At 36.9% G+C, this 121,896-nt stretch overlaps 1 protein-coding gene across 1 annotated transcript; it reads left to right on the forward strand.

The window, feature by feature from the left end:
- Positions 1-46,610: 46,610 nt before the first annotated feature.
- On the forward strand, positions 46,611-112,174 carry ENPP1 (ectonucleotide pyrophosphatase/phosphodiesterase 1). The gene is made up of 25 exons (XM_063096368.1): positions 46,611-46,850; positions 73,680-73,752; positions 76,040-76,156; positions 76,987-77,112; positions 80,790-80,850; positions 83,327-83,424; positions 85,255-85,334; positions 86,267-86,386; positions 87,444-87,553; positions 89,065-89,130; positions 89,421-89,493; positions 92,662-92,770; positions 93,955-94,086; positions 96,064-96,095; positions 96,841-96,968; positions 98,161-98,230; positions 99,095-99,182; positions 100,311-100,480; positions 101,325-101,376; positions 102,870-103,024; positions 104,780-104,909; positions 106,008-106,088; positions 106,935-107,067; positions 107,782-107,944; positions 110,768-112,174. The coding sequence occupies exons 1-25, from the start codon at positions 46,611-46,613 to the stop codon at positions 110,936-110,938; spliced, it is 2,778 nt and encodes a 925-aa protein (XP_062952438.1). The 3' UTR covers positions 110,939-112,174.
- Positions 112,175-121,896: the final 9,722 nt, after the last annotated feature.

Below are 121,896 nucleotides of genomic sequence, written 5' to 3' on the forward strand. Positions count from 1 at the left end.
TGCTAATATCGGGATGCATATCCTTCTAATGCTGCTTGTATAGGATCATATTCTTTGTATTGATTAACATCTGTCCCTACATCCAAGCACTGTGCTAAGAGCTCCACATAAATTTTTCATTTGATTCTCTTTTTATACTATGAGGTAAACGCTGTTTTATAGATGTGTAAACACTTGACTGTTCAGAGGGGTAGTAGTGAACCCTTGAGGAGTTCCCCAAAGACAAGTCTTACTTAATGTCTATGGCACATTAAGTAGGTCAGCTCTATGGTACTTACATTGCAGTGCTGACTCTAACTCTAGCTCTCTGGACTTTGGCCTAAGTTGAATAATCCCATGAGTGAGTTCATATCCCCATACAGGCAAGCTGCAAAAAGCCCACAAGGTTATGGGAATATCAAGAAATCTGGACCCAAGTCAAACCTCCTAATGTACTGAGGAAAGAATTCAGGAGTATCTGATGTAAAAAGAGTTCTCTGAATATAATAGAATGTATCCTCATACTGGCCCATTTTCAAATATGGAAGTATTAGGATGGGCAAGGGAAGAGTGAAGCAGTCCCAATAAAATACTCAAAGTGGCTGTGTTTGAACTTTATATATTTTCGGTACGTTAGTTAATGCAGTTAGCATTATCCTAATTAATATAATTACTAAGGATAGTTATGGTTAAAAACAATGAAGGTGGAAGACAACAATGATGAAGTGAAAATATCTTTTGCTACAAAAAGTGCACAATATAACACTTTCCAGCACTAACAAGCTATGTAATATTGCATCATGTTTAAACTTCTTAATTTACATCTTCTTAACAGACACACTGTATATTTGGGAAATGTGAAAACATTTTTCCAAATGAAAATTGTTAAAGGCAAAATCTATGAAAGATGAGTCACCTGCAAGACTTCCAAGAAACCAGTACTCTTGGGTTTCTTTACACATGGTGATTCACTTTTCCAGGATGTTTAAGCAGATGTCCTAGAAGGTGGGTGGCAAAGAAGAGAAACTAAGAGCAAGAATAAAAATTAAAGAATAGAATGTGTCTTGTTTTACACATAGGTGTTTCTCATCTAAATTCATATCCCTGCTATTTTCACTTTTTTTTTACTACCTGATAACTACTATATATATATATGTATATATTTTTAATTTTAATTTTTTTTCATTTTCTACTCTATGATTTGTGGTAATTCACTTTGAGATGTAAGTTATCAGGAATCACTGGACCCATGGGAGGTGAGGTGTTTTTTAGTAGCTAAATTTTTCATGTGCTCGAGGCTGATATTTTAAGAAGCAATATTTAAAACCATATTACTGGACATGAAGGACTGCTTTATAAAATGTGCTACAGCCTTTCCTGCTGCCATAGGTAGGTGGTTCTAAACATACCAAATATTTTCCTAAAGACCCTGTTTATTGTAATGAACATCAGTGAATTTCTGCCCTTTGTTTAGTCTCCTCTTTTTTTGATATTTGTTCTTGTTCTTTATTATGTTCTTGCTTCCCTCCCCCACCATCCACCAACATGTTCTCTCCCTTGGTTTCAGGTTGTTAGATGTCGCTTCTCTCTCTGCTGTTGTGTGACTGCTTATACTAGCCCCACCTGTCACTTTTCTCATTTGCATAACAGATTGTGTTATGGGCTGAATTGTGTTCCCCCAAAATTCATATGTTGGAATCCTAATCCATAGTACCTCAGAATGTGAATGTTTTTGGAGATAGGGTCTTGACAGAGGAAATTATATTAACATGAGGTCACCAGGGTGGGCCCTACTCGAAAATGACCGGTGTTTTTAAAAGACAAGGTTATTTGGACACAGACAATTGTAGAGGGAAGACAATTCAAAGACACAAGGAGAAGGCAGCCATCTACAAGCCGAAGAGAGAGGCCCAGAATAGATCCTTCCCTCACAGCCCTCAGAAGAAACCAACCCAGTCAACATCTTATCTCTGGACTTCCAGCCTCCAGAGTGTGAGAAAATAAAATTCTGTCATTTAAGCCACTCAGTCTGTGATACCTTGTTATAATAGCCCTAGGAAACCAATACAGGTTGACTTGGAAATCATTTAACAAAAGAATTAATGCCATGAAAACTAACTATAAATAGACTTTGTGGGAGAGTCCAGAAAATGAATCTCCTATGAATAGCTCCTATGAGCTTCCTGGTATGAATACTGGCTACTCCATATCATTTGATGCTGCTGTATTAGATGCTAGCATTTATTCATCCAATTATTTATTCAGTCAATGAGTATTTACTGAATCCTTTCTACATACCAGACATTGTACCAGAAATGGCACAATGAGGTGCTGGAGCAGCCCTCAGGAAGTTTACAGTCTCAGAGAGGGAGACAGTCATGTAAGAGACTAGTTAACTATGAAGTACAACAGGTGTTAGGATGTTAGGAAGGTTCAAAGGAAAAAGTGATTTACTTTCCTGGAAGCTATTTATGGAGATGGGATTTTTGAGCACACAGAAAGGAAGAGAGGGCATTACACTTGGGACATGCTATGGATTGAATTGTATGCTCTTCCCAAATTCATATACTGAAGCCCTAACTCTCAATGTGATGGTATTTAGAGATGAGGCCTTTGGGAGATCAGTAGGTTTAGATGAGGGCATGAAAGTGGGGTTCTTGTGAGGGGATTAGTGTCCTTATAAGAACAGACACTCTCTCTCCCTGCCATGTGAGAACACAGCAAGAAGGTGGCTATGTGCAAGCCAGGAAGAGAGTCCTCACCTGAAACTAACCATGCTGGCACCTAGAAATTGGGCTTCTAGCCTCTAGAATTATGAGATAATAAATTTATGTTGTTTAAGCCATCCAGCCTGTGGTATATTGTTATGGCTGCCAGAGCTGACACAGGGAATGAAACACAGGGCGTACACAAAGACTGAAAAGGAACTCGTGGCTAGAGGGCTTAACTATTTATTCATGCACGTGTTTGTTCGTTCATTCATTCATTTACTTATTCACTTCTTCATTTGTTTGTTCTATAATTATTCAACACCAATTATGTGTCAGGAACTGTATTAAACATTGGGAGTACAGCAGTAAGTGAGCAAAGTCCTTGCTGTCACAGAACTTAGAGTCTAATGAAAAGATAGATAATAAGCTAACAAGCAAATAAACAAGACTTGTGCAGACTGTGAAAGTGCTATGAAGAGAAGAAACAAGAATGACGTGAAGAGTAACCAGGGGATTTTGTAGGTAGAATGCCCAGAGCAGGTTTCTCTGAAGAAGTCACATTTAGCTAAGTCCTTAAAAATGAAAGTCAGGCAGCTATCCACAGATTTGGGAGAGTGATCTAGACAAACGAACTTGCAAGTCCCAAGGCAGAAAAGAGCTCCATGCATTCCAGGAACAAGAAGATCTGTGTGGCTGGAACACAGTGAATAAGGGGAGAGATGTGTGAGAAAAGTTGGAGAGGTAAAGAATGGCCAGGCCATAGAGGGTGTGGGATGCCATGCCAAAGAGCTTGAACTTTGTCTTGTGGACAATGGAGAACCTTTGAGGATACTAAGCAGGAAGTACTGTGATAAGTTTTTCTTTGTTTTGTTTTGTTTCATTTTGCTCACTTTGATGGCAAATGGAAGATGCATTTGTAGGGTTGCCAGATAAATTACAGGTTGCCCATGCAATATTTGGGAAAAATTCACACTAGAAAATTATTGGTTGTTTATCTGAAATGCAAACTTAACTGGGCATCCTGTATTTTTATATGCTAAAGTTAAGTTGGCAACCCTATTTGGAAGGTATAAGAACAAAGGAGGTGATTGGGATTGCTCAGGTGAGAAATGACAATGGCCTAAAAAGGTAGGAAAGTAGAAGACTGAGTAGAAAGAAAGGAGGTAGACCTGATCGGATGTGATAGTTGATTACTTTGGCCAGATAGATGGAGTGAAGATTGAAGGCATGGGGGAGTCAAGAGCATTTCAAGCTTTCTGACTCAGGTGGACAGCATTGCCTCTCACTGAGGGATAAAAAAGAAAGAGCATATTTGGGGGAAGGAATGAGTTTGGTTTTGAAAATCCTAAATTTAGAGGGTCAGTGGCCCATTCAGGTGAAATTCTGTAAGAGGCAGTTGGATATACAAACCTGGAAATCCAGAAAATTCTGGTTAGAAAATTCTGGTTTTGTCTTAATCTATTTTCTGTTGCTATAACAGAAGACCACGGACTGGGTAACTTATAAAGAAGAGAGATTTATTTGGCTAATGGTTCTGGAGGCTGGGAAGTCTGATATGGAGGTGCCACATCTCGTGAGGGCCTTCTTACTATGTCTTAAAATGGCACAAGAGCATCACACGGCAAGAGAGCACAGGAGAGAGAAAGAAAAAGGGAGCCACATTTCCTCGATAACTAACCCACTTCATGATCTGTTCAAAAAGATGAAGCCCTCATGACCTAATCATGTCTTAGAGATCCCAACTCTTAATACCATCACAATGACAATTAAATTTGAACAAAAGTTTTAGAGGAGACATTCAAATCATAGCAGGCTTCTTGATTTGTGAGCCATCAGCACATTCGTGTCACTTATACCTATGAATATGATAACATAGCAGGTGCACATTAGAGTGAATAAGGGGCCTGGACAGACTCGATGTTAATGCTGGTATTTAAAGGGCAAGAAAAGAGAAAAGAGGCAAGGAGGAGAAAAGGGGCAAGAGAAGAAATAGAATGTGGTGACACAGAAGCAAAAGAAAGTTTAGAAAGAAAAGTAGTGGCTTCCCATTTCAGGCAGTAAGAAGGAGAGGATAACCCGAAAACATCCTTGCTGAGGAACACTTAGATACATTGGATACAATATGATAAACATGTATTAAATGTGTAATTAAATTTGCAGAACATAAGATATCCCCAGAGCCCATATGCAAGGAGAGAGCTCAGCACCTGGGTGGTGAGTGTGTGAGCTGATGCTGTAGCAGCCCTGGGGGAGTTTATCAGTCTTGGGCAAGGGGCTTAGTTTCCATGAAGGAAAAGGAGATGAGATTTTGTAATTTAAAAATAGTAGAAATAACCTACATATCCGTAAAGAGGCAACTGTATAAACAAACTGTAGCACATTTGTGCAATAACATGCTACTAAAATGTGCTTACAATCTGCTGTGACTATATGTCAGTTTACTAAGACCATATGAATAAATCTCAAAAGCAATGTTGAAAGAACAAAGTTTTCAAATGTTACTGCAGTATTCCATTTGAAGAAAAGTTTAGGAGTACAAAAGTTTAAATAGTGTTAATTAATACATGCATAAATAAAAAGATGTAAACTGTATATGATGATATGGTAATGCTAGTGGTTACTTCTGATGGGGGAGAGAGAGAAAATGGGGTAAACAGAGATATATAAGAGCTTCTGTGGTATTTACAATATTTTATTCCTTTAATAAAAGGGAGAAAAAAGAGAAATGTTAAGATTTGTCAAAGCTGAATGGTTAGTACATGGGGCATTGGGGTATGAAATACCAGTCTTAGTCCATTTGGGCTGCTGTAACAAAATAGTATAGACTAGGTGGCTCTTAACAAAAATTTATTCCTCACTGTTCTGGAGGCTGGGAAGTCCAAGATCAAGGTGCTGGCATTTGGTGTCTGGTGAGGGCCCACTTCCTCAAACATGCTCTTCTCACTGTAACATCCCATGGTGGAAGAGGTGAGGGTCTCTCTCAGGCCTCTTTTATAAGGGCACTAATCCCATTTATGAGGTCTCTGCCTCATGACCTCATCATCTCCTAAAGCCTCCACCTCCTAATATCATCACCTTGGGAGTTAACATTTCAACATATGAATTTGGAGGAGACACAAACATACAGACCATAGCAATACATTAACATAATGTTTTTAACAAATAAGAGACAAAATGGAGATATCCTCTCTAAGCTATAGAAGCCAGAGGGGTGTTGCCTTGCCCCCCACGGATTTGTCACCCCACTTCCCCTGGGTGATGGAGACGCAAAGGATTACTCAAAGCCCATCTCTTCTGAGCAGTGAGAAGCCTCGAAGTGGTTAACTTCCCTGGAACCCTCAAGTGAGAGGCATCCTTTCCTTGGGAAATTAGCCCCGAATCAGGGTTCTCTTCCTGTGTTTATTTTCCAGACCAGGAAGTTACAGGAAGAGAACATAGGTGGGGTTATAGTTTAACAATATAGGCTGGTAACTTTCAGTGAAACAAGTCAGATGACATTCCATTAGACAATTAAGTGATCCATCAACAAAAGCTTAATCTAGCAAACATTCCCTTCTTACAGCAATTTCTCAGTATCTTTACATAATAATCAGTAGCTAATCTGTCCTTGAGCCAGCAACCTTGTTGTGTTAGAATTCTTTATCTTATACCAGAGACTTTATAGCCTAAGGAAAATTCCAGTCTGCAAGGTCAATATTTGAAACTTCAAGGCTTTGGAAAACCAGTCCTGTGAAGTACATTTATTTTATAGTATATTCCACAGAGGGGAATGCAAGATTACAGAGTATAGGTAGGTGTGTGCATGGGTGCACAGGTGTGCACGTGTGTGCATGCATATGTGTGTGTTTATGCTGAGACCAAGGGTGTTTTGATAAGTTGTACAGAAGGAGCCAGTACAGGTTCACTCATATAGGTGAACATATGAATAAATAAGTAAAAGATACCCTTACCTTTCTCTGTCAACTGCAGAGAAAAGAAGCCAGAGGGCTGGAGATGTGGTGAAATTTAAGAAGTTCTGTGGGGCATGGAAGAAGCAGCCAACAAAGGTGAGTGAAAAGAAAAAAAGAAAAGAAAAAAAAAAAGACCAGGTGGTCTTGGGTTCTGGAAGGTAAGCTCACCAGATGGTTGAATTCCAAATTCATGCAATATTATGACGTGTATGTGTGTCTATCTATCTATCAATTTACCTACCTACCTACCTCTGTCTTTTAACATATCAGCACACTCCCTCACATCTCTCCTTATTTCAGTTCCTCTTGCAAGCTTGCAAAGGCAAGTAGATAGGATGGAGTGGGAAGTAGTTAGAAGACACGTGTTCACGTGCTGCCTCTGTTATTTATCTAGCTGAGTCACCACAAACAAGTCAGTTAGCCTTTCTCAGCCTCGGTACCTTCCAAACTGGCTATTTTGGGAATTAAATGAGATATGTCAAAAGGGCTTTGGAAAATATAAGATCTTAAATAGCCCAATTATAATTTATTGAAGGAAAAAATTGGATCTAACCAGGAAATGAAAGAGTTAAAATTAATAAATGGCAAGTTAAACCATTGCTAAATTAGGTACAGGAAACATGTTGTCTAAAATTATTTTAGTTATTTTAGGAATTAAGTGGGTTTTTGTGAGCAAAGTTTGGTCTTCTTTGTGTTTACTGTGGCAATACCAGTTAGATAGTGCTTCCTGCTTGATTGAAAAATTGACTATTTACTACACCATATATGTAGGAGTAGGTGAGGCCGCTCTTAGTTGGATCAGGAACATTCTCTGATGGGCAATGTTGTTTTGTGGTTAGACACATGAACTCTAGAACTAACTCTAACATGTTACTTAACCTTTTCTGGTAAAAATGAGGATAAAAATGGTATCTGCCTTATTATAGGGCTGTGATGAGATCCAAATAATTTGAGGTTCATAAAGCACTTAGGAGAGTGGCTGACATATAAGTGCTATATAAGTATTAGATTATATAGCACTTAATAAATAATTAAGCACTTAATTAATAAATAAGTTCTGTATTTATGAAGCATCAGCTTTTAACAGCTACTACCAATGAGCTTTTGCACCAGATGCTGGCTTTTGCTCTGATTTCTTAACTACACTGCACGTGGTAGTGATGCCGTCTCAGAAGGTCCCTGGAGATTTTCCATTGCTCTGGGATAATAATCTAACTCTGCTACTATCTCATTTTACAAGTTTAGGATGGGGCAACAGAATAATAGTTGTTTATATCGTCTTGTGTGAATTTTAACAGTCCCTGTGGAGGAGCCTGCTGGGAAAGCAGTAAAACTGCCTCCTGCTTCTTGCCTCCCTGGGTTCATTTTTGGGCTCATTGATTTGCTATGCTCCTTTAGAAGGACTTTCTGGCAGTTTTAACAATGCTAGTGAAACTGTTATTGGATACCATCTTTCTCGAGAACGGTGTTTTAGTAGCCTTAATATATGTGCTGGTTTGAGCTTTGCCAATTTATTTGAGGTAATAATTGGCAAGTGCTCAAAAATACATAATAATGCTTGCTGAGATGTTGCTTAAAGTAATAATGAAAAGTGAAGAACTACCTAAGTGGTCAACAATATTGACCTGATTAATAATACATGATGGTGTGCTCATATACTGCAATTTACAGAGCAGTAAAACGAGAGAAATTTTTGTCTTCATGATACATTGTTAAGTAAAAAGCAAGTTACAAAGCCATGTGTAGAATTTAATCCAATTGTTTTAAAGTTGCTTTTATATGTTTACATTTGAATGGAAAAAGTTTAGAAGACTGCACAAAATTTTGATTGTAATTATCTCTGAGAAGTGGTATATAGAGTGGCTTTAATTTACCTATATCATTTTGTTAATTTGTGTTTCTCAAATTTTCTGCAATGATCATGAATGGAATGCATAAGGGTGAGAAAGGAGAAAAATATTTTTAAAACGAATTTCATCAGTTTGTCTAGTTTTTGTCATCAAATTATTTGGGGGGAAAGTTTCCATGCACTCCAAGAAGTCCGTCACTCGCATTAGGAACGTCATGTTTTTCTCTTGACTCTACAATGAGGGACAGATGACTGTGGCTTACATGAAGGCTAAATGTGTAAACCACAAGTGCTGAAAAGTGGTACAACGGACATTTACTTCTTCCCGCCTTCCTCCCCTTCGTTTCTGCCTTATTCTCAATGGGAAAGAGGATATCTATTGCACAAGGTCAAAAGTACTCTACAATCTAAGGTCTCAAGAGGGGAAAAAAAAGGAGAGAACAATTCTTATCTCGACCTAGTAATCAATAGTGAGCTCTCCAAACCACAATGGCTCCCTTTTTCTACACTAATTATCTCAGTTGAAAGAATATCTTTGAGCTCCTCCCAAAAGACAAGTTTCAGTAATCAGGATAGGCGTTTGGAGCTTTTGGCTAACAACTCCTAGGGGTGCTGCCAAAAGGTCTCCTAAGGCTGTTCTCAGGCTTTCTGGCAGATTTCCAAAGTCCAGAAATCTAAAAGACATAAAAATGAAAAAGAATAGAAAAAGATGAGATTCTTCTTATAGTGCTTACACGGCTAGGCTTGAGCTCTTCTCACAGGCTGAGGCCATGGCTGTGGGAGAATCAGCTAGAAGACCTGATCTCACACCTGTGGCTTATTTTTATTCCTAGTAGGGGTTGCCCTTGGTTTCTAATGGTCTGACATCCTAGGTGCCACTAACTCATTTTTTACCTAGGATTTCCCTTTTCATTATAATACCATGATTGAGTTCAGGCACCCATGGACCCAGCCTCAGTGGAGGGACCTCAGCTGGTAGGAGCATTTTAGTGTCAAAGTAAAGATCTAGGTCTCTGGACTTGAGTCCCCAGCCCATTGTTTAAGCAGAATTTCTAAGCCTCAGTCTCTGCCTTCGTAAAATGGGAATAAAAATAGTACCCACTTGAAGAGGTTGCTGGAAGGATTAAATTCAATCATCAACTTAAGGTGCTTAGTACAATGCCGAGCACATAGTAAGTATTTAATTAAAATCAACATTAGCAAAGAGCAGCTCTGGGGGAATTAAGGCTTGACCTGATGCTGGTTTGAGAACTTGCAGAAGGACTGGAAGGACTGTTTGGATGGAGTTGATGACTAGAAGCTATCGCATTGGGGATTGGATTCCCCACCCCCACTCCCCACCCAAATGGGGTCACCTAGGCAGTTACTTCTTCACTAGACACAAAGCCTTTCTATTCTATAACCCAAAACATACTTTAAAACAGCACTACTTTAATGAAAGTAATATTTTAGATGTCTGTTTTCTTGAGTAGTTCTTAAATTTATGCCTATGTCTCTCATTAATCACAGAACTAGAGGTGTACAGAATCTGCCAGGAGAGATACCAGAGAAAAAGAATGCTGCTTCTTATGCTGTCAATTTCCTTGCAAAGAGAACACCAGAAAGCTCAGAATATTTAGCTTATTTGAGAATAGTAGGAAAAAGTGAACTAATAAATAACTAAAAATAAAGTCATTGAATCTACTTAAACTGATCACTGCAACTGGCAGCAGCTCATTGAAAGTCAGTTTCAAAATGTGATAGCTTTCAAAGAACCTTTTCATATATTTTCCAAGTTCTCTCTGAAAGGAGTCCTTTCTTCATGAACATTGCTACTAAGGAGGGCTTCTATAAACCAAAACTAATTATGAAGGTAAGCATGGTTTTTAAAGGAATAGAAACCTAATTCAGAAAAGTTTATCAAACTGGAATAATTGAACTGATTTCCCATGCAGATATATTATTTTTCTCATTGCCAAAGTAAACCAAACAGTTTAAAGTCCTAAGGTCTCATTTATGAAATCAGCTAACAGCTCCTGTATCGTTTGCTGAGGTTTGTGTAATGGGGTCAGTATACGTTTTGTGAGATTGGGCCAATATGAGTGACATTTTAGGCTGCACTCCCTGCATCCTTTCAGATGACAAAGTCACCTGTGATGTGTGGGAACAGTTTTTCAGCCACCACCCCTTAGTTAAACTTTTGCCCCTTCTGCATCGTCACTGACCTTAACTGCTGGGAACTCTCACAAACAAGGAGAATCAATTAATACAAGCATGGTAATTCAGCGCCCTGAGAAGATGAGACTGGCCACAGAGGAAAGATGTCTGTCAGAGTTCCTGGCATGCTTTGGGGAGAAATGCTATGTGTTTGCATGCATCAGAGACCACACAGTTAAAAGCTAAATGTGAGGATTAAATGAGATAATGCACTTGAGGAGTTCCTGACTCAGAGATGATCAATAAACATTCAGGGCTGCCAGTTAGCTCAGAGGGTTAGGGTGCAGCCTTATAACACCAAAGTCACGCATCGCGTTTGGATTCCTGAGCCAGCCAGCTGCCCAAACAAATAAGTAAGTGTTTAGTCTCTTCCTCCCATTTCACTCCACCCTGCAGTAACCCTTCTGTAATGCAGGCAGCTATTCTGTATTCCCTCAATCATTTTTTCTCTCGGGGCAAACACCTGGGATTTTCTTTTCAGTTGCTCTTCATAGGACAGAGTCTCTGTACCCTGTCAGCATGTTTATTATTGTCTTCAGTTTAACAATACTTCTTTTCATTTCAATTGTGGTATGTGGAACTGAACTCAATACTCCAGGTGAGGAGACCTCCACAGAATGAGGTGGCCTTTATATCCTCAGAATACGGTTTCTCTTACATATCAGATTAAAGTCACCTGCTTGGCTCACTTGATGTCCTAGTGATCTGGATTAAAACAAAAGGGTCTCCTACATGTTTCACCATGCATTGATCAGGGATCTACCATTCTGCCAATTGTAATGACACCTTCTTTATAAAATGCCTTCATGAAAGCATTTGTCAAATGCTTTTGGAGACCCAGTTATGCTCTGGCTATGGCATTGCATTTATTTACTGGCTACCAAAAAAAGAACACAGTTATTTTTCGTAAGGATGGGGATTTTTGTTTTTCAATTAAAATACACATACTGAGTGCCTAGCACATGATAGACAGTAAGTGACTTTTGAATGAATGAATGAATTTGTACTTGCTGAATTACATGGGTTTCTGTTACTCCCTCTGAATGGTTTTAACATGTATGGTTTAAAGCCAAGCTGTGGCTTGCGCAATTTATTTTAGGAAATTGTACCAACAGCAGCTGGACTATCATCTTCTGTTCCTCAGCAAATATATCTTGGTTCACTTCTCTAAAGTAATTGGAGGTGGCTCAGAAGTCTCAAGAACAGTGTCCATGGATGCCCAACACATTAATCTGTGGGGTGAACCAGTTCAAAGTGGCTTCTCTTTCTCTCTATGATCTCACGTATCTTATGCTGCTATATCCTCTCACTGATGTCTGTTCTACCACTCTTGGTCTACAGTTCATTAGTCTTTAAGGAAAACTGAAATGCAAAATTGAACAAATTTTTATTACTGCTTTCTGTCATCTGTCAATATGACACTATTTGCCCCCCCCCCCCCGCAAAATAGGCCCATCTTTTCTATTCTTGTAACTTTGAATACTATTAATGAGACTTTTTTGTTTTCCTTAGGTGTTTATGGCTTTAAAAACCCTGGTATTAGAGAACTGTGTTTTTTAGCTGCTGACACCTTCTAGTAACTAACTGAACTGCTGAAGCTCTCACAGAAGAATCTAGAAGAATTTATACTGTTGATAAGATTTAACATTTTGGGTAGTGCCTAGGTGCCAAAGTGAGCAATAATTTTTAAGTATTGAAACTATATTTATGATTTATAGAAGATTGTTTGAAAAAATATAGCATTATTTTTAACTATTTCATATAAAATTTTGGGATATCAATAATGACTACACCTATAGAACCTGTGCCACAGTGAATGCTTCATGTGTGATTCTTGCAATCACACTACTGTTTACATTTTTACAGTTGGGGAAACTAAGGCTTCAGACTATGTAGTAACTCACCCAATGTCATCCAACTAGAAGGTGCAGAACATGTATTTGAACTCAGGCTTGCCTGCTCAAAGCCTGCATTCTTTCACTCCATTACTCTGCCTACAGATTTTCATTTATCTCTTTGAAAAATGTTTGTTGACTGCATAATATATGCCAGGCACTGTTCTAAGTATACACCAGTGAATAAACATAAAGTTTCCTGCCCTTATTAAACAACATAATTTTCATATTTTAAACATGCCAAGTGCCAGGAGGAAAAAAAAAAAAAAAGGAGAGCAGAGTAAGGAATCAGGCTACTGAGCAGTGAGGGTGGGAGCAGCTCACCCTATCAAATGGAGGGAAAGCCTCATTGGAAATGTGTCATTTGTGCAAAGAGTTGAAGAGGTGGAGAACAGAGGGACACAAGCAGATGTCTGGCTATTCCAGGCAGGCAGAATAGTGGAGCAAAGACTCTGAAGCCGGGGTGTGCCTGGCAAGTTGGAGGACCAGCAAGGAGGCCAAGATGGTGGTGCAGAGGGAGTGGGGAGCAGAGGAACAGGAGGTAGAGTGAGAGGGGAGACAGGGCCCCGCATAGGGCTGAGCTGTGAAGGCCACTGTGCTCTAAATTTAATGGAAGGAGGGGGGCCTGGAATATTTTGAGCAGAAGAGTGATGCACTCTGACTTAACTTGTAGCAGGCTCACTCCATCATCCACATGGAGAATAGACTTAACAGGGAAAATGTAGAAAGCATACCATTTGGAAGCTTATCATAAAAATCCAGGCAAGATTTAATACCATTTAGATGTCAGTGGCATCAGTGCAAGGAGCAAGAAGTGGTCAGATTCTGCATGTGTTTTGAAGGGACAGCTACAGATTCTCTGAAGGATTGGATATAGGGATTGAAGGAGAAAGAGAAGTCAAGATGATGCCAAGATTTTGTCCTAAGCAACTGAAAGGATAAAGCTGACATCAACTAAAACAGAAAATGATAGTTTGGGGGTTGGGGAGAGGAGCTTAGTTTTGACCTATTGAGGTTTAGATGTTGATTAGATGTCTAAATGGAGTTGTTGAGTAACAAATTGGATACTCCTCAAGCAATTTATATGCATCCTGATATAGTTCATTGATACAAATTATTTACATTATAAGTAGTTTGAATTATTGGGGTGCCTCATGTATCTTTCCTTCATAGTCTTTATTAGCTTATGTATGTATATAAACTATTAAATTATAAGCATCACTAGCCTATAATTTATATTTATTGGTGAGGTTATTTGATTAGTATCTGCCACCTGACAGCTTTAAAGTTTAAAGTTAGACTTTAAACCCCATGAGGGCGGAGGTCACCTTCGTTGTCCTTCATTTGTCATTGTATTTCTATCGCCTAGCAGTGTGCCTGGCAGGTGGTAGGTGCTCAAGGTACATATCAACAAATATTTGATATTTGTTGATCAACAAGGTACCCAACAAATATTTGTTAAATTAACAGGTATTTGTTTAAAAAAAAATGATTTTTTTTTAAATTAGAAGAGGAATGCTGATCTGAAAATATTTAGAAATGAGAAATTTGTTTCTTAGGTTTTCAAATCTCATTTCCATATTGTTTTCCCAGAAGTATCCACCAACTTTTAATTTGGGATTAGAAAATGATTTTATCCGAAATTATATTCTTCTTATATACAAGATTTCAAAAAGATTAAGGCATCAGTACGTGTGACTTTCAATATATCTTATAAAAATAATATATGTATATCATATATACACATATATAACTATGTAAATTATATATTAAAATTGTCCTCTTTATGTATAAGGCATTTCTGAAACAACAATGTACATCAATGGGAAGCATTTCTCCAATTTATAAACATCCCAAGTAAGTATACAGGACTTTTCTAGAATGCCACAAACTTGTAAAGAGAGAGAACCACTTTTTAATGCTGTGGATTTATGTAAATAGCAATGAAATAAGAGAGCAAGGAAATGGTGGGGAGAAAGTTGGTAGAGCATCTGTGGCAAACACCATGGGGAGTTTGGATTTTGAGGTGCTTGGCACCTCTGTATGCGCCTGAGTGATGAGACTGCAAGGAAAGTAAATGATATATCTTTGGACTGATCAGTATCCCTCATGGGGAGCTTTTCTGGAGTCTCGGGACCACCTTTTCTTCTGTCTGCTGTGGTTGAAGAAAGGAATGTCCAAGATCTGCAGTGTACGTCCTACTTATTTCCTTACTGTGGATATCTTTCTGCATTTCTCATCCTGAGATGAGGAAGAGACAACTAAATCTCACAGGAGCAGTGCTGCATGGATTCCAGTAGGATCTGCGGTGTAACCTGGGAGTATATCAGTTGATTTAGCTTATTTCCATGAATTTTTCCTAAGCACATAATTCTGAACTCCTTGGTTGAAAATGGACTCAGATATGGAAAAAGTGAAGTAATGTGTTTATCTATTTTTACAAGGTTTTCAGGCCAATTGGCAGGCCCTTAAAATCTGAACAAGCCAAGACTTCCTACAGCTTTCCTGACCTACACCCAGCTCTCTGAAGACAGCATATCCCTCATCCATCAGAGAAATCCATTAGGGAATAAGCCAGATTAAAAAGCACAAGACAGATCAATGATGTCCATCTGCTTAGTGCTTCTTATGATTTGAAATATTTTCCAGTATCCTCCATGGTTCCCTTTGCAAACCAGGTGGAAATATGAGCCTTTGGCAGTTGCAGTGTGCAAAACAGCACAGTGCTTAGGAGTCCTGGGCAAATTTCCTAAACTCTCTAAGCATCAGTTTTTTCACCTATAAAATGGTTTAATAGTTGAATGTATCAGTTTTTTTTAATGGGTTAATATTTGTAAAGAGTTAATACCTGCTTACCATAGTATCTGGTATATGTTCTAAATAGATTTTAATATGGGGAAATTGTATGAAACACCATTGTGGTTATAAAAAGAGTAGGGTGGGGTTAGAATCCAGTGCCCATTAATCTCTTGTTTCTGCTGAATGCTTCCTATCCTTGCATTCAGTCTGTGTGGCCTTGAACTATTCTTAGAAGTCTTCTCCTCATTAAAATATTATAATGACATGTGGATACTATGAAGTATAAAATAGGTTAAAATAGTTCAAAAGGCAGCAAGTCCTAACTATCAAAGATTACTATGGCATAGAAAAGTACGCATTTATTCAGTGTGGGGACAAATATGAGGGTGCTTCAAAATGTTCGTGGAAAATAAGAATTAAAAGATAATGGGAATCTTTCCACAAACTTTTTGAAATACCCTTGTATAGCTGATTTTGTCACTGGGGACACGCTGTTACAGATGCAGGTAAATTGTATTCCCTTTGAATTTATAACCACATTTCCCATCTTCCGTAGGTCATTATCTTATCTCGATATTCTTAATGACCTGGTAGAAAAATGCCTATATCTTGATTGTAAATTCTCCTGTATACTTCCTCTGCCCTTGAATTAATTGGCTAAAAAGTCAAGAGCAAGCAAATCCCTACAACTGAGAGCAAACACAATTCCTGATAAAACCCTATTAGTGTAACTACTATTGAGGGATATGTGAGGATCTTGCCTTAAATTGGCAGAGGCTCCAAACACAGCAGAACATCTAGCTGTGTAGAGTAAACCCTCTGAGTGCTCTCAGCAGTAAAGGCTACGAAGTCCTAGCGGCTTCCTCATGGAGCATCCCACAGTGGTGCTCAGTGCTTGTGGGGTTCGGGATGGTGGGGTGAGGTGGTTGAGATGTTGCTCATTTCGCTCACAGTGACCTCCGAGGCCCAGCCTCTTGAACTTTCTCCTCACCTGCCCTCATCTCCGCTCACTAACTGTGCTCCAGCCATGCTGGCCTTCTGGGCATCCTTCAGACAGACCCGGCAGGTTTGACCTCACAGCTGTGCACATGCTGGGTGCCTTTTTCTGGAACACTTTCCCCCAGATATCTATCTTCCCTCACCTCCTTCAGGTCTTTACTGAAATGCCACCTTCTCAGTGAGGCCCCCCTGACCAACTGCCCTGGTTAAAAGTGCAGTTACCTTCACCTGACATACCTTTACCCCTCCTGCTTTATATTTCTCCATAGAGCTTACTACTTGCTAATATACTATATGTTTTGTTTATTTATTTTCCTTCTTATCTGTATCACTGATAATGCATGGGTAACCATGTCACTGATACTAAATAAGAACGCAATTTTCTGAATACAGTGCCTGAGGAAGACAGCCCAGGAATGCAAGGTCACTGGGGTGGAGGACACTATAGGCTGCGAGAGTGTGGATGGGACAGCCTTGGGATGGTGGGGGTGCAGAGAGAACACTGGGATGCAGCAGAAACCAGGGCAACCTGAATCCTTTGGGAACATGGAACATCATTTCATAGCAAGGCTGTGTGTGTTCTTAGAGCTGCTCCATATGTGCTTTCTGTATCACCTTTCTCCAGGTGTGCCTCGCCACTCATTGTGGGATCTCCTCACCCCTGAATGACTGAGGGACGTTCCATCTTCCTCCACTTGCTTCATTGGATGGGGAATCTGGGTTTCTCTGGTTTACTAGTTTCTGCTTTTTTCTTTTATCCAGATAACCTGTGCTGTCATGAAGGGGGAATGCTATCAGGGGTAATGTTCAATAAAACAAGGCTGGGAAATAAATACGCAAGCTGATTTCAGAGTCCACAGTGCCCTCTGTGTGAGTGCTCATTTGTCACAGCCATTTCCGATATTCAGTGTCCTCTTCCCCTCTCCTTCCCTTACCAGAACGAGTGTCTAGTTATCATAAATCTTTCTCCATTAAGATACAGACACTGGATAAAATATATTCTGTTATCCCTCTTAAGAATATTTGCATTTTATAGGTAAATGAAGTGTTAAGCCAATCAAAGGCATTTCTAATACAGTGATTATGTAATTGCAGCATCTCCTGGTTAAGGTGGATATTAGAACCTGGAAGTTTTGTTTCTGAAGTCAGTCTACGCGAGTGTGTGCACAGATGAGATGAGGCTGGTCTTGTCTAGGGAGCATGAAATCTTCAGATCTATACTTTCTGAGGCTGGGAAGCCTCAGTGTCTTTGGATGACTAATCTATGTATAGTAAGTGCTCCATTAAAAAAAATTATTGAAACATATTGACTGTACATATTTATGGGGTCTGGAGTTGTATTTCAATACATGTATACAATGTGTGTTAATCTATTCAAGGTAATTAGTCTATTCATCATTGCAAAACTTAATCATTTCTTTGTGATATGCACATTTGAGCTCCTCTCTTCCAGTCATTTGGTTACATGCAGTAAAACGTTATTGATTATAAAATTCTGGGTCTACTGTAAACCAATAGGCTTATTTTTCCTATTTTGCTCTACTTTTGTGTTCACTAATCTGCCTTTCACTATTCCTCCTCCTCTCTCCCCTTTCCTGCCTCTAAAACCATTGTTCTCCTCTCTTCTTTTAATAGTTCATCTTATTATTATTATTTACTTGTTTTTGTTTGTTTGCTTACTTGTTTTTTTTTTTTTTTTCAGCTCCCACATATGACTGAGAACATGTGATATTTCTCTTGCTGTGCTTGGATTGTTTTGCTTAACATAATTTTGTCTAATCTAATCCATGTTGCTACAAATGGCAGAATTTCAGTCTTTTTTTATGGCTGAGTAAGTATTTCATTGTGTATATATACCACATTTTCTTTATCCAATCATCTGTTGATGGACATTTAGGTTGGTTCCATATCTTGGCTTTTGTGAACAGAGTTGTGATATGCATGGGAGTGCAGGTATCCCTTCAGCATGATGCTTTCCATTCCTTTGTATAGGGATGGAAATAAACCAGTATGATAGGAATATACCCAGAAGTGGGATTGCTGGATCATCTGGTAGTTCTACCTGTAGTTGTTTGAGAAAACTCCATACTGTTTTCCATAATGGCTGCACTAATTTACAATCCCACCAACAATACATGTGTTCCCCTTTCTCTGCATCTTTGTCAGCATTTGTTATTTTCTGTCTTTCTGATAATAGCCAGTCTAACTGTGGTGAGATGGTATCTCAGTGTTGTTTTGATTTGCATTTCCCTGATGATTAGTGATATGGAACATTTTTTCATTTACCTGTTGGCCATTTGTATGTCTTCTTTTGAGAAATGTCTATTGAGCTCCCTTGCCCATTTTCTAATTGAATTATTTGTTATTTAAGTATTGAGTTGTTTGAGTTTCTTGTATATTCTGAAAATTAGCCCCGTCACATACATAGTTTGTAAACATTTTCTTCCATCCTGTAGGTTTTCTTTTTGCTCTGTTGATTGTTTCCTTTGCTGTGCAGAAGCTTTTTAGTTTGATGTAATCCCATTTGTTTATTTTTACTTTTGTTGCTGGTGCTTTTGAGGTCTTATTCATAAAATCTTTGCCTAGTCTTATGTCCTGGAGCATTTCCCCTATGTTTTCTTCTAGCAATTTTATAGTTTCAGACCTTACATTTAAGTCTTTAAATGATTTTGAGTAGATTTTTGTATGCGGTATGGGATAGGGGTCTAGTTTCATTCTTCTGCACATGTATATCCAGTTTTCCCAGCACCATTTATTGAAGAGTATGTCCTTTCCACAATGTATGTTCTTAGAGCCTGTATTAGTTCATTTTTGTTGCTTGTAACAAAATACCTGCAACTGGTTGATTTATAAAGAAAATAAAAGTTATTGCTTACAGTTTCTGAGGCTGTGAAGTTCAAAGTCCATCTGTGGTGACAACAGTGACCCAGTAGTCTCACATTGCAAGACAGTGGAAGCAGAGAGAGCAGAGAGAGAGAAAGACAGACTCACCTCTTATTTTAAAACCCTCAGAACGACACCCCTGACCACCATTTTGAATCCATTTACTACTGCAAGGTCCTGCAATCCAATCACCTCTTCAAAGCTCCATCCTTCAATTATCATAATAGGAGTTCCCACACTCTTAACAGTCACAGTGAGGGCTAAGTTTGTAATACATAAAACTTGGGGGACACAATTCAAGCTTCAGGGAGTTTTGGGGGAACATAATTTAATCCTCTATAGAGCCTTTATCAAAGATCAATTGGCTGTAAGTATGTGAATTTACTTCTGGGTTCTCTATTCTGTTCTCTTGGTGCAAGTGTCTGTTTTTATGCCAATACCATGCTGTTTGGTTACTATGTAGCTTTGCGGTATAATTTGAAGTCAGATAGTGTAATGCCTCCCACCTTACTCTTTTTGCTCAGGATTGCTTTGGATATTGGAGGTCTTTTGTTGTTTCACATGAATGTTGGGATTGCTTTTTCTATTTCTGTAAAGAATGTCATTGGTATTTTGATAGGCATTTTGTTAAAAGATTGCTTTGGGTAGTACGGACAATTTAGCATTAGTTCTACCAATCCATGAGCATAGAATGTCTTCCCATTTTTTTGCATTTTCTTTATTTTCTTTCATCAGTGTTTTGTAGTTTTCATTGTAGAGGTCTTTCACCTCCTTGGATAGATTCATTCCTAGGTATTTTATTTATTTATTTTGGTAACTATTGTAAATGAGATTGGTTTCTGGATTTCTTTTTCTGCTAGTTCATGGCTGGTGCTGTGGGAGGAATGCAACCCCTTGCCCCCAACTCATTGAAGATCAAATTGTGTCCCTCAAAGTTCCAGTTATTGGAAACTTGGCTCCCACTGTGACAGTGCTGAGAGAGTGGGAAATCCTATTGTGATGATTGAAAGGTAGGGCTTTGAAGAGGTGATTAGATTGTAGGACCATGCTATAATGAATGTATTAATAATGGTGGTCAGGGGTGTGGTTCTGAGGGCTTTAAAAGGAGAGCATGTAAGAATATCTTTCTCTCTGCTCTGCCATTTCTGCCATGTGAGACTCCTGTGTTACTGTCACCACCACCAAGACCCTCACCAGATGTCTTCCCCGGACTTTGGACTTCCAGCCTTTGAAACTGTAAGCAATAAATTTCATTTTCTTATAGGTCACCCAGTTCCAGGTATTTTCATATAAGCAACAGAAACAGACCAACACAGTTGGTGTACAGAGATGCTAATGACTTTTGTATACCTGTTTTTAATTAGAGAGTGTAGAGACCATATTATCTTTAGACTTCACTCCTCAATCAAGAAGAAATTTAAATAGTCATTAAATCTTAGGTGTAGAAAGCTAGCCAATTCATCATCCTTTTTGTTAATTCCAACCAGTTACTTTGTTTGATAAAGATGGTAAAGACTTCCTTCTTTATTTTTTCTGTAAGGAATGATCAACATTATAACAATCTATGCATTAATGTTTCCTGCTACTACCATTAGTTTCCTAATACTACATGATTTTAACTTTCCTGTGGGTTTTCTGAGAACTGTTAGTACATTCTCATTAGCAGAGCTGTCTTCTAGGATTTGGAGACTAAAAAGCAGTTAATCATGCAAAATTACTGTCTGGGTGTAGAAATGAATTCTGCTTTCAATGTATTTTTCTATGTTTATTTAGCCAAAGGCTCAAGTAAGCCCATACTGATAAATGTGGGCCAAGTTTCCCTTCTGCCTCTTCCTTTTCTTTCCTTTTTCTCTCTCTGGAGATCGGGGTGGAAGAAAATCATTCCGTTCCGGGATGGCAACCTTTCCGTATCCAGACTCTTATGCAGAACACCCTTGGCTCACTCTCCAGGCACATAATTCGAGCTTCATGTGCCAACCATGGGCACTGGGTTTACAGTTTCCATAAAAAAGGCCTACTGAGGAAGAGAAGGGTAGAGGAAAACACCTCCAGGCTTCTGTGCCTTGGGCCATGGAGGCTGGATTTCTCTCTTGCACCCTGGGAAACTGGTAGTTTCCTTTCTCTTAGTACAGACCTTGGCCCAGTGTGAAAGTTGGACAAATTCTTACAAGGAGGAGAAAGGAGGAGAAAATTTGGACAGCGTCTCTTAATATTTCAAAGTCTATGCCCCCTCAGAAGAACAAAGCAACAATAAATAATTTGAATTTGAAAATAAGCATTTTTACTTGGTTTTTCAGCTGTAAAACTGTATCATAAGGTTGCCTATGTTTTATTTTCAAAACTCGTATGCTTCCGTGAAAGTCTAACAGACCACACAGAAGATCATTGGTGAACTACAGGTGATCTCAGTAGGAGCCTTGTCACCGTGGGCTTGGGGGTAGGGAGTGAGACATTGCCTAGTTCTGTGCTCTGCCTTGGGTTCAGCTTTATCAACACTCTTGGCATTTGGCTTCTATTAGGAGCATATGGCATGCCAACCAAGGGAATGGATTTGGCAGTTATACCAGTGATTTGGTTAAGGGGAACAACCAACTGGAATTATATGGATTAGCATATTTCTCTCTTCCCTTCTAGTTTACCTGCTGTTTATTAAAAAAGAAAAGCAAATGATTCCCAAATCTAAAACTCATGCATAGATTGATTCTATAATGGTAGAAAATTTAGAAAAAGAGGATATTATGCAAGCCAAAATATTTTTCTTATAAGTTTAATCATTTCTATTTTAAGGTTGATATGTATACTCAGGAGAGTCATTTCAAAGTGTTGTTCCTTTAGCAGGGTGATATCTTTCAAGAACTTCTACTATTAGCCAAAGAGTAAAAAAATCAACACAATCTGTAGTTACTCATAGTAATAGTAATAAATCTTTGTCTAATTATGTTTATGTATATTATATAATAATAATACATCTTTGGAAAGAAAGAAACAGGAGATATTGAGGGTAGAAAAAGAGAATCAAGGAATATGCAGAATTTTTCTTAGGAAAGGATGTTTGAATATTGTTTGTTAACTGAAAGCTCTATATGTCACCTTGGAATAACAAACCCAAAGGAAGTGAGAATAGGTCAGGATTGTGGGGGGCAAAAGGAGTAATGTTTATCAGCAAACAAACTTTTTTGTGATTTCTTTAGGAATGAAGATAATTATAGTGGGGTCAGGGGGAAGGAAGGGCAGGTCTGTTTATCTCAGCATAGATCTTCTAAAAAAGCACACTGAGTTTTATTTTTAAACTCAAATTTTACTTTCCAATAAAGGATCATTGCCTTGGATAGAGTTCTGTATATTTAGAAATTTACATGAGCTCCTCAGACATGTCTATAAATTTACACAACTGTTACCTCAGGGTAGAATATGCTTTGGAGCAGTTAAGAAAAACCGGTTTGCATTCTCTGTGGTTCTAACCTGAAGATTTCTTCTGAGGGTAAAAAAATTGTTTTCAATATTCATGGAATGAAATTAGAAATGAGTATTAATTTAAAACATCTAATGCTTACAAGTTATATTAGCTAATATTTATTTAGTTTGAAACATTAAAAAATAAAATCCTAGGAAATTTAGAGAAAACAAACCACTACCCCAAAGTGGCAACTTCACCCTTTAGAAATTGCAACTATTTAATTCTAATTACAACACGAACATCATCATCAACAAAACGGTCTCTTAAAATTAGCAAACTTCTTTCATGTCCTGAATCTTAATTAATATTTCAAACAGCTCTTTTTGAGATTGGCAGGGTAGGTAGTATTATTACCATTATTTTTAAATGTGGAAACCAAAGCAGAAGGCAGTAAAATAACCTGGCTAGCGTCATTCAGCTATTAAGTGGAGTAACTAGGACTTTGCCAAAGACATTCTGATACTAAAGGCTTTTCTCACTACATCATGATATGTCTCTAACTACCTTTATTTACAAACAGCTTCAGAAGTCCCCCAAATAATTCTGTTTCAGAGCAGTCCAGTTTGGATTCACAGATTTGGGGCACAACTTAACCACGTACTTCCTTCCATCCTGCCACTCTCCTCTTCACCCACTCCTCAAACAAAATCTCCTAATAAAATATCTGTAACCAAAGGAGGAAGTTGTGTGAGTTGTGTGAGTATATTTATTTAGGAAGCAGATTTTCCAAACATGTTGGGGTCTGAAAAACAACTATTTTTAAATGCATCTTGTGACTACTGTGGGATTCCACATAAACAGATGGACATATAAGTATATAATATATCTTTGGCATATCACAGAAATGATATAATGAGAGTGATGAGAAAGGACGTGAAATACTAAAGCAGTAATACAAGTAGTAACTTATCCTGCTGTTGCCTCAATAGGCTAGAAATGCAGCTTCACACTCTTCCAAGAGATGACCAGTAAGAATGAAGCAACAACTTTTTCTTTTAATTCAAAATATTTTAACATTTACTTCTACCTATTTGTAGGGTGCAGTGTGTTGTTTCAATACATGCCTATACTGCACAATAATTCACTTAGGGTAGGGAGCGTAGTTTTGTACCCATTAGTCCACCATTTTTACTCCTCAATCCCCCTCACCCCCTGCCTCTGGTAACTATTATTCTACTCTCTACTTCTATGAAAACCACTTTTTTGGGGGGGGGGAATTCCACCTATGAGTGAGATCATGCAGATTTGTTTTTTTATGCTTAACTTACTTCGTTTAACATGATGGGTTCCGGTACCATCCATGTTGTTGCAAACGATACAATACCATTTTTTAAAATAGCTGAGTAGTATTCCATCATGTATATATGCCACAGTTTTTTTTATCCATTCATCTGTTAATGGACATTTAGGTTGATTCCATCTCTTGGCTGTTGTGAACAGTGCTGCAATGAACATGGAAGTACAGCTGTCTTTTTGATATATTGATTTTATTTCCTTTGGGTATGTACCCAGTAGAGAGATAGCTGGGTCATAGGGCAGATCTACTGTTAATTCTCTGAGGAACCTCCATACCGTCTTCCACAGTGGCTGTACTAATTTACACTCCTACCAGTAAGGTCGGAGAGTTCCTTTTTCTCTGCATCCTCGCCAGCATTTGTTATTTTCTGTCTTGTTGATAATAGTCATTCTAACTGGAATGAGATGATATCTCATTTTGGTTTTAATTTGCATTTCCCTGATAATTTGTGATGTTGAGCATTTTTTCATGTGCCTGTTGGCCATTTGTATGTCTTCTTTTTAGAGATGTATGTTCAGGTCCTTTGCCCATTTTTTCATTAGGTTATTTGTTTTTTTGCTGTTCGGTTGTTTAATTTCCTTATGCATTCTGGATATCAGCCTCTTGTCTGATGTGTAATGTGCAAACACTTTCTCTCATTCTGTAGGTTGTCTCTTCACTTTGTTGACAGTGTCCCTTGCTGTGCAGAAGCTTTTTAGTTTGATGGAATCCATTTGTGTATTTTTGCTTTAGTTGCCTTTGCCTTTGTGGTCTCTACTCAAAAAAGCATTGTCTGCTCCAACAATTTTGAATATGATGTGTTACATAATGTCTGTGCTTTGTCTTGGGTTCATGCTTCCTATCTCAGAAGAACTTATCTCACTACCCTTTAAGAGCCACCTGTTCTCTGCTGGAAAACCTGCAGAACTTGCCACTCTTGCTTTTATCAAGGCTAGTATTCCCACCTTGAAGATGAGTGGAGGCCTTGTGGGAAAACACATGTCTACCTCAGAATGTAGCCAGTAGCGAGGGTCACGTCACAACATAGTCCAGCTGAGGAAGTACTGGGCCTGTTAGGGGAGAAAAAGACTTTACACCAAATGAGATGGAGGATTTAGCTCACATATGCTGGCCATCTCTAGGGAAGAAGCTATGGGAATATGAGCATGCCAAATCAAGGGGGGTGGTCAATATAATGAAGTAAAGGTTTATCGATGTGAGAGCCCTCTCCTTGACACAGGATCTAACATTGGCAGGACCCACTGAAGATGTTTATGCATTGCTAGGCTGGCTTTGCCAACTTTGGGAAAATGATGGCTCACACTCACTGAAGTAGAAATTCCAGAACTCCATGGTAATTAGTTGAGCAAGGGACCAAGAGGTTCATAAAAGTGGGCACACTAGTGCAAATATACCAAGTGTTAGAAAAAACAAAACACAAACTGTTTTTTCTGTTCTCTCAAACCACAACAATCAACACAGAAAACAGACTTCTGTGATCAAATATATGGGGATTTCTCCCCACTAGCAAGTAAGCCACCTGTTCTGTAGTGGACACCAGCTGGGTGTCTTTTAATTCAATTCCATCACTATCTACCTGGAGATAGTGTCAGATCCCACAGCATGGCTCAGTCCCACACAACTGCTCCCTGATTTCAGATGCCAGACACAAGCACCAGGTTGTTTTACCCGTGCTTCTGACCAATTTGCTACAGATCAGCGTTCCTATGACCCCCTCCTTGGGTTTGATTGACTTGCTGAATGGCTCAAAGAACTCAAGGAAACACATTTACCTGTTTATTATAAAGGATATTACAAAGGAAACAGACGAAGACATGCACTGGGTGAGGTAGGCGGGAAGGGGCGTGGAACTTCCATGCCCTCCCCAGGTTTGCCACTCTCCAGGAACCTCCACGTGTTCAGTGTGTTCTTAGGTTTTTATGGACACCTCATTATATAGGCATGATAGAAGCATGGACAACCCTGTAGAAATATGGTTGGACACAACACTAGCAGACTGGGTGGGGAAACCCAGCAAGACCTGTCTGTTCAGATTCTTCTTGGCCTCTCTGTGTAGCGTTCTTTCCTCCCAGGCATGGGCGGGACCCCTTCTGGAATGAGGGTCTTATGATCTACATTCAGATAAGATAGGTCAGAGAATTTTATCATGGCCAGCTCCAAGACAGAAAGGTGGGGGAAGGTTAGAACAAGCCAGAAACTGTAGAAGAAAAACAAAATATGTATATCATAATATCACACTATGTAAGGCCAGAAAGCTCACCAACATGCTATATTCTGTGGGAGAGCCCAGAAAGCAGTTTACCAAACCCATAAGGAGTGTACTGGTGAGGGAACACCAGTGTTGTTGCAGAGCTCAGTGATTTTCTCTTCTGGAGGCCAAGGCTGAGGATAGGAGAAGCTTTACAGAACTGGGTTCCCAGAAAGCCATGGTGATAATGGAAGCCAGGTCTTAGCATTTAACCTTCAGAAGCAAGGAGGATGTGATTTTTATAATGAACAGCATTATAGGAGTGGCAGCCAGAACAGCCTGCACCACCAAGAGCTATGGTGATGGTAACGGACATGGTGTTCCTGGGACAAGATAGCCGGGCAGACACAAGGGCATTGCTCAGTCTAAACTACAAAAGAAATCAAGGATGGCTAATCAGGAATGTGAATGCAGATATTCTCCCAAATGTCAGTCCGTAGTGTAGTTTCCAGTCTGAAGCCAGTTTCAGACCCATAATCCATTGACTCATGGAGTGGCTGGGTCCCCATGAGGATGAACCACTACAACAGCACAGCAAGTGAACATTAATGATTCTTTCTGGTTCTTTCCCAAAGGGAACTACAGTCATTTACTCAGGTAAGTCTACTCTGGGAAAAGCGATATACCCAGACATTTGATAATGGTTGAGCATAAGGAATGACTTGATATTGATAGCCAGAGACATGAATGAAGCCTCATCACGTCCTCTCTAGCAGAGTAGGGGCATATATGGGCCAAGTAATAAATGGAGTCCTGGCTCATGTCCAGCTCACATGGGGCCCATGGATTAACAGAGTGTTCAGTTCCCCAGTCCCTGAATGTATAATTAGAGTGGACATAGTTGGTAATTGTCAGAACACTCATTTAAGTTTGTTGGCTTGTGCTGTAAAAACTACCACATAGCGGGAAGGCCAGTGGAAGCCTCTTAAAGTGCCCCCCCCCAGCAATGCAGTCACCTAAAACAATTCCATATCCCAAGGGGAAGTGCAGAAATCAGTGCCACCCTTAAAGACCCAAAGGATGCCTGGGTGGTGGTCCCTTTCATGTCCTTGTGGTAGTGTTGGAAAAATTCAAAAATTAAAATTCTGTCTAGCTTATGAAATGCCTCTGTAACTAAATGTGCTTATCCACTAGGGCCCCTGGAATTCAGCCCAGTTAATCATCCACTGCCTGCATTCCTGCTTCTGTAATCTTGCCTGCCTGCTTGCCCAAGTCACGTGAGTGTGAAGAAGCTGAAACCAGCAGCTGCTTGCCTAAGATATATGCTTAAACCTAAAACTTATAGAGCCTGCCTAACTTTCCTATAAAAAGCCCTGCTAAACTTGTGTTCAGGGTCCCAGGATTTCAGAATGCAAGTTCACCTGGGTCCCACTAGCATAATAAACTTTCTGACTCTCCAACTCCACTGAGAGTCTGGAGTTTTCTTGCCGAGTTTGTTCCACAACAGAAGATGGTATGATTTTATTATTTATCATCATTATTTTCTCAATACAGTAGAGTCACATCACAACAAGGCTCTAAGAGGCACCTGTGGTTGTTTCTATCAGTGCTTATTAGAGTCATCATTGGCTTAAAGACTTTGTCCCAAAAAAGCAATTCCCTTTCTCACAGCTGCTCACCAGAATGATCTGTCACCAGCAGCTGTTTCCCAGCTAGCCCCAGTCATGGCTTACTGCTGAAGAGCATGCTTGAATGAATACTTAAATTCCTTTTTGTCTCTGCTTAGGATTACTTCACTGTATTTACAATAGAGCAAATGCTAGAGAGCTGCGCTGTCCATTCATCTCATGTGGCAGCCTTGGCTCTGAGCAGGGGAGCCAACTGTCTCCTGTGAACAGACTGATAATGTCCCACACTGTGACTACGCAGTCCACATCCCCTGGTTTTGAAAGACACATAATCATTTAATAAAATAAAATTTTGCTGTATTTTACAATTTGTGATCTACAATGTTCAAATGTCTCCATTCTGAAGAAAGTGTAAGAATGACCGAATGAATATGTTTCATTTTTTCAGTTCACCAAGCACTTATTCCTATGAAATGTCTTTACAAGTTCAACTTTATATAACTGAGGAGGAAAAGCACAAGATGTTCAGTTTCCCATTACGACTATGATAGGGCACTTGCTACTTACAGTATCTCAGAACCCAAGTTAAATCAAAACAAAAATATCTTTACTGATTTCCTTTCTAAAACATGATTCTGTGACTTGCTTTCTTTTCCAGCTCCTTTCAAATGTATAACTTTTCTTATTTACTGTGACTCCCATTGTTTTCAAAATATACATTTTAACCTATATATACATTTGAACCAAAGAGTAAATTACATTTACAAAGAGTAAATTATATTTTACATAATTTACTCTTCGTTTCTTTCCCTAGCTACCAAATGCACATACCTGAATCATGTTTCAAATGTATATTATCATTATCAGCACTTTGAAGTTTGTTTACTTATGAACTCAAACGTTTCTCCCTGCTCTGGTTTCCAAAACTGTATCTGGTAATGTTGGAGCGTCTTGAATTGTTCTCATGTATAAAAAGGAACACATAAACTTGGTGGCTTAAGAACTGATGTGTGAATAGTCTCCACTTAGTGACTCATGTGCATTCTGTTTCAAGTCTTCCTATATACAACCAACAAAAGGCGTGTTTCAAAAATCACCAGGGTCTGATTTCCACTTCCTCTAGTTAAGCCCCACTTCTCACTCAAATCTTGCTTCAAGCCTCACTTCCTCAGGGAATCCTTCTCAGACCACATCCTGCCCCTGCCACAGATTGGTTCAGATATTCCACAGTTATATGTTCTCCTAGCCCGTTGCACTTTTTCACCATAGTGCATATTACAATTTTTAAAACCGTATTTCTCTGCACTTAATTTGATTAACATCTGTCTCTTTTCTCTAGACTCTAAAGTTTTTGAGGAAGCTGGTGTTCTTTTACTCTCATATCCCAAGCCTAAAATAGTTCTTGGCTCATAGTAAGGACTCAATAAGCATGTGGTGAATAAATGAATAGGAAAATGAATGAACAGAAGTGAAAAATGAATGAATGACTAAAGTCCCTAGCACTGTGACCAGCACATGGTGGCACTAGATAAAATGATAACTAACATTATTGTTAGTGCCCTTTCTAGATAAGACTAATAAGCTGAGTATTTAAGTTTGTTGAGCATCTGATTATGGTTTCAGAAACTGAATGTTATGTATTCCTGCAAGCGTGCTTCCTATAGTTGAATTGTTTCCAACAGCTGTGCAATAAATAAAGATCGACATATGTTTTTGTGTTTGTGTGTATGTGTCAATGTGTATTAAAAAAGAATGTCAGTGAAGATTTAGATGGTAAAAATATGTGAAATAATTTTCATATATTTTCTCTGGTAATCATGTGTATTAAAAATATATTTGCCTTGATTTTCTTTAATTTTATTAAAACAATTACATTTTTGGTATAAGCTTTATCAGTCCTTATCAGGATTTTCTCAGTCAATAAATATTTTATCTGGAGTAAGCATAGTTAGTTATTCATACAATTTTCAATCTTTAATTTTATTTTAATTTTATATTTCAATAAATTTTTTATAGTTTTTAAGATTTGTTTTTCTTTAGAAAAAGTATGATAATCTAATATGAGAGATTTATGGATACATATAATGCTTTTCTATTATAATAAAATCAATTTTAATTTTGATGTTCAATTTGTTTATAGCAAGGACTTGGACTTACTTGATTTTAGGTCCACATGAAAAGTTTGTGACTTGTGAATAATTACCATTCCAGTCATCATAAGTTTAATTTCTTAAACTGAATTTACTTATAGCTCATGGACAATAAAGATATTTTGAAAGCTTTTTTTCCCCATTGAAATAATTTTCTGAATAGAATACTTACATATAGCAACACTCTGTAAATCTATCTCTTGGAACCAGAATATCACAACTCATCCTGTCTTTTAATTGGCTTGTCAGACTTTCCAGTAATCTTATCTATCTTTTTCTGAGTTGTAGAAAGGAATTTTTTACAATACAAATGGGCCAGTAGTTTATTCATCATTTTATTCATTCAGTTCTTAGCTGCCAGCTGCACATTCCTGGTCTCTCCCTGTCCCACTGTGATGTGCTTCAGTTGCCCCCAACTGCTTGCACTGAGGTTCCTAGAAGGAGCCACACTCTCACTCTGTGAGTCTTTGTGTATGTGGTTTCTTCATCCTGGAATATCATCTTCCCTCTTAATCATTCTTTGCCTAAATCTTGCTGGTCCTTCAAGATTTGCTCACACGTCATATTCTTCAGGAAGTTTTCCATGACCCCTATTTTGTGACTTTTTGTAGGTAAGGAAAGAAGCCAACTAATTTGACCATGGCAAAAAAAGAGGGACATTGTTTTAAGAATAAAGAAACAGGTAAAATCCAAAGACAGAAAGGGAGGTAGAGCTGAGCCACACAAGTCCTGGGCTAAGGCTCTGAAAATCAGGTTACTTCATGTGCTCTCCTATCTCTGCTTCTTTTCATGTGCCTGCTCCAGGCTTCCCTTTCTGTGTACACCATATTCTTCTGTGACTCGCCTTGCACACAGCCTAACATGGTCTCCCTCAATCCCTTTTTCTACATCATGACCATCCAGATGTCTGGTGTAAAATTCTCAAGTGATAGAAAACCTCACGGCTCAAGCCACAGAAAACCTCAGTCACAGCTGAGTCATTGGGTTGACCGGATTTCTGTGAAGCATCCATCTCTGTTGGAATCAGTCATGACTATACAGACAGGACCATGTCCAAGGATATGTGCGGCTGCCCCTTCTAGTGGCTGCCAGGGGAATAGGTTTTCTAAAGTGGACTACATGAGGTGTAAGCAATGATGGTCATAAGGGCTATGGCCCTCAGTCAGGATTGGTACCTTTCCTATGGGCTCCCGACATACTTGCTTCCCTTTCATAGATAGCTCTTAACACACTATATTGCAACGAACTCTTTATATATGTATGTGTGTGTGTGTACATATATGTATGTATCTGTATATATCTGTCTTCCCCACTCGGCTAGAAGCTTCTTGGGAGGATGGGCCATTCTTGTTTTTCTTTTTTATCCCTAGTGTTTCTAATACAGTTCTTGGCATACAGTAGGTAATCAGCACATGTGTGTTCAAAGGGCTTGTGTATTAGCATTCAGCAGGAACATTTGCAATATATCTTCCATATTATATGGTAATCAGTTAAATATATTAACAAAGTAATTTCTTGCCTCTCTATTTTGGAGTCCTAGAGTCCAAAGGCTGTGTTTTATTTTCTCCACTTTTCTGCTGACAAAGAGGAAAAGACAGTTACGAGCTTTGTGGAGTCAGGGAGAGGATCTGACCTTCTAAATCCTTCTTAAACAGACTTGTGGTCAATTCTCCTGTTAGTCCTGCCTTCACCTCCATGAACAGAAGTACCGGGTGCAGTCCATTCTGCATATACATCTGGCTGCATCTTGACTTTCTTCACTTCCGGCTTGGGGTTGAGATTTCTTGGGTCTGCTAAAGCAATTAGCAAGTGTCTGTCTGGTGTTCTGCCTAATATTGTGTTATTCTGATCATCTCTTCAACTCTCTTTGTCCTCATGAATTTATGCCTTTTTAAAAATCATTTGGTTGTTTTAGTGTGATTTTGCAAGGAAGTGAAAGTATATGATGGATTCATCATCTTTTCCCAGAAGTCCCAATTAGCATGGTTTCATTTTTTAATTTTAAAAATCAGCTTTTGTAAGGCATATTTTAGGTACAATAAAATTTTTTTTGATTTGAGATATGCTCTTCAATGAGTGTTGATATATAAATTCAGTCAATATTCCAATTTCTGACCAGAGCCACTTATTCTTTCAATCCATGCTCATTTCCACTGCTCCTGTTCTTTGGCATTATCATGACCCTGTTTCTTTTCTCCCAGTCTATCACATCCATCATGTCTTAACTTCATGACCTATGCAGTATTGTGGTTTGAATTGTGTCCCCCCAAAAGTATGTTGAAACCTCAACCTCGGGTACATTTGAATATAATCTTATTTGGAAATTGGGTCTTTGTAGATGGGAGTAGTTAAATTAATAAAGTCATGCTGCATTAGGGTGGGCTCTAATCCAATGACTGGTATCCTTATAAAAGGAGGGAAATTTGTACAAAGACACAGAGACACAGAGAAGACACACACAAAGGGAGGGAGATTTGAAGACACAGAGAGATGTCATGTGAAGATGGAGGTTGGGATTATGCAACTGCAGACTAAGAAACACCAAAGATTGCCAGGAGCCAACAGATACAGAGCATTTTTATCACCCCCGAAAGTCCCCTTGTACCCATTTATAGTCAATCCCCTTCTCCCACCATGACATGGCAAACTTCGACCTACTTTCTGTCGCTAGTTTCACTTTTCTAGAATTTTACATCATGTTGTTGGTAATATTCCCTTATCCTTTCAATGTTTGTAGGATCTGCAGTGTTTGTCACCTGTTTCATTCACAATATTGGGAATTTGTGACTTCCTTCTTTTTCCCAATGAGTCTGACTAGAAGTTTATCAATTTTATTCAACTTTTCAAAGAAATATCTTTTGATATTGATTTTCTCCACTTTTTTCTGTTTTCAATTTCATTAATTTCTGCTTGTTTTCTGTTATTATTTTATTCCCTCTGCTTATCTGAATTTAATTTGTTTATCTCTTTCCAGATGATTCATTTGAGACTTCTTTTGTTTCTAACATATGTGTGAATGTTATAAATGTTTCTGTAAGTATTGGTTTAGCTGCATATTACAAATTTTGATACATTGCATTTTTTACATTCAGTAAGTTAAAAATATTTTTTTGTTTTCTCTTGTGATGTCTTCTTTGGCCCAAGGGTGATTTAGGAGTATGCTACTTAATTTCCAAATATCTGGGATTTTTTTTTTTTCACTTTTAGCTTAAACGTGTGGTACTCAGGGAACGTACTTCATATGATTTTAAAGTTCTTAAATTTATTGAGTCCTATCAGTATCTATATTTGTTTATGGGCCATGTACACTTGAAAAGAATGTATATTTGGTTGTTGTTGGGTGAAGTTTTTGATACATGCAAACTGTGTCAATTTGGTTGATATTGCTTTCTAATTCTTTTATATCCTTACTGATTTTCTATTTTTTTATCAATTACTCAGAGAAATATTAAAATTTTTGAATATTATTGTAAATTTGTCTGTTTCTCCATTCAATTCTATGTTCTGCTTCATGTACTCTGTTATCAGATGCATTTATATTTAGTATTATATTTTCTTGATGAACCAGCCCCTTTGTTATAAGAAAATGTCCTTTTTTTGGTAAATAGTTTTTGTTCTAAAAACTACTTTGTCTTATATTCTTATAGACACATTAGCTTTCTTTTGATTAGTGTTTGTACGGTATAACTTTTTCTGTCTTTTTCTTTTATCCTTCCTGTCTTTACATTTAAAGTGGTGTCTTGTTCACAGCATATAGTTGGGTCTTGCATTTTTCCTTTTTGTTTTTGGTTTTTTGGCAGCTAGCTGGTACAGGGATTCAAACCCTTGAAGGTCTTGCATTTTTATTGAATCGGAAAATCACTCCTTTTAATTGGGGTGGTTCTAATCCATTTGTTTTTAAGAGGATTATCACTATAACTGGACTTAAATCTACCATGTTGTTATTTTTTTCTATTTGCCCCATCTGGGGTTTTTTGTTTGTTTTTCTCTTTTCCTCTTCATTTGGATTAATTTGGGTAATTAATTATGATCTCATTTTAGCTCTTTATTAGTGGTTGAGCTAAGGTTTATACTATACATATTTTAACATGTCATTGCCTATCATTCAACAATTTTATACCACTTCATGTATAAGGTAAGAACTTTAAACAGCATTTTCTATTTAACCCTCCCATCCCTCATGCTATTGTCATGTCTTTTACTTCTACATATGCTATAAATCTCATGATAAATTTTTATTTGGTTTGCTCCATTGAATTATATTTTAAAGAGATTAAAAGTGAGAAAAAGGTCTTTATATTTATCCAAACATTTACAATTTCCTTACACTTTATTCCTTTGTGTAGCTCTAAATTTCAATTAGATATCATTTTCCTTCTGCCTGAAGAACCTTTTAAAATATCTTTTGTAGTGCAATTCTTCTGGGGATATATTCTCTCCATTTTGTTTGTCTAAATGTCTTTATTTTGCCTTTATTTTTCAAAAACATTTTCCCTGGGTAAAGAATTCTACTTTGACTAATGGTTTCTCTCTATATATACTTTAAAGATACCTCTCCATTATCTTTTGGTTTGCATACTTTCTGCTAAGAATTCTGCAATAATTCTTATCTTTTTTTCCCACTCCACATCCTTTTGCTTTGGTTGCTTTTAAGATTTCTTTTTTAACACCATGTTTCAGCAATTTGATTATAATGTTCCTTGACATGATTTGTTGGTGTTTATTCTGCTTGGCTTTTGTTAACATTCTGGAATCTGTGAGTTTATAGTTATTTTTCAAAAATTGAAAATTTTGTTCCATTATTTTTAAAATATTTTTTCTATCCTCCCTTTTTCTGGAATTCTAGTACATGCATGCTAATTACATTCCCCTCAGGTACCTGATGCTTTGCTAAATATTTTTTAGTTATTGGTTTTTCCTTGTGCTTATTTTGGGTAGTGTCTACTGCTACGTCTTCAGTTTTACTGCTCTTTTCATTGGCTGTTTGCAATATAGTCTTTAACCTATCCAACGATTTTCTCTTTTCAGATATTGTGTTTTTTACCTCTGGAAATTACATTTGGTCTTTTTTGCATCTTCTTTTCTTTTTTTTTTTTTTTCTTCATTATGCTGATGTTTTCTTTTAACTTTTTTAATACATGGAGAATATTTATAGTAGCTGTCTTAAACCCTTATCTGCAGTTTCATTATCACTGTCATTTCTGGGTCTGTTCTTTTGACTGTTAATTCTCTTATTTTTAGTGAGGGCATTGCTTTGAATATTTTCTTGACCATGTGATTTTCTATTTTCACTTAGAGGTGATTTAAAAAATTTGATTTCTTTTTTGTCATTTAAAAAAATTAAAAAATTTAAAAATGTCATCAACTTTAAATGTTTATAAAGTACTTTACCTATTAAGAAAGACTATTTTATCTCTCATATTTATACATTCTGTCAACAAATATTTGTTTGAATGGGCCAAGAGCTGTGAGTTAATTTTTGATGATCACTCATATTTTTTTAATATGCATTTATGGCTATTTTTGTGTCTGTGTTTACATTTTCATCTTTTAGAAGTTTATTTTAGAATAAACAGGGTTAAAATAAATGATAATGTTTTGGTTTCTGGTGGCTTAAGGAATAGAGATATACAAAGCTTTTTTCCCTATTCTCCATATTATGAGAAGTAACAGATCTGTCTTATACTGGGCCAGATCTCAGCATTTGATGCCTTGGTGATGTCACCAGCACAGTGAGAAAGAATACATTCTTATTATTTTGGGGCCCATAGCTACAGTGTTTATCTCTATCTTTCAAGGTTTCAGACCATACTGCAACTGTGGCATATTTGTAGCAAATATTCTCTCAGATGCATGAGAAGGAAGGCCAGGTACCTGCCTAAGGCTTGGCTGTTTCCCATGATTATACCTAACCAAGTTTAATAACTACATCAGTAGAAAAAAATAGATGTCCCATATTGGTGAATTTTAAAGTGTTGGGATCTTATATTTTATATATATTTGTATATATTATATGTGGTTATATGCTTGCAGGGGCATAAATGGTTAATAATTCTTGAAAAGAATGATGAGTTTTCTTTTTTGTTTTCCTGTGTGAGTGATCTGATCCCTGATCAACCAGAATTATCCATCTTCCTAAAAGCAGAGAGAGGGAGATAAGGTAGGAAGGCTTGGCTTTGTTACACCAAAGATAAAAAGATAAAGAAATTGTTATTGTTAGCTTTCATCTACAAAAATAGAATTTTTATTACCTAGCAAAGTGATAGTCTTAAAGTCAGATGTTGTTAAGACATAAAATGATTTCTAAACTTCTTAAGCTCCTATAAACATATTAAGAGTAAGGCCTGAAAAACTCAAATATTAAATTTACTATAAACCATGGGAATACAGAAGTCAAGAAATGATGCAACAGGAAGTCCCTGCTATTCTAGAATGAGAGGAAGTTGACTGTTTTGATTCTGGGGAGCATGGAAAGAAAAGTGCGAAGAGTTAAGGGAAGCCCTCAATTACACATATTTGTGATGGCTTTACCTTTTATGAGCTGAAATCATGGGTTTGGGTGTGTTAGGTAAATTGAATATACAGGCTGAAGCAGAGATACTTCTAACCTGCTTCCTTATTGGGCCTCGTGGGGGAGACTATTGGCTGAGTGTTCCCTCAATATGGAGGGAATATTTCCAAGTAAAAAACAACTGCATACTGTAGGTAGGCAGAATCTAAGGTAGTAATCTGAAGCTTCCATTAACTCTCCTGTAGGAAGAGAGCAATCCAGAAGTTTCCACACACCTTTTGGGGCTATGGAAGGTACCTGAGTTGAGAGCCAGTGGAGTAATACTGTGGACCTCATAGTTAAAGATAAGGTGACCCTAACTCAGAGAGCCAAATATAAAGAGATTAGACTATGGTTGAATGGAGGATGTGGTTGTACTCAGAAGTGTCTGCAGCTGTACCATGAACTAAGGTAGAGTTTAATTAGCGATAGTGGATTTCCAAGCCTTGATAGAACTAAGAAAACAAGTCAGAAATTTACCAGCAGCACCTCAGAAGACACAAATGCCTAGGACTATGTTAGACCAGACACTGAGCAAATAAAAGAAGAACTCAAAGAGAAGCAAGCTTTCATACTGTCACAGGAAACCCTGTCCAAGTTCTGCCAACAAACAAGTAGACACCATCTTGGGGAGGCTTAGAGGTAGAGGAGCAAACAGGAACAATGAGTACATCTATCTCCAAAGATACTGAAGGGATTGAGATAATATTATTTATCTCCCCCACCCCCCCAACCTCAACCCCTTGTTACCCAGTAGGCTTAGAGGAAGGCTGGACCATAATATACAGAATATACAATAAATAATATATATTATTTATATATATCTCATGTCTGAATAGCAATGTGCAGATTTGTGTCTTTTCTACACATATTTCCTAAAATTCCAAGGGACTTCCAAAGAACAGGCACAATGCTCACAATAAGTAGAAAGAATGGCCCTTTAGTGGTAATTTGTTGTCTCAGATAAAACTGCCCATAGAGACTTCATAATGCTTAGAGAATTCCAATGGTGAATAAGAAGCCAGAGAAATTATAGTGAACATTTGTTATATTTGCTATCCAGCAGAAAACTCCTTTTCTTCTGGAACAAAACTCTAATTATACACCTGGGAACCAGTCCCTTCCTAACCATATCAAACCTTAACTCAGCTCTATACACATTTGGCTCTTTTTATAGCACCCGAAACACTGAGTCACCCAAAGAGATAGAAAGGGATTAAGATAATGTGATTTGGCCTTTATAGAGTAAACATTAGCATAGACAGGGAATTCCTAGCCTAGAGTTAAAATGAAGACATTTTAATACTTTCCATGCACACCTGGTATACCCCTAGGACACAGTTTGCAAATTGGGAGCCTAAAGACCAATCAGTTCCACATATACATTTTGTTGGCCTCCATGGTGTTTTTAACAAATATTGGCTCAGTTACCAATATTTAAAAATCAAAAGAAATATCCAGATTTCCAGCACTTATTTTAAAATTTAGGATGGATTTCCAGCTATGGAAGTGTGAAGAGAGTGGCAAAACTCAATTCTCTCTGCAAAATGCGATTATTAAAATGGACGACAACTTTAATAACAAGTCTTTTAGGATTCTGCAAATTGACAAAAGACAGTCACATTGAGAAGCATTTATTCTTGAAAAACTGCTAGAACTTTTGATAAGAACTGTGGGAGTTTGTAGGCTTTAGCCACTGGAGAGGTAAACTTGATTTGGTGGGGTCATAGTGGGGTCTGAAAACTCACTGCTTTATAAAAGTGGCAACATTGTTAGAAATAAAACAAGAAAAATCTGTGGATTTATGTCCAGGCAGGTACTAAAAAAATACCCAGAAAGATAATCAGAATTCAGAGTTGCTATAATATATTATCTAAAAGTCCACTTTTCAAAAAAAATTTATAAAACATGCAAAAAGAGAAGAAAGTATGACTCATATTCAGGGGGAAAATCAGTATATTCTGTTCTCTTAATTTCTTTAACAAACATAAGATTATTTAAACCTATGATTGTACCACTGCATCATTGTCTTTATAACACATATAGGTTACTATATGACAATAATAGCAGAAAAGAAGGATAAGGATATGTATGTGTATTACAGAAAAATTGTTGTATTTTAGCATGATTAAGTCAATATTAATCTGAAGTAAATGATAATAAATTAAGGATGTGCATTGTAATCCCTAGAACAACAACTAAGAAGGTAACTTTTAAAAAAGTTAAAATTCAACAGAAGAATAAATATGGTGTAATAAAAAGTATTTTTAACACAAATTTAAAGAAGGAAAGGAGGAACAGAGGGATAAAAAAGACATGAGTCATATAAAGCAAGTAGCAAAGTGGCAGGCCTAAATTCAAACATTAATATCTACATTAAACATAAATGATTAAATACTTAATGTAAAAGGCAGAGATTGTCAGACAAGCCAAAAGTAAGATGTAATTACAGAGTTCAAGTAAAAAGATGAGAGAAGATATACCATGCAAACAGTAACAATAAAAGTCCTGATTGGCTATATCAATATCACAGAAAAAAAAAAAAAAAAAAAAAAAAGACCTTAAGAAAAGAGATAGAAGAATAGAAAATTTAAGACTAGAAAATTATAATCATAGAGATGAAGAGTGACATTTTGTATTTTGTAAATGATTACATGGTTAATACACCAGGAAGATATAACAATTATAGATCTATACTCACCCAACAACAAAATACATGAAGTAAAAATGAACAGAATGAAAGGAGAAATAGATAAGTCAACAATTAGAGATTTTAATACTCCTTTCTTAGTGATTCTTAAAAAAAAATAAATAAAACTAGACAGAAAATCATTAAGGATATATAAGACCTACACAAAACTATCAACCAACTTGACCTAATTAACACACATAGAACATTTCACTCAACAATAGCAGAATGCACATTCCTTTCCAGTGTACCTGGAATATTGTCTGGGAATATGTTAGCTATAAATTTCCCTTTAACACATATTTTATTTAAATGCTTATATTAGAAAAGAATAAGGATCTGAAATCAATAATCTAAAGTCTCACCTTAAGAAGCTAGAGAATTATTAGCATCTGAAACAAAAAGTATGTAGAAGAGAGAGAAAAAGTGATCAGAACAGAAATCAGTGAAATGGAAAAAAAAAAAAAATTTAAAAAATCTACTAAACTGAAAGTTGGTTCTTTGAAAAGTGCAACGAAATTGATAAACCTTTAGTTAGACTAGCGAAGATAAAATGAAAAAAGATATAAATTAGCAAAATCAGGAAGAATGGAGGGGGCATCAGCATATATTTTATAGAAATTAAAAATATTATAAGGGAATATTATGAAAAACTTTATGGACAAAATGATAAAATGAACAAATTAATAGAAAGACACAAATTATAAAAAACTGACTCATGAAAAAACACTATATGAAATAAAGTAATTGAATTTATAATTAAAAGTCTTCCTGCAAGCAAAGCCCAGGCCTAGATGGCTTCACCTAGAGAATTCTATCAAACATATAAGAAATACCTAATACTAATCCTACACAAACTCTTTCAGAAAGTAGAGGATAAAAACAGAACAAAACAAAACACTTTCCCAACTAATTTTATCTGGTCAGTATTACAACTGATATCAAGACAAAGAAACATTATAATAAAAGAAAATGAGAGACCAAAGAAATACGAAGTAGAAAGGAAAAAGTAAATATGTCATTATTTGCAAGTGACATGATCATATGTTTTGAAAATTCGAAGGAATCTACCAAACAAAAGAAAACTATGAGAATTCATAAGCAAGGTCACAGGATACAAGATAAATGTATGAAAACTAATTGTATTACTGTACATTGGCAACGAACAAACTGTTTATGTATTAAGAAAATAATTCCATTCACATTATCATTAAAAATATAAAATACTTAGGAATAAATTGATGAAAGAAACCAAGACCTATAAAGTGAGAACTATAATGTACTGCTAAGAAAAATTAAAGGCAATAAAATAGATATAATGATATGCTAGGTTCATAGATTAGAAGACTAAATATTGTTAAGATGGCAATTCTCCTCAATTTGATTTATAGATTAAACACATTTTATCAAAATATGCAGACTTTTTAATTTTAATTTTAATTTAATTTAATTTTATCAATATACAATGCAGTTGATTTTCATGTCCCTTTACTGATTCCTCCCTCCCCTCTCACTCTCCCCCGTGCAGACTTTTTAAAAATAGAAATTGACAAGGTAATCCTAACTGTAATGGTGAATTTTAGATGTTAACTTGAGTAGATCAAGTAGGGTGTGTTTGTGAGTGTGTTTCCAGAGGAGATGAGCATGTGAGCCTGAGTGGACTAGGTGGTAAAGATCCGCCCTCAATATGGGTGGGCAATCTGCTGGGGGCCTGGACAGGACAAAAACAGAGGAAAAGGCAGATTTCTCTCTCCATCTGCTGGGGCTGGGATACATTCTTCTCTCCTGTATATGAACATCACTTCAGCCTTTGAGTTCCAGGACTTGTACCAGCAGCAGCCCTGGGCTCTGAGGCCTTTGGCCTCAGACTGAGAATTATACCATTTGCTTCCCGGTTCTGAGACCTTTGGAGTTGGACTGGGCCATGCTACCCACATCCAGTTTGCAGATGGCCTATCTTGGGACTCTTCAGTTTTCACAATCATGAGAGCCAAACCCCCTAATAAACCCTCTCATATATCTATATACATATCCTATTGATTCTGTCTCTCTGGAGAACCCTAACACACTACCCTTTCATGGAAATGCAAAGGGCATATAATAGCTAAAACAATTTGGAAAAGGAATAAAGTTGGAAGACTTATGCTACTTGATTTCAAAAATTATTATAAAGCTATAGTAATCAAGGAAATGTGATATTTGCATAAGTATAGATATATAAATTAATGAAACCCCAGAAATAATGTTAAGTGAAATAAGCCAGGCACAGAAAGACAAATACCACATGATCTTGCATTTATGTGGAATCTAAAAAAGTCGAACTCATAGAAGTAGAGAGTGGAATGGTAGTTACCAGTGGCTGGTAGGGGGTGGCAAGGGGGGAAAGTGGAGAGATATTTGCCAAAGGATCAACCCCAATAGAAATAAACCCCAACATTTATGGCCAATTGATTTTTGACATAGTTGCCAAGGTAATTCAATGGAGAAAAGATAGTCTCCTTTAGCTGGTGCTGGAACATTGAATACATATGTAGCAGAATGAATTTAGACCCTTCTCTCATACAAAATAAACTGAAAATGGATCCTAGACCCAAATATAAAAGCTAAAAGTATAAACTTCTAGAAGAAAACATAGGAGAAAATCTTTTGGCTTTGGGCAAGTCAGAAATTTCCTCGTTATAATAGTGAAATCATAGTCTATAAGAAAAATATGGATAAATTGAATTTTATCAAAATAAAAAATTTAGCTCTTTAAAAATCACCATTAAGAAAAGGAAAAGCCACATACTTAAATAAAATATTTGCAAAACATATATATGATAAAAAACTTGTGTAGAATACTTAAAGGACTCTTAAAACTTATTAGATGAGAAACAAATCCAATGAAAATGGGCAAGAAATTTGAGTAGACATTTCACCAAAGAAGGCGTGAATGGCAAATAAGCTCATGAAAAATGCTCAAATAATTAGTCTTTAGGGAAATGAAAATAAAATCACCTTAAGATAACACCAAACCACCCACTGAAAAGGCTATATAATAAAAAGACTGAGAACAGTAAGTGTTGGAAATGGGTATGGACTCCTCATACATTGCTGGTGGCGATGTAGAATGGTACAGCCATTTTGGTAAACAGTTCTCCAGTTTCTCAAAAGTTAAATATATACTTTCCATGTGACCTAGCAATTTCATTCCCAGTTATTCACTCAAGAGAAATGAAAATATGAATGATCTTCAAAAAGTTCATGGAAAGATTCATATTATCTTTTAATTCTATTTTTCCATGAACTTTCTGATGTACCCTCTTGTAAGTACACTCACGTGCATGCAAAGACATGCACATGAATGTTCATAGCAGCATTAATCATAATAGCTCACACTGGAAACAATCCAAGTGTCCAGAAGCTAGTGAAAAGATAAACAAAATGTGATATATCCACACAGTGGATTACTTACTCAGTATAAAAAGGAACTACTGATAAATGCATCAGCATGGATGAACTTTAAAAACATTATGCTGAGTGAAAGAAGCCAGACACAAAAGACAGTTTATTGTACCATACCATTTACATGAATTTCCTAGAAAAGGCAAAGTATTAGACAGAAAGCAGAGCAGTCTTTGCTTGGGGCTGGAGAGGGAGCAATTTCTGACTGCAAATATGTAGAAGGAAACTTTTTCAGATGGGGAAATTATTCCAGAACTGGATGGTGTTAATTGTTGCAGAACTGTATAAATTACTAAAAATCATTGAACTGTATGCTTCTAATGGGTAAATCTTATAAAATGTAAATTATACTTTAATAAAGCTGTTAAAATTCAGATTATCTGGCAACCATACATTTTGTTTGAAGTAAAGGTGGAAGTGATAATGGGGAGTGGCAGAGACTGTGGGCAACCAAGTGAAAACTGCAGCTCCCTTCAGATGGGGTATCATTTCCCATTCTCTCAGTTTCTATTACTCTCCATTGCATCTTATGCTTCTGGATTCACTTTATTCATTTTGTTACCTGACTGATCCCTGTAGGTGTCTCTTCTCCATCCCAGAGCAGCAAGTGTCCCTTCCTGACCCCCTTTGTAGAAGTATATCCAATGGCAGCTCTAGTTTTATTTTCTCTCTTAGGGGTCATGTTTGTGTAATTCAAAAATGGAAAGGACAGACTTGAATTTTTATGTAAAGTTGGGGAAATGTAAAATGTTTTATTAGCATCTATAGATAACAGTGTAATTTTATGATATTATTTGTAAGACCTTTCTATAAATGGAAAACACTAAGGCCCAGAGACTTCTTGTAATCTGTTTAAGGTCACATAATTATTTAAGCTTCTTGCTCCAGAAGGTATTTTTGTGCTTACAAAAAAAGAAAGAAAAATCAGGATGTCAAACAAAATCTTAAAAATAAATTAATGCCATGGAAAAATGTTTTCTTCTAGGCCTCATAAAGATTAAAGAGGACTTGTGGTTTTTTTCCCTTTTAGACTTGGCTAGATGTCTTTTGTGTTTTACTGGCGAATCAGAGAAAGCTGGAGAAGCTCTGGAGCAGCTGCTAAAATAATTACCCTGCAGCATATTTCATTTTTTAAGAGCTAAGAAGAGTTGTTTCTCAACTTTGAGAAGTCATAGTTCAAACATACATAAATTGGTTTTGTTTGGTGTTTTGGTTTGATCTACATCTAATGCTTCAGGCACCACGGAAGAAATGTTGAAATATTTGGGTGTTAAAATAAAACTTAAGAAATCTTGTAAAGTCTTAAACTATCATCTTTAGTTCTGTACTAGATTAGAGTCCTTGAACACTAAAGCAGAATGTTTTAGGATGAAACAATCATTGTTCGCCTTTGCACTAACCAGAGAAGAAGGATTGTGGTTTTATGTCTCAAGACCTTATTGTACTTTGGAGTGTGAAGCTGTCCCTCAGGCCACTTTATTTATTTATTTATTTTAATTTTTAATTTTTTTTTTTTTTTTGTCTTTTTCGTGACCGGCACTCAGCCAGTGAGTGCACCGGCCATTCCTACATAGGATCCGAACCCGCGCTAGGAACGTCGCCGTGCTCACGCCGCACTCTCCCGAGTGCGCCATGGGCTCGACCCCCTCAGGCCACTTAGAATAAACAAGACCTACCAAGGCAAGACTTCATTACAGGCATTGCAATGTCTATAGCTAAACAATATGAGTGCATACTTGACCCAGCTTTACTCCTCTGATTTTAGACTTTCAATTGGGTTTTTATAATTATCCATGAAAGTCCCAACTGGCGCAAGGGAGGCATGAGCATAGGCAGAGACCACATCCTGGTGGCCTGTGTGCCAGGTCCACCCTGCAGATGTATTACATTTTTTTTGGCTTTTGAAATGTCAAAATAAATTGTTTTTCTGAATTTTGTAGACAACATTTTGCGATCTGGAGAATTCACACAATCATCTAAATTTCCTGCTTCTCTTGAAAAACCTGTCCACACTGGGCATACAATCCTGCTGAGTAAATGCTGCATCCTATAACTGGGCACATGCTTCACCTTTTGCCATGTCTACAGGGGGCTGCCTCACTCATTTATGGTTCCTGCTGTCCCTACATGTTTGAAGATGTTTGTGACCTTGCAGACTGTACACTGACTTTTCCAAATGGTGAAGTCTTTAAAGGGGTCTGTTGCCTTGGGGTGCAGAGGATACACTCCCATTTGTGTTTTCAGGTTCAAAGCCACTTTGGAAAGACTCTGCTGAGTTTTTTTTAGAAGATATGACACTCATTTGGCCAGTTTCAGTGGAGCAAATCTTTGTCCTTAAATCTGATTTTTGGAAACAGCCAAAGGAAAATTTGGAGCCCACTTTGAGGTAAAAAAAAAAAAAAAAAAAATGTGTGACTATGAAATACTGAAAACCTGTTTCTCTTGGGTGGTTTGTAAGCTGACTCAAAGGGAACTTAAAAACAAAGTTCAATAATGCTATGAGAGATGGACTTTTACTTCTTCCAGATGTCAACTGCACTTTCTACTAAGCTCTCATAATAGCCTATGTGTGACTCTATTATGCAAATGTGACTTATGTTTTAATTTTTTCCTGTTGGTCCTACCCCTCCCCACCTATCACCAGACGGAGTGCCACTCGAGAGAAAGATATATTTATTTATTTTTTATGTGGCATGCATAGTTGGAGGCCAAGAGATTGAATTGAAGGATTCATTACTGAATGAATGAATGGATTGGTGAGTCAGTGTAAATGGAGAGCATCCCAAGTTGACTTTAGTATTTGAAAGAGGATAACATACGTTTTATATCTGTTAAACATCCGTTCTCATTTTTAAAACATTAGCATATATTCCTGTAATCAAAATGAATAAAAAATTACTTGTTTTTAGATTACATAACTTTCCTTAGTCCCTGAAGTCAGTCCCAGGTATTGCAAAGCAATTGAAAGTCACTGGTTTGCCCCTGATAGGCAAGCCTCATTTCACTACACACTTGTGGTTTTGCTAACTGATCAGCAAGCAAACGTAAAAGTTCTAGAATCAAACGTGAAATAAAACCCACCAGCTTACTGTTCGTTTCTTAGTTTAAAAATGTGGCTTATCAAAGTATTCAGATTGCATTAAAAATTCTGATATTGCTAATTCAGTATCGGAGTCAACCTCAGGAGATTGCAACACCTTCAATACAGAAAGTCTAAGAGAACTAGAAAGTAAATATATTAAAACAATAGCAGCGATAAAACGCCAGAAACCACATAAAACTAAAAGTAAATATCCCCTATACGTGTGAGTGTGTGTGTACAGTATGTGTAAACCCATGTATTTTAAGGTTGAATATTCTTTTTAGAGCAGCCTAGGTAGTGGTGCATAGCTTTGAGGGAATTCTTGTTTGTTTCTATGTGGGACAAAAGTAGGGTCTCCTTCCCCCACAGTTCACTTGCGTTTCCATCCAGAAGCACGCGTCTGCCCCAACACTCCATTCTCCCGCCTTCGAGAAGCTGGCACAGCATGGGCGGCTGATCCTTCTCCTCCCGCCCTGCCCTCTCTATTTCGGGGCCCCATGATCTCATGCCCTCTGCAGACCACACTCTGCAGTTCCAGCGGAGCCCGCGCCTCCAGGCCACGCAGGGCGATTCCTGCAAGTGTCGGAGGTGCCCGGGGCGCGGGGAGGGGAGGCTCTCGGGGGGAAGTGAAAGACACGCCCACGTGAACGACCCAAAATAACCTACACGCAGAGTGCCCGAAATCAGACAGGAAGCCAAATAATCCGGGGCGTTGAGTCCTTTCCCCTCACCTCGAGCGCTGGGCGGAGGGACGCGAGCCAAGGGTCTGACCGCGAGGGGCGGCGGCGCGGCGCGGCGGGGCGGGGCCGGCCGGAGCTATTAAAGGCGCCGCGGGGCGGCAGGGCCGGAGCGCCCGGGGCCGCGATGGAGGGCGACGGCTGCGTGGGGGACGGGAGCCGCGGCTGCGAGGGCGGGCGTGGCGCCCGGGAGGGCCCGGCCGGGAACGGCCGCGACCGGAGCCGCCGCCACGCCGCCGAGGCGCCCGGGGACCCGCAGGCGGCCGCGTCCTTGCTGGCCCCCATGGACCTGGGGGAGGAGCCGCTGGAGAAGGCGGCGAGCGGCCGCACGGCCAAGGACCCCAACACCTACAAAGTGCTGTCGCTGGTAGGTCGGCGGCCCAGCCCAGCGCCCGGGAGGGCGGGGAGGGCGGCGCGGGGCTCCTGCGCTCGGAGCGCGGTCAGCACCCGGAGCCCGGAGAGAGGCAGCGGCTGGGACGCTTCGCTCCGCCTGCACGCTCCCCGCTGCGGGCTTCTGCAAGCGCTCGGCACCGCTCTGCCTTCCCTTTACCCAGCGGAGGTTTCCCTCCCCTGTGGAGGGATGCTCATGAAAGCAGGCTGTTGTCAGTGGTCATCTTTAGAAATACCACTCCCCCCACAGAGAACAGACGGGAAAAATGACCAACCCGAAAGTTGGTGGTCTTAGGAAAGTGCAGCAATATTTTACCTCCTTGAGGTGGCTCTGGGTGCAGTACTGATGACTTTACTGAAACTGAGTCCAGTTAAAAAGATTTCACACAACTCTTTAAGTTTTATCAGGAGCATTAGAAAACCCTTTTTCATTTGTCTCTGATGTGGAGTTTTCTTTCAGCTGATTAGAAATTCCATCGGTATTCACATATGTGACTGTGAAGAAACGTTTATGATTCTTTGCCCACTCTTTTAGCCATAGGCGACACGGTTTGTGATGCTAACAAAAGTACCTATTGTTCTGTGCTGTTTTGTTAGGACAATCGCAGGATCCACAGTCTATGAAATGTGAGGGGTTGTTTTTCATTCTCAGTCTATGGTGGGCAGTGCTCATTGAGAGTCAGAAGGCCTGGTTTCATGGCTGCTATTAGTTGCTGAGGCCTTTTTCAACTCTCCCCCAACCTCGATTTCTTCTGTGTTGGAATGTGGACAGCATCAACTCCCTTGTGCATTGCACAGGATTATTATGAAGATGAATGAAACAATGTGTGTGGAAAAGTAAATTAAAACCACAAGGAGGCATAATCATTTTTATTGTATTATACAGAAATCACAGATTTCTATGTATAGTATACCCTAAAATATATTATCACATCTATTATGATTGAACAATGCTTTGTAGAAAAATTTCTGATTTTTGAAATCTCTTTTGTAATGATTTCCATTTTCACTATATTTTGGGTATCGTGGAGATGTTAAAGTAATTTGAGGAACCAACATTCCTAGACTAAAGAGATGATGTCATGTATTTAGTACTTAAAAATAAGCCTAGGGTTCAAACAACAGGTGTCCCAAACCACATAATGTTTGTATCTCAAGGTGTATTTTTGCATCATATAATCATTGTTTGCGTCTAGAACACACAATATTGATGAGAACTTAGTTTTAGTCTATTGAAAAATCTTTTTTGTTTTTGTTAATAGAAAATCTAAGTTTATAGAACACGATCTCTTAAATTATTTAGTATCACTACCTTCAGGTGTTTTGCACACTGTGAAATATTCAATAATTGTACATTGAGTCTGTATGTAACTCCATCGTAAAACCATTTTTACGTGCCTATAGTCTTGAAAGGTTTTCCAGTTGCCAAAATTCAAGTTTTAAATCTTTCTGATTCATTTATTTATAGATCCATAACAGGTACCAGCAAAGGTCTACCTTTGCAACAAGCTTTTCAGTCTTTGACACCTGCAATCAGCTGGTCAAACAGCATTCATTATGCTTTGATGAGGCAACTCTGGGCATTTGACATGGAAGTGCCCTAGGACTGACTTCCACAAGCAGGACTGTCATGAATATTATTTATCCCATTAGGTGGGGTCTTTTGCTTTAACGCATATTGAATTGGAAAGAATTCTTACCTCGTATCTTTTGATGGAATATGGTTGAACACTGACATAGAAGTAATCACCAAACTCATTGCTTTATTGCTGAAACTCTTAAGTAATGACTGAATGGGAAGTAGAACCTCTTACCTGTTCTTTTTTCCCTTCCCTATTTCAATACCTTTCTTTCCCCAGACCTTCCCAAAGTAATGGGCTTCCAAAGGGAAGAGTCCCCAAAAGGAACTTGACAATTTTCATCAAAGAGCTCTGGGACATGTCTTCAAGAGAGAAGCGACAATTATAGGATTCTTTTTTTCAGCTTAAACATCACACTTTTCATAAGGCTGAAGAAACGGATTAGACTAATTGCATCCCAGGGTTGGGATTAAGAGAGGCCAACCACTGCAGTGGTCCTCAGCCACTCAGTTTTAATCTAGCATGATAAACACAAGAATTGCCTTGCAGAGAGATGACTAATCAGTGGCAACCTGAGTGTTAGGTTTTTCTGCAATTTTCTCAGGTAAACTAAAATGAGGTAGGTGTGTGAGTATGGTTGAGGAAGGGAAGATCCTGTCCAACCCTTGCTTCTCTTTGATGTGGTATTCGATTCTAGGGGAAGACTGGCAAGCTGTGCTGGAGAGGCTTTGGCCCTGGGCTCTGGAAATGCTTGTGCCTAGGCATTGAACCAGACTGGGGAAAACAGTAAGAGGGAAAAATAAGGATTATTCTCCATATGCTTCAGTAGAAATGTGAAACACTAGAGGCCTTCCTTCGTTCCAAATGAAGTTTTGAACTGAAGTGTAGACTTCACTGATGTTGGATGTGTAGATTTATTTGAAATATCCTTCTTGTTTCCTGGCATAGTTTTGAAAGGGCAGGTAATTTTCAACCACATTCTGATACATTTCTCCACTTAGCTCTTTGGATGCATTACTTTTTGTGTTTGTGACCTTTTGCTGTGCTTATGAATACATGTATCTGTGTATGTGTAAGGAGCTTTGCGTGTGGGTGGTGGTCACTGAAGACTACTTTCATCTTTTGATGAAAGAGTTCTTTATAAGAGGCAGAAGTTGGCCTTGCTTATGGGAGATGTGGCTCTGAGTTATTAATTCTGTTAGCTTCCTCCCCTTTCTCTTGCAACCCATTATCTTATCTCTAAAATACAGCATGAAGAATATTCAAGATAACTCTCTGTCCTTAATCTAACTGGAAATTGATATTGCTCTTCTGTTTATAAAACTTAAAATTTTATAAATTCGTCCAGCCATAGTTTAGCATTTTATTTCAAAATGAACAGAGCATCCTCGAGACCAGAGAAGTCTCCTTTTTGTCCCCTATGGTATTTGTTTCGCGTGTTCTAATAAAATGCACCAAGAATGTCTAGGAACCCAATGAGACTGTTGTGTTTACAACTAGGTCTAAGATAGTACCTAACATTGTCAGCTTTTGGTTGGTTGAATGAATGGACTGAGTTACACTTTGAGTTGGAAGAAGGCCAGATGGGAAGACTGAATACACAACCACAGACCCACATGGCCTGTGAAGGTCAAGAATCCAAACAGAGATGACACTGGGGTATAAATTCAGGGGTCAGATCAAAACTGGGATATTATTTTATTTGGGCATAGGGAGATGGAAGAGGTAGTGAATGTACAAAGGTTCCCAACAAAGGCCATTTCAGAGGCTTATTCCAGAATAAGAAATCTAGCCACTGGACAGTCCCTCGGGTACAAACAACCCAAGTGTGGCCATCTGGTGTGTGCAAGTAAGGCCATCCTGCGGGTGCGAGTGAGAGTCTCCTTCGCTTATACCAAGGCCTCTTTTGTTTTGGTGACTGCTGTCACACCACGAATTCAGCCTTTATGACTGTCATAGGCATCTGTTTTTTCCAACACTGCTTTCTATTACTTTTCTTCTGCCTTGAGTCATGTTCTGGTATTTCTCTTTCACCATTTAGAGCTCAGTTGTTTCCACTCCATGTAGTCTCTTTCTCAGGGATACACAGCTACCCTTTCAACCTCTTTTCTTATTTTTCTTCATTTCACTTGTTCAGTTAACTTTGGACACTCTGTTTTGCCATCTCCTGCCCCGTCATGTCCTAATCATGACCCTGAAGAGAATCCCTAGGGGCTGTGTTGAGAGACCTTATGTGTTCTGACTAATAAAGAAGTGAGGATCGTTAACCTTTCTGGATATTTACAGAAATTTTTGTCTATTAGTTTTTCGTCTTCCTCCAGCTAACTCTTCTCAGGTATCATTATAAAAGGAAATGAAAATAGTTTCATATTCAATTTTGTTTTGAAGTTTGATGAATACCATTGCAAAATATTTGTGTAATCTTCAATTTTGTTTTTTAGTTTGATGAATACCATTGCAAAATATTTGTGTAATTGTTAAGATAAAGCAATAGTATTTCATCTATGTTATGGGCTTTTTGGACAAACCAGTGAAACTTAATTATGAATCATAACTTTTTTTTCACTAGGGGGAGAGGTATTTTACGTCCAGACAACTTAGGAACAAACAAGTTTTTGGAATACAACTTGTAATGAGATAAATGCCTTTCGTTAAAATAAGTGTGCCTCCATCAACTAGGAAATATCCCCAAATGAGAATTTATCCCCCAAATAAATAAGAATCTTTTCAGTAAATGAACACAACACAGAACATAGACTACTCTTTTAAGCATTAAGTCTTACGCAACAAAAACTGATATTCAGAATCCTAACCCAACATGAAAATCCTTTGTCATCAAATAAAATCTAAGTTGTACATGTACCAAGGAAAGAAAGTGTCATTATACACTTAAGAAGGTTTTTCAAAGGAATGATCAGAATATTCAGCTAAATATTAACTAGAACACTCTATTTCCTGAGTATTTTAGTTATCTGAGGTTAAATACCACAATTAAGATAACATTTATAGTATTTTTCATTATTTTCTCCTCTTTTAGTTTTTAGAAGAGTTGCTGGAAATGTAGGTGGTAAAAGTTTAGATGATTATAATCATTCATATAGCTCTTTGCAGTTTTAGAAAGTAGTTTCCTATATACTTTTTACTGATCCCTCATACATCAACAACTCTGAAATAGGAAAGTATGGTGACAGTTAATTCTACTTTATACATAAGGAAACTGAGGCTCAGAGGTGTTCAGTCAGCTTTCCCAAACATTACTGTGCTTAGTAGAAACCATCTAGAGAATGTTAAGGACATAGATTCCTGGGCTCGCATCCCAAGGATTATGATTTAGATTTGGAATGAACCCAAGGAATCTGCATTTTTTTAAACAGACGCCTCTAGTTATCCAGGTGTACGTGGTTTATTTATTCTGTTTCTAGAAACAATGGATTAAGGTTATAGGCAAAAGCCACACCATCAGTAAGTTATAGACCATGATAACTGGAGGGATTTATAACTACAGATTTTTATTGTGGACTAATGGTTAATGCTTTCCCATTCATTTGACTTCTCCACGATGACTAAATATTACATCCTGATCCATCAAGCTTGGTGTGCCATTGGATTTACATCTCTCCTTTGCCCACTTCCATATAAAGAATATGTACTTAGAACCCCAGATATTTCTAGTGTGGTGACTCCAAAGATTGCTCATATAGTGAGATGTAATAGGTGTCTTTTGGTAGTTTCGTGAATAAATTTCCCCAGGTGGAAACCAAAATTAATGTACTTTGTATTAGTGTGAAATCAATAATCAAGGGTTTTTGTGAGCTTCCACTGTATGCAAACTTTTGGGAAATGGCTTTCTTCTTAATTTGAGCTTCCTTCTTGACACATTTTTAAGAGTCATGACATTTTGCAAAGTCATTTTGAAAGGAGTGAATGTTCACAAGCATATCTCATTTATAGATGTATCATTTTCTCACACTGTATCTTAGGACTTTACACAGATTTAGTGGCAAACATCTACCAAAGTTGTGATTTGGGAACCTTAAAGATAGTTCTGTCTTGGTTTTCAGGAGAATATTCTTGAGAAAGTATTGTATTAGGAACCAGCTTGTTCCTAAGTTGGTTTTCTTCACTTGGATAGCTTTTTGGCCTTAGCAAGCGTCTGGGGTCTTAAAGAGCCTTCTGGGGCCTGTGGTCTCTTATGGGGAGAGAGAACTGAAAAGAAACTCAAGTAGCTTTTTAATGATTTTATGTTGCAGCAAAATAAATACAGCTGTCATTATGACATTTCCCCCCCGCCCAAATAGAGTCTCATATTGCTCCAGAGTATCTTTTATGTGATTTTGGATAAAATGTTTATAAGCAAAAGACAACACAGGTAGAACAGTTACAGCCAAAATATTTAAGGCAGCAGTTCTCAAAGTGTAGTCTGTGGATCCCTGGAGTTCCCTAAGAGCCTTTCAGAGGGGACTGAGAAATTAAAATAATTTTAACAGTTATAGTAAGTTATTTGCCCTTTCACTGTGTTGATGTTTACACTGATAGTATTAAAGCAGTGATGAGTAAAACTGCTGGTGCCTTAGCAGAAATCAAGGCAGTGGCACCAATTGTATAACTGTCTCTCTCTCTCTCTCTCTTTCTCTCTCTCTCTCTCTCTCTCTCTCTCTCTCACACACACACACACACACACACACACACACACGACAGTTTCACTTAGAATGTCCTATATGAAGCATTAAAAAATTCCCTTGATGAAACAGATTTTTTAAAATTTCAAACCTAGATTACTAGTTTTCTTAATATTCTGTATGACAAAATCGGAAGTACACATATAGGGTATCTGCTGCATTCTGAAGTGCTGTTTTCTGGAGGAAAAGCAATTGTGAATTAAGTTGCAAGCTGAACTAGCTGCTTTTTTTTTTTTTTTTTCATGGAACACTATTTTTATTGAAAGAACTACTGACAAACTGTTGTTATTCAGACTTGGATATTTGGCACACATTTTCTTAAAAATGAATGTTAGTTGTCACTTCAAGGAAAACAAATGAAGGGATCTGTTGCCTATGATAAAATCGGAGCTTTCAAGCAAAAATAATGATTTTGAAAAACTTGTGTGTGCCATTATGAGCTTTACAGCTTCCCAATCTTTAAAGACTTTTCTGATGAAATCCACGGAGACAGGAATGATTTTTTTTTTCATATTGTTTAATGACATATGTCAACATTTGGAAGACTGACATAACTTGGTGAACAAATAATTTTCAAAGGACCAATGGATTATGTTACAAAATTGTGCATTCTTATAAGTTCCATTCAAAATGCAACATAGACTAATGTATTTTAATGTAATAGTTTGAAAAGTTCATTAATATTGTTTCGAGTTTCATGCTGCAATTTGCTTATAAGAAATGACCGCTTGTAGAATTTGGTGTAATTTTAAAGAAGAATGTCCACAGTCATTTAAAAAGGCTTCTTAGGGTTGTCTGTAATTTTTAGGAGTATTATGAGATCCTGAGACCAAAAGTTTTCGGAATATCTGCTTTAAGGAAAGGCATACATTTGATAATATTTAAGAACTAGGGAGAGAGAAAGAAAGGAGATTAAGACATAAAAAGAATTAGCTAGTGGTGACAATTTTATCTTTATGTAAATTCCTTTATAGATTTCAAAATACTTCATCTAGTACCTGCTTTAACCACAGCTCTGTTATTCTTCTCATGTTAAAGATGAAAAAATCATGGCTCAGAGAAATTTGCAGGACTTTCAAAGATCACAAAATTAATAATTCTGTTAATCTTATCTCTGTAGCTTATTGGTGAATTGATCTGGAGTCAGACAGAATTAGGTTTAAATACTGCTACTGTTAATTATCTATTTGAATGTAGACAAATAAGCTTACTAAATATAAGCTTCCACAACTATAAAATAGAGATAAAACTGTATGCAGGTTGTTAGGAGAATTAAATTAGATAATATATGAGGTGTCACGTAGCATGGAATAAATGGTTTTTCTTGTTATTATTGATAAGCTTCAGTGCACCTGTGAAGTTTTTATTTTTCCTTACTCAGAAGGCATTTTACATCCTTGCTACCCAAAGTGTGTTCTGCAGAATCAGCATCATCCTCTTGGAAGAAATGCAGAATCTTGGGCCCCTCCCCAGACCTACTGAATCAGAGTCTGCATTTTCACAGTTCCCCAGAGGTTTGTCTGCCCATTAAAGTTTGAGGAACAGCACTCCATAGGGCTGGGAAGTGGAACAGAGGGCGCAGCAACCAGAATTCCTGTAGCTGGGAATTCTAATCAACCCTGCTCTTCCATTGACTTCACATGTGATGCTGTGATTAAAAACACAAAGCAAAAAGTAGGTGTTCCTCTATGACTGCCACTTTGGTAGCACTAGGCTGAATTGGTGCTCCTGCTGGTTGCATTTGGCCCCTTCGTTGGACCTCAGCAGGACATTGATATAAGTGTTCCCATTGCTTGTTTTGTGTGTACAGAATGCTGCATACATAGTCTCTTACTTCCCTTCATGGGTGCAGTTTCTCTTTCAGGAACCTATTTGTGCTCTCATTTGTTGCTTGTACTGTAATTGCTTTTTCCTTACTCTGCACTGGCTTGTCCTTTGATTGCTCTTTATTGTTCTCAGCTGTGCCAATCTTCTGACTTTGCTGTTACCTGATAATATTCAGATGTTTTTCCAATTCAGCCATCGATCTATCAGAATATCATGTAGCATTCTGTTTACTTTGCACTATCAGTAGAACTTTTCCATTCAAAGTTTCCACAGCAGAACCTTCTTGACAATTGACAATGTACTTGACATAAAACTAGAACAAAGGAATCTTATACCAGGGCATTTTCAGGTGGTGTTGAATCAGGTTAAATGTTCTTGGCACAGAGATTATTTCATAATACTTCATTATCCAAACACGCTAGCTTCCTATAAAGTGCCACCCAGCATCATTTAGATTAGACTCTCCAGGAGACTAGGGAATAGTAAAATATTCACGTGGGAAGGGTGTGGATTAGGAGAATTATGAATAGTCTGTGTTGGTCTTATCTACTTTTCGATTAACCAGAGAAGTAAGCACAAAACAACCCTTTCTGATCAACTCAAAGGAAGTAAATGTGAAGAATTTTGAGCATCCCAGATCTGAAAATGTAAAATTCAAAATGCTCCAAAATCCAAAACTTTTTGAGCACTGACATGATGCTCAAAGAAAATGCTGATTGGAGCATTTTGGATTTTGGATCTTCAAATTATGAATGCTTAGCTGGTATGTGTTCTGCATATATTCCAAAATCTGAAAAGAAATCCAAAACACTTCTGGTCCCAAGTATTTTGGATAAGGGATACTTAGCCTGTACAAATATTTATACATTTGTTATTTCTTGGGAACTTTCAAAGAAGAAGAGAACATTGATTTTTCTGGAAAGATTCAAGCAAAGGTCTTGAGAGACAGGGATCATGTACGATTCTAAACCTGAGTCACAAGAATTATTTGCTTTATGACTTTTGAACATTTTATTTTGCTTCTCTGACTTTCACTTTCCTGCTTTTGTAATACAAGGGGTTTGGATTAGGTGGGTTTCATCTAGGTCTAAAATCTTTGAATAAAGAGCTCACAATATTTTCTCTCTTGTTATTAAAAATAATAAATATTGGGCCGAGCCCGTGGCGCACTCGGGAGAGTGTGGCGCTGGGAGCGCAGCGACACTCCTGCCGCGGGTTCGGATCCTATATAGGAATGGCCGGTGCACTCACTGGCTGAATGCTGGTCACGAAAAAGACAAAAAGACAAAAATAAATAAATAAATAAATAAATAAATAAATATTGCAGAAAATTCAGAAAATGCAAAAAAAAATTTATAAAAGTTGGTTTTATCTTATTTTCTGCCATTTAATATTTTGTTTTTCCCCCCCTAGGACTTTTCTATGTGTATGTATCACTTCCTTTTTCAACAAAAATGGGAATATACTGTTTTGTTTCTTTTTTTCATTTATATTCCACTATGAAGTTTTACCATTGCCAGACAGCTTTTTAATGTGCCTTTCATCAATAGGATTTCGAGATTTATTTTACTAACCTTAGTTCAATAAGTAATTTTTGAAACTCTCTCTACTCATACTTTGTACATGATCAGTCCCCAAGAATTTTAATTTTTTTTGTATGTTTTCTGTTATTCATTCCTCAGCTTCATCTGCATTGCCCATGTCTCCCTCCTGTAATTAGATTATTAGTTTTCCTAAAATAATGACTTCCTTGCATTGTGGTCCCACTCATAATTTTCCAGAGACTGTCACAACATGTGGGAAAATGTGTACTTCTAAGCCCAGCCTGTTTTTTAGCGTTGTGTGACAGCAGACCTTAATCACTTGAGGGCTTATCCTGAGCAGTTTCATCCTTTCCTAGCAGTCCTGAAGGTCTGTGACATACATGTGTAGCCATTCATGAGTTAATAATTGTCAGCCGCTTGGAGTAGACCCTCGTACACTCTAAGTGCAGTGTAAGTGTTTGTTAAATAAATGCATGCCCTTTGTTGAGTTTACTATTTGTCAGACCCAGTGCTGATAAGTATCTACTTTAATCGGCACAATTTTGTGAGGTCAGAGGGAGGAAACCTGTTGGCTGGGGAGTGAGTCTGATCTGGCACCTGCACCTCAGTGGGACTGACTCAGTGTCCCATATGGTGTATGGGACATGCATGTGTTATGTGTATAACTTGGATTTAGGAATTCAAAGGGCTCAGGTATTTTTCAGTCAACTTCTTCTCTTATGGTACATTGCCAATTTAGAGAGTCAGAAAGGGGCCTAAGATGTTTATCTCTCTCAAATGTTCTAGCTCTGCTGAAACATACCTTTCATGACAGCTCAGACTTGTACTATTCTCCGAACACACGTCGCACAGATTATATCTCTCTACCCCAGGAGTGATCTTTTCACCTCCCTTTTACTCACCCAGCACCAGGCACGCCCGGGGATCTAACACAATGTGTCCTCTTTCACGAAATATTCCTTAGCTATTCTTTGGCTTCATCTCCCCTGTCTCTGAACCACTCAATTGCCGCTTAATCATATAGACGCCATGGAGCTTAGTGGTGAAGGGCCAGGTTCTGGAGCCAGACTGCTGGGATGTAAATCCTATCTCTACCAGTAGCTGCTGAATGTCCTTGGGCAGTCCTTTATCTTCTCTGTGTCTTCATTTTCTTGCCTGTAAAATGAGGATAATAATAGTAGCTACCTCATAGGTTTGTTTTGAGGGCGAAATGAATTAGTACATATAAACTATTTAGAAGAGTGCCTGATAGATAGTAGATACTACATTAGGGCTTATTATTGTTACGGTTTCTAACTTATTCAACAAATACTTGGGTTCCTGCTGTGTGAACAGTCTATGCTAGAGGCTAGGGGTTAAATGGTCGGAAGGGAAGACTTACTTTCTGTTCTCATGTTCATCCCAAGGAGACCAGATATTTGTCAAAGAGTCACACAAGAATATCTCAAGTTGCAGCTGTTGTGAGTGCCACCTGGAAGCTGTACACGGGGCTGTGAGAGAGAATAGTGAGGGGAAGTGGCCTAATCCTGAAGGTCTGAGAAGGCGAGTAGAAGAGGATCTGGAGGGGAGGCGGAAGCACAGGGGAAGCCTCTGGGGAAGCCTCTGGGGTAGGAGGGAACCCGGCCCATCTCAGAACTGGCATGTGGAGCTGAGCTGTGTGTAATGAGGACAAGACTGAAAACATCCTCAGGGGCCAGCTCCAGGCAGGGCCTTGCAAACCATCTTAGGGCTTTTGTTTTTTATTTTAAGAGCATTCGGAAATGACTGAAGTCTTTTTCTGTTTGTTTTGTTTTTATTTTTGTTTTTAGCCACAAGATGTGATCTGATTTATATTTTGGAAAGGTTGTTTTAGCTTTAGTGGCAGGAACAAATTACCCATCCTTTGTGCCTCTGTTATAGAAAGAGCACACTCTTATTTTTTTCTCTCACTCATTTTTTACCTATTTTCTCTTTTCTACTAGATTTTAAGTTCTTAGACCTGTTCAGTCAATATGTGGCTATTTAAATTAAAATTTAAATTATTTAACGTTAAATAAAATTAAAATGTCAGTTTCTCAATCAAGTGCTTCCTAGTGGCATGTGGCTACTCACTGCTGTGTTGCGCAGCATAGATACATGGAACATTTTTATAATCTTAAAAACTACTGGATACCATGTGGAGATTGATATATCATAATTTTTTTTTTTTAACTTTTATATTTCTCAGCTTGTAATAATGAAAATGTACATAGCACTCATTCAAGAAACTTTTACTAAAAGGACAAAATAAATTAAAAGGGTAAGTTGTGAATGTTCTTATAATTTTAATATTCCTTATCCAAATGAATGAGTATAATTAAGTCGACTTAACCCTAAATATGCACATTATAAGGTAATACACTTCTAAAATTATGTTCTCTCCCAAATTATCAACCCAGGTATCCATTACTCATTTTTAAATTCTGTCTTTAAGTTGCCACTGAAATTGTGATTGAGTAAACACTGGGTCTTTACAAAATGTAAACAGTTGTTTGTGTCTCTCGGTTATTCCATTTCCTGTCCTCAGGAAGATTTACTAGAAATCCTCAGTGCAGTTGTCCTTTCGTTTCCATTGAGCCCATTTCTTCAAGAACAAACACAAGGTACTCTAGTTACTGTCTTCCAAAAATTATTTCAGGAAAACAGAAATAATTCACACAAACTTAACTGCACTGATGTTCTTTCCACCTTTTGTTTTTCATCTCTGATCTACTGCCTGCTGTGCTAATCCATTTCTGTTGCTTATAACAAAATATCTGGAACTGGGTGATTTATAAGAAAATGAAATGTATTGCTTACAGTTTGAGAGGCTGGGAAGTCCAAAGTCCAGGGAACACATCTGGTGAGGTGACTCAGCAGCAGTGCAGGGTGAGAGCCTTGTCCTGGGTGGTGACTACAGCAACTTGGGGTATCATATGCAAACATGGTGGAGCAGAGATAGAGAGATAACTCCTTGTGAGTTCTCCTTTAAAGCCCTCAGCACCATGCCCATGACCACCATTGATCTACAACTTATTACTCAGGGAATGGATCAATCCATTCGCTAGGCATAGTCCTCACAATCTAATCACTTCTTCAAGGCCTCACCTTTCAATTACCATAATAGGATTTCCCAACCTCTTTACACTATCACAGGGGGGACTAAGTTTTGGGGGGACATGAGTCCACAGCACCTGCCTAAGCAAGAAAACTGGTGTCTCTTGGATAAGATCCATAAGGCTTTACCTTTTAGTTAATCTGTTTTGTCCTCCCCTGAGGGTAGGAAGGGCTGTCCTGGACCATAGATAAACTTCTTTCGCTCCCTTTTTCTATTTTATGATCTTAACTAAACTTAAAAAATTATTTACTAAAATTTTTGAATACTACTTTCATTTAATGAGTCATATCTTTCTTGCTAGTAACTTCAAAGAACCGAACTATCTCCAGGATTTTAAGGGCAATGTTTTTGTTTTTATTTTGAAATCCAACTGAAGTAAGATCTAATTAAAATAATTTTTGCATCTAGGAGATTTGAGAAGTATAAAATAGGTGATCTCTCAAAATGGGGAGTTCTTTGCCCCTGTTAAATTAAGCTTAAACTGTACCTTAGGTTGTGTATCTATCTATCTTTCTATCTATCATCTGTCTGTCTATCTATCTATCTATCTATCTATCTATCTATCTATCTATCTATCTATCTATCTATCTATCTTGGTCTGGTTATTTACTGTGTTGGTCAGAGTCCAGTTAAAAAAACAAAGGTCATATTTGGTAATTTAATCACGATAATTTAATATAGGAAACAAATTACAAAGGTATTGGAAAAGCTGAAAACCCAATGGGATGGTGGGGCGCTGAGGCAACCCAGAGAAGAGTAACAGAAGGAAGCTGCTACCACCTGGAAGGCAAGAAGGGCAAAGGGAAAAGGTGCTGAAACCAGAGCTTGGGAGCTGGGCCCTGGAGAGAGGCAGCCACTACAGGCGTCACACCTGAAGCAGGGAGAGCAGGGGAGATAGAGTTTAATTTTTCATTTCTTCCCACCCTCCAGTCTGCTGTCATTATTTTCCATTGGCTGTGTCTGGCCTGGCGCCTGGAGTCAGGGAGCCTGGTGAATATAATTAGGCAAAGTCATTCCTCTGAGCCAGCAGGTCAGGAGAAAGGCAGTGTCACAGTTTGTGTTTCTTGAGCAACAGCCTTGGAGATGGATACTGACATCCACGGTATTTTATTAGAGTACGCCCTTGAGATCAGCACCTGTGGAAGGGAAGGGAAAGAAACAGGACTTTGCAGAGGGGAAGGTGAGCTTTGGTGCTCAGTGGAGGCTTTGCCCACGCTCTAGGTCTTTCTTAAACTAGTTTGATCCTATAGAGTTGTCCAAGAGGGGAAGCTGCCCCAGGAAGGTGGCGTGACCTGGGCAAGGCATCCATCTTCAGTCTTCCCCTGTGGGGAACCACTTCCTGCGACTGGCGGAGCAATTCCTTCATCCCTGATGGGAAGTCCAGGCAGCTGACCACAGTGTCCATCACAGGCAGGGAACGGATGTGAATGCAATGTCCACACATTGTTGATGTCAAAAAATCATACTTTTCAGCAACTCGCCTTTTTCATTTAACAGTACCTAGCGTATATTGTTTGTAATCTCCGTGTTTCAACCTATAGATCTACCCAGATTACAAAAATATATATTTTAAAATACTTATTGATAAAAAAGTTTTAAAAATATTATTACATGCAAAAACATGAAACAAAATTATATACAGAATCTTCTCTCAATTATATACATATATGGGTTTGAGTATGTAGAGGCATTTAAAAATTAAAAGAAAATAGAGCAAAATTTTTAAACAATGGAAATTTTGTGGGGGAATAATATGGATTCATGCATATTTCTTTTTTTTGATTTTTAAAAAATAAATATATTTTAGAATAATTTTAGATTTACAGAAAAATTGTGAAGCTATTACAGAGAGTTCACATGTACCCCACACCAGTTTTCCTATCATTAACATCTTACATGAGTATGGTACATTTGTTACAACTAATAAACCAGTATTGATACATTCTTATTAACTAAAGTTAATACTTCATTCAAATTTCCTTAGTTTTTACTTAATTTCCTTTTTTGTTTGATTGTTGTTCCAGTGTCCCATCCAAGAATACCACATTACATTCAGTTGTCATGTCTTCTTAGGCTCCTCTTGGCTAAGTTTCTCAGACTTTCCTTGTTTTTGATGACACTGACAGTTTTGAGGAGTATGAGTCATGTATTTTGTGTAATGTTCCTCAATTGGGATTTGTCTGATGTTTTTCTCATGATTAGACTTGGATGATGTATTTTGGGGAGGCAAACCACAGAGGTCAAGAGGTCGCAACACGTCATATCAAGAGTATATGCTGTTATTATGATGTATTATGGATGATGTTAACAACTTTGCTTATCTGGCTGAGCTAGACTTTTTCAGGTTTCTCCACTGTAATGAAACTCTTTTTTGTCCTTTTCCATATTGTGCCTTTGGAAGGAAGTCACAATGCCCAGCCCACTCTTAAGGGGTAGCGAGTTATGTTCCACCTCCTTGACAGTGAAGTATCTACATAAATTATTTGGAATTCTTCTGTGTTGGAGATTTGTCTGTTCTCCTCATGTATTCATTTATTTAATCAGTTTTTTATATCAGCATGAACTCATTGACATTTATTTTATACTTCGGATAATAAGGCAAAACTATGTTATTTAAATTTTTGCTCAAATTCTTCCAGCTTTGGCCATCAGAGTTGGCATCTGTATCCCTTTGACATACCCCATCATTGCATGCACATGAGTGTTTCTGTGTGTTTAGCATTTCCTTACTTTCTGGCACAAGATGTTTCAGCTTTCAGGCTCATCTTGGCCTGTTTTTTTTCCTCTACAGGTTTACTAATATTCTTGATACCATAGTATTAGTGTGTATAATCAAAAGTCCATTTCTCCACCTGCAATTAGGAGTGGACTTACATAAACCTTTGTGCCTGAACTCTGTGCATTTACCAAAGGAAGAAAAGTATGCATCACACCACCTACGTTCCCATAGCACTATGTGTGTGGAGTAGTTTCCATGCATCTCCCTTCTTCCAACGAAGTGATGAAGAACCAGGTTATTGCCTCTGAATGAAGCTGGCCAGTTGTGCACTTCCAGCAGAGCCAACTCTTAGATTCCTTCATTGATCATTTTACCCTGGGAATGATTTAGGCATAAAATCTGAGAGAAGGAGAAAGGTAAGTATGCTTTGTCATGTGGTCAGGGAGCCAACTTGATAAATTTGTCTTTGTTTAAAATCTGGTCATCAGCTCTGTAGACTCAAAAATCTCTCATGGTTTTTGTTGGGTCAGGAATTTGGGAAGGGCTTGGCTGGGGAGATGTGGTTCAGGGTCTGTCATGCAGCTGCAGTCAGATGGTGAGTGGAGTTGGAACAGTAGGAGATGGAGCATGCAGGCGGGCAGGCCAAGCATCTTGCTCTCCCTTCATGTGACTGTTGGGGCTCCCCATGTGGTCTCCATGCATGGAGGTGGTTTGGGCTTCCTCACAGCATGGTGGCCTTCTGAGTAAGAGTAACCACTTACATGAGTTCTGAAGGCTTGAAGAGCAAGTATTCCAGTGTTGAGTCTACATAATTTAAAGTAATTGGATAGTATTTTATGTTGTTTGGATTTACTATTAATGTATTATGTTTACTTCATTCCTTATCAACAGAAATTTAGGTTATTTGCAAGTTGTTGCTATTACAAACAATGCTACAATAAATAAATATCACTGTGTGCATATCTTTATGTACTTATGTGAATATTTCTACCAGGTAAATTAATGGAATTGGAATCCCAGGAGTGGAAGATATGTACATTTTGAATTTAGGTAGATTCATCTAAATGACCTTTTAGAAAGGAACTTATACTTCTTTGAAGACAGTATGAAAGTTCCTATTTCTCCTCAACTCTTGTCAACACTCAATCTTTTTAACATTTGTCAATTTCATTCACTAGAAAAGGAACACGTTAATTTGTAGTTTACACGTTGATTTGTAGTTCTTTGATTTTTAATAAAGGTGAATGTTTTATATTTTTATTAGCTATCTTTATTTTCTTAAATAGCTGGTTTATTATTTTGATATTTTAAAAAAGTGGGTGTTTGTCTTCTTCTGTTTGCTTTTTATGCCCTCATTATCTATCATGGAAATTAACCTTTGTCATATATTGAAAACGTTTCATCCTACTTCCCCTTGCCTTAATTTTGCTTGTGGTGGATGTTCTTTTTGGGTTATATAGAGATTCCTAATTTTTATGGACTCAAATGTATCAATTTTTTCATTATAATTTCTGGATTTTGTGCCATGCTTATAAAGGTGTCCATTGTCCCCAAATTATAAAAATATTTTCCCATCTTTTCTTCTAATGATTTCATTTTATACCTTTAAATATTCACTGTCTGTCATTTTATTTTATTATAGAGGCAAGAGATAGAAATTCTGTTTACTCGACACTTTCCTCAAGTTATCTTTTCTCAATAGATTGCTTTCCTTAAGAAACTGGAGTAAATCAGAAGAATATATAGAGAAAGGCGAAAAAAACCCATTTTTCTATACCAGCAGTCCTGTTGAAGACAGAAGACAGTTAAATAGGCGGAGACTTCAAAAAGTTTTCGGAAAGAGTTGTGTATCTTTTAGTTCTATTTTTCCACGAACTTTTTGACATACCCTTGTAAACCTTCAGACCGGAGGGTGTACATGTCATAGAGGGAGGGTTGACATCAAAGCTGAGTGAAACCATTGCTTTATACTATCAAATGGATGTTTTATTCTTTGACCTTTCACTTCAGAGAGAAATGGTCTGTGAAAAGCACTTGGTGAGCCCTTAGAGAAGTGATTTGCTCACTGAGGCAGAAATTACAAGTACTGGTTATTCTTTTCTTTGGTGCTTTTTGAAACAAAAATAAATGAGCATGATAGGAGAGAAGAATAGCTGCCCTGCATAAGTCAGTTCTCTGAAGGGCTTGCAGGGACCAAGGAAAGATTTCACATATGAAGGGTTGGTGCAGGTGAGTTCCCAAGCCCTTTTCTATTTGGCCTGAGGAAGTAAGGCTCCAGGGCTGGTGATTCAGTGTTTCAGTTCTCATGACAGGCCTCATAGTTTATTCCAATGGCCTATGTTCAGTCAAGATCTTATTTATGTACATATTGGGAGTAATAGTCTTTATGAGAGGCAGGTATAGATTGTAGGGTTGAGGGTGATCGAAATGTAGGATCAGTTGTCAGGGAGAAGTAGATTCATAGATATTTTAGATTTATTAGGGACCATAGAAAATATCTGTCCAACTCTTTATTTTACCAATGAAAGGACAATAGATGATGTGACTTTCTCAAGAACACAGTGCTCCAAACGCGATACTTATATTAATTCAGATATAGAGGCATGAGAGTTATTGGTCCCTTCATGATTATGGCTACAGTTTTGCCATATTTATATTTTTAATTGAAAGTAGCTGGAATTTGAAATTTTTGTTAAAGTTTATTTGGTAAAGTACTAACATTGTTTGTGCTTTCTTAAGCTAGTGTTTAAATTTGATATTTCATTTTAACCTGTCCTCCTAAAAAATTTATTTTTTAGTTATTATGACCAGCTCCCATGGATTACCGATATGAGTTTTTGTTGAGTTTTTTCTTCAAATTCTTATGTACCAGGATAATTTGTTGAAAAGAAGGGAAACGATGAAATGACTATTTGCTTAAATATTAAAGGTGCCAAAAAATCCTTTTCTTTTAAGAGAAGAAAGTCTAAAAAGCTATAACCTGAGTAATACATATCAACAGCTTAGTAAAAATATCCCCAGAAAACTAAACCTAGATATGGAAAGAAAGAAAAAATAAGGGTATAACCAGAAATTAATAAAATAAAAAATAAGGACATAAAAGAGAAGATTGATAAAGCAGAAAGTAGATTTCTTTAAAAGCTAAGTTTACCCCAGTCAGCCTGAGAAAGAAAAAAAGAAAAAAAAAAAAAAGAAAAAGGCACAAACAATATGGGAAATGAAAAAAGAACACAGAGATGCTACAGACATTGAAAATATAACAAGGAGTTATTCTAAACAACTTTATACCAATATATTTGGAAATGTAGATGAAATGAAAAATTCCAAGAAAAAATACAACTTATCAAAACCAACTCTAAGAATCTCTGATCTGTAGTCACATGCATTATCTGTCACACCACGGGTAATGGGTACAAAACTAAACTATTTACCCTAAGTGAATCCTTGTGCAGTATGTGCATGTATTGAAACAATGCAGTGTACAAGTAAATGTTAAAATAAAAAAAATTAAAGTCCTTCCAAAAAAAAACTGACTCAAGAAAAATTAGAAAATCTAAGTAATTCTATGACCCATGAAGAGAATGAACCAGAAAGTCAATAAACTTCTTACGCAGATCTTTCTAGGCCCAGATAGCTTCACCATTCACTTCTACTAAACCTCCAAGGAAAAACTAACTCTAACCTTATATTTCCTTAAAGCTTATTTTATGAAGTTAGCATAGCCTTTCACTTGAAGATCTTTTTATTGTTGGTGTTCTGGAATTTTTCAGTGACGTGAATTGTATGAGTCATCTTTGACTTATTATTCTGGGTATTTGATTTTAGAACCTTTTGATTTGAAGACTTGTATATATCTTCTTGAATCCCATCGAGGATGCTTAATTAGATGTTTGTTTCTCATATCCCCTCTTTTTTTCCCCCTCTGTATTGATTTTAGATTTTTTTTGCTGCTCTCTGTTGTAGGCTTATCTCAAATGACTGTTGAATTGTGGTTGTTCATTTATATTTAAAAATGAGGAATTAGGTAGATTGAATGGAGCTTTGAGTATTCAGGCAGAATTTGTTGATCGAAGTTTGCTTAGAGAAAGTGGGCAGAGAGGGAGCTTACTGTTATTCTGAGAACCCCTAAAAAGCTAGAATGAGGAAAATTTTACTCTGGGTCACTAATATGCATATTAGCTCCTGTAGTTGTCCTATATACCGATTCCAATAGCATATAATATGGGTCTGTTGTGGAAACTTCAGAAAATAAAGATAAGTACTAAGAACATAACAAAAATCACTTGAAAGCCTATCAAGTGGGCTTTTACCATAGATAAAAGTCTGTTTGTCAAATATGTATTATATATAACATAAAATTGAGACCATATTGCCTGTTCTGTTTTATAATTTGCTATTCATACTCAACAATGTGTCATTTTCCCTTGTAATTAAACATTCTTCTAGATTGCCACTGTTAATGGCTGTCAATAGTCACCTATATAAATGGTCCATATTTTCTTTAGTAATTTTCCTGGGTTGAATGTTATGTGTATGTCTGTTTTTTCTTATTATGAAATGTATATATTTGTATTTAAATATTTGTACATAATTTTTAACCTCAGGATAAACTCCTGCAAGTATAATTTTTGAGCCAAATAATATGGCTATTTTAAGGTGTTTTGCTTTAGGATTTTCCTACAGCTTTTTGTACCCAAAGTGCTTGGATCAGTTGAAGGCTCCATTTTACCAATTGTGCAGACATGAATGTGTAGAAATCTCTAATGTACAAATTGGTTTTTACGTGGATCCCTTTTTCAGTAGTGTGGGTTGGAGAGCCACTGTATAGATATAACTGAAATGTCCAGTACCATCGTTCCCTGTGAAATAATATTTTGCTTTTCTTTTCACTCTATTACATGTTTTGGTAAGATTTTCTTTACCACTGCATGGTCTTCAACTACTGTTGAAAACAGATCACTGAAGAATTAAGACAAAAAAAAATGTTAATGTGCTGGTTTATGGCATTTTTTAAAAAACAGGGAATAGAAGGGATGTTCTGTAGTTTGATAAACATTGGTGAGATTATATTGTCTTCTGGGAAAACTCTATAGTGGGCCTAGTCCTCTTAGTGAGTGAGATGTTCCTAGTAGGAACTGTCATTTATCGAGCACGTCTGTGCCCCAGTCACCCATCTAGGCATTTTCTGTACCTTTTGCCCAGGGCTCCCGCCAACTTTGTGAGGTGGGTGTCTTCACCACTTTACACAAAAAACAGGGCTTAGTGAGGATATGAAACAATCCCAGGCCTCATAGCTGGTGGTTGTCTGGAAGTCACAAGAATGTAAGCCTCAGGAGAGCACTGAAATTGTTTTGTTATGTGTATCTCCAGCACTAGATCAGTGCTTGACATATTGTAGGGTTTCAAGAAACATTGGTTAAGTACTGAATAAATGAATCAGCAGGGGTGGGATTTGAACCCTAATCATTTTGAACCTGAAGTCCTCTACCAGGCAGATGTCACTGTCCTTATAGTTTTAGTGGTTCCTTGAGAGACTGAGTGTGAGGTTTGCCCCTAAGTGATGTGCTTGTTCAGTGCTGATGTCTCTTTTCCCCATTCTCATGTGATCAGTTATAAAAATCACTTCACGTAAAACTAAACTGCAGTTTGGGAGAATCTTCTTCAGATGTCACATGGAACTGAAATGATGCTGAATGTAGAAAAGGCCAAGCACACATGAACAGTGGCTTACGCGACTTAGGAACTTTTTTTTTAGAAAAGATTCTAACTTCTGCTTTGAACTTTGTAATGTTTACCAGTTCTTCAAGAATGTGTTATCTTTGAGTCTCCCTTTGAATCTCTTGTGGGAGTTTCTCAGCACTCGATTTACTCATTAGGATCTTATCCCCATCCTCCAGGAAAGGGAATCCCCTGAAGACTCGGCACTGCACTGGTCTTCACAGAAAACTCACAGAGTTTTTTTCAGAAAGCATGAAGCTTTGGTCAGAGGTCAGAGGATGGATGGGCAGTGAGGGCAGCTAATTCACTTTCACATTGGATGAGCATTTTTGTTCCATCTGTCACATTTGAATACCAAATCCAGCAATATACCATTTCCTAAAAAAAAATTTATTGTATTTATATTGTGTGTATTTATTTCTTGGTTTCTATGAAGAAGACACAAAAGCACTTAACAAACTGACTTTGTCAACTCAGATGAGGCAAACGGGGGGATTTATGAGTTCCCCCCAAATTATGTTTAATTAAATCACAGCTTGCTGATTTTCAGCTCAATGATTATTTGTTGAATGTGTACTATGTGCAAGGCACCGTGTGAGACGTGGAAAATACAGAAATGAGTAAATAAATCCATGCCTCTTTAGAACTCAGTGTCATTAGAGACAGAAGTAAACAAATCTCATGGAGCTTGGTCAGGCAGCCGTAATGAGGGGTGAGGAAAGACCTGAAGCATCACAGAAAACCTCCTGGGAAGAGAGAGGCAGGTAAGTCCAAGCCCTCATTTCCCATTTGGACTTGGACTCATACTATAGCCTTCCACAGTGTTGTCAAAGTATCTTTCTAGAATTTTTAAATCCAGTCATGTCACTTCCATATTTAAGTGCCTCAGCAGCTCCCCGCTGACTGCCCCAAAGCCTCAGCCCCTTTCTTCCTGTCCCTGCCTACTACCACTGCACTCCCTTTGCACCCCAGCTGCCCAAGTTCAACTCTTACCACTGCTGCTCATCAGCTCCATGGTCCTTGGCAAGTTACTAACCTCTCTGTAGCTCAGTTTCCTTCAAGTGTGTTCATCATAATTTAGCTCATAACATTATTGTGAGGATTGAATGATTTAATATAAAACTCTTAGAAAAGTGCCTGACACATGGGAAGTGCTTTTGAAATGACAGCTATTACTGCTGTTGCTATTATCTCTTCCCTGAACTGGTGTTTTCCATACTTCCATGGCTTTGCATGAACCTGTCACTACTATGGAGTTTAATTCTTGGGTTGCTTGTTACTATTTTGCATATTTATCATCCACATATGGCATCATTCTAGAGTTATTGTTGCCTATAAACTCTGAAATTAGGATTTTTCCCACAAGTTATTTTTTTGTCTTGTTTTTGTACTTCCCTGCAGACTCTAAATGCAGGGCATATTGCTGACACTCAAACATTTGTTTATTGGTTGAGGGGGAATCCCTTTTTCTCCAAGTCTTTCTTAGTGAAGCCTTTGGTTTCATTTTTTTGCTCTCCACTGTGCTGTTAGCGTGTTAACATTTTTTACATATTTCTGCTGTAGCTCTTGTCCAATTCCATTGCAATCATTCATTTTAATGACCCTCTCCCCTCCCCCCCAGCACTTTGTTTCTTTGTAAGGGTAGGGGTTCATTTCATTTTATCTGTGAATTTTATCACAGGTAAAATGGGGATTGTGCACAGTAGACACTCATATTAGAATGAATGCTTGATAAAGAAAGAGTAATACACATTATACTAATGCCATCATATTTGAGAAAATCAGTGAGAAAAAAAATCGTTTTTTTTAAGTATCTATTTCCTTTCGCTCACTGAAGGTCTAAGAAGACCTAATGATTTAGGGTCTTCTAACTAAACAGGCAGGAAGCTACAAATAAATATTTTTTTAACATAGAGGCAAACATTCCAACAAGTTTGCTTTACTTTATGCCTCTCAGCTTCATGTTTTTATGGTAAGATGTTTTTTCTATATTTTTAAAGAAAATATCAAAATATGAAAAATACCAAAATTGTTATAGAGAAAAAAATGGATGGTGAATTTTGACATTGCTGAATTGAACTACTTTGGGAAGAAAATTCAAATTGAATTAGATTTCACAGCTCTGAAAATTGTTGAGGAAAAATTTCCTACTAAAAACTATTTTGATTGAGTGTTTCATAACAGAGTAGTGGCTGCTTTAAATTTCATCTTTTATGGATATGACTGTAAATGAGAAATGATTGTTTCTGTTGTCATACTTGTGTTTCAATTCCATGCTCTGCATTATCTTATAAAAGGTAAATCCAAGTAACTTTTTTTCAACAGTGAAGAAGTGATTTTAAAAAATCAACATGTGTCTTCTGCTACTTAACAAGAGGGTAAAAAGTATATTTAAACCAATGGTTGCAATTTAAATGCTCGCATACTACCAGATCTTTCCATAGTTTTCCTTTTCTTCCAGTTGTCCCATTCAAATACCCATGTCCACTTGGTCCTACCCCTGTTCAGCCATTCCACTCATACCTTGACTCTCTTGTCCCCTTTTATGTTTTCCCTGCCTTCCCATCTCCTGGGCCTGGTCATCTTTTATCCCACATCCTGACTCCTACTGCTAGAATTTCAGGCCATTTAGGTCTATTGCATCTATGACAGTCCATGTATGATTGAAGCTGGGTTCCCAGAGCTTGAGGGTCACTTCTTTCAAAATATGTCAGTGTTGACCACTGTGCTGCTTTTATTCAGTCTGAACAGACAGCAAAGCGTGTAGTTGTGTGGCTGCTCTGGCTCCCAGTGGTAAATCTACGTGACATTTTATAATAATGGATAATTGAAAAAGGGAATCAACTGATGGAATGAAAGTGCAGTAAAGAAAAGTGATAATGCTGGAAGTGAAAATCAAACCTAAAGTAAATGGAATTAGGGAAGAAGTAGGTAACCATGGAAATGTGACCACTGCCACGGATCAGTGGACTCTAGATATGAAGCCAGAGGAACTTAGTGAAGGAGGATTTATTGATGTAAATAAGAGCAGTTGTGACAAAAAAGGATGAAGATGTCCCAGAGAAAGTGACACTGTTACAGAACTTCATATTAAAGGAAATCTTGGAGACATTTGATGATATTGGAAGTGCAAAGGTTAAAACATATTTCTAAACTTAGAAAGGAACATGACAATTCCCCAAGGCACAGAAAAGATTCTCACACTGTTTATAAGTTATATGATGGATGAGAAGAAGGTAAGTACTATTTGAAGTATCCTAGACAAGTTTTACAAAAAAATAAAATTTTAGTTTTGTTTTTAATGTTTTAAATTACAGTATATTAAATATAAATTAGTTTTACTATTTTTTCATTTCCCTATATATTTGTAATTGACAGTAAAAGAGTTTTTAATGTTTTCGATAGATATTTAAAAATCACCCTTCTATAAGGTTGTGTTGGTTTACACCACCATTAGAGATTTAGGAGGGTCCATTAGTGCTTGTTTGTGATACCTTGTTCTGTCCATTTGTCCTTGTTAATGTATTTGTTCCAGCTCTTCCTCTGAAAGCTCCCTATTTTAATGGAAATATGCTTAGGTGTTTTAATCCCAGAAAAAAGCCTGACCTAGACCCTGCTGCATTTTAGACTCACTACACTCCTCTTTCCTTTCCTTTATCTCCACTTTCTTTTGGAGTAAGTCAGACTTGCGGCTTCATTTCACTTGCCATTCCCTTCCTCTTTAGTTCTTGCAGTCAGTTGACAGCAGGCATTTTGACAGTAGAGGTCACGTCTGCTTTATTAATGAGTATTTGTACCTAGCCTAGAGACTGGGATATGGTCAGTATTTGACCTGCCTTATTTAAAGGAATGAGTCCGTAAAAGCCTCTCCCATCACCCGCCCTGCCCCGTTCACCCACGCCTCCTGTGTCTGTTGTCTCTTCACCTTGGCTCTCTGGAGCAGCACACCATCTTTTCATACCTCCACCAGCATTCATTCCGTTTTGCGTTTTGTTATTGTTGTTGTTTTTATTGTTGTTTCAGCTAAAACAGGCTGCTCATTATTCGTCTGCCACTTTCCATGTGCCTTACTTCGTTGGAGACTTTCCTCATGCTGGTCTTCCTTCTAGAAGTTTGCTCTGCTCTGTCCTCTCTTCCCTTCCCCCAGCTCTGCCTGGCAATATCATCCCGTCATTTCCTCCGTCCACAGCCATGCCAAAGCCTTTCTCCGTGAAGCTCTTTCTGATCTCCCTCTTCCCAACCACCTCACGGTTTCTCCTTCTCTAAACACCGTAGAACTTTGCAGCTGGTTCATAGAGCTACCAAATATGGGCCTTTTAGGCTAATGTTTTTACCTTCTCCCACACAAATAGAAGCTTCCTGAGATACCTCTTTTGTGCATTGTTCTGCTGCTTTGTCTTCTGATTTACAAAAGTTCTGTCGTTTTTGTTAGGAGTTGTGTGGTATATCCATTTATTTTAAAATGTCAAAGGTCAGAAGGATACGAATAGGAAGAATGAAAAAGTAACAAAATGTTAGGGCTGAAAAGATTTTTAGAGATCCATGTAGTCCAGTCCCTTAATTTTATAGATGAATAAACTGATGTCTAGAAAGCTTAAGTGACTGGCCCCTGCGGCGAATGTTGAAGCGGAGATGGTAATGAACTACTCAGAGACAATAACAGTTGCAGCCGAGGGACTAGGAGTGACTGTTCACTAAGCTAGTGAAGGCCTAAAGTCAAGGTCCAATGGATATTTATTATAAAAGCTGTGAGAAAAGTATGTGAACAGGGATAAAGGAGGGGGAGTCCTTGGGGCAGAAACTCCCTGCAATTTTATTTGAGTAGACTATACCGCAAACTCCCTTGAGTTCAAGGACCCTATGCATGCCGCAGTTTCTAACAGCTGGTGTTATTGTTATCATCTTGAAAAACACTGTGTGCAGCATGTCCCGCATGGGTACTGGTGCCATGTGTCTCTTCTGGCTGTGGCCACAGGTCATGGCCGTCCTCTTAGCAGAACATATCACAAGATGTTAACCTTCTACAGGACCCAAGTCATAGAAGCAGGTTGTGGTAACATTTGGGCCTGGGATGCAATCAACAAACCCTATTCATGCTTGTTCCCACAGCTGCCAACGTGCCCAGGAGGATGTTATATTATTTAGGTTTGTGTAGTTAAACTGTTACAAGAGGCATGTGATATTCTCATATTGCCTTTAATGGATTAACAAATAGGAAATTGAGTCTTTAGATAGTTTTTCCTCTCTCCCTTAATTATTACTATTTTTCTGACTAATTCATTTATATTGGAGAGTTTCTGATTGCATTAACTTTGGGTAGTATAGAATTGTTTGCTGACATTTAAGTGAACATTTTATTGAAGTATAACATACTTATAGAAAAGTATGTAAATCACAAGTGTACAGTTTGAATTTTCAAAAAGTGACACATCCATGTGATTAGCATCTAGATCAGGAAAAATAGAACAAGTTTAGAAACATTTAAGAAAATTGGTAAAGGGCCACAAAACATGATTACATTGTAAAAAAAAAAAAAGAAAGAAAGAAAAAGAAAAAAAATTTTTTTTAAATTTGGAAAACTAAAAGAATTTTGAAACTATGTGATTTTCTTTTTCTCCCCACAGGTATTGTCAGTATGTGTGTTAACAACAATCCTTGGTTGTATATTTGGGTTGAAACCAAGCTGTGCCAAAGAAGGTAATTAGTACTCTGTGTGTATATGTGTGTGTGTGTATGTATTCAGCCTTATTTAAAATGTCATTGAGATAAGCATTATTTCCTAATCCTGTGTGTGTGTCTGTGTGTGTGTATGTATTCAGCCTTATTTAAAATGTCATTGAGATAAGCATTATTTCCTAATCCTATGAGTACTCCATAGATATTGCAAAATTGATGCTGATTTGAGCCTTTTTCTTAAAGCTCTTGTATTACTTTAGCTATATAAAATTTTATTTACTTTCAAAACTTTATCCAAAAACAAGGAAGAGGGACTATGACTAAAAAACAACAAAAACCTCCCAAATAATTATAAGTCAATTAAGAACAAAGAAACAGCAGACATGGCCAGCAGGTTCTGGTGCTGTGTGCCTGGAGAGTCCCTACCTTCCTTCAGGGACTTGAGGACACCCTTTCTCCCTGAGGAGTTAGTTGCTAAAGTAGCCCTGGAGGTTACTAGGTGACCAGTTAGCATCCCTGGGCAACCAGAAACTAATTAGTATGTGCTCTTAAGGTTTTTAAAATTGTAGTTATTGGTGGTTTCAAAACAGTAGTGATATTTTAAGCTTCTAGGTATATATTTTTTCTTTATATTGATTGCAGAAATCTATCTAGCATTGACAAAATTGCTATAAATAATCAAACTAAATCACAGTAAATTGTAGTCATTATTTTGGCTCTGAGGTAGGATTTTTTTTTTTTTCCCCTTATAAAATCATTGATGGTCTTCCTAGGGAATTTAATTTTAAAAATTGAACAAATTCTTCTGTTCAATTATTCTGTAATTGTAATATTAGTCATTTAAAAATTTTAGTAATTGTTAAACTATCATGTATTGTTGAAATAAATGAAATGTTGTAATTTTGTATGTTTAGTCAACAAACTATTCAGAGCAAATGTATCTGAGTTTAACAGAAGTAAGAGATTACAGACTTTAGTGTTCACCTATGTAGTCTTTTGCCATGAAGTAATTCACCCTGATCAGTTTGACCCACAAAAATAAAAATGAAGGATTGAAAATAGCAATTTTAATCTTAGCCCAACATAGTATGCATCATATTTGAAAAAGTTACTAGGTACATGTTAATGAACTCCAAGGATTATCTATTATTTTAATAGTTTTCCCCCTGCTTGGGCAAGGAAAGTTAGTATTTCTGACCCTAGAAATACCCCTTCATGTTCTTAAAATTATCTAATTTCCCAGGGTCAAATGAGAGTTAAATTCAATGGCAGTGTCTTGTGTCAGTAGACTGTTAACATCAAGAACTAAGGTTATTTTTTATTGTTGTTGGACGTCCATTATTATCCTTGTATTTTTTTTTCTTTTTCTTACCATCCTCATTTTCTAGTAATCCATTAAAAACCTAGCTTATTCAAGGTATCTAGCAAAGAGTTATAACCATAAAACTGTTTTTAATAAAAAGTATTTTTCTTCCATATCCACCATTTTTCTGTTTAGCAAAAACTTATTAGTACTGTCTATGTGTCAGGCACCTTGCTGGGTACTAGGGATATGGTGTGCTGGGCAAAATCCAGGTGTGGGATTTGTTCTTAAGAAGTGTGTTTTCTAGTGTGAGACTGGGATATTAACCAAATAATGTAGTTACAAATGGAATTAGGTGACAGAGGGGAAGGACATGATTTTTATAAGAGCTTAAAAAATGGAAATTGGACCTAGGCGGGGGAGTTTGGAAAGCTTCTCAAGAGAGCAGTGCTGGAGCTGAATGTCATGGTGGGAGAGGACAGCTGGGAAACATATTCTGCACGAACACACTCTTCTTTACTAACATCAAAAGTGAGGTGAGTTAGGTATTCTTACCCTTTCGCAGATATTCCTAATCACTTTTTTCCCACATCTTCTAATATTAGGCAACCCTATGGCTGTTTAAGCCAACATTTTCATATCATAAAATATTAAGAACAAGCCCTTATTCTGACTTTTGTTTTCTTTATCATATATACCATATTTAAGTCTTTACCATATTTAAGTCTTATCAGACCTAGTAAAGTTTGTAATAAATAAAAGAAGAAAGTTCTCTTTTTCTATGGCAAGAGATAAAACCACAAACTCTGCATAAGGTTTCCTTCTGTTTGTGTCATTTTCTGTGTGTACTTATGAAAAGATCCTTGGGTTGCTTTATTTCCCTTTCTGTGTTTCCTAAAGTTGTATTTAAACCTATTCTATATCTAACTTAGGTGTATTAGTTGATGTTTGCTTTGTAATTATATAATGATTAGAAACATCCAACTCCTTGTTTAATATTTTCAGTTAAAAGTTGCAAAGGTCGCTGTTTTGAGAGAACATTTGGGAACTGTCGCTGTGATGTTGCCTGCGTTGATTTTGGAAACTGCTGTCTGGATTACCAGGAGACATGCATAGAACCAGGTAAAAATGTGCATGAAAAAGGATGGAGTCATGGGCATTAGAAAAAGATCAAGGAAATTTCTGCAGCTTTTAGGTGTGTGATTTACCTAACTCATTTGAATTTTCTTTTTAATTTAACATGCACACATGTTTTGACATTAGCCTTTATATTTCAACAGTTCCTTGGAGAAAAAATTTCACATAATTTACCTTTGTTAAATGTTTTATGGATAGTAAAACTGTACCTGTTTTTATTGTATGCTGAAAGCCTTTGTAGTCTAATTTTCATTTAAACTAAGTTCTAAAAGGCTGCTTGAAATGTATGAATATTTTCATTCTGGGCCTCTTAAAGAAAGAGTTCTTAGTTGTCCATCTACACTGTAAAGTGAAACCATTGGAATATAAATATTCTCTCAGTTTGATTTGGACTTCTCTGCATATGACATGGAATGATATTTAAATGGGAGTGAGTCAGATTTAGATTAAATTTTGAGAACCCAGAAAATGATTGGTGGAAGAAGCCAAGGTTTACATATGAATTGTGTAATAATAATTGTCTATGGATAAATTTGAAAATAACAAAATTCTGGGGTTTTTAGTGAAATAACGATGCCTGTGTGCTTTATATCTGTTAGTTCAGAGTGACTGTGGTAGTGGAAGTTTCTGTGAGTGACTGAGAATTATGAAATAGTTTATCAGCACCACACTCTCCCGAGTGAGCCACAGGCCAGCCCCAATGAAATAGTTTAGTGCCTCTCAAGAGTCAGGCTCCAGAAGGCAACAGTTATGTGTTCACTTTGGACATGTTGAATTTGAACCATAAAACACATTTTGTTGATGTTTGTTTCTAGCACGTATATGGACTTGCAACAAATTCAGGTGTGGTGAGAAAAGGTTGCTGAACAGCCTCTGTGCCTGCTCTGATGACTGCAAGGCTGCTGGTGACTGTTGCGTCAACTACACCTCTGTGTGTGAAGGTCAGGCGTCCATGTGCTCATTGGGTCCTACAGCAGCCTGGCATCTTCCAGCATCCCAGCTGGGTTTTGCATAGGTCTTCTCTTTTGTATTAGGAGGAGTTATGTTTATTGGCCAGCTATATTAGCTGAAAAAATACTTTAAAAACTTTTTATTAAAGAAAATTTCAAACATATGCACGAGTAGAGAGAATACAATGAATTTCGTACCCAGCTTAATGATAAACTTTTTATGAAAGAAAAACTTTTTATTAAAATCAGCTTAATGATAATTCTTACCTACACATGGCCAATCTTGTTTTATCTGTAGCCACTCGCTCTTCCGCCAGCACCCCCTTGTGTTGTTTAGATAATAGCTGAATACTTAATGCCATATTTGTGTAAAATAAAGATCACTTTTCCAGTCCTGGCTGACTTTTATGTCCCAGGTTTTTCTAGTAGTAAATGAGGACAACGTCTGCCAGGCTCTGAGAAAATCAATGTGAAATTACTTCAAAAGATTATTTGTCTTGTCCAAGTATTACAGGGTTCCTTGAAATTTCTTGACAGAACCTGGCTGTATATGAGAAAAAACTAAGATATCAAAATACCAAAGATTTTGTTGGGTGGATAGAAGAAAGTTTGTAAATTTTGGCTAAAAGTATTAAGAATTTGAAAATGGACAAGAGAGGCCTAGAAGCAGGCAAGCTGCAGAGCATGCTTGGGGGTCCTAGGCAGGAGCCGAGGGTAGCAGCCCCCTCTGCCGGGAAGCAGGCAAGCAGCAGAGCATGCTCGGGGAGCCTAGGCAGGAGCTGAAGGGAGCAGCCCCCTCTGCCTGGAAGCAGACAAGCAGCAGAGCATGCCTAAGGGTCTAGACAGAAGCTGAGGACAACATCTTCCACCTGGAAGCAGGCAAGGAGCATGATGAAAACACCACTTCCATGTGCATGGCCCACCACAGTTACCACCACTGCCACGGCTGCCACAAAAGTAGCTTGATGCCACAACAGTAGCTGCAGCCACCATGTAGGCAGCCTGCCAGACACTACACTGTGTTGACATAGGAATGTCACCAATGGAGACCAGAAAAAAAAAGAGGACATCTCTCTCCTCAGTGTCCTCTCCAGAGTAGTAGAAGAAACAATTGCTCTACTAGATGACCAGACATTGACAGAGAGATACTAGAAATATGAGAATTCACGAAAATATAACACCACCAAAAGAATACAGTAATTCTCAAATACCAGACCCTATAGAGCAGGAAACTCTTGAAATGACTGAAAAGGATTCCCAAGCAACGATCTTAAGGAAACTCACTGAGATATGAGAAGACTCAGTTAGACAAGATAATGAAATGAGAAAAAAAAAAAAAAAAATCCAGGATATGAAGGAGGAAATTTGCAAAGAGATTAATACCTTAAAAAAGAATGTAGCAGAACATGTGGAACTGAAAGATTCACTCAACAAAATAAAAAACACAACAGAGAGCTTAAGCAGTAGGCTAGGACAAGCAGAAGAAAGAATTTCTGATCTTGAAGATGGTCTTCTTGAAACAACCCAGGCAGACAAAGAAAGGAAAAAAGAATTTTAGAAAGTGAAAAAAATCTAAGAGAGCTAGCAGACAACCTTAAGTGCATAAACATTCGAATCATGGGTGTTCCAGCAGGGAAGGAGAAAGGAAAAGGCATGGAAAACCTATTCAATGAAATAATAACTGAAAACTTCCCAGGTATAGGGAGAGACAGACATTCAGATCTAGGAGGCTCAAAGATCCCCAAACAGATTCAACCCAAAAAGATCCTCTCCAAGAAATATTATAGTTAAACTGGCAAAGCTCAAAGACAAAGAGAAAATCTTAAAAGAAACAGGAGAAAATTATCAAGTCACCTATAAGGGAGCCCCTGTTAGATTAATAGCAGATTTCTCAGCAGAAACTCTACAGGCCAGAAAAAAATGGGATGATGTATTCAAAATACTAAAAGAAAAAAGCTGCCTGCAATAATATTGTCCCCAGCAAAACTGTCCTTTAGAAATGAGGGAAAAATAGTGTATTTTCCAGACAAACAAAAACTCTAGGAGTTTACCACCACATGACTAGCCCTGCAAGAAATCCTCAAGGGAGTCCTGCGTCAGGAAACCGATAAATGATAATCACTCATCTTACCAGCTATAGTTCAGTTCAAACTTTGTTTTTTTCATAATTCAGCTTTAATAGGTGGTGTGTTTGTAGGAATTTATTCATTTCATCTAGATGATTTAATTTGTTGATCAACAATTATTCGTAGTATCCTCTTAAAACTCTTTTGATTTCTGTAAATTTGGTTGTAATAACCCTTCTTTCATTTCTGATTTTAGTTATTTGCTTTTTCTTAGTCCGTCTAGGTAAAGGTTTGTCAATTTTGTGGATCTTGTCAAAGTACCAACTTTTGGTTTCATTGACTGTCTCTATTTTTTTTTTCCTATTGTCTGTTTCTTTTATCTATATCCTGATTTTTATTATTTACTCCCTTTGCTAGGTCTGGGTTTAATTTGCTCTTCATTTTCTAGTTTTCTAAGATGCAAAGGCGGTTGTTGATCTGAGATTTTTCCTTTTTATTAATGTATGCATTAACATTAAATAAATTTTCCTTTTAGCAAAAAAAAAACTATAAAAAATATTTTTTCAGTCACTTTTGTAGAGGTATGTCTAGAGTTTAAACAAACCTAGTTATTTTTAGTGCATTTTTTCATTCTTGCTTTTCTACTTAACATTACATCTTGAAAATTTGGCTTAAATACTCTTCAAAATTATGATGTTAATAACTGCATTATATTATATTTTATGGAGGTCAATAATTTATTTAGCCATTCTCATATTGTTGGACATTCGGTCTGTTTCCAATTTTTTATCTTTATATAACTGCCTTCCACATTTAAAAAAAATGTATTTTCTTTGATTATTTGCTTACAGTTTCAAGAAGTAGGATAATTGATTGGAAGCGTATGAACATTTTAAAGACTTCTATTTATGAATCCTATCTGTTCTTCAAAAAAATTTTACCAATTTATACTTATACTAGAAGATTTTGACATTGTTTTTCTCATAGCACCAGTATTGTACAGTATCATATTTTTTCATTTTGAGAAATGAAAAATGTGATTTTTCTGTTTTAATTTCCATTTCTATGAACATCTTAGAATGTATTTATTAGCCACTTGTGTTTCTATTGGGTGTGTGACTTGTCTGCTCATGTCCTTCAAATTTCTGTTAAGGTTTTTCTAATTCATTTTTAAGAGTTTTTTTATGCATTAAGGATGTTAAACTTTGTGTGATAAATTTGTTCCTTAGCCATTGACTTTAAACTCAATTTGTGATGTTTTCCTTCATCTGTATGTTGAGAAAATAATTTTATATCTAAACATTAAATAAATTTAAAAAATAATTAAAAAAAAGAAAATGGACGAGACCTTCAAGTTCTCACAAATACTGTGGTATGTTTTAGTCTTGCAATTATATATTCATTTTTTTCTTCCTGATATCAACTAACTATTATCTTGAAACAAAATAACTTGTTATTCATTATACTTTCTTAGTGTCATTCCACAATTCATCTGTTTACATATTTTGTTCTCAGAATCTGTCTTAATGTATCTCACAAGCATCACAATTATTGTTACAGTTAAATGTGTTCAATTCATTTTATTTCTTGAAAATGTTTTAGGGAAGAAAAGTTGGATAGAAGAATCATGTGAGAACATTACCAAACCACAGTGTCCAGAAGGGTAAGATTATGTTGTGAGATATAAAATCTTCATTTCTACGAGTACCATTTTTTTCTCTTTCCAAATTAAGAAGATTGTTTTTATCTTCTTAATGATCAGTTATCGGTTCATTAAGTATTATTTTTAGCCAGAACTTGTGTTTGGCACTGGTTATATGGAGATGATTATGATATAACTACTATTCTGGAAGGGAGTAGGAAAAAAAGAGGCCATGAGTATTTAGTCTTTAATATTTATGAGTGCTAGATGGAAGTATTTGTGTCTTTCTTTTTAGGAAGAAAGCATCTTTATTCTCATTTATATTTTGAGAGTTGAACTTGTAGCAAATTACTTTGTATCTTATTTTGATTTTTTGTGTTTTAGTCCATTTATAAATTTTAAATATGTCTGTGAGAGGATGTTACATAGTTTTATAATTCATGTTTGTTCTCTTTGTCCTGAAAATATTTTGTGCAATACCTTACATATGAGGGTACCTCAAAAACTTCATGGAAAAATGGACTTGAAAGAAAATAAAAATTCTTCCATGAACTTTTTGAAGACCCTTGGTATGTTAGGCTATGAAAAAGAGTTTGTATAAAATTTAAAGGGTAGAAATTTTATGAAGGTGTTAGATATATTTATCTTTGTTCTACTTGAGATCTGCTATCTCATATAGTTTGAATTATTCATTCAGAAATATATATTTATCTCTTTAAAATAATGTTTTTTCTAAATGATTAACATTGCCAATGGGAATGTTAAATGGTACAACCAGTTAGAAAAACCTTTGACAGTTTCTAATAAAGGGAAACATACACCAACCCTATACTCAAAAAATGAATAAATAAATAAATAAATAAAAATAAAACTTCTAAGCCCGTATTTTAGCTCATTTTGTGCATGTATACAATTTATTTTTGTTATGTAAGATGTCTGGTTTTTGTTTGGATGGGAGAGTACTTTATTGATTTAAAAACAGTTGTAACAACAGCAGCAAAATCTAAACCTAAACCAAATAATTTCAACAGAAGAGCCTTTTTTTTTTTCCATGGAGACTTCTCACATATGCTAAGCTGTCTTTTAAGGCCAAGATATACGGAAAGTTTAGACTTAATGAATTTTTAATCTTTTTCTTCTAAACATTGATCATTATTTTTCAATGTAATGTTAAGTCTTTTCATAGAAAATATAACTCCATTCGTTACAAGATCATAATTTAGAACACATTTTATTATACTGGAAATTATTATACCAATATATTTACCTGGTGGCCCACTCAACTGCTTTTATGTTTTCTGTTGATTGAATAGAAATAGTTTTATATAGATATGGGCCATGGAGACTATAGGCAGCTGAGCCTCCAGAGTCTCCCAATGGAGCTATGTTACAGATACTACTTATTGGTTAGAGTAACAGATTTTGTACAATCTGAAAATTGTATAAAATTTTTCTCCTTTTTATGAGGTTGCTTTTGTGTTGTGTGTGAAGGTAAGATGGAAGGAGGTGGGGTTGAAAAAGGCAAGGCAATGTAAATATTTGCTCTCAAATTTGAAATTACTGAGTAAACTCTCAGTGGAAATTCTTTTCACGGTTATCCAGTAATAGACAACTCCCCTACAGTCTCCCAGGTATCACTAGATGCTGCACAATTTCTGAACCATAGCTGTTTTGGTGTAGCCGTGTAGCACCTGTCCATAGCTAATCTCTTTTGCCGAATACATCGTTGTATGTGGGTTTTTTTTGCCTCTCTCTCTAGATTTCCACACCATACACATTAATTTTGTTAAACCTCATTGTTGGATCATTCCTAGTTTTGAATTATTTATTTGTTTGTATGTTTAAATGTAGTGAGTATCTCTCAAACACCTGTATTATTTATATCTTTTAAATACATTAAGCTTAAGAGCCAAATATAGTATATAATTTATGCTAAATCTAATAGATACCATCTATTAGACTAACGTAGAGATAACGTAGAGACAATGTCAGAAAGTGGTTGTTCAGGAAAAACATTGATGAAGACAACAACATAATTTAGACAGTGCGGTTTATCCACATTTGTTTTCCTGAAAATTTGATTACCTTTTAGTAGCATTTGGTCTAGCTTTCGGAATGGCAGGAATTATGAATGATGTTCTCTGTTTGGTGGCTCAAAATGGCATGAATGCTTATAAGTACTATTTAAAGGATAGATATATGTGTATTAAGATATGATAAAGCATGTATGTGAATATATAAGGGTACTTCAAAAATTTCATGGAAAATGGAATTAAAAGGTAGTACAGATTTTTCCATGAGCTTTTTAAATAGCTCATAAATGCATGTAAAATATCCTTAATGATGTGCTTGCTGAGCTTGTTAGGTTACTTGAGATTACATACCAACCTCAGTGGAAAATCTTCACTGGACCTCTGCCAAGGAAAGAGAACATCTTCACTGGATGTGTCTTCTTTTTGCTTCTTTAAACATTTTTCTTTTCTTTCTCATTACCCAGGTTTGAAATGCCTCCTACCCTCTTAATTTCTTTGGATGGATTCAGGGCAGAATATTTACACACTTGGGGTGGACTTCTTCCTGTTATTAGCAAACTAAGTGAGTAACTTCAGGGTTTACTAGTGGAGTGTCATGATTTCAGTGAGCTAGTCTAGGGAGACAGCCTTTTTTGGAAAAGTACTGGCAGAACCTAACTGTTTTACCAAACTTCCCTATTGCAAAGTGTTGAACCTGGTAATAAGGCACTAGTCTTTAATTTTGTGATTACTCTGAAGCTGCCTTATAAACACTTCTAAGATAATATAGTTACATTAGGATTGTAACCCTTGGACATTTTAATACATATTTATTCTTTCCTAGAAGTTTGGATTTTTTCATTTGGAAAAATTCCTTATTTATTTATTTTATAAATATTCCATTTTAAGAATAGAATTTCAAAAATGGAAGGTATTTCTGATGTGATACTAGTAGTACAGACATAGAATATTTGCCTGCTAGTTATCCTGTATTATCCTTTGGGTTGAATTGGATCCTTCCAGTTTCTTTATCTCAATCAAGGCCTTAATTGAATGATTATTATATAAGTTCTTGGTGAAATAGTAGAATGGCCTTTTCTTAATATGATGCCTAAGTTTTAAATCACATTAACTACCAGCAATATGGGTGTTAGTGGTATCATCATTGTTATTGAAAGAGGAAAACATCCTATATGAATATAAAAACTGTAGTCCTTTGCTAGTTGTCAGTGCTCACTATTTAAGTAGCTACAGTATAATACTGGACTGAAATAGAAGTGAGTAAATTAGATTATTGTAGTGTTCTTCTAGAATTCTAAAATATTATTTCCCAGAATTGAGTATGTGAGGTTGCTTTAAACATTAAAATCACTCTCAGTAAATGCATATGTGTGTCATTCTTATCTTATGAAGTACCAAAATAATTTTTGGAGAGCTTTTTAAAATTTCAGTTTTTATTTTCTACCTGGAAGAAAAAAATTTTTAAGTAAATAATTATTTGGCTTAAAAAGTGTTCAGCTTTGCATGGACAAAGCTCATGGGCTTTGAAGTTTGAACCCAGGCCTTTGTTAACATTATGGGGAGAGTTTTTCTCTGTGGCGCCAAACGTGGCATCCTGAGTTCAGAATAAAGGAGCTGTAGGTACCTATGACAGTATATGAAGTGGAAAAGACGTCAGTACATAGTTAGTCTAAACCCTAGCTTTGAATTATTGGGGAATGTACCCTGTAATTCTGCACTGATAGGAAGGCAGTGAGAGATTTAGACACGTGCCAGTCCGAGGAACTTTTTCAGGCAACGGAGTATTGCTGGAATCCTTAGTTACGTGTTTCTTCCTCAATAGCAGAGGCAGGAGAAGAGGAGCGAGATGCTGGGGCTGAATCAGCAGGGCATCAAGGACAGTTCGCCTCAGTGTTTTCTCTGACTTGAAGCCAAAAGATGCCTTTAGTCTTTAAGCAGTGAAGTTCATCCAGGGTCAGCTGGTCTGGATCTATGGCCTGGGACACTCTCACCCCAGTGACTGCTTCACCTTGTTTACATTTGCAGAGTGAGCTACTGGTGCAGTTTTTGTTGTTATTTTTTTTAAAACTACCTCTTGTAATTCAGGTATTTGACCACCAAGTAGTATCAGGGATCTAGCAAGCATCATACTACTACAAGTTGTCCATCTTGAACCTATTGTTATTGATATGTATGGGAATTATTTAATTGGCTTAATTATTTTGTTTAATGTTTTTCTAAGAGAAAAATTAACACTCATCTTTAACATTGAATTTGTAGCCATAACCTCCTGGGCAAAATTTTTTTTTTTTTTTTTTTTAACATAATTTAGACTTCTGTGGTACCAAAGCTAAAGGAGGTAAGCAGGTTGTCAGATATGTTTATTAATGATGCGTATTTTTTTCCCTTCTAGAAAACTGTGGGACATATACCAAAAACATGAGACCCGTATATCCAACAAAAACTTTTCCTAATCACTACAGCATTGTCACAGTAAGCTCTGCATTTCAACTTTTATATGTTCACAGAAGCGAGATGTAATTGTGTCATTTTTTGAGGGAATAATTAGATTTCAGATGAAAGAAAAATAATTTTTTCCCCCCAATGTGTAGTTAAACAAGGAAACCCAGGTTCTGGGCTTTGCTCTTGCTCTGCTGCTTACTAGCTGTGGCCTTTGGAAAGTCACTTTTACCTGCTGGGTCTCCATTTTCTCAAATGTAAAAAGAGGTGATTGAAGACCCTGAGAAGTGATTTCTTGGTTTCCTTTCAGTTTTAAGATTCTCTCATCCTTGTTTTTTTTTTTTTTCTCTCCTCACTAGTTTGGTAGCTTATTTTATTTGAGCCAAAAATCCATCCTACACTTATGTGGTCTCAACTTGTCTTTCCAGTCAGCTGGATGATGAGTTAGAGCCTGCCTCCGGATAGGATTACAGTCCTGTTTTTGTTTCAAAGTTTCCAGATTTCATTCGAATCCAGGAAAAAAGCAGAATTCATTAAGCTTTAGGGTTGAAGCCAGAAAATGAGTATATTAGCTTTATTGATACAAGCTATTCTTGGACCTGACGGAAAAGGAGTTTGTTCTGCAGAAAAGCTTCACTCATTGATGCAAAAAGACAAATAGACTGTTTTTTAAAAAATTGGGGAGGCTGCCTAGTTACATATAGTTATATTATATATGCCTTCATCCATGGCATTCCTGACTTATTTTCTCCTGTTATATAATTTAAAACAAAAACGCTACATAAGTATTGAGTGGTTGGTTGTGTTCCAACAGTAGCTGTTTTTGTATTCTTCCCTCCTTAAACTTTATTGTAATTCCTGGTAGCTTCAGTTATCAGTTTCTCTTTGATGATTTTTTTCTGTGACTTTATTTAACCTTAAATAAATTGGTAATTGGCAGAAAATCTGTATTTTATGTTTTTCAGGGGCTTTATCCAGAATCCCATGGCATAATTGACAATAACATGTATGATCCCCAAATGAATGCTTATTTTTCATTTAAAAGCAAAGAGAAATTTAATCCTGAGTGGTACAAAGGAGAACCAGTAAGTTTTTTATTTGTTTTAGCTACTGAAATAATTTATTATTATTATCTATTTCAGTCAGAGTAAAATACCAGATTTCCTGGAGGTCTTAATAACCTACTTTATTTAATATGTCTGTAGCCATCCTTTCATAAATGGAGATGAATGCTGGTAATCTGAAATACAACTTGTATGATTGCATAAAATGAGAGTAATTTATTTCCTAGATGGGTTTGGGTTTTGCTGAGCCATTTTTCTTTTCGGCTTGATTCTTCCTCCTTATAGTAATAGCAAGTAGTAGTAGTTTGAGGGGAATAATTTTGATCTACACAAAGCTATGTCATTTCTGAAAGAAATAAACTTTGGCTTTTAATTCATGTGTGCTAACTTAGAAGGTTCTCTCTGATTGTGATTTAGATGTGTTGTTCTTTTTATTTTTTTAAATTGCCACAATAATTTCACAGTGTCTACTTGGATAATCTCGGTATTCCTCTTAGAAGGAAAAAGCATAATGTTTAATTGGCAAGTTATGAATTCAAATTTTAGCTCTGACATTTAAAACTGTGTGACTTTGGGTAAATCATTCCTTTTGTGCCTCAGTTTTCTCATATCTACAGTGCAGGTAATACTATTAACTACTTCAAAGGGTTATTTTGAGTATTATGTAAGTTAATAATGTAGGATGCTTGTAGTGATGCTATTTAGAACTGTGATTGGAAGTAATAAGTGCTTAATAAATGTTAATTACATAAGCAAAGGTGTCAAGTTATCAGACATGTATATCTGTGAATTTTTCTTCTTTCAAGAGAAATATAGCTCTAAAAGTTGCAGGAATTGCCAACTGATTTACGTTCATCTATTTAGGTGAATTTAATCTCTGATTATTTAATATCTTTTTGTTTCTGTTTAAGGGCCATATTACAGGATTGTTGTAGTCTAACTGTTGGAGCTCATTAACATTAAAGACATTCTAGCACATTCCTCTACAGAGGAATGCATTGGTCTTGGATAAACACATACTTTCCTAAGAGATGAATGTTTGTATGATGTCCTAACTTTCCTTCATTGTCTTCCGCAGATTTGGCTCACAGCTAGATATCAAGGCCTCAAGTCTGGCACATTTTTTTGGCCAGGATCAGATGTGGAAATTAAGGGGATTTTCCCAGACATCTATAAAATATATAATGGGTATGTGTAGATGAACTTTTTCTAGGACCTATAATGTAGAACAACTCACTTTTATCTCATTCTCTCCTTTTTATCAAGTCCTAAGCTCCAGAATTTGAGTGATATGTTGGCTGAAAAATGAGAACTGTCAGAATAAGAACTCTATCATAAAGAGTTTTAGATGGATGGTAAATAGACAGTAAAGCTAGAAAAGTGTTTTCTAGAGCTTTTCTAGAATCATTTATAACATGTGTTCAGATCTTTGGGCAGGAGTAAAAGATGGGGTCCTGGTGAAAAGAGAGATCTGAGGGTGGGGGCACTGCCCATGTTAACTCTGGGAAGAAGAGAACTAGGAGAGGAGAAAGATGAACATGTTGAAGAGGACATGGGTAGGAATGCCTCTCTGGTCTCTGGAAATGTTGTTTAAAAGAAGATATTAATGGCACCTCTGTATTTCCATTTCCAAATTACTTTAATAGAATGCTTTCTAATGTAAGAAACTTATCAGAATAACCTCCTCATGATATTAAAAATACATGACATATTTAGGGAAAACAGTTTTGTTTTTTTTTTTTTTTGCAGCTGGCCGGTATGGGGATCCAAACTCATGACTTTGGGGTTATAAGGCTGCAGTCTAGCCAACTGAGCTGACCGGCCAGGCTGCAAAAATTTTTTTATGGAAGAATCCCTTTGGCTGATTTTAGTGAGGCTACCAAAATAATTTATGCTTATGAAATTTCTATTGTAAAATCAATACAACATTGTATGTGGTGGTGGTGAATAGAACAGATCATAAATCCCAGACAAGAAATGCTTAACAATTTTCTCTGGTAATCTTACGTTGTTTTGTATTCTTTGTGGTTCCATGTGTACAGTGCAGTGCCTCTTTCCCCTATTATTTACCATTGATTTCATTCCATGGATGGTAATTGAGATTTTATGTGCCATGCATTCTACTAGGTGTGGGTGATTTAAAGAGTGGTAATATATGGTCTGGCTTTTCAAGGTCTAGTAGAGAACACAACTAACTGTACTTGGGGTTGGGTAAGCACTCTGATGAAGGTGTGTAAACAAGAGCTTGTGCCCAGAGGAAGCATAAGTAATTCTGAGAAAATGTTGCCTGGAGAACTGTTACCTCTCACAAGGTGCCTACTTCCCAATTGTATGGAGATCCTCAACCAGTGAATTCTTCAGGAGGCACCCTTTGTAGAATGTATTAACTCATGAATTATTCATGTGGTATGCAATGGCTGTTCTTGGGAACCTGATCAATACCCTCAAGAATAGGGTACGAAGCATATTTTCAAAACCAATTACAACCAAATAAAACTTAAGTGTAAAACTTAACTTTTGTTCCTTCATTGGGAAAACAAATTTAGATTTGAAGTAAAACTCTTATGTGACTTAAACACAGTAGATGCGTTGGATTGTTTTAGAATACCTCAACGCTATTTTCAATAAGAAAAATATTTATATTTTATATCCAAACAGTTGTCACCAATTTGTTTCATATTGTTTATCCTTAATTTTAGTTCGGTACCATTTGAAGAAAGAATTTTAGCTGTTCTTCAGTGGCTACAGCTTCCTAAAGAAGAAAGGTATGTAGGTGATTAATTTCTATTGCAAATAATCCTTTGTTTTATAGAAAATAGACTACTACAGAACCTTGCTTTTGGCTATGGATGTTTTATATCCAAAAAAACTCTTCAGTGAACTTTTATGGCCACATTTTGAACAATTCCAAACCTGTAAATTATTTTTCAGCAAGTTTAGAAATGGTATCCCAGCGTTGTAGAATTTTTAATCACTATCAATTGTTGAATTATTCTTTCTATTCTGTTTTTCAATGTGTTCATAAAATATTACATTTTGATACTGTTTGATTTAGACCACACTTTTACACTCTGTATTTAGAAGAACCAGATTCTTCAGGTCATTCATATGGACCAGTCAGCAGTGAAGTAAGTACATTTTTATCAGTGATTACTTCATTTAACCTAGTATCGTATAACTGAAGCTCGCTTTGAAGAAGGTTTCTAGACTATTCCGTAAGAGTCTGTTGTGGGGTGAACGCACAGAGACCAGAGTCAGTGTTGTAGTTTTATAGCTCTTTATTTTAGTGTTGCAGCTCTTTGTTCAGTGTTACAGTGCCTCTTCTTGCTTGCAAGCAAGGAGAGCACTGGGGAGCAAGAACTCCTAAACCAGGGTCTCCCCGAACAGAGGAAAAGACCCCCTTACGTAGCCTAAATTCCCACTCTTTTCCCTCACAGGTTCCCATTCAGTCCCTTTTATGTAAACGAGGAATGCTGTCCTGCTAATTTGGATTGGCTGATTGTGGGACACAGTCCATTGGTCACTTTAGGAGCCTAATTTGACTCTGACCCCTGGGGTGTGTGTGTGTGTGTGAGACTGCTGTTATCTCCTAGAGGGTGGGCCTAGGAAGCAAGTAGGGTAAATGGCAGGGGCCAGAGTCTACAGTGGAGCATAGAGTTTCTAAAACAGTTTCTCAAGTGGAAAAGGGAAAGCTTAACAATTAGAAAAAGCTTAGGGTTCCCTGCAACAAGTCTATGATTTCTGGAAAGAGTGAGCATTGTGCACAATTTTACTAAACCAAAGGATGCGCTTTAAACAAAATAAAAGTTGGGAGAATTGTTTTACTTCCATTTTCCACAGTGCTAAATTGAACTGATGATGAATTAAATTCTATATTTTCAATTCTAGAGTCTTTACCCATCCCATATCCCCCTACTTTGTCTTAAAAACTAAGTGCTTTTTGAGAATTTTGTAAATGAGTAAGACTCTGAATTTTTACAAAAATATAGGGTAATAAATCAAATAGCAGAAGTCATCTCATATGAACTCTCCTCCTTTGGAGGTATGTCTCTGGCCACCTGCCACCATGCTTACAACAGAGTTTGGGCATCAGAGTGGGGGATTTTATCAAAAGTATAGAGATATTCAAATAATCATTCTTTATTGAGTTGTTGCTAGGAAACTAGAGATAGGAAAACCGCTCATAGACTGACGCTGTCAATGTAACATCATGTTTGACCCGACACCCTTTCAAGAAATCAGCCAGCTCCTGGCCATGTTTGTAATCTGTATAGTGCTTTAAAACAACAACTATTGCCCTCAGTTCTCCTGTGGCCATATAACTTTTGTGTCTTGGAGTAGAGGAAGCATTAGAACAGAAAATGATTTGAGCTTCTTTCCTTATACCTGTAAGTTGACTTTCCTTCTGATATGTATTTTATCTGTGACATAAGATATGGAAAGAAACAATAGGGTAAGGATCTGTGAATATTGTTGGTCATGGTAAAAGGGACAAGAGGGATTGACAGAATCAGGATCCTTCATATCAGAATCATTGTCTAGTTATCTTTTGCTCCTTGTGATTCCAAGGGATAAAAGACTACAAAAACACACTCTTCCTTAATAGTGAGGGCTTCATCCCCAAATTTCTATTCCTTCTCCTGCCCAGGAAGCCCAGGCTGGACAGTTTGTGAGCCTCAGGAACTCTTCAGCGTAGGTCCAGATGGCCTGACATATCTATTGTGAGCGCTGTTTTTGAGGGTGCTACTTGGTCTAAATGCTTACTTCACCAACAGCAGAGGAAGGAAGATAGCAAAAACCACGCTCATTTTTCTCACTTGAATTTAAAACAGCTGCCTAAACTGTCTTGCCTTGGCTTCCCTAACCTTGGTCTGCCCTAGAGTTGCTCATGTTAAACAGCAGGTACCACTTGGATTGCTTTCACTTCAGATAAGAGAGCAAAGAGAAAAGAAGTTGACCGTCACCTAGGTCTTCTGTTCTTGTCCTTTGTATTCTTTCCATCAAAATTCATCTCCTGCTGCTCCACTAGGGTTAATAACCTTATTGTACCCTGCTTTCATTCTGTCCTTCAATTAAGAAAGCTTCGTAGAGGTGGAGTAAGGAAGAGGTGTGGCCAGCAGCATGCTATATCATGCTTGGTCAAAGGGAAAAGTTTCTCATAGCTCTTCTCTGGGTTTGAACAATGGGCCAGATGCTAGTGTGATTTTTACTCTTTCACTAAAGTCACTGATCCTTAAGAGCCATGACTAAATCAATTTGGCTGCAGATAAGTCTAAGGATCATTTTGTAACTGTTTGGTTATCAGGTTATATAAGTTTTAAAATCGGTGCTGCCTTTTCTAATTCAGTAATGATTTTCCAAAGTACCTGATTTTCTGACTTATCTTTGTTCAAGGTTGAGGTCATTACTTTTCAAATCATATGCATCAATGTGCAAACTCTGTTAAACTCTAATGTTACTGGCACATCAAAACCCACTTTATCTTAATAAAAAATTCCAATTCGTGTTGCTTGGATATCTTTAAGTGAAAGCTTGTCTCATATTACCGTGAAATATACTGACTATAAATGAAAATTAAACTAATTTGATACATTATGCAAAACTGCACAAGAATTTTTCTTAGATGGTTTTGCAAGGAGAGAGGGAAAGATAAATGCCAGGAAGCAATTTGCTAAAACTATTTGCCATTCTGTGTTCTTGTGATATTTACATGTAAAATATATGCAGTTTGTAAGGAAATAATAGGTTGTATTCCTAAGAGATCTAGTTAAAAAAATTAAGTACATAGAATTATAAAAAGCATTTCATGAATAATTTTAACATTTTGAAAATTAGGAAACATTGTCCTTACACAGTGGCATTTAAATAATCTGAAAATACAAGAAGAAACATTGTAGAAAATGAAGTGGTGATTAAGAATGCACTGGTTTCTGGCCCAACACTGCAGATTTCAGCTGATAGTATTTTGGCTTAAATTGTCTCTAGTCTAAGTAGTAGCATTTGAACCTCAGGGAGGGAGAGCTGATGAGATCAGCTAATGTCATTCTCAAAATAATGATTGAGCATGTACAGAAGATGGGCCCTTCCACTGTTCATGATCAGCAGTTATTTACTGCTCTTCATGTCTTTGACCCTGACCTGTCTTAGTCTAATCATAGTTGCATCCACTGAACTTTTCTTTTCTTCTTCTTCGTCTTTTTCTTTCTTTCTTTTTTTTTTTTTTTAACAGAGATAGCTTTATATAGAAATAGCCATTAGTATGGAATACGTCACCTAAGGTTGCTTTCTGTTCTTAGGTCATCAAAGCCTTGCTGAGGGTTGACAACATGGTTGGCATGCTGATGGAAGGTCTGAAAGAGCTGAATTTGCATAGATGTCTGAACCTCATCCTTATTTCAGATCATGGTAATCTGAATTTGCATCATTTACCCTTCAGGTTAAATGTTGCCAAAAACAGTTTACTTGATTAATTTTTGTATCACAGTTTTCTCTGAATGTTATAGTTAATTCTTTTTTGAAAATGTAGTTTCTTACGAAAAGTCTTTAGAAAAAATTTTTATTAAATATAAAATACAAGTGAAACACAGAATTCACAGAAATCTAACAGCCTACCAATCACAATGTACCTATATTCTGATTTGAGAAAGGCCTACACCAGGAATTTGAATAATTCAAAAAAAATTTTTTTAATATTAAATTTTATAACTCTACAACTTTAGATTTAATTGGAACAGGTTATTATGTACCTCTTCAATTTTCTTTACTATGATAAATCTGACTTTAGAGGTGGTATATATATATATATTTTTTTTTAAAACTTTTATTTTTATTTATTTATTTTTTTTGTCTTTTTCGTGACCGGCACTCAGCCAGTGAGTGCACCGGCCATTCCTATATAGGATCCGAACCTGCGGCGGGAGCGCCGCTGTGCTCCCAAGCGCTGCACTCTCCCGAGTGCGCCACGGGGCCGGCCCAAGGTGGTATATATTTTGATAGTATTTTAATTTCACTTTTACTTACTGCAGTCTTTGAAATACATGTTTTTTATGTATAGCTTTGGGACTGTAGAAGCAGTATGCATACAAAAAAGTGCAAAATTTCTTTTTGTTTTTGTTCTTGCTATTGTTATTTGCTTCAGAAATAATTACAGAAAGCTATTTTTAGAATCACTTTTAAGAAGTTATATGCTAAAGAAGCTCCAGTTCTATATGCTAAAGAAGCTCCAGTTCTGGAATGAAACTGAGTCATATACTCCCACTTAATACCCTAAGTGATTTTGGACAATTAAGTGGGCTTTCATATTCAGTCTAAAATTGTGATAAGACATTTCTCTTCACTCACACAATGATATGGTTATACATAAATAAGAAAAAAACATTAAACTAATTTTGGGTGAAAGAAAGGAAAAAGATTTTGAAAAAGTGAAGTGGTAGAAATAGCTGAAATTCTGTGTCTTGTCTATCAGGTGTTGAATTAATACGAGCCCATGTTTAATGAATTAAGTTCTGAGAGTAAAAGAAATTCTGCTCGACGTATTAAACTTTTTTATTAAAATTGCAACATGTTTTGGGGTTTTTTTTTTCTCCTAGGCATGGAACAAGGCAGTTGTAAGAAATATGTGTATCTGAATAAATATTTGGGGGATGTTAAAAATATTAAAGTTGTCTATGGACCTGCAGCTCGATTGAGACCCTCTGATGTCCCAGATAAATACTATTCATGTAAGTGTATCTCTAATGTAACTTTGGATATGGTTATATTAAGAATACATTCCTCTAAATCATTATATATCTAAAGTAAAGGGAATCAATTACTTTCCTTTTCATGATTAAAACTTCAGTGTAAATCTTTTGTACCAAGGGGATTTTATGGGTTTTATGTGAGGACACACATCTAAATGGTTATCTGTTTGTTATTCATGGGCTAAGCCTATTATTTGATGAGCTTAATAAATTTTATGTTGTAGTGTATACTTTACTTGTATTGGGTTCAAAATTATGCTAGAAAAAAGTTTGAGAAAAACTCAACTACATTTATTTAAGTTTAATTAATTAATGACACTCCATTAAAATAACTTACTTCATTTTAGAATAATGTTCTGTTATGAGAAGGAATGCTGGAGAGATGATTAATTCTACAAGCAATTGATTTCTGTCCTCAGAAATGACTTCCTTAAACCATTCCAAAAAAAATAATAAAGAATGAACCTTTTAAACAGGGAAAAAGAAAAAATTTCACATTCTCTCTTGACCACATGTAGAACATGAACTGCCAAGAAATGTTTAAAAATACTCATTCTTTTGCATGTCAAGCCTGTCTCATAACTATTTCCACCTCTGGTACCGTACTCTTTTTGATTAACACTCTTGATTACTTTTAGATATGCAGGCAAATTTTATCTTTTTGTTACAATTAACTTTGAAATGGAAAGAGAAAAAAGCATTTTTTAAGAATTGGGTTTAGTTTAGGCTCTGCTTGATGGAAGTTTCAATAGATACTGTTGAATTTTAATGAAGAGAAATAGATTTCACTGATGGAAAATGGTTATGCAAATATATTAACACAGTGACACAAAGCACAGGCTTCGTATGCACACTGACTTTTTTTTTTTTTTTTGTGGTGGCTGGCCACAGAGATTGAACCCTGATGTTATCAGCACCATCCTGTAACCAGCTGAGCTAACTGGCCAGCTACAATGACATGTTTTACTTACTTTTATTTTTTTAAATTTAGAAAAGTGGTATATGATTATTATAAAACTTATATAGCCAATATAAAAAACTATAAACTGTTATAAAAGCTGTACAGGCAATGGCAGTTTCCAGAGATGTTTGGGATGGCTAAGCTTTAGCCACACCCTTACGTAAGTTAGGCCCCCAAATTTCCCAAATTAAAGCAAAAATTGTATATCAGTTTATCTACATATATGCATAAAATATATGTACAATATATATTCTTTAGATGATATTCTCAATCTTAAGTATGGCTAAAAGAATCTTTATAAAGCTAGACAGCTACTGACGTAGCACAAAATACGCTAAGTAAATCTGGGAGATTACTATACAAATTCAGTTTTAAAATTCGTCTACTTGCCTTCTCTTTTAAGTTACTCTGTGCCCCTCTTATTTGGAAATTCTGGATTTATCATTGAACATTGGAGTATACAAAGTAAAAAATAACAGTTTCATATCCTAAGTTCTCCTACTTCACAACTCACTTCTCCGCTCTGGGGACAACCACTGTTAAGTTTGAAATATCTTCACAGTATTTGCTACATGTATATAAAATACAAAATGTTTTCATTTTTATCTAATGAAATCATACTAGATCTAGATGGATATATGGATAGATGGATAGATATTTGGGTGGATGGACAGATGGATGGATGGGCAGATGAATAGATAACCAAAAGGATGATGAATGGACAGACATGGATGAGAGGGATGGATAGACAGATGTTCTGTAACTTGCCTTTTCACTTAACAATATGACACTATTTCATGGGCGTCAGTACAGAGTGGTACCTAAAGATCTGTTTCATTCCTTTCAGTGGCTGATATGTAATGACTTCAATGAGCTGTTTGAAACCTGCTTTGGTATTTAAATTGGGATTTGATTCTGACATTCTACATTCTTGTATTTTTTTTTTAATTGTAGCATACCATCAACTATTAATTCTTATGTTTGTCTCCCTTCAGTTAATTACGAAGGCATTGCCAGAAATCTTTCTGTGAGTATTTTTATTTTTCCATTATCTAGTTATTGTTAGTTTTTTATAATGTATGTATTTAGAGTAAAGGTTCAGTATCTGTTCTTGGAATTATAGGATTAGAATTTTTGAGTATCTGGGGCAATATGTAAATGCTTATAGTTTTTAAAGATCTTTAAGGATGCCTCCCAATAATCTAGGTTTGAAAGTTTTAAAACATTTATTTATTGGCATTATGAAACTTATATGATAGTTCAAGAAATAATTGAAAAGATAGAGAAGAAAAAACCTATAGCTATACCACCATAAATACTGTTAGCACTATTATATTTTTATTTTCAATCTTTTTATAATGCCTATTTTTAAAAAATAAGTTTTTGTCCTAGTGTTATCTATACTACATTTTATATTTGATACATTTTAGGTCTTGAAGAAAATTCTTGCATTTGCAGTTACAAGGGTGTTTGAACATAGGATCATTAGTAGTAACTTGAATATAATCTAGTGACACAGGTTAAGGGTCCTGGGGCTTTTATGCAATAATAATTATGATTTCCTATAAACATTTCAATTAGCATGGAATATTCACCTTGTACATTATACAAGTAGTCAGAACTCTTAGTTATTTTTCCATCTGTGACTTATTGGGCAGGCTGGTAAACTGTTTGGAGAAAAAATTCATGTGGAATTAGAGAGCAATTTCAAGAGAAGTTTACACTCAGATAATATGGAAATAATAGTTTTTCTTTGCCTTTTACAATTTCAGTGTCGGGAACCAAACCAGCACTTCAAACCTTACCTGAAACATTTCTTACCTAAGCGTTTGCACTTTGCCAAAAGTGACAGGATCGAGCCCTTGACATTCTATTTGGACCCTCAGTGGCAACTTGCACTGTAAGTTCTGACAGTATCCCAGGTGAACTTAGCCTGCTCTGTTAGTAGTTCAGGGTAACCACTGGGCACTGTCTAACAACACTGCTCTGCAAAAACTGTACAAATATGATTCTCTTCACTCACAAACACTGTTTCTCAACCTTGGCCTGTGGATAATTCTTTGTTGTGTGGAGCTGTCCTGTACATTGTGGGATATTTGCCAGGGTCCCTGACTTCTACCCACTAGATGAAAGTAGCACCCCTTCTCTGGTAGTAATAACAATAAATTTCTCCAGACAAAGCCAAAAGCCCCCTGAGGAAGAGGGATTACCCCTGGCTAAAAACTATTGCCTATTGCCCTGGCCTTTCATATACATATTGATTTTTTTATTATGATCTATATTTATGTGATGTCATTTGCCGTTATATCCCTTCTACACATTACAGTCATGCTTAATATTACCTTCAAAGTTCAGAAAACAATTGGTAAAAACACTTTATAATAATGTGCAACTACCTTTATTATACACAGTTGTTTTTTTCATTTTTCTTATACTAATCCATCAATAAACTTCAGTTTATTGGTGTGTTTGGTTTATTATTTGGTGGGTTAACATTGTTAAATATCTCAAAACTTGATCATTAACTCTTTTGATGGTTGCCAAGAAGCAAGTCATGATAAGTACCTGTGTTAAGCAAAACTTAAGCAGTGAACCAGAATTCAGTCAACAGAATTACACTGTCTTCACCCTTTTAGAGAGCTGTGCTTTTAGCCTTTATATGAAAGGAGGGACAGTCCTTACCCTCATGGGAGAACTAATATTTAATGAATACTATATTTCAAACATTTCTTTAGGCTATATCATTGAATTTTTTATAAATACCAACATGAGAAATTGAAACCAAGAGAAGATAATTAATTGTCTAAATTCACAGCTAACAAATAGCACAATCAAGGTTTAAAACCACTTCTGTCTCAATGCTAGTGGTTTTTCCCCTCCATGCTACATTGCTTACAGTTGATTTGTCTGTGAAAGGAAAGATAGATGTGATCCCTTAATGCTTTTCAAAGCCAGGAGGGTTTTTTTTTTTAAACCTTTATGTTTGTTTAACAAAGCAGCTACTTATTCTTTATTAAAGAAAATAATGTTATGGTTATCAATTATGTTTTATGAAAAAAAATTTATTATTAATTCCTATGTGTCAAAATTAGGAATCCCTCAGAAAGGAAATATTGTGGAAGTGGATTTCATGGCTCTGACAATGTATTTTCAAATATGCAAGTGAGTAAACCTATTATACTTTAAAAAATAGGTTTAAATATGAAGAAAAAGTGATATATAAAGTTTTATTTATTTATTTTTTTTTTGTCTTTTTCGTGACCGGCACTCAGCCAGTGAGTGCACCGGCCATTCCCATATAGGATCCGAACCCGCAGCAGGAGCGTTACAGCGCTCCCAGCGCCGCACTCTCCCAAGTGCGCCACGGCTCGGCCCATAAAGTTTTAGACTTAAAAATACAGACTGATTGATTATATACCTTGAATGACAATTATCAAAGCATATGCTTTCATAGAGATTTTTCCTTTGGACATTAAATAATTTTCTTAAAATTTAATATTGGTGTTTCATGAGCATGTAACATATAACATGTCCTACTAATTTTTATTAAATAATTATTTCTAATAATTATTTTGCCTTTGTGCTCCATTAAGAATATTGCTCCAAAGTAAGAGAAAGCCAGTGATTTAATAGATGAGACGGTACCATACTTATGTTCCGAAAGGAGATAATATTACCTAGCCCTTCAAAATTTTCAAAATAGACTCACAATATGTAGTTATCTAATTGGTTCCTGCAGCACTGTGTGGGAGGTGGGCAGGGTGAAGGTTATAATGAAAACAGATTTTATCATCCATTCTGTTCTGATCATCAAATCAAGAATTGCAGTAAAACTAAGAGAAATATTGTAGATGTCCTTAGTTTATATGTGCAAAGGGGTTAAAACAGTATCCCACAAAGTCCATTGGGCAAGGTAGTTTTCCCATTATTTTAACATAACCAGTTTATATATGTAATATGGCTTTTGACCACATGTATACAGAACTGAAATGCACTGATACACTGTTTCTTTTCTGGCCAATCCAGGCCCTCTTTATTGGCTATGGACCTGGATTCAGACACGGCCTTGAGGTTGACTCCTTTGAAAATATTGAAGTGTACAACTTAATGTGTGGTAAGTGTGAACAGGCGGCTTTCATCCCTTCTGAGAAAAGAGCTGGGATAGCATTATCAAAAGTAGGCCACATGGTGGGCACCTTTGTGGAGATGATGGTGAAGGACAACAGACCCTCACATTGTCAACTCTCTTCTTCCTGACCCATAGTCACTGAAAAAATGTGTAGAACATACCATCTTATTACTTATCAGTTTTTTCCTCTAGGCTGCACACCGGTACAGAACAACACTCACAGTGGGTGGTCTGTACATCCCCAGTGCCTAGCACTTTGCCAGGGCTTAGTTATATGACTCTTGAATCAGAGCAGTGGAGGAAGCTAGAGAAAGAGTTTGGAGGCAGTGAAAGGTGGACAAACAGGAAGAGTCTCTGGTAGCAATAATAGTTGAATGAATGGCAGTGTCAAGGATGGAGAAGTGAAGGAGAATCGTTAGGCATAGTCTTGGTTTATGCTGTACCCGTGAATTAGTACTTTTATGGTGGGGTATAATGTTTTAAATATTATTTCCTTTTTCAGATGATGATAGTGGGCATTTGCAAAACCTTAAATATGTCTTAAGTACCATTCTTTCCTGGCTGCCTGTATACTTAAAATGAGTTAATAAATCTTAAAGTGCTTATAGCAGAGCCTGGCATATAGTAAGTGCATTACTGTATAAGTGTTTGCTATTATTATTATTAAGAGCATGAATCTTAGACAAAGTTGGTTTTGAATCCTGGGTCTGCATATTCGTAGCTTTGAGACCTAGGGCAAAATGCTTTGATTACTCATCTACTAGATATTGATGATAACTTATTAAATTGTTTTGAGCATTAAATAAGAAAAATATATTAACACAGTGATTTGTATATAATATGCATTTAACAGATGGTAAGTATAGTTATTATACACTTTAAAATTCAAAACATTTTATAGTGAAGTACAGCATACATATCAGTATTTCTGTTAAGAATAACATAGTCATAAGTACTCTAAAAACCTGAGAGTTTTGTAGTTTTGTTTAAGTTAAAGAGTAAAGAATTCTTATGTATATTTGGTTTTAAAAAATTTTAAATCTTGGTACAAGTCTATTATTTATCTGGTTTGAAATGTCTAAGTAACTCTTTACCATTATTGGAATTATGCAGATTTACTGAATTTGACACCGGCTCCCAATAATGGAACTCATGGAAGTCTTAACCACCTTCTGAAGAAACCTGTTTATACCCCAAAGTATCCCAAAGAAGTGCAACCCCTGGTAAAGTGCCCCTTCACAAGAACCCCCGGAGGTAACCTTGGCTGCTCCTGCAACCCCTCAGTAAGTATTGCTGAGAAGTTTAGCCCATATGTGTGGTTTTATAGAAACCTCTTTCATAGCGTGTGCTATGGAAATATTTAGTATTCAATTAAAATTTATCAGTGGGGGTAAATATATATATTTTTTAATTCTATGGCACAGGCAGACCTTTTATTATTTCTTTTTCCCCTTCCCAGTTTTTGCATTTTCAGCTCTATTTTTATTCCTTGGTGCTATGACTTACTTGGGTGCAGGGGGGAGAAGTCTGGTTGGGTCCGTGAACATCCTGAAGCATGGAATCTGTGCTGTTCTCCTAGCAGTGAGGTCTTGAGCACATAGTAAACCACCACAGTGTTGATTCTCTAAATACATCCCACTCTATTTTAAACTTAGGGAGAAAGTAACATTTTTTTGGTACAAAATGGATATATGACACTGTTCTTTTTTTACTCCTATCTTAATATACTTGTCATAAGAAGATAAAAATACCTGTCGCATTATGAACAAAATTGATGGTATCCTTAAAGATAGCAATTAGGGGAGTAGTTTATTTTACGCTTTTCATTCTGTTTTAGACTTAATTTGGGCTTGGAGAAAGACTGTTGAAGTAGAGATATAAGAATTATAAAGCAGCACCTATATTCTTGTTTTTCAGTTACTACTGTTATGTTTATTCTAACAATTTTGTCCTTTTGCAACTATCATTCCTCTCCTTTTAGCCTCATCAAAAAATAACTTCTGCTTACACAATACTGTTGTCAATTTTATCTTTGTTCTCTGTTGGATTAATTAAACTATAGAAGTTGTATATTAGAAAATGAAAACGTCTCTGAATCCTTAAAAATAATTTTATAAACTTTTTTAGATTTTGCCAATTGTGGATTTTCAGACACATTTTAATCTGACCATGGCAGAAGGTAAGGCATGTTACTCACAAGCTTGGAATGTGGAAAGAAGCAAGCTTTTTCTCAACAATGTGAGCCACACAGAATTGGTTTGGGGGTATTATTTGAGCATAACCAATAAAATAAAGGCAGTAATGGAGGACCACCTGATAAAATATGGAGATTTCTTTGCTTGACAATCTAGAATGTTAGTCATAAGGAAAGAAGGGATATTTTACAGTGGAAATAGCACGTAAAATATTAAGTGGAAGCTGAATCCCACCTTATGTGCATGCGTGATGGAGGTGTGCAGGTTTATAGTAGGTCCTTCAGATTTCCATTTAAAATACCTATTAAGCTCCTATCTTACCTGGGTTTTGGTTCATTATAACGGATTATAAATTTATTTATCTAAAGTTATTTCATCATAGATTTTTTTTTTTTTCTTTTTTCTAAAAGATGACCGGTAAGGGGATCTTAACCCTTGACTTGGTGTTGTCAGCACCACGCTCTCCCAAGTGAGCTAACTGGCCATCCCTATATAGGGATCCGAACCCGTGGCCTTAGTGTTATCAGCACCACACTCTCCCGAGTGAGCCACGGGCTGGCCCTTGTCATATCTTTTGAATAAAAACTGAGACTATGCAACTGATGAAATTTTTCAGTTTATGACTTGAATGTTCAGAGTCACCTTGATACAACTCTGATCCTTAAGTTACTTGGCTCACATTATTTTTCCTGCTGGAATAAAGAAGTAAATTCTGCGTTAATCCTGACTTGAGCTTATTTATATAAAATCCCTACTGTAAATGTTTGGATTAGCAAGATCTTTAATAGCCCTGAGGTGGCAAAATATTGTGGTAAAGGATGACACTTTCAGAACTGGGTAATTCTTAGTTTGAATAAGAGCTTAGGAACTGTATGTCCCTAGAAGAAGTGTTTTTTCCCTGTAAGCTGCTGTTTCCTCATCTGTAAAATGGGTATATAACCTGAATTCATAGAGAAATGTAAGAATTTATTAGATGGTGTATACAAAGAACTCTACAAAGCACATTGACACTTGGACAAAAGGCAATAAATTGAATTGTTAGTGTTTCATTCAATTTAATCTCATAATTTTAGTTCTGGGCTTTTGCTTTCCAGGTGTGCATATCATCCAGAAATTTTGCTTTCTGGAGTATGTCCTGCTGAATAAGTAATTAATTTAATGTTAAAGAATTTTTGATAATATACATCCTAATTAACTAGACTTTCAAGCAATTTCATGTGAAGTCCTCTAGTAATATCTTGATATTACATTGATATTTCAGTATCTTTACAGGTGAAAATTGCAGTGACCCTCGTTTGTTGTGTTAATTGTTTATGGTTCTGTTCTTTGTAATTACTTGGGTATTTTTACAGTTAAAAATAATTTTTCAATATGGCCAACTAGAGGAAAAGTTTAGATGAGCGTATCATTATATATCACTTAATGCACACTAACTACATTTAAAAATGGTGGTTTCATTTTCCCCCTATGACCCAAGAGAAGATTATTAAGCATGAAACTTTACCCTATGGAAGACCCAGAGTCCTCCAGAAGAAAAACACCGTCTGTCTTCTTTACCAGCATCGGTTTGTGAGTGGATACAGCCATGACATCCAAATGCCCCTTTGGACATCCTACACTGTCTACAGAAATGCAAGTATTTGTCACCTCTTTAGCAATGTGTGGCTATTTGAAATTATCATTAAGCAAAACATTGAAAGCATAATTTCCTGTTGTTAATCTTTGCTCTATAATCAGTTCTCAAATTAGAGGACACAGAACAGGGAGGCAGAAAAATTAGGTCTCAGTGCTAGCTCTGGCAGTAACTAGCTGTGTGGCTTTGAGACTCAGCAGATTTCTTCTGTGAAATAGGGGTGTGCAGTAAAGGATTCTTCCTTGCCTTCCCCATCCCCCCACCCAGTTTTGATATTTTATGATTCTAACTTATAATTTCATGATATTAGTTTTATAATCAGTCACAATTATTCATTTCTAAATACATAGCTGTGTGAGCACAAGTATTTCTCCCAGCTGCCCAAATCTGAGGGGTCTACACTGATGGGGAAAGACATTCAAGTCCAGTAACATCATCACATCTACCATCTACAGGAAGACCCCAGCCTAGATCAGAGAGAGGCCAGAATCCTGTCCACCACCAAGATCAGAGGAGTTAGGCTTTAAAAAGAGTGAGGGCAAATATCCCAGTATCCCAGACCACCTTTCCCCCTGACTTCCAGTCCCCCAGGGGCTGTGGTGGGAAGAGAAATGGTGAAGACAGTCCTTGAAAGGGAGAAGTGGGGAGGAAACATGTGAGATTTAGATCTCACCTGGAATTGGAATTTAAAACCAGACTGACCAGATTTTCAGGAACCGAACATGACTGGTGAGATATAGATGCCCTTAAGGAATGGAAAAGGGGATTTGAGTGAGCTCAGTTGAGGGTAGCAGTAGAATTTAAAAAATAAAGTTGCTGTTAATACTTACTGAGATTGCTAAATAGGAAGGTGGGGATATGTGTGTACACTGTATATGTCATTTCTGTGTTAAAAAATGTATATGCAAACATTCACATATTTATATAAAGTTTCTTGAACTTGATTTTTTTAATTTTTGAAGACTGCTTTAAAACACTTTAAACTTTTTTTTTTACTTGACTTTGTAATATATAGCAGTCTACACTGTTTTGTAGGCACTCCATCCTACTTATTGTTTTTAATACTTTAATTATAGTGGTGTTGTTTGATGCTTCTTTTTTTTTTTTATAAAAAGATGACCGGTAGGGGGATCTTAACCCTTGACTTGGTGTTGTCAGCACCATGCTCAGCCAGTGAGCCCCGGCCATCCCTGTACAGGATCTGAACCAGTGGCCTTGGTGTTATCAGCACCGCACTCTCCCAAATGAGCCACAGGCCGGCACTGTTTGATGCTATTTGACTTCTCAGTTTTCTGATATTATCAAAGCTGCATGAATTTACAGTCATCACTACTCCTGAGGTTTTTACATTGCTTTTCATTGGTTTATCCTTCCTTCTCCCAGCAACTTTTGGCATGTGGTTGGGTGTGGAAGATAAGACTCAAATCTCTAAAAATCAGCATTTTACTACATAAAAGCTTAAAATTGTATAGATAGATAGATAAAAACATTATAAACAAAATAGCACGGCAGAATAGGAAAATATTTGCACATGTATGACAAACAATTAATATCCTTAATATTGTAAAGAATGTTTGCACTTCAGTTAGAAAAAAGATGAATACACTAGTAGAAAAATGAAAAAATGGTTAACAGGAAGAGACCATTAGAGCTCCATAATTTTATGATGTAGTTCACCTTTGACTATTTATAATGGAATTTCCTTCTCTCCTCTATGCCTGATACCTGATGGTTCTTTTCATTTTGTTCTTCAGGACAATTTCTCTACAGAAGAATTTTCCAACTGTCTTTACCAGGATTTTCGAATTTCTCTTAATCCTGTCCATAAATGTTCATATTATAAAAATAACACTAAACTGAGTTATGGGTTCCTCTTCCCACCACGTAAGTTTCTTCCTCCCTGACCTTTTCTTTTCTTATCCTCTTTCTCTCTTACTTTTCGTTTTCTTTCTTGTTTATAAATATATTATACATTGAGGGGCAATGCACATAGCCTTGTTTGTTTATTAGTAAAAATTGTGAGTTAGAAACATAACTACTAGGGAAAAATTTAAAGCATCTAAAATTTGAATTTTAATAAAACTTTGTGTTTTTGTTTGGAAGGTCGTGTTTCAGTGCAGATACTGTAAATAGAACACTCTACTTTTCTTTCCTGAATCTCTTTTAAACAGGATTTGAGAAAACTCAGTCAAGTTAGAAAGACACATCCGGATTCTTAGGATGGAGATATAACCTGGTTGTTTAAAAAAAAATGTGATTTTTCAAAGATTAAGTAAAGGTAGAGTCTTAAGTGTGGTTGCTTTTTCACTGATACAAAGCCTCTGCAGAATGGCTTTTTTGAAGCTAAGTGTTCTGTTTTTTGAAGTGGCAAATTTATATGTTCAAATGAGAAGACACTTTGAGGCCAGCCTTAAAAGGCAGAAATCAGAAGATTCTAGGTGCTCAAATACCCTCAGCATTCAGTCCAGTCCCCAGAGTGTGTCTGAAGTCAGAACCTGGCTGTTGCATTATAAAAATAGACAAGATCCAAGCCTTAAATTCATACAAAGAAGCCTTGTACAGCGTTTTGAGGCAGACATCCTGTGATGTTTTTTCTGGGTAGTAGGTGTTGTTCTGAAGCCAGATACTTTCTTTTTTCTTTTCACTGTGAAAAAGTTTAAGGAAAGAAGATTGTCAGTACAATACACTTTAGATGAAATAAAGCAAGTAAGGTTAAGTTTGAATATGTTTGATTTGGGGCCCTTATTAAAGTAATTGTTTCTTTGATAAATTCATCTTGGAAAAGAAAGTATTTAAATACTTAATTTTTTTAAAGGGATTTGACCAAATACATTACATTTTCCTTTGACTCAATACCCGGGAAAGTTTTACAGGTTTAAGATGATACTTAGCAAATTTTTAAACATGTCCCCCACCACGAAATACTGTAATATCTAGTGTTATTTGTGAAGAATGAAAAAGTTGTCATTTTTTTCTTTGTAGAACTAAATAAAGATTCAAGTGAAATATATTCTGAAGTTTTCCTTACTACTAATATAGTGCCAATGTACCAGAGTTTTCAAGGTAAAAAAAATTTAATTTCTATATTTTATAATTTCAATGAATATCTATACATATAGGTATGATTTATGTATAATAGAATGTATGGTCTAAATTAAATGACTAAATATCAAGTACATTTTTCAAGGTTTGTTTAACTTTGAGAATAATAGTACATAAAAAATTGTACAAATGTTAGAATAATATCGCAGTATCTATTCTGCTTTGTATTTAAATGTTTGTAAACATTTTTGATGAAAAAATATATGATGTCCTTCCTAAAGTTTTCTAGCTAATACAGCCCACTAATACCTACATTAACTTTCAGTCTGTTTCCTTATTTAACTATTTGGAAGTTCTTTATGATTGTTATTATTTTTTAAATGAATAGATTTAACATCATCATTAACTATTGCAGCATTTGACTCTTACAGGAACACATTTATACTTAAACTAATGTATAGAATATCAAAATATAGAGCATATAAGATTTTTATTCTAATTTACATCTAGAATACTTGTGAATACTTCAAAAGGAATATTTAAATATTACATAGTAAATCTGAATGACATGCCTTGTTTGTGTTTGTGATATTGTTACCCTTAATGATGATATATGATCACAAGCTCATCATGATGCAGTCGTTCAGGGATGCCTGAAATAGAGTTGAATTCAACTTTTGCTTCTTCATCCTTCCAAAGGCCAAAGCTGAACAGTGGATTTCTGGCCTCACACTAAAACTGAAGCCAAACTTGACTTTATCTCTAATTATTACAAATGCTAATTTTGAATCATGGTGTTAATTTATTTCACATGACAGTGTGGTACCTTATTCTTTGGAAACTACACTGTCTTCCTTCTTGTTTCAGTTATATGGCACTACTTTCATGAGGCCCTACTGCAAAAGTATGCTGAAGAAAGAAATGGTCTCAATGTCATCAGTGGTCCTGTGTTTGACTCTGATTATGATGGACATTACGATTCCTCAGAGACTCTAAAAAAGTAAGAATGTATTTCATTACTCTTAAAAATAGCTATCAAATGGGATTACGGTTTAGTCAGCAGAACATTTAGTCATCCGATTAAGTCAGCAGAACATTTTCTGTCTGCTACTATTCATATTTTTGCACATGACATTTTTGACTATACTGGAGGTCTCTTGAAATATCTGATTAAATATCAAATATTAAATATCAAATAAACTTTGTTGTTTTAAAAAAGTTAAAGTTAATGGGATAGGAAAGAAAATCCAGTTAAAACAAAGTAGAATTCAAAACAACATGTTCTCTCTGAAGGAGCTGGAGTAAAAAATCCCAGATCAGTTCTCTCTTCTCTCTACTATCTGTCCATAACTGCATAAAGTTTAAAAAACTATAAATAATGGCTTAGAATCTTGGTTGTAGGTATTTAAAAATGATATTTTCTTTTCTTTAGTATCTCAATTCCAGTGTCTTCATATAGAATTAAAATTTTTCAAAATTCAATAAATTTCTATAGAAAATAAAAATTATTTGGATTGTGTTTATCTGACTGTATTCTAATTATTACTCTTAATCTGGCAGAAAATGTTGAGGCATTGTGATTACTAACTTCTTATATTTAATTATTTGTCTGACATTGATTTTTAGATGTAGATATTAAAAACATGCTCTACTGAAATGTTCATTAGAAGGAACATTATTTTTTTCTTAAAGTGAATATTGGCATATTTTACAGAAACAGCAAAGTCATCCGTAATCAAGAAATTCTGATTCCAACTCACTTCTTCATTGTGCTAACAAGTTGTAAAAATAAATTCCAGACTCCTTTGCAGTGTGAAAACTTGGATACCTTAGCTTTTATATTGCCTCACAGGACTGATAACAGTGAGAGCTGTGTGGTAAGTAGCCTTTGTTAATTTATTTTACATATTGAAAATACAAGCGTATGTATGTTTGTATGTGTGTCTTACATCTGTGGCAAATAACACAACTCTTGAATATGCATGGACGTTGAAATTACAGGACAGTTTCAAATCTGATCCTCTAAGATGATATATCTTTGGAGAAGACTGCCCTTGCCTGTTAAATACACTAAATATCAGATCAGAATCAAACTTTGTATGGCTTAGCCACAAAATTCTAGGTTTATTTGAAATATGAATTTTCTCTTGTTTCAAAACTGGGTTTATAATTCCAAAAGTGTCAGCACTGCTATAAATCAGTCTTAAAATTGTAGTTAGACAACATTTCAAATTAATTTTTACATATCACTTTATTATAAAAATCTTATCCTTTCTTGCTCTATTGCCATTCCAGTGTTCATTTGGAAACAGTTGTTTTGCATTATCTTATTTGCTCAGAATTTTGAAAATCTAAATTGAAGATTTGAATGTCAAGACTGCCTAAAATTTTAGCAGTTTTTAAGTTTTTCCTTATGGTGAGGCAAACTGTTTTTCTTTAGAGTACTTCCCACATTTTCTTTTTTTTTTTCCACCGAAGTTACACAAAGTAAGTCTATACCTAAGTTGGAAAAAGGTTTGGCTTTTATACCAGTCCCAATGGATGGGTGCTGGATACCTGAGTTCTGGGGTAAAAGGATCCGGAGGCCCAGTTTGAACTCAGTAGGAAGGAGTGCTGGGTTTGCTCAGTAGGAAGGAGTGCTGGGTTTGCTCATTCATCACTTCTTCTATCCAGCCGTTCATTCCTTTAATAAATATTTGTTGCCTGGTGCTCTAGGTATTGGGGACACAGCAGTGAACAAAACAGTGATCTCTTCCATGGGCCCAGTAGAGTACAGTGACCCATTGGCCATCCCTGACATAATAATCTTTCTGTGTATCAGTCATTAAAATTAATGAAGATATGTCTCTCCTTGATTGTTTCTGTGATAAACATTCAGAATTATTTGACCATTCCTCATAGAACACATTTTTCATTAAGTTTTTTTTTTTTTTTTTAATTGTTCAAAATCAAGTACAGAATAGCAGGACTTTAACTATTTGGATGCTTCATAGGCATCTAACTCTGCTAAAGGATCAATATTGTGGACACTTTTGGACACAGACCAACTATTCCCTTCTTAAGTACTTTCTTTTCCTTGAGAGATTAAATTGTCTTTAAATGTATTCCTTCGAGTTGTGTTCTGCAGCAAATAGCAGAATGCCACCCCAACCCCCACCCAGTGGATTGCCTTAATCAAGTAAGGGGTTCCTCATGTAACAGGAACCCATTGGTACCTAGTCTTGGGATGGTGCTTTAGGTTAGCAACACCATTAGGGACCCAGACCTTTCTTATCTTTTTAGCATGTGGCTTTGGCCCACATGGGCCAAAGATGGCTTTTGCTTCTCTACATATTGTCTCAACTCTGTGCCCCCTCCCCACCAGAAGAAGGCAACCATAGGCTTATGCTTAAATCTCATTGATTAAAATGATGTTAAGTACCATGAGTTAGACACTGAATTCCTTTTCCAACTCTACCATTCCAAAAGCTATTAGACCACTATCTTAAATGAAAACACTTTATCAAATTCTATAATGACAATGTACCTAGAATATACTAAATATTGGACTTGAACCAGAGAAAGCATTACTTAAAGGTATGTCATACATACTTATTGATTCCTTCTATTTCATCTCTGAAGTAGTCTCTAAAGATTAGTTGGACATTAGCCTGAGAGAACAGATGCCTTCTGTGTGCATTTTATCTGTTCCTGAGAAAGTTGAACAGATGGCAAATATCTACCGGTCAGGTAGTCCACTGAGTCAGGACACTTCCCCTTCGAGCCAGAGTAAGGATTACTGCAGAGGAGGAGACTGAGTATTGGCTAGTGGGAATATGGAGATTGTTGGTCTGTTTTATATGTGAAAAGTCTATCATTTTCAGCTAATAATGTACCAAGGGTACAAGAACCTTTATTGAAGGATGTCTTTGAAACACAATCATAGTCCACCAACCAGTGGATACTTTCTTCACCTGACCTTCTCCAAAGGCTATTTTCCAAAAAACTTACACTAACACATGGATGCATGATTTCCATCTCTATTACCTGCTTCATCTACCACCTCTGCTTCCATCTGCCAGAATAGCTGTGTTTAATTTTTTTTCTGATCTCATATCATCTAAGACTTTACTCTCTCACTAGAAATAAAATTGTATTTTACTGCTTCCCCTAACCTCATTCTTCATGCAACTGTGTAGATAATGCAGTCTCATGAGAACTAGTGTTTGTACATTTGCACACATCATTACATTTTATCCTCAAAACAACCCTGTAGGGAGGATACAGGTAAGGGAATCGAGATTCAGATGTTAAATAACTTGCCTTAGTTTACCTGATAGGATAGTCATAGAACCAGGACTTGAATCCAACTTTCTTCATACTAATCTCCATTCTTTCTTCCATGCCATATCATTTCTATTTTCCAAAATATTTTTAACCCCGTACCATTGAATTTTCTTGTACCTGTGCAATATATGACCATCTGTTCCAGGTATACTTTATACTTTCTTTTTCCCAAATTTGATACATCTAATTAAACAAATTAGATGTATATTTTAGAGGGCGAGCTATTCAAGAGCAGGGATTATGCCTCACAAATTTTGTGGCATCTGCCATTTCAGAGCCAAAATATCATAACTGATTAAACTGGGGAAATGGACAGCTTATAGGGAAATAAGTATTCTCCAATGACATTTTTTCTTCATTTCCCATCCTCATAGCACGGGAAGCACGAATCCTCATGGGTTGAAGAGCTGTTAATGTTACACAGAGCACGGATCACAGATGTTGAACACATCACTGGACTCAGCTTCTATCAAGAAAGGAAAGAGCCAATTTCAGACATTTTAAAGTTGAAAACACATTTGCCAACTTTTAGCCAAGAAGACTGATATTTTTTATTACAAAAACACACCATAAATCTTTTTAAGAGAACCTTAGATTTTATACAGTCCTCTGTCCGCACTATTGCATTGTTTGGAAACTGTCAACCAGAGTTAAAACTGGGAATCCTCTGTGATACGAACATCTCAGGGAAACTTGTGGACTCAGCACAGCAGTAGGAGAGGGTATTCCTACTGAGTCCCACACATATCTGAATGTGTAAGAATTATATGCTTTGTTCAAGTTCTGGAGAATAAAGACAGACCATACCTAAAACTGCTCTTCTTCTCTTAAGGGAGAAGTAGCTGTGAATATTGTCTGAATGCCAAATTTTTGAATCTCATTATTGGTAATAAATCTTCACGGCATTGGCAAACTAGACTAATAGGATTGGGATATCCATGTTACTTTAGTATCTTTACAGGAATTTAAAAATAGTTCTGGATTCACTTTAACATGGAATTTTGTTTCTTTTAGTTTTAATCGAAGAAAAATGAACAGAAGTCAAAATATTTATGAGACCCTATTTCTCCCTTTTCTGTATTCCCTTTCAAAAGCCAGATTATTAATCCTAAGGTTTTTTTTTTTAATCGTGATTAGATTTCTTCAGATTTAATGGCTCTAACAAGTTAAACTTTGAGGGACAATCTGTGAGTTAATTGCATGTACTTACTATAAACTTTTACTCTACATTTGTACAAAAAAAGAACAATATTCTCATCCTGCTCACTGGTAAATACAGGTTGAAAATAGCTCTAAACATGGTCCTCGTAGACATTAACATTGTGTCTTTGTGGAACTTCAGAGAAGTTGTCAGCACATGCAGGGTGGCATTTTTCATTGAGATGGTTGGAATGTTTTCCTCTGTGCACAAGAATGACCCCACCAGCAGCAGAGCTGTTCTGTACCGAGCAGTCCATTGTGAAGTTTCATAGATTTGAAGAGCATGTGTCACCGATCACTTAACATCTTGGCGCATGTGATAAATGACACAATGAACTTGATTTCCCTGCTTTGTTGACTATCCCCTTTAGTCCCAACTTGTGAACCTTCAAAGGCCACATTAACTTTTAGGCTGCCTGGGTCCAATTTAGGTATGATATTAGTACACCAAAGATTTTTATATGTCCTTCAGTATGATAATCATTCTTCAGCAGCATAGGGGCTCACCACAAAGACATCTAGATAATACAATTTGCAGCTGAAAATTATTTAATAACTTAAAATATTCATTGGTTTTTTAGTTCCACAGTTTCCTGAGGCTCTGTAGATACATTTTTTTCAATCTGTTTTCTCTCTATTGTTCAGATTGGGTAATCTCTATTGTTCTATCTTCATGTTCACTGATTCTTTCCACTATATAATCCATTCTGCTGTTGAGCCCATCCATTGATTTTTATATTTCAGTTACTGTATTTTTTATTTCTAAAATTTTCATTTGGTTCTTCATTATATCTTCTGTTTGCTGAGAATTTTTATCTCTTTGTTGAGACTTCTATTTGCTGAGACTGTATTTTTTCATTCATTTCACATGTATTCATAATTGCTTGTTGAAGCATTTTTATGATGGCTTCAGTCAAATCCTTATCAAATAATTCGAACATCTGTCATCTTAGTGTTTGCATTTGTTGACTGTCTTTTTTCATTCAAAAAAGTTTTCCTGCTTCTTGGTATAATGAATGATTTTTAATTGAAATCTGGATATTTTAGGTATAATGAGACTGTGGATCTTATTAAACCTGCTTTTGCTGATTTTCTCTGGCACCACCCTAGCAGGGGGATTGAGAGCACTGCCTCATTATTACCAGGTGGGACTAGGAGTGCAGATTCCCTACTCAGCATCCAGTGACACTTGGGCTGAGAGGGGCCCCTTGTTACTGCTGGGCCGGGTGAGGATTCAGCTCTCTATTAGGCCTCTGTTGATGCCTCCCTGCTGGGATGTATAGGGCACCTTTCACTACTCTGTGATCTCCACCGATGCTGTGGGACAGGGGTGGTGGGGAAGGCTTCATTATTTTCAGGTGGGGATGAAATTCCCAGTTCCTACTCAGCTTTTCTGACACCACCCTGACAGGGGAATTGGGGTACTTCTTTATAGTGTGGCCAGGTTGGAAGTCTGGGCTCCCCACTTGGCCTTTGCTGGGGTGGGTGGGGCCATGGTTTTGTCCATGGTGTTTGGTCAGAATAGAGTGGTTTTTGTTTTCTGTCTTGCTAAGCTGCCTTTTTTCTGGCCCTTTGGCTAGAGAGAGAGAGAAAGCAGACCCCTCTTGGGGCTTTTTGTCGTTGCTGTCTGCACTTGGCGTTTGCAGGTTGCTGACTTCTTCAGCTTCAAGTCTGAGATATGTGAGCTAAAATGAAAACTCAGGGAACTCATCACAGTGTTATTCCTTGGGTTCCAAGGTTCCTAGCCTGTCTTCCTTCTCCCCACCATTCAGAGTCTTCCTATGTTTGTTTTATATATTATATCCAGGCTTTCTAGCTACACGTAGGAGAAGGATATCTACTCTTTCTTGCAGAAGTGTCTCACTGATTCTTATACGTTCTTCAAAACATGCATAGACACATGAATGACTACGTAAAGCATTTTAGCAGAGCTTAATTAAATGGCTAGATGCCCGTTCACTTTGCTAGACACCAAGAATACAAACAAGGACTTACAATCCTTACAGTCTTGGGGAGGGAGAGGAGGCAGCAGGAGTGTGAGTGATCCCTAAAGAGTGATAAATGTTTTAATGAAGACATGGGTGGGATGCCAGGGAGCCCAAAGGAGATACTGGGTGCTTCTTGGCAATATCAGCAGTTATCTTCCCAGCCTTTGAGCTAAGACTTAAAGGATGAATCACAGCTCTTCAGGTGAACAGCGTAAAGAAGGGGCATTCTAACATCCCTTGGATGTATACATTTTTGGCATTTTCCCAATTACAGCTACTTCTTTTCTACAAGTGTCACTAGGACCAACTTATGATGTACAATTTCTTATTTTTTTTGCTTTGTTATAATGATCTGTTCTTAATGAGTGATGTCTCTTAATGAGAGTCATGCTATGCTGACTCTTTAAAGAAAAGCATCCACACCTGCTCCTACTTACCTTTTTTTTTCCTATTGCTTTTTTACGATACAGTAGGCCCTCCATATCTGCAGGTTCCACATCTGCAGATTCAATCAACTGTGGATAGAAAATATTTGGGGGAAAAAATACGAAAAAAAAAAAAAAACCCAAAAACCCAACAATACAACAATAAATAATGCAAATAAAAAATACAGTATACCAATTATTTGCATACCTTTCCATCGTATTAGGTATTATAAGCAACTTAGAGATGATTTAAAGTATACAGGAGAATGCTCATAGGTTATATGCACATACTACATCATTTTATATGAGAGACTTGAGCATTCACGGATTTTGGTGTTCACAGGGGTCCTGGAACTAATCCCCTGCAGATACTGAGGGTCGACTGTATTCCTTTTTTGCTCCCTCTTTTCTTGAAAGAGACCCTTCTTTTACTATTTCATCAGTTTTGAATGTGTTCTTCATTCCCCCAAGCTGAATGGTAACTTTACATGACTTTCTCTGATAAAGGCTATCCATATGCTCTTCAAATGCAAAGCGAAACCATTATTTATCCTAATTTCTACTGCCATGTCTCGGGTCACTAATTATTAAATGAGGTAAGTAACTTCCACGAAAAATTTTACAGCTAGTCAGTTCATTCATGGCAGAGCAAAGAACCAGGCAGAATTTTAAAATATTTCCAATCACAGAAAAGAGGACAAAGCTTAGGGGAAAGAAGGTGAATGTTAGAATGCAGAATAACTAGGCAGAGTTCAAGGGCTGAGTTTTGTTGAAGGAGGTAAGATGGCTATGCAGCAAAGACCACCCCCTCCTCCTGGAGAGGTTGTTACCTGCCCTGTCCCCCGACTTTTTCTGTCATTAGCCACAATAACTGTCTTGCCCTGCACTGTGGGTAAATGCTATCTTTCACAGGAACTAACAATTGAACTTTGAAACTGAATGTGGTGGTTATACTTCATGCTGAAGCTTATCACAGGAATTTGGTTGGTGAGCGCTTTCATAGGCATTAAGTAAAATTTTACTATGGCTACAGTCCAAGGACATTTTCCCTTGATTTTGGCCAATCTACATATTGTAAGAGAGAAAAAAATTCTTCTGCAGAATATAGGTGTCTCTAAGCTAAGAAATGTGGATTTACAAATAAAACTTATATATACAGGATCTTGGCTGCTTTCCTATGTGGATATATGCATGTGGAGGGTGGGGGCAGGACAATGGGAGGTGGTGCTTCTCTAAAGATATGGTAGTGAGTCCAAAGGTTGTTGACAATTAACCAGAGTTGTACTACTGCAAGGAGAAAAAAGATTCAAAGTTCATTTCAGGTTTGTAGAGTGAACATTTCTGATCTGTGACCTGTATCCTTGTTTTTGGTATTTTCATTACATTTAATCATACGTCCAGATAAAAACAAGTGACAGTAATATATTAATGTGTCTTAGTCTTCTGGAAATGGGAAAATCTCTGGAATAGGTATTATACCTATGGGATGCCAAAAGGAAGCAACATAAAAGAAGCCTTTTTCATCCCACCCCAATGCTGTTGTTTTAAATTTAACTTTATACTTGCCCACAAATGCTCAATTCAGGGGACAATTTTAGGATTTTAAGAAAAATAACTTTCCTTTTAATATTTTCATTTAAAATTCATTTCTACTTTCATTGTATTTCATTTCAGAATTCAGAATAAGAATGTACTTTGACTTTCACATAGTAGAGATACAAAACAATTTAATAAATATATAGGAAATAAGATTTTTACATCTCTTGCTAATTTTGCCCCATGATGTGCAGATATTTTTCACTAAAAATATTTATGCATACTCTTAGGAGGCATTGTACTGAGTGCAACATAGAGGAAATCAAACGGGTCTCAGGACTGAAAGTTTATAAGTTACTAAAAACTTGAAAGGATTTTAAATGAGTTGGATTTTCTGAGTCGAATGAATGGATCTCATTGCCCATATTTTTACAATTTAAAAATTTGAGGTGAGACATACAATTTTGGATTCTCTATCATAAACTATTCTATACCTGGACACAATTTTACTGTGTTGAAGAGTTACTCACTTGTATTAAGGTGCAAACAGAAACAACGTGGTAATTCCATGGGGCTTTTGTTGTGTCCTTGTTTTTGAAACATCACTACTGTTTTACTCAATAGCACACTTTAAGACACAGGAACCAGAATAGATTTGACCAGATCAGAGTTGACAATAAATTTCAAAGCTGTGCTTACTTTCTGTCAGGATGTTGGGCATTAGGGGTAAGTTGGGGAACAGGACAGATGAGAGGCTACCTGCTTGGTGCTAACTTAGCAACATTTTACCCTTATTTCAAAGTCCAGTCCAAAGTGATGTCCTTATGACACCAGCTCTTTTCTCTGTAACTCTAAGGCATTGGTCATGTGATCAGGCCCTCCTAGACACTGGGGATAACACACAGCTCATGCCCTCAGGCTACTCCTTATGTAGTTGCAACACAACTGCAGATGTGTAATGCAATTTACTGTCCCATAACCTGCATGCAATGTTGTTGGATGGCATTGTAATCTACTGAGAAATTGTACCCAGATCCCAGAGGCTACATACATAGTCTGCTAAAGGCAGTCTTTGCAACCATAAAATAATTTCAGGGAAGTGTTGTTACAGGTATAAGACGATTGTTAACTTCCGCTTGGGGCTTCTGAGGACCTGGAAGGATCTTATCCTAAAGAGAACACCATTAACACAAACCTCATAAGGAAATCTGGAAGTCCCAGGAAGCTGCACTATGCAAACATGTCCTAGCCTGTGGTCCTCTGTTGAATTTGCTGAGACTATATCCCTCAAAGGTGAAATTTATGCATCAGGAGTGTGCTGTTTCACAAGGACTACAACTCAGTGACTGAAACTCTCATCTGACATTTAGCATATAGTTTGTAAATTGATAGATTCCTTTTCATGTATTTATTGTCATGTCCTCAAAGTCATCATTGAGAACACAGATCATTTTTATATCGACTGTTTTTAGCATAGTGCCTGACACATAGTAGTTCCTCAATAAAAGACGTTCAGATGACTGAAAACCAATGGAACAATCCCGCCAAAACATCCATTTAAGGTATCTGAAGAATCACAGGTTACAGAAATTCAGCCAGAGGATAATCACACAGAAATTAATTTTTCTTTGCCTTCCTAGTTTTTAAAAGCCAGATATTTTCAATGGGATTTTACATTTTTTAATAGTATATTTTATTTAACCCAATGTATTCAAAATATTTTAACAGGTAATCAATATAAAAATATCAATGATCTTTTTATACATTCTTTTTTGGTATTAAATCTGGTGCTTATTTCACACACACAGGACATCTCTATTTGTACTAGCCACGTTTCAAGTGCTCCATAGCCACATGTAGCCAGTAGCTACCACAGTGGATAGCTTAGCCTAGACCTTCCCAGCGAAGGGCCAGGTGGTTGGCCACATGCTTCCAGACAGTGCCCTCTGCTGGCAAATGAGAGTGCTGCCTCCCCAGGAAAAGGGCTTTTAGCTGTGGCATGGGGGCCTTTGTGTGTGGCCTGTGTTCCCTTGCCTAGACAGGGCAGCTGGGAGCATCAAATGAGGTGGCTATGGGACAGCAAGTAGGGTGCCCAGGGGGAGGGACAACTGTTCACTCCAGTCGAGGTCAGGGGCTGGTCTGTGGACAGAAGTGCCAGGGCGAGCTATGGTCATGGTGAGCCAGAGGTCATTGCTGTTGCCCTGTGTGCTAGAGAATATTAATGGCCACTCCTCTTCTTAGACCTAGATGGATAGGCTCACGCTGACAATTGCACCCTGATGCTTCTTTGTGCCCTCCTCATATGGGGCCCCAGTCTGTGCCCAGAGCTGTTCAGGGTCCAGCCCTACCTTCAGGAACCAAGCTCTGGATACTAAAAATGGTCGTCACTTTCTTTTTCTAGCTAACACCCCCAACTCACTCATCCTCCCTGCAAACTGCCCCCAAACTCTGGAGCTTTCACAGCCCACAAGGGGAACTGCCGGACCTCGCTGCCCTCCCCCGGCCCCAGACCCCCTGAGGTCCGGCGTGGCTCCTGCTGCTGCTGCTGCTGCTGCTGCCACACGGGGGCGCAGCGACAGGCCGCCACACGGGGGCGCGGTGACAAGCCGCCACGCCGGGGCGCGCCTCCCACAGCCCGGCCGGGGGGCGGGTCCAGGTTCCCGGGCCGGGCTGGACGCTTGGCTGCCTGCGTGACCTGCCCGGTCTGCGATGGCCCCGGGGGCAGAAATCCTGCCTCCCTACAGCTCTTACAGCTTGGCCCTCCCCGGCATCCCGCAGCCCACGCATCCCCAACAGCCATGACCCGCGTGGGGACTGTCCCCGGCTATACCTGAGAAGGTGCGTGGGTGCACAGGTCTCTGTTTACCAATCCCCAAACCTCTCCAGGACAGGCCTGGGAGTGGGGCGGGGGCGTGGCCTCTCCTCAGAAACCCAGAAGCTTCTAAACTCTGGGCGCCTCCCGAGCCGCGAGGCTCTTCCTCCGGTCTGGGTGTCGGCACACCCGGCCCTCCCGATCCGCTGCTTTCGCTCCGGGTGGCCCCTGGGGATGGGACTTGGGAACTAAAAAGCCCAGCGGTGGCCTTTTCTGTCATGCCCGGAAGCCTCCGGGACAGCAGCGCCGGCTCCAGCCCTGTGCTCCCGTTCGCAGACGCAGGACTCCCCGTGTCCCGTCGGGGTCCTCGTTACCCGGCCGTGGGCCCTGATGGCGACCCGCAGGCGCCTGGAGTGGACAGGCCGGGCAGGGGAGGCGCCCGGACGACGTTTGGGGAAACCAACTGTGGGAGTCCGGGTTCCAGGGAGACGTTTAGGAAGACAGCGTAATACGGGATTTGCAGGCTGGGGTGGGATTTTCGGGAAGGTTTTAGGAAGAAAGGAAGGGGCCTAGCACCGCGCACAGAGACGCCTGCAACTGGATATGTTAAAAAAAATTTTCATTTATAGACACCTTCCCAGTGCACAAGGCAGCACTTCAAAAAATACTAAAAGATCCAGAATTCCTTTTTATTCTGTGAAAAGTCTGCTGCCTTGTGAGCTGGAGGAAAAAATGAACTTTTCAGAGTTTTGGTATCTTCCATGGAATCCTCTTTACCAAGCACATAGTGTGTCTCCAGCAACAAACCGCTGTCGTACACACTCACTGGCAAAGGTGGAGAGACGTGGAAGTGTCTCTTGGTTCTCACATCCATCAACTCCATGCAACACCTTCTTCTGTGAGGAAAAGCACATCAGTGCAAAAGAAATAAATAAGTAGATGGTAGCAACCACGCGGGGACACCTGGAACAAATAAATTTCAGGTAACTCCCATGCATTTTACCAAAGGGGAAAGATGTTCCCTCTCCACCCCAGAGTCCTATCTTTGAAATTCAGGTCAATGGAATCTAGCGTCAGCTAAGATGGTGGTGAATTAAGAAACATTATAGCTAAAAATCATCCCATCCATCACGTGTCTGATGGAAGGTTGACAGTGAAGCGAAATATGAAACATAAATTTTCATATACCCAATGAATTGGTAATATTATTGTGATAATCAAAACATCTCTGAAAATAGATCTAATATGATGATAATTATAATAGTAGCTACCATTTACTGGGTACTTATTTTGTTCCAGACATCGTGTGAAATGATTTACATGTTTTCTCAATAATTCTGTAATGTGAAAATGCTAGTCCTGGCTAGTGACGTAGCAGGGTTTTGAACCCCGGTCTTGGTAAAGCTCATATACTTAAACAGTGTGTCATATTGCCTCCTTAAAAAGCATATTGAAAATGTTCAAGTTCATCCATCAAGTTCTATTCCATCAGTAGTTGCATTCTAAACCACTTCTTGGAATAGATTTATTAATAGTGCATTAATAGCATGAAATATCACCCCCCCCAAAAAAAGCACTTAAAACCAGGTAGGGTTAACTCTCCATTGAAAAATGAGCAAATGTCTGGATTAACACATTCATAAGAAACACATGCAAAAATCTAAAAAATACGTAAAAATGGTTTAGCTCATTAATTAAATAAAAGATATGCAAATGACATATTTTATACTTACCACACAGAAAAAGATTAAAAAGATGCAGATCCCCAGTGTTATGAAGATGGAATTATAGTCAGTCATACCTTGGGGATAATGGCACAAGATGATATGATATATCAGAAGTCTAAAAATTGTCTATAAACTATGACTCATATTTCAGTCCTTCAAATTTGTTCTGAAGAAACCATTGTACAATTTTCCAAAAATGCAAAGTGATGTTCAATCTAAATGATTGACTCTTAAGAGAGAAATGGTAATACTATAGCATATTCATATAGCAAAATACTTTCTTAAAATTTGATGTGTATTTAAATTTACTAAAGTGGAAAACTTCACAACGTATTAATTGAAAATGACAGCCTCTAAAATAGCATATGATAATAAGTCCATTTTGGTGAATAGAAAAATGGAATCCTTTTGTCCTTCTCTTTTCCCTGCTCTCTCTTATTGTCCTCTGCTTCCATATCTCTTGTTCAGTTTCTCCCCTCTTATTCTTCTCTCTGGAAGTTAATGCACTAAAATATTAACAGTTATTGTATCTGAGTGGTGGGATTTGAGGTGATGCTCACGTTCTTGTTTCCATATAATACATTACTTTTATGATCTGGGGAAAAAAAAAACCCACCAGTAAAATTCATTTAGGCAAAAAATATTTTTAAATATTACAAAGTATTTGAAGTGTTTTTACCCGTATTTATATACGTAGTAATAAGTGTCCAAACAGTAGAAAATATCCAGAACTTAAGGGTATTAATTAGGTGCAGTTTAACAGTGAGCAATATTTCTGCCATTAGATTGCTATTTGCCACAGCCATGTTAAAACAATTTCAAAAGGTCCATTCTGGCTTGAATTCTGCTATAATGCAGAAGACATTTGTTTTTTATCTTTCTTTCTACCGTGTTCGCTCCTGCCCAACTTCCTTCTAGTCTCAGGGGAAGTGTGACTTTTTTTCCCAGGCCTGACTCCTCACTTCCTACAGGGCTTTCCTAACTAGTTTTCTTAACTATTAAGCCTTCTCCATTCCACATATGTCTGCGATTCCTACCTTGTTTTTCCTAAAGTATTGACCCTGCTGCATCTGTCTTTCTGGCCGTCACAGGCTTCTCCTTTCACTGTGGGACGGGACAAGTGAGTGCTTTGTTTATATTTCCTGACTGTATTTTCTCACTAACTTCTTTCTTTTTTTATTTTTGAAACTCCAATAAGTTGGTTTTTGACCACCTGCCAACACCTCCCTCCTCCCATAACCTCCCTTTAAAAAATAACAATGATTTCCTAATGGACAGATTTTATTTTTCTTTTGGAAATTAGAAAACAACCGTAAAGTATAAGGAGTAAAATAAAAATGATCCTTGCAGCCTCCCACTGTTAACATCCTGTCTACTTTATTAACTCCTTGATAATTGCATTACTCTTTTTTTTATATTTTCAATCACTGTGATGATCTCAAATGCCCTTGATTCCATTTTTTCAGCAATGTTAATTCTAGTCTTTGCTATTTGTAATTTGTTATTTCTACATTATTCTTTTTTGGGACCTGCTATCCCCTCTTTTCAAATTTCCTTTTATTATTTTATCATAAATTCTTTGAGCTTTTTATGTATTAGATTCATGTTCCTGTTAACCCGTTCTCTAGTGTGAAGCATTCCTTCGGTGTTTTTTCTCATTCTTGGACCTATGTGGAATGGGTGGGATGAACCTCTCCTCCCTCCCTTCCTCTTTTTTTTCTTGTTTCCTTCTTCCTTTTTCACCCTGTCGTATACTTGCTGAGTTGAATGTCATTTCTTCTTATCTCATTCATGATTGACATTCTGTTTTACTCT

The sequence above is a fragment of the Cynocephalus volans genome, chromosome 5 (assembly GCF_027409185.1).
Source record: "Cynocephalus volans isolate mCynVol1 chromosome 5, mCynVol1.pri, whole genome shotgun sequence".
NCBI lineage: Eukaryota > Metazoa > Chordata > Mammalia > Dermoptera > Cynocephalidae > Cynocephalus > Cynocephalus volans.

What these genes read in the sequence shown, in the direction of transcription:
- ENPP1 (XM_063096368.1), top strand. Translation starts at nt 46,611, where the DNA reads ATGGAGGGCGACGGCTGCGTGGGGGACGGGAGCCGCGGCTGCGAGGGC. An exon ending in AGTGGTACAAAGGAGAACCA is followed by an intron (nt 86,387 to 87,443) that starts GTAAGTTTTTTA and finishes TGTCTTCCGCAG; the next exon opens with ATTTGGCTCACAGCTAGATA. An exon ending in TGGGTTCCTCTTCCCACCAC is followed by an intron (nt 104,910 to 106,007) that starts GTAAGTTTCTTC and finishes TTTTCTTTGTAG; the next exon opens with AACTAAATAAAGATTCAAGT.